Source organism: Meles meles, chromosome 13 (genome assembly GCF_922984935.1).
Source record: "Meles meles chromosome 13, mMelMel3.1 paternal haplotype, whole genome shotgun sequence".
Lineage (NCBI taxonomy): Eukaryota > Metazoa > Chordata > Mammalia > Carnivora > Mustelidae > Meles > Meles meles.
In genome coordinates this window covers 21,852,834-21,980,640 of record NC_060078.1, presented here as the reverse complement: position 1 = coordinate 21,980,640, position 127,807 = coordinate 21,852,834, and the positions used below count along the sequence as shown (strand labels likewise).

Sequence of the window (127,807 nt, the reverse complement as noted above, 5' to 3'; positions counted from 1 at the left end):
AGAGAGAGATAGCAAGAGAGGGAATATAAGCACAGGGAGCTGTAGAGGAAGAAGTAGGCTTCCTGCCGAGTGGGAAGCCCGATATGGGGTTCAATCCCAGAACCCTGAGATCATGACCTTAGCCGAAGGCAGACGCTTAATGACTGAGCCACCCAGGTGCCCATAATTTAGTCTTATTCTTAAAGAGTATCATAGCTGTGCATAATTCCTAGTATAGTCATTTTCTCTTAGCACTTTGATGTTATTATTGTATTGTCTTCTGGCTTCTATTGTTGCTATTAAGATATCTATTAACACTCTAATTATAGATAATTGGTTTTTTTTAATATTTTATTTATTTGACAGAGAGAAATCACAACTAGGCAGAGAAGCAGGCAGAGAGAGAGGAGGAAGCAGGCTCCCTGCGGAGCAGAGAGCCCGATGCAGGGCTCGATCCCAGGACCCTGGGATCATGACCTAAGCCGAAGGCAGAGGCTTTAACCCACTGAGCCACCCAGGCACCCCAATAATTGTCTTTTAAAGTAGTCTCTGTTTTTGCTTTTCTCTCTGGTTTTATATAGGATTGTTTTTAATTTTTTTGCACTTGTTCTTCAGTTTTTACCAATATATGTTTGAATTTCTCTTGATATAGTTCTGTTTTTATTTGTCCTATTCCATCCTTTTTTTTTTTTTTTTTTTTTTTAGGTAGGCTCCATGCTCAAGGTGGGGCATGAACTCATGACCCTGAGATCGAGAGTTGCACAGTCTACCGACTGAGTCAGCCTGGTGCTGTTATCCTATTCCATTCTTATTTTACCTCTTGAATATGACAATTCATATTTTTCTATCAATTATTTAAAGTTCGTAGCCATTATTACTTAAAATATTGCCTCGATTATTCCACTTTGTTCTCTAATTTCTGAATACTTACTAGATATATGTGGGACCTTGCTTTTCTAACCTTGCTCTTATATCTCTGTATATCTCTGTGCTGCATTCTAATTTCCTCAGATCTATCTTCTAATTTCCTAATTCTCTCTTCAGCTGTGTCCAGTCTGCTCATTAATTTACTCCTGGAGGGTTTTAAAAAAATTATTCACTTAATGAAATGAAAAACTGCTCAGGTGGCAGTTCAGGTGTTCCCAACTGAAATAGGATAATGCTGATGGAATAAAAGCCCTGCTCTCATGGTCCTGCTTCTTAGATAAATATTACCAAGATATTCAATCACCAGATTTCTCCACTTTTTGACAATATCTAATTCACAACTAACCCTTGCCCTCTTAAACCTTGCTTAGAATCACCCAGCTCAAGCAAAAATCCTATAACAAACCCCTCCCACAATTTCTGTGGTGTACATTCTCCTTTATTGTTGCAAGCTGTAGAAAGTTAGCTTTTGTGGCTGCAGGTGTGTTCCTGGTCTTTGGTTAATTGATTTTTAGCCTACTACATATTTTAAGTTCCAAACATTTTCTTTGGTTGCTTTGTAATTTGGACTGTCCTGTTTTCAAGTTTGTTTGTGTTTTTTTCTATCTTATGCTTTCCATTCCTTCTTTTATGGCTTTTATTTTAAATGTACTTAATTTTATCTAATACAACCCTCTCCAACACTTGTCTTAATTGAAATTCTAGGGATACCACCCTTCCTGTTCTTCTTCTTCTTTTTTTTTTTTTTTAAGATTTTATTTAGATTGACAGAGAGAGAGATCACAAGTAGGCAGAGAGGAAGGCAGGGAGAGTGGGGGAAGTAGGCTCCCCGCTGAGCAGAGAGCCCAGATGGGGGCTCAATCCCAGGACCCTGAGATCATGATCCGAGCTGAAGGAAGAGGCCCAACCCACTGAGCCACCCAGGTGCCCACCACCCTTCCTGTTCTTTATTGTTTGTTAATTTTTATTTGAGAGGGATTATTTCTCTGTGTGTTTTTTAATTTCCAATTGTAATCCCATTTTCATTTTGAGACTGTTTCCAGAGGAAAGTTTTTCTTATTTCTTCCAGGTAAAATAGAAATACTACCATATTTATGCCAAATATTTTTGTTAGTTTATTTTCTTGGTTGGATTTTACATGGGGTGCAAATACCCTTTTTAAGTATGTTTGATGAGATTTGACAAATGTATACATTTGTGTAACCACTACCACAATGAAACTCTAAAACATTTCTACCACTCCCAAATTTCCCAAACCAACCTAATTTTTAAGATACTATGTCAGGTTGGGGATTTTTGGACCATGTAGGTAGTACAGAGTATATATATGAAATCCCTAACTCCATGAGGCTTAGGTTTAGATGATAACTTTTCCAAAGACTTTTTTTGTTTGTTTTAGACTCTGAATCCAGCTTAAGGCAAACAAGCTTCCTTATTGTCTTAATGTTTGCAGGTAAGAAACTTTTGGCATGGTGTGGCTTTTTGACTGGCATTTTGTAGGTTCCTTAGTTACATCTTCCTGCCTTGTATGGCCCCAAGTCCCAAATTCTGTCCTTGATGGGCATTAAACTCATGATTAACAAACCCCCACAATGCTGTTGCTCTAGTCTCAGCAGCCAGGTCACTACTGTGGTTTATAGTGACTCACTCCCCACCCCCCCTTTTTTTTCAAGATTTTATTTATTTATTTGACAGAGATCAAAAATAGGCAGAGAGGAAGGAGGGGGAGGAAGAAAGCCCCCCACCAAGCAGAGACCCTGATGCGGGGCTCCATCCCAGGACACTGGGATCATGACTTGAGCTAAAGGCAGAGGCTTAAACTCACTGAGCCACCCAGGCACCCCATCCTCCCCTTTTTTGATTTATACATTTTGTTGACATGCAAGATACATATAGTAAAGTACATAGATCATAAATCTATAGCCCAATATCTTTTTACAAGTGAACATATCTATGTAACAAATAACCCCCACAAGAAAAATAACGTTATTAGAAATCTTCTAGTACCCCTATCTCCTCTAGTACACTATCTCCTCCAAGAGTATCATTATTCTGATGTCTAACCTCATAGGTTAATTTTGCCTATTTTTGAACTTTATATAAATGCAATCATACAGTATATACTCTTTTGTGTCTGTCTTTGCTTATTAATGTTTTTGAGGTTCATTCATGTTGCTTCATGAAGCTGTAGTTTGCTCATTCATGTTGCTGCATATTATTTCATTCCATGAATATAACAGGATTTATATTGTAGGTGAACATTTGGGTTGTTTCTAGTTTTCCTCTTTGCTTTGGAGCCTGGGATTTCCCTTTACTTTCTTTGAAGTTCTGCTGTGCCTTTAGTATCATTTAAAAAAGCATTTCTGGATCTGGAATTAGGTATGTTCTGTGTCAAGACAAATTTTAGATTTTCTAGGCTGCCAAATCTCCAGACACGTAAGTCATATGTTTCATTTTTTGTTTTTTATTTTTGAAATTCTTACTTGATTCTCATCTAATTAACTTTAGCTGATGACATATCTCTTTTGTCTGCCACTTGTAGAGACGGTTTTGATTTCTTTGAACCAATAATGAGTGAACACAAACAGGAGGATAGAGGTGAGATATGTAAATTAATCTTGTAGTCATGATCTTTTGCCAGGGTGGGATGTGGGGTATGCAAGACTAGTTTGACATCAATAAGTGTAAAATATTGAAAAAAAATGTTAAAGAAATGGGGTGGTTGGAGATAAGCAATAGTAGGATGGATGGATATATTTCAAAATCAACTATTTTTCAAGAAAATGATACACTGAGTGGCCCATTCTTCTATGATTCTATCTGAATTCTGGCACTCTGATAGCCAGCTCATATTGGCTCATTCCTATTCTTTTCAAACTGCAACAACGGGTCTTGCCACCACCCACAGAACCCATTCCAAGTTTGAATGAAATCACTAGTATGTGGCATTAATGTAACTAGGTATGTACAGCAATTTATTTATAGCCATAAAAAATACACAAAACTTCCCTATGATTTATGGCATTATTTTAATTTTCCTATTGGAAGGTTCAAGGCCATAGAGTAAATCAGCTGCACAAAGGGCATTAGACAAAGAAAGATTGTGATGTTGTGACTTGTAATTAGATTATAAGGTATTCTTTTCCTTTGTCGTTATATTTTGCAGCTCGAGTTTAGGGCAAAGGTAAAAGTAAATTTCATTATTTCTCCCATGGAAGTGATTATCTAAATATGTCTCCTTCCTCCAGGCAGCACACACTGCCACCTATCCTGATTCATTTCCCCTAGAAAGCTGAGAAGGAGTTTTATAATGATATTATCGGTTTTGTAACTAGTGTTCCCATTGTAATGTTATTACTGAACCAATGTTGTGATAAATGGTCTGTTTATAAGGGGAATCACTTTTACAAGAAGTAGAAAATTAGACACGCTTCTGCTTTACAATAACAATAAAAACCACAGTGAAAAAAAAATTCCCCAGTTTATTCCCATCTGTATCAGCAGGGAAGCTTTAGAAGATGGCTTTCCCCCCAAAGTCTTCTAAACACAATTACTGCCTGCAAGTACCATGTCAAAATGCAGTTTTCCTCCAGATCCTATTCAAGACTAATACATGTTTAAGCTTCCTATAACATGGGCCCTTTAAGAAAGTCAGGCGCTTTAAACCCCACCCCCATACTGAAGGTATGTCTGAAGGAGTCAGTCTTTCTGAAGTAGTTGGTGATAAAGCGAAGGGAGAGCCGACTTGCCCGTTGCTCTGCCTGGAAGGAATGTTTCCGTTGCAATAAGCTCTAAAAGTGGAAGCTTTAAGATACTATGGGATAGGTAACAATAGAAACTTGTGAAGTATGGAAGCCAGACAGGCTCTAAGATTCTATCACGGAGCTGAATAAAGCGGAAAGAATGCAGTTAAATCTGAGTTTCTCCTGGGGCTGCCGCTCCTTGCTAGGTTTACTCTCCCCATTTCACCCAGTAAGGGAGTTTCCCAGAAGCCGTTTCTACTTTAACGAGCTGCTTGTCTCATGTACCAGATCCCCAAAAGAAAAGTCAGGAAAAGAAAGAGAAGTAAATTTCAGGGAAAACGACACTGGATCACTTCTAACAATTTACATTGGCTATATGCTTCTGAAGAGCCAAACCCGTTCTTTTGTTGTTGTTGTTGTTGTTTCCTGCCACAGCAACCCTGATTAGGTTCAGAAGTCCTTTATCCCCCAAAAATAACTAGGAGAAATTTGGGGGTTAATTGCAGTTGGCATTTCTCAGCTGTCTGCTGGAAGCAGCCATCTTGGTAAGAGATGATGTCATGTGGAACACTTGGAGTTGTAGTTTCTTCCGAGGTACCAGTTTCCATTAGCCACTGAATGACAGTTTAATCATTAGATCAAGTTTAGGTTTAAAGATAAGGGGAGGATCGAGAATAAAAAATCATTAAGTCCCCCTCTTTATCCTTCCTGACACATTATAATGGTTTCCAAAAGTTCAAAGCAATAGAAAATTTTCACACTTTTTTTTTTTTTCTATTTTCTGTTTCCAAGTGTTTGTTCTTTCCTTGACTAAGCTCAGGTAATAACTAGTCTGGTCAGTTTCACTTTCCAATTTTTATACATAAGTGAAAGCTGTTTTGTGTCAACAGTTTAAAGATGTTTAGAATCATCTCACCTGCTGGGCGGATTTCCACAAGACTTTCTTTGGGAGGGAAGAGGGGGAATCAAAGTTTCGATTTCAAATTTTTTATACTTCAAAACTAGAACCCTGAATTAGATCACATTAGACTAATTAATATTTTATTTTTAACCTAGTAAAAGTTTTGATGGTTACGCCGTATTCCCACTTGATCATTATTTGTATAGCAAATGCTATGTCTTCGGAAAACTGGCACTTAAAAGAGTTGGGCTTTAATCCATAGAGAGTGTTTCTTTTTTTCTTCGTGGATTAGACAAGTGTTAGTGTCTCAGTCCTATTGCGTGACACGTCCTGGCACTGTTCTCAAGATGCAAAGAGGAAAAGAAAAAAATAAGTTGCACCTTGTTTAAACAATTGAGCGCAGTGAGGTTTATGAGATTATTAGGAGGAGGAGTAAAGAGAGCGGCGTGTCTCTTCCGTAAATTCTTTTTTAACAAGGTTAACCTGTGGCTGCTGTTGTTGTTTTCCCCCTCTGGGCTCCTGGCGGGGGAACTTTCTGTTCTCTTAGAGCTATCCTGGGCTTCCCCGTGAAGCTCACCGAGAAGATAAAACTGAAAGGGCTGCGTCTATGTTTCGAACAGACAGAGGGAGACAGGAGCACACGCAGTCGGCGGAAGATGGGGCCCCGACTTGGCCAGGGCTGGATGCGGGAGCCGGCGTGACCTTTCCACGTGTCCCCAGCACCTGCGAGGCTAGCGGGGCACTGGGTTTCCTTTTCCCGGGAGCCGGCGCGAGCCCGGAAGAGGCTGGGCGGCCGGGGGCTTAGGTTTGGGGGCAAGAAGGCCCTCCCTCGGAACACGTGCGGCGGGCGCGCAGCTGGTGCGGGGGCTGGCCTGGGGTTGCAGCACCCGCAGGGCCCGCGAGTCCTAGGACCAGGGGCCGGCGCCGGGAGGCGGGTCGCGGCGGCGGAGGCGGTCGGGTCCTGGAGCTTTCCGCCAGCTTTGTAGGGCGGCCTAGCGTGCGCGCCAGGCCCGGCTGGAGCGAGCCCCAGTGCAGTACTGCCCGAGCCCGGGCGGGGTCTCTGTTCTCTGGCAGAGGAGGTCCCTTGGCAGCGGGAAGCTCCCTCTCTTTCTCTCGCCGCCGCTCGGAGTCTGCGCCCTGCTGCCAGGCGCCCAGCTCGGCGCTCCCCTGTGCTCGCCCGGCGCCCACTCATTCGCAGCCCAGCCTTCGCCGCCGCCGCCTCCCTGCTCCTCCTCCTCCTCCTTTCCCCAGCCCGCCGCGGCCATGGCGGACAGCGCCAGCGAGAGCGACACGGACGGGGCGGGGGGCAACAGCAGCAGCTCGGCCGCCATGCAGTCGTCCTGCTCGTCGACCTCGGGCGGCGGCGGCGGCGGCAGCGGCGGAGGAGGCGGTGGCGGTGGGAAGTCGGGGGGCATTGTCATCTCGCCGTTCCGCCTGGAGGAGCTCACCAACCGCCTGGCCTCGCTGCAGCAGGAGAACAAGGTGCTGAAGATCGAGCTGGAGACCTACAAACTCAAGTGCAAGGCGCTGCAGGAGGAGAACCGCGACCTGCGCAAAGCCAGCGTGACCATCGTGAGTGCCCCCCGGGGGCGCGCCGCTGCGCCGACCTCCGCCCGCCTCCGGGAGAGGCTGCACCTGGACCGGGCAGCCCCCGAACTCCCCGAGGCTCCCGAGAACCTGCAGCAAGCACACACTCTGCCAAGAACTGCTGGCCCCCGGGGGGTGTGGGGGAGGGACGTGTCCCTCCGAGGCCACGCGAGTCTGGCTTCCCCTGGGGGGTCAGGCTTCTCGCGGGGTGTGGGAGAACGCTGCTGGACAACCACCCACGTTCCCGTTTCGCCTCTGGGGAGGAGGCCCCTCCCGGGAAGTGCTGGCGGCTGGTGGCGTGGCTGGGGGGCGGGGTGGGACTTTTTTCAGTCCTAGCAAGCCTAAGGGGTGCGTCCAGAATCTGGGGCTCCCCAGGCTGTGGGAGAGGGAGGAACCCGGAGTCAGTTCCAGGGGCCTGACTGGGGGTACTGGGGGGTGCGTAGCTGGGCTGGGCACTTCGCTGGCATCTGGACGGCGCTAGCTTGATCGCCCGGGGAGGGGGCGGGAGAGAGTGGCTGGGAATCCGGGAAGTGGAGTTTTCTGGCCAGGATTGAGAGGGAAGGGCGGGTACCGCAGCTGAGGCTCCCACCTCCGTTGGAAGTCCTTTCCTTGGTAGGGGTTGGGGTGAGGGGTGGCAGCGACATTATACAGCAGGGCGAAAGCAGCATCTTAGACTATACTGGATAGAGTGAAGGGTATGAAGCTTGGACGGGCTCAAACCATGGTATCGACTGACTCCTTTTCCCTTGCGGAGCAAGATGTACGTGTGTTTGCTTCATTGGTGGTGGAGTGCCTGGGGGTATTTTGTCTGAGTCCAGATTCTTGATGAAAGAACAGGCTGTCTGTTCTGTTTCCACCTAGCCCCCGAGGCTCCCCCGAAGAGGGTAAGATTAGGTGTTGTCTTCTCCTTCCTACTGTAGCAGGCGATTAGAAAGGCCACTATAGCCGTGATGAGGCGAAACATAACTGGCAAAAGTACACCGTGTGCTCTCACCTAATATCCTTGCCAGCTAGCCACATCATTAACATGCAGAATCCCCGTACAGACAACTCTGTTCAGATCAAAACAGTTTCCCAGCCAGGAGCAGAGAGGAAAATGTCAAGAAATCAAGGGGATAAATTACCATAGTTGCTGCACAATAGCTGATTAGACTGAATCTTCAGATGGAGAAAAAGGCATGAATTTGGGAGTGGATCAAAGATGACAGTCTGGGAATGAAATGGGGCAAGTTTAGGATGCCCCTGTGCCAGAAAGAGTCTTCAGCGGAGGAGTGAGTGTGTATGTGTGAGTGGGTGTGTATGCACCCCCAGTGCTAGCTCATACGTGGGACCTGGATGGCATTCTGAATTTGCTTAGGAAGCAGATTTCCACCAAAGTTTCAGTGTAATTGGCAGCCTAAATAGAAATTGATTGTAGAAAGACACTTTGCATGCTCAAATCCAGTCCTGGTGAATGGAATTGGAGCAACATTCATGCGTTTCCAGACTGTCAAGTTCTTGAAGTGCCCTTTCGGTAGGAAGAGGGAGGAATTTGCAGAGGCAGCCACTTCCAAGCCTCCTCTGTAGCTTTCTTGGCCGAGAGAGATGTCTCTTCTGAGTGGGGGCTTGAGAAGAGGGGGAAGTTGGTGGAAGCAGTTTATTTAAGGTTTGAGTTAGTAAATGAGAGGGTTAGTCTCTTGGAGAATGTGAACTACGGCAAGTAGTAAAACTCTACGAAACCGAATCCCTAGCTTCTTGTATACAGTGAGCAATTCAGGCTGTTTTTGTTTGTTTGGGAGAGGATTGGGGGTGGAGGTACTATGAAAGGGTATCTGTTTGACACTTGACCATATTATAAGTAGGTCCGTAAATTGGACACAAACATGTTGGCTTTGCACGGACAAACATGTTCATTCCTGGTGTATAATAAGATCAGAGACCTCTGAACACTTGGTTTGAAGAGTGTGTAAGGTGGTGGCTTTATTTCTGAGCACTTACCCTCAGCTAAAACTGACATCCAACCAAATAACACTTTGTGAAATGTTCTGTGGCCTTACTGAGTAGAGTTTTAAAATTGTTTTAGATGACATCCTACAAGTACGAAAAGCCGCTCAGTTCTTCTTTAATCTCTGATTCATATATTCAGGGAGACAAATAAAAATGCCTGTGGTTTACCTGGTTCCCTAGGACTTGGCAGGTGTTATTAAAGCAAACGCAGAGACGAGATCCCTTTAAGCTTTTGAGAGTTTCGGTAACTGATCTGGGACCCAGATTGTGTTGAAGTGGTTTTGACTTCTTAGGTATGTAATTTGGGTTGAGAAATGTGTGTGACTACATGAAATGGGTCTGTGGGTGTAAGGGGTCCATTGAACAACACCGTGTCATAATTTATTGTTGCGGTTAAGCTGCACAGCCCATAACAACTCTAATTTAAACATAACCCTTGTTAGTAGCTGCCTAGGAAGGCTTGTATTCAATTAAATAAAGGCCTTGCTCGATTTTTCACTATTTTAGTTAATCTGAAGGGAAAATGGCACCATAATCCTATTACTTGCCTTCCTGCCTTTTATTATTTCCTCTACCTATAATGTTAACTTTCATGTTCTTGGGCACTAAAGATAATTATGGATGTCTTTCCTTTCCCTTGAACATGTTCAGAAAGATACATTGCTCATTAGCCACACCCTGGAGGAGAGGTACCCTCTTAATCTGTCTCTCTCTTTAAACAGTTTATTTTTCAGAGCAGTTTTAGGTTTGCAGCAAAATTGAAGGGAAGTTGTAGAGATTTCTCTTAAACTCCCTGTCCTTCTTCCCCTCCCCCATTATCAACATTTCCCTCCAGAGTGGACATTTGTTACAACTGATGAACCAACTTTGACACATCATCATCACCAAAGTCCATAGTTTACATTAGGGTTCACTCTTGCTGTTTGTACATTCTGTGGATTTACCATTATAGCATCACACAGAGTAGACCAAGTGCCTTAAAAATCCTCTATGCTCTCTGCCTTTTTATCGCTCACTAACCTGGCAACCGCTGATCTTTTTTACTGTCTTCATAGTTATCCATTAACTTACTGAAGGATCGGGTTGCTTCCAACTTTTGGCATTTTTGACTAAAGCTGCAATAAACATCTGTGTGCAGGGTTTTGTGTGGACAAAAGATTTCTGCTCCTTTGGATAAATACCAAGGAGAGAAGTTACTGGATTTTATGGTAAGAGTGTTTTTGATTTTTGTTAAAAAACTGCCAAATTGCCTTCCCAAAGTGGCTGTATGGTTTTGCATTCCTGCCAGCAGTGAATGAGAGTTCCTGTTGCTCCACATCCTTGCCAGCATTTGGCGTTGTCAGTCTTTTAGATTTTGGTCATTCTGACAGATGTGTAGTGATATCTCAGTGTTGAGCCCTCTTTTTTTTTTTTTTTTAGATCTATTTTAGTGTGTTTGTGTGTGTGTAAGTGGGGGGGAGGGGTGGAGAGAGAATATCTTTTTCTTTTTAAAGATTTTATTTATTTATTTGACAGAGAGAGACACATCTGGAGAGGGAACACAAGCAGGGGAGTGGGAGAGAGAGAAGCAGGCTTCCCATGGATCAGGGAGCCCTATGCGGAGCCCGATCCCAGGACTCTGGGATCATGACTTGAGCTGAAGGCAGATGCTTAATGACTGAGCCACCCAGTCCCTCCCGCCCCCCCCCCCCAAAGAATATCCTTAAGCAGACTCCCCACTGAGTGTGGAGCCCAGTACAGGGCTCTGTCCCAGGACCCCGAGATTGTGATCAAGCTGAAATCAAGAGTTGGCCACTCAACTGACTGACACCCCATACCCCAACCCCCGTGAGCCCTCTTTTAAAAACAGTCCAAAGGCTAATAGAACTCTTAACTTTGGTCATTTCTGTCTGTCTCTTTTGGTATATAAGTACTTGTTTGGATCAAGCTTTCCATTTAATAAAGGGCTGGTTTCATGGGTCTATGTGTTCCCAGCATATATATGATAGAGGTAAGCATTATGTACAGTGAGGAATCCTCTGTATGAGGCCCATCATGTGTCCAAGTGCCTGAAGCATCTGGGAGTTACAAGCTTGGCCCTGGGGCTTAGGGGTGAAATGGAATGTTTTGAGTGGTTATCCAGTTTCTTCAGTAAATCAGTAGTGGAACCAGGTTGCTGACTATAGATGATAATTTCTTCTTTGGAGTGGAGAAAATAAACAAAAAACAAATGCTCGGTAACTCTGTTGAGTAGCTTTTAGATGTTAGGCTAGATCCATCAGCTTGTATTGTGGGTGAATGTAATTGGAGGTGATCTGATTCATTGTCTTGAGAGGTGTCCATGGGTGGTGGTGTCCGAGCACATGAGGAAATGCGTTAGTGGGCAGTCACTGGATGGCTTCACGGTTCTAGACTGGTTAGTTGCTGGGCTTCTCAGAATATAAGCAGAGCTTCACACCTGGCATGGCTAGTTCTCTAAGGTGTGGGCTTTTCTGAGACCAGTTCAGACCTTCTGCATGTGTCTGGCTTGAAAATCAAGGCCTGAAATAAGTCTCTAGTATTGAAATATCTTTCTCTAACTATAAAATTAGTACTTTATTATAGAAGTTTAGGGTTACAGAAATAAAAATGCATTTTGAGGTTATGGTAGAAAAACAGGTTGGTATGGCATGATTAGGAAGCCTGGCTATTTTAAAGATCAACAGTGTAATGATCTCATTAACCAGTAAAAGCCACCATATAGTAAATGTTGTGGATATGGGATTATTTACTCTGGAAGCCCAATACACTATTTTCCATTTTTAAGACTTCATTTTGGCAGACTCTGATGCTGTCGGATTAACATTGCCCTTGTAAAGAGGTGTAGTGTGTCTTTTTCCCCCCCCCGTTAAAATTTTTTTCCCCCCTTAGATTCTTAATGGAAACACCCAACTTGAGATGCAACTTTGAGAAATACATGACCTCACGGTTAGGTCTACTTGTACACAAGTTCAGGCTTCTTAAAAAGGCTATATTGTTAGATTTCTTTTGCAGTTTAGGTCCTTCATGTTCATAGTTCCCTTCGATGTATTTCATATACTGTATTTGTGTTTGATGAAAGAAACACAAAACACTGGAGGAGATTATGTCAGTCTTTTGCTGTGTTCTCCTTATTTGTTTTGCTGGAGATGAGGAATAGTTCAGAGAATCACCAGGACCTGGTTTGTGATGACTCTTGTTCACGACCAGAAAGACTGGCCTGTAGCAAAAATCTGAAATAGGTATTGCTTATTTAAAAACTTTTGATGGCTCCCCATTACCTCTGAATCCAGGTAGACTTTCTGGTTGTTCCCCAGGCTCTGCTTGGTCTGGCCCTTGTGTGCTTCCCAGAGGTACCCGTCATGTTCATACCCCTCACTTGGTTGAACTGCTGGTTCCTGAAATTTTAATAGATTTCTCTGACTCCTCTAGGATGCACTATCCACCCTTAATCTTATTCCTTCCTCCTCCCTTTCCTTCTGCCTCATAAATGCAAGTAGACTAGATTGCCTTTTCCACCCCCACCCCAGTGTGCACGGCATTGCCTCATGCCAGGCACACAGTGGATTATGTACCCATTCACGGGGTCCCACAGGACCCATCTGTTGTTCCTCCTACATCGCCATCACATAGGTCTCCCCTAGCAGATGTGTAAATTCCTTTTGGGGGGCAGAATTTGCTTTGTTCACTCCCGTTCCTCAGTGTGGGGCCTGTGGTAGATACTCAAGGGTATGTTGGCTTGACTCTGGAGGCATTGGGTGGTGGAGGTTTTTGTTTTTAATTGGGTGAGGGTGCCCATACTCTCTCCTGACCGTGCACTAATAGGGCCACTCTCCTGCCTTTGTCATGAGACACTGTCTTTGCCCTGGTTGGTTAAATAGATCAGATGGATGAATGGATACACTGTATACTTTGGGAACTACTATAGTCAATGGGCTTCCCAAGCCCTTACCCTCTAACCATGGGTGATGTTGTAGGCTACCTTGTAGCATACATCTACATGTTCGCGATACATTTCACCTCTGAAAGGGGGACAAAGTGTCTTTAGGTTCACCTTTCCAAAGATTTTTGAGCCAGGCTTTTAGGGGGGAAAAGTGGCTCTGTTGGAAGTGTTCAGAATCACCTCTTCACTTTTGGTGATGGTGATCCATCACTCTAATGTTTCTCGTAACTAGTTAATGGTAAAATGCCCCACAGCTGCCTCTGGGAAGCAGCTTTGGGCTATCACGCATCTATGCAGGTACCAGTAACCCGAAGCTCCAGTTGGGGGAGTATCTGCAGACAGAATTGGGAGACTTGCTGAACCCTTGTGGATGCCCATGTGTGGCTTACAGAGTGGAGTTCCAGGGTGGTGATAATAGTGCCCCACACAGTGTACTTGCATTCTTTTTTTCTTAAATCCTTCCTTGCAGAGATAATTGCATTTACACCTGGAAATGCTAATCTGAGCTTTTAAACCACAGACAGGCCGAACAACACTTCTTCCTCTCATACCTCTTCCCTCAGTGGGTAGGAGTTACTTTTTGTTTTCAATCACAACGCCGCTGCTGTTAGATAAATTGAATTATAGTCAAAGGTGGTGAACTAAGTGTTCACAGGTTCAGTGTGTTCTTGCTTGGTGGTGGTTGAAGCTTTCTTGACAGGGAAACTCATGCTTGGGAAAATGTTTCTAATTGTCAGGATCTCAAGGGGTGTTAACTTGCAGACTTCATTCTTCCCCCAAACTGTTAAATTTTCTTATCTTTTTTGGCTGTCAAGTTTACAGCTAGGAATTTTAGTGCAGTGTTCATTCTAGTAAATTACAAATCTCGCTTTGTGGAAGTGTTCTTTTTTACGGAGAAGAATGCGTAAAAGGGTTAATAGTTTGATTTATGGTTATTTAGAAATAACTTGCCCCCTTACTTACTGTTGGTTTCTAGATCTGATGTATGGGGTGCAGTTTAGTGATTAAAATTCATTATAAAGTTTTTAAAAAACATTTTATTGTTAGCATGGGGGGGGGCAAGGAAGAAGCAGACTCCCTGCTGAGCCGGGAGCCCAGCGTGGGGCTCAACCCCAGGACCCCAGGATCATGACCTGAGCTGAAGGCAGATGCTTAACCAACTGAGCCACCCAGGCAACCCAGTTTTATAATACTTACTTCATGATGGGAAATTGTCTGTGATTTCTTTCCCCCTTTGCCTCCTCAGTACAGCTACAGGTACTTATGAACGGCCTGCTGTGTGCCAGGACTCTGAAATATCCAGAAGGAATGTAAGGGCCTCTCTAGCAGCCAGCCAAGGGTCGCACTTGACTTTCATCCAGCTTGGCTCTGGCTTGGTGCTGTAGGGAATTAAGAGCAGAGGGAATAGTCCTTCTTCCCTCTCCAGCACTTTCCTGTCCGAAGACTCAGGAGATGCAGGAATCGTCTGCATGTGGGGGCTGCCGGGGGGGGGGGGGGGGGGGGGGGGGGGGGAGCAAGAAAGGAAGTTCAGACTCTTGTCTGGGTTCCTAGGAGGGCTGTGCTACCCTCTCTGTTTCGTTGAGTACCATGAAGAGAAATGATGTGTCATATTCACTCACAGTTTAATTAGCCTGTAGTTTATTTTGTAAGGCAGAGAGATGGGGAGAGTTGTTATTCAATTTGTCTGTGTCGAGGTGGCACCGGGAGGCTTTCTGTTTGTTTTTAATTTTCTTTTTTATGTGGTGATGATTGAAAAGAAATGTCATTGATGTTTTAATTTCATAATTTGCATCTGCCTGTGGATCGAAATTATCTAGGTGGTTTTGCCTCTATCCTGTTACGCCCTGAGGCCCACCCACGTTCCTTTCAGGGAATATTGTTGGACAGATCGAATTTCCTAAGTCTTTTTAATCCAGAGCTATGTGAAAGTAAAGACTTTGTACGTTAAAGTTAATTAGAGATACAGTTTATGTGCAATTCCAAATTCCAGTTTTTAAAAAAGCAGTGTTGATTGATGGGATAATCTTCCAGGCATCTGTTCCAGATCAAACCAGCCTCCTGTGGGTGCCAGGTGTGTGTCCAGAGTGATCTGGTTAATACCCTCCAGGGCATCTCAGGGCACTTGGGATCAAATGAGGCCACTTGGTACTGAGGAGTGGAGCTGGGATATTCAGCCAGACGTTGGTCATGATTCAAAAAAGTTTTTCCATAGAAGGAAAGAGGAAAGTGAAAGAATGAAAACATGGAGTGTGCCTGAGCTAAAGGAAATTCTTAGAAATCTAGTACCTGCACTAGATTAAACACAGCTATGCATTGATCTTCTAAGCCAGAAGTCTTCTCTGTGCTAATGGCGTTTTTGAGATGGAGTTAGAAAGGCTAAAATAGTCTTGAGAAAAATAATTTATTTGGTGTTTAATTAAAGAGCTTCTCGACTTGTGACATTATTTGCATGTAAGTGGTGATTTTTTTTCCCCCTGTTATCCTAATATACCAACTCAAATAATAACTTTTATTCTGTTGAGGTTTTTTTTTTTTTGTTTCTTTTTTTTTTTTTTTTTTGGTCTTCACTAGACAGGCCTTAATTTATCTAAACAAAGACATTTGCTGAGAGTCAAAACATTGTGTCTCTGCTTCATTTAGTAGCTCCTGATTATAGAAACACTAAAATTTGAGGGGGAAAATTAGCTAGATGATTTTAACATCTTTGTTAACGAAAGAGTACAATTTAAATATATATGCCATTAAGTAGAGGCTTGGGCTCATTCAGGTACAGATCATTAACTGTTAAGGTGCCATTTCTTTTGTTAAGCATATTAATTCACATCATTTTGAACCTTGAATGCATGTAGCCTTTTTTTCTTTTTGAAGATTTTATTTGTTTATATGAGAGAGCAAGCTTGAGTGGGGTGGGGGTGGAGAGGGAAAAGCAGACTCCTTGCTGAGTCGGGGACCCCCCCCAGTGGGGCTCAATCCCAAGAGCCCTGACATTATGACCTAAATCAAAGTCAGATGCCCAACTGCCTAAGCCAGCCAGGTACCCCTGTAGCCTTATTATTGAGAAATACGTACCCGGTGAAGAGAGTCAGTGACTTTTTTGTGTGATTTTTTTTTTTTAATATTTTTATTTATTTATTTGACAGAGAGAGGTCACAAGTAGGCAGAGAGGCAGGCAGAGAGAGAGGGAGAAACAGGCTCCTCACTGAGCAGAGAGCCCGATGCGGGGCTCGATCCCAGGACCCTGAGATCAAGACCTGAGCCGAAGGCAGAGGCTTAAACCACTGAGCCACCCAGGCGCCCCTTTTTTGTGTGATTTAAAAAACAAAAATTATGGTAAAATATATAACATTAAGTTACCAGTTTAACCATTTTTCATGGTACAGTTCAGAGGCATTAAGTACATTCACAGTGTTTTGCAGTCATAGCCTCACCCATCTCCAGAACTTTATTATCCTAGACAGAAACTGTCTCTGGACAGTTATTAAAGAAAAACTCCATTTTCCCTTACCTCTAGCCCCTGATAACCTCTATTCTGAGTGACTTAAAAACCTTCTTTTTTTTTAAAGGAAAAAGTGTTCACTGATCCCCAGAAGCAGCTAGCTTGTTTTGTTTGTTTGTTTGTTTATTTGTGGTACTCATGTTGAAGTTATGAATTTGGTCCTAAAAACATTTATTTTTAAAAAGATTTATTTATTTTAGATAGCACAAGTAAGGGGGGCGGGTTGCAGAGGGAGAGAGACTCCTGAAGCAGACTGCCCACTGAGCGAGAAGGAACCAGAGGAGAGGCTCTATCCCCGACCCTGAGGTTAAGACTTGAGCTGCGGAAATTAAGAGTCAGCCACTCAACCGACTGAACCACTCAGTCGCCCCTGGACCTAAAAACATTTAACTTTATTTTTTATTTTTAAAGATTTTATTTGTCAGAGAGTGCACAGGCAGGGGGAGTGGCAGGCAGAGGAAGAGGGAGAAGCAAGCTCCCCACTGAGCAGGGAGCCCGGATGCGGGGCTCCATCCCAGGACGCTGAGATCATGTCCTGAGTGGAAGGCAGGTGCTTAACTCACTGAGCCACCGAGGCACCTTTGGACCTAAAAACGTTTAAAGTGAGGTTGATATCTTGCTCCATTTTCAGTCTCTGTTGCTTGTTGTCTCTCCCACATCTGGTTCTTTTCTGTCCTTCAGCAAACATAGACAATAGACTGAGCCCATACTTGGGCTCAGTGCTTTTGTCCTTTGGTACTTAGAGTAAGCACCCAACGGTGGAGGACCTTGGGAGGGAATAACATGCTGCAAAGACTTGTCCTCTAGGAAAGGAAAGGACTTTGTCCTGACACCTCATAAATAATGGCTACTTTAAAAATATTTTCTTATTCTTTCTTTCTTTATTTAATTTTAAATTTTTTTTAAAGATTTTATTTGTTGTAGGCAGAGAGAGAGGAGGAAACAGGCTCCCCGCTGAGCAGACAGCCCGATGCAGGGCTCGATCCCAGGACCCTGAGATCATGACCCGAGCTGAAGGCAGAGGCTTTAACCCACTGAGCCACCCAGGCGCCCCTTATTCTTTATTTTTAAAAAATAATTTTTAAAGGTCTTATTTTTAAATTTTTTTAATTTTTCAAACTTTATTTAAATTAACATAGTGTATTGTTAGTTTCAGATGTAGTGTTTAGTGACTCATCAGTTGCGTATTAACACTCAGTGCTCCTTATATCATGTGCCCTCCTTAATGTCCATCACCCAGTTACCTCATTCACCTGCCTTCCCTCCAGCAGCCCTCAGTTTGTTTCCTAGAGTTCAGAGTGTCTTATGGTTTGTCTCCCTCTCTGATTTCCTCTTATTTTATTTTTCCTTCCCTTCCTCTATGATTGTCTGTTTTGTTTCTTAAATCCTCATGTGAGTGAAATCATATAATTGTCTTTTTCTGATTGACTTATTTTACTTAGCATAATAAAAGATTTTATTTTTTAGTAATCTCTGCATCTAATGTGCAACTCAAACCCACAGCCCTGACATCAGAAGTCACATGCTCCACCCTCCACTGACTGCAGCCAGATGCCCCTCCCTTTTTTTTTTTTTTTTAAGATTTTATTTATTTACTTGAGGGCGAGAGAAACAGCAGGAGCAGGGCAGAGAGAGAAGCAGACTCCCTGCTGAGCCGGGAGCCCCATCCCAGGACCCTGGGATCACGACCTGAGCCAAAGGCAGATGCTTGACTGACTGAGCCACCCAGGCATCCCTCCCTTTTTTTTTTTTTTTAAAATGAAATGTGTTGTAAGCATTTAATTTCCGTTCAAATCATAATTTAAGAAGGTTCGAACAAAAGGTTGAAGAAATGAATAACAATTCTTATTTACCGGCCTTGCTGTGTTTCCAAATCCTGTTGTGTTTCTGTGGCGACTGCTCATGTTCATGAAGTACTTACTGTGGGGAAGGCTTTGCTTAGAGCTGCTTGTGGAACCCTCGCTGCCCTTTTGTGGGATCAAAGCTGCTGTCAGGCGTGGTTAGGCTCAGAGAGGTTCTGTCACTTGGCAGCCCGTCCAGGTCAGCCAGGTGGGGCTGGGATTTGAACACAGGCCTGGCCTCAGAGCCTAAGTGCCAGGCTGTACAGCCAGCCCATGGGAGGGTGGGCTATAAATCAGTTTATGATAAGTTTTATCTTTATTTTGTCGTGGGCATTTTCCTCCTAGTTGTTTCTTTAGCAAGACTGGTCAGGGCTACCCCATTACCACAGCACATTCCCAGGATGCCGGGCCTAAGGGAGTGTTTCCAGGGTAGCAGACTCCCTTGGAAAAGAAGCAGTGATGGAAGGGTGTTTCCTGTTCATGGAGGTGGGGGCAGTCCCTGCTCCCATTTCTGGCTTGGTCACCCCCCAGTGGTGGGCCTTAGCGGGTCCACCCCTGTGCCCTGTACAGAGCACCCGGGAGGTTGCCCCTCTGCTTACAGCACAGCCACCTGGGCTCGTTCTTTTCCCTCCCTTGCCCTGTCCCAATCTGGAATCAATCTCTTTGTACTTATTTATAACCTTTACTTAAAAATAGTCTGACTGGGGCGCCTGGGTGGCTCAGTGGATTAAGCCGCTGCCTTCGGCTCAGGTCATGATCTCAGGGTCCTGGGATCGAGCCCCACATCGGGCTCTCTGCTCTGCAGGGAGACCGCTTCCTCCTCTCTCTCTGCCTGCCTCTCTGCCTACTTGTGATTTCTCTCTCTCTGTCAAATAAATAAATAAAAAATCTTTAAAAAAAAAATAGTCTGACTAGCACAGTCATAGTGGATTTTATTTTATTTTTTAATGTATCGATCACCTGCGGTATACAGGCAATGTTCCATATATAACAACTGGGATGAGACAGCACGTGGGAAGTTGGGGAAGGGCCCTGACTCGATCTGAAAGTGGGGACCACAGGCAAGGAGGGCTACAGCTCTCCCAGGAGGTGATTTTAGGGGCACCTGGGTGGCTCAGTGGGTTAAAGCCTCTGCCTTCTGCTCAGGTCATGATCCCAGGGTCCTGTTTTTGAGGCCCGCATCGTGCTCTCTGCTCAGCGGGGAGCCTGCTTCCTCCTCTCTCTCTCTGCCTGCCTCTCTGCCTACTTGTGATCTCTCTCTCTGTCAAATAAATAAATAAAATCTTTTAAAAAAAAAATAAATAAATAAAATCTTTTTTAAAAAAAAGTAATTTTAAAGCAAAAACCTGAAGGATAAATGGCAGTTCATCTAGACGAAGATGGGGCAGGGGTGTTATCAGGAGGGACACACCCCCCTGACTCTGAAAACTGAACATGGGAACAGAAGGGAACCTGGGGAGGAGAGCAGGACCCTGCTGGGCAAGTCTGGTGGGCTCTGTTCGTGGGTTCCGTCCAGGGGCTAACTGCAGAAGAGCAGGGGAGGGAAGGAGAATGGGGGAAAAATAGAAGCATTTCTGTGTTTTCATCATCTGCTCTGGCTGCTCTGTGCAGACATTTGTGTTTTCCTTCTATTAGAAGGCAGGTACTTTGGCACTCATCACCTTGTGAGACGATCTCCCTTATTCCATGATAACAGTAGCTGCATGGTACAGTCTTAACTGTGTGGCTGGTACAGTTCCAAATACTTGAGTTAGGGACTCGCAGCAACCCTCTGCCATCTCTGTGTCCTGGGTGAAGCAATGAGGTGTGGGAGTGTCGGCAACCTCTAGAAGGTCACTGTAACTGCTGGGATGGGGGTTTGAACACAGACAGCCTGAGGGTTCCTCATAAGGTGACTGGTACATAAAAGCTCTGGCTTTGAAGGGTCATTTGCATCTTTCCACATCCTTGACGCTGTAGTATGTTCAGTGGACTTTGTGGAATTTGTTTTGTGGGGTGCCCGGGTTTTCTTTTTAAACACTGATGGGAGTAGGATATGCTTACAATGAAGGGCATAAGATTTGAATGCACATTTATGCTGAACGAACTTACAGATGAATTCACCAGCGTACTCACCTGCTCAAGATACATGCTGTTATCAGCATTTCCTCCGCCAAACTGCCCTGTGCTCTGCTCCGGTCACTGCACCCCCAAAAAGTCACCTTGTACTGACTTCTGTCACTAGATTTGCTTTGCTTATTTTTAAACTTAATGTAAGTGGTTTTATGCAGAGCGTATTCATTGTGCGCTGGATGCTTTGATTTGTTGCCCTAGTTCATATATTTACTAATATGAAACAGTGTGTCGTCGTGCGCAGAGCTGGGTTTTTTACTGCCGGGCGGTCTTCCACCATATGCATATCTGTGGAATTGTTTTGGTGTGTGCCCACGGAGGCACCCCACCCCCTCTACCCCTTTGCTTGCTGTGTGAAAGGAGTGTAGCCCTCCAGAGGATACCAGGCCCTGCAGGATGCGGGTTCCAGTTAGTGGAGGTTCTTGGTGCTTTACTGTGTAAGTTACATTGCACTGAGAGCCATTGGACCTTGGTGGACTTAACCTGGTAAAACTACAGTTTTTAGGGCTAATACTAGTGTCACTTGCATCCCACTGTTGTCTTTAAGGGTAGAATGAGACAATACACATTAGAGTGTTTTGGTAGGTTGTGTATTATTATTCCTGTGGAAAATGGTATTTAAGATAATCAGTGCCGCCCCCCCCCATACTTTCTGATGTTTTCCAAAATGTATTTCAAAATCAAAACTGTTCTTGATACTTCTGTAAGATGACGGTATCAAAATAATGTCTGGAAAGCTGACGGGAGGAAGTCGAAGCAGCAGGCCCCGAGCTCTGGAGACCTGAGCCTGGGGAGCCCTGTGTCCTGGCTTCTTAGGGCCTGCGTTTCTCTGGCACTTGGTGGGGGGATGCCTGGGAACTTGGCCGATACCCTGGGGTTTGGTGAGTCAAGATTAAGCCAGCCTCTGCCAGAGGTGGTGTTAGAAGGCAAACATGTATTTCCCATGTGTTTTTCTTGTAGGTTGGTTCTAGGGCTCTTTCCGTTATTTCTTGGAAAAAAAGGCCAATGTGCATTTCCCCAGTTTTCTGTCTTTAGCACTGGGGGCAGTAGACAGTCAGCCTGCTTCTCAGTCCCGTGACTTTTGACCCCTCTCTCAAGGAGCATGGATTCCAGAGGGTGGGCTTTGATGGACGGCTGAGAGGAGAGTGCCAGTCTCGTCTGAAGAACTCCTGGTCTAAAGAACAGAAGCCAAACGTGAATGTCTTTGAAACTGACTGACTTTGCAGGTTTGCAGTACCCACTTGGTGGAAGGACAGCCACAGCTTGTGAGCCAGGGACAGGTCTGTGGGAGGCCAGTAGTTTTCGACTCCTTGAGTGACCTCTTCTTTCTGTTGCTTCTGGGTCTCTCTCTAGCAATAGAAGTGGTTGCCTCGGGACTTTGGAAGGTCGAAGGAACACGCTTTTCACCGGAGCCTGGATGTGCTTTTATTGCCCTGGTGTGGAGGCTTTTAGGATGATGGAAGGGGGCAAGGAGGACAGTTTGTATAATTCAGGAGCCCAGCTGGCATTGTAAATAAGGTAAAGTAAGCCTTCCTGAACCCAGGAAAGCCCTTAGCTCTGTCGCCGAGGAGGTGTGGCTGTAAGCCAAAACTATTTGAGTCTTTTGGTCTCTCTGCAGTCTGCCTCCCAAACTACTTTGAATGCCTTCCCATTCTTTTTCAGGTAAGGGAGATTAGCACTAATGACTTTAATCCCTTATTTGGTTGGTTCTCACTTGGCCCAGAGCCTGGCAGCTCTGGGTCATTGGAATCTCTGTTGGGTGATGTGAAAAGGCAATTGGAATTCGCTTGTTAGCCCACAAATGAAAACCATTAGGCTTTGCTGCTTTCCATAAGTACAGTGTACTCTTTCTGCTGCTCTCACGTTCCTGTGGATCCCACTGCTCACCTTTGTTTTTATGCTCTGAATTTGGTGTGTTGCAGATTAGCATTCTCCATTAGGCCATCTGTGTGAATTGTCCCTCCTTTTAGTTTTATTCATTAGTTCCTTACTGTTTTTCCACCCCAGGATTCTTTGAGTGAACTTGGTGTAATGGAGAGAGATTTGGAAGCCAGGTAGGGTTGCCAGAGTTAGCAAATAGAAGCAGGATGAGGAGCCATGTTTAAAGTCCAGATAAACAATGAGTAGTTTTTTAGTATATGTGTGTTCCAAATGTTGCATGGAACATACGTATACTAAGAAATGATCTGAAATGCAAATTTAACAGGACGTCCTGTATTTTATCTGGCAATCTTAAAGCCCATAGGACTTAAAAAAAATCTCAGTTCTGCTTCTTTCTAGTCTGTGATCCTGTGGTAGTTTACCTGACCCCTAAGACACCATGTCTTCTTCTCTAAAAATGGGTCATAGTCTCTTACCTCTCAGGTGTGAGGGAGCCCATGTCTTTTCTCCTCTTTGTTCAGTAATTATGGATTTGCCCATCTTCTTTTTCTCTCTCCCATGAAGCCACCTAGTGTCCTTTCCTTAATGGGGCTCTTTTTTTTTTTTTTTAACTTTCGTGAACCAAAGGACATTATTTTTTTAAGATCTTATTTTTTTTTTTCTAAGATTTTATTTATTTATTTGACAGAGAGATGGTGAGAGAGGAAACACAAGCCTGAGCAGTGGGAGAGGGAGAAGAAGGCCTCCCGCCGAGGAGGGAGCCCGATGCGGGGCTCGATCCCAGGACCCTGGGATCATGACCTGAGCCAAAGGAAGATGCCCAACGACTGAGCCAGCCAGGCGCCCCCCTTAGTGGGTTTTCAGGACGTCAGCTCTTCTTCTTCCTCAAGCTGCTGTCAGTTTGCTTTCACTTTTTCTGCCCTTCTACCACCAACTTCCTTATTTCTTCCTCTCTGGAAGCTATCTTTGACTGTATGCCTCAGGTGTCCCCTTTTATTTGGCCACATGTGACCAGCCCTCTTGTTTCATTTCTCCTTTCCTTCTGAGCCTCAAATGGCACAGAGGGAACGGGGTCTCTTGGCCTCTGTTTGTGGGACCAGGCGACAGTCACATATTATTTTGGGGCCTCTGTTTTCGCTGCTCACTGGGAGGACTTGTTTAGAGATCAGGGATGCCAGACTTGCATTTGGCCCATAGCAGGTGATTTTGCATCAGAGTTTTGAAAGACTCCTGCAAGGGGCACCTGGGTGGCTCAGTGGGTTAAGCCTCTGCCTTCAGCTCAGGTCATGTTCTCAGGGTCCTGAGATCGAGCCCTACATTGGGCTCTTGGAGAACCTGCTTCCCCCTTTATCTCCGCCTGCTCCTCTGCCTAGTTGTGATCTCCTCTCTCTCTGTCAAATAAATTAATAAATAAAATCTTGATTAAAAAAAGAAAAAAGAAAGATTCCTGAAAGAGAGTGTTGTAGGAGAGGCACGGATGCTCTGGTTGGTCTTGGGCATCACCCCTCCCCCTTCTCACGCCTGTGGCTGCACATGCTTGTTTTCTTCCTGTTTTGATGGCAGTTGAATTTGGAACCCCTGGAGCTATGCTGCAGATCGTGACTAATGGTGGCAGTGTGTACTGAGTTAGCTTTTGAAACAAAACCACAGGCACAATTGTTCCAGCTTTCCAGACTGCGAGCTCCTAGGTATGGGGAAGGTAACTTGCCAGGTCTTTCGGCTGGTATATGGGGGGGCCGGGATTTGGCAGCCCGCCCCTGGAGGCCCTCTCTGTAACCGCTGTGTCTTTGTGCTGCTGCGAGGTTCTATGAAATTCCTTGTAGGAGCTGGAAATATAGCACCGTTTTGTTTATTTAAATTCGTAATATAAGTCTTTGCCCTACTGTTTGGGAAATTGCTGTAATTTATGGGTGGTGAATCCGTAGAATCGGTTTCCCCTCTGAAGCATCCTTCTTCTGCCCCTTAAAGATGTTTCCAAGAGTTTTCTCTTCCTGTGGCCTTCTTCTAACTTTTATTTATTTTTAAAGATTTATTTATTCTTTTTAGAGGGAGAGAGAGAGAGCCTAAACCGCCGGGAGGGGCAGACGGAGGGGGGAGAGAATCTCTGGCAGACTCCCGGATGAGTGGGGAGCCTGATGCGGGGCTCCATCTCAGCACCCTGAGATCATGACCTGAGCTGAAACCGGAAGTCGGACGCGCTCAAATGACCGAGCGACCCAGGTGCCTACCCCTTCTTCTAACTTTGAAAAGATCATGAGGTATCCTTGTGTTTATTTAACTCCGTAGCTTTTGGATGCCTGCCAAGTGCCAGCTCTACACTTGAGATGTCCTTTCAGGAGCAAGGCAGCCTCATGAATAACTGCATGCCCCCTGCCCTGGGCTCAGGGCATCAGAAGCCCAAGCCGACCTCGGGATTTGGAGCAGCAGGACGGCAATCCCATCCTCCTCCTGGAGAGCAAAGTGGGAGGAGGTGTTATCAGAGCCCAGGGGCCAGGGTGGGCCTGGAGACAGGAATGCTACGGGAGGTGGAGAAAAAAGGGAAGAGACACCCTGATTCCCTTCTCCCACCCTCCAGTCTCTTGCCAGTGCTTCTTATTGGCCGAGTCCCGTGGAAGTGAGTTGGCTTCAGGGACCTGGGAGTTGCAGCCCTTATAGGTCACCCCCACCTTGCAGAGCAGGAGAAGGACAGTGGAGGATTCTGGGCCGGACAGACCTGGGCCTGGCTCAGGAACAAATGAAAATGGAAGGGCTATGTTTGGCCTGGGCAGTGTTGAACACTTTACAGATGACAGAATGTTGGCGAACTTGTAGGTTTTTATTTCCCCTGGAGGATGTGAGTGAAGGGCATTCCAGGGAGAAGGATCTGCATGGGCAGACTCAAGGCAGCTCGAAACCACAGGCCCCACTCCAAGGACGCCTGCAGCTCTGAACGGCTCCATCCATCTCAAGCTCTTTCTTCAGCCTCCAGGCCCCTTTCATAGATGGCAGTCTTGGGTGTCTGCATTGTCATTTGTGGCTGACAGGAATTTTCTCTCAGGGGACAGCCAGGTGGGGAGCTCAGCACCCTGCATACCCACGAGTGCAGCCGCTTCGGACAGCTCCAGCTGCCGCGCCAGCGAGGGGAGGTCCTGGCCGCTGCCATTTCTGTTTGGTGCCTGTGTCCCGATTTGGGCCCCAGGGCTCCGGCGACAATGCTGCTGCCTTGAGAGGAAAACCGGCTGCACAAGTTGGTGGCTTCGTGGCCTTGTCTCCTCCTGGAATGTCTGGCACTTGATCATGCTGTTAGAATACATTTCTCACATTCTCCTACTGTGAAATTTGTTTTTATGATGCTAGAGGATTTTGTTTAAACTTTTTTTTATTATGGAAAATTTTCTGCATACGCAAAAGGAAAGTGAATTTATAAACCACTGGGCTTGACCAATTATCAGCACGTGGTCAGTCTCGAAATTGTTTCACCTATAAATAGTTCAGTTTGCATCACTGATAAGGATTTATAACCACATACCATTACAAACCACATTTTAAGAAAAGTAATATTTCCTCTAGTAACTTTGTGTTGGAAAGGTAAATGGGAGAGTCTTTTCTGCACTCAAATGTGTTATCCTTCCTTCTCTGCTTTAAGCCTTTACCCCTGTGCTGGGAGGCTGCTGGCCCCAGATCTAAATCTCTTCCTGCTTAGTGTGCTGGCAGCTGGTATGGGGAACTTTGACCTGCTGCTCTGCTTCTTGGTACTAGTCCCCCCAGCATCCTAGTGACGCCGGTTCTGCCCTCAGGAAGGTATGCAGTCTGGCCTCCCAGCCCTCATGCTGTATGGTGGGACAGCTCTCAGGTCACTGGCTTTGGCACGCAGGGCAAGAATCTTGGCTCCCGCAGCTGTGCTGCAGAGAAATCTCAAGTGAGGTGTCCTTTGCAGTCTTCGCCTGGAGCTTTTAGCTGCGAAAGGTCTGACCATTGTGGACAAATTACGCCTTAGGAAGACAGGCTGGCATCTAGAGCTTCTAGAAAGCCTGGCGTGGTATTGTATGTGAAGCCATGCGGGGCTGGTGAACAGCAGACAGGAAGCTGTGGGCAGTGTATGCAGACGGATGTCTCCCGGACAGGTAGAAAAATGAGCATCTTTGCCCGAATCTGCAGCTCTGAAATCTGCAGCTTGTGCCGCACATAGATTCAGAATGGTTTCAATTTGGTTATTTCATGTGAGTCTCAAAGGAAGTCTGTGAGGTGGGTCGTTGGAGTCTTGGCTGAAAAAAGATCGGGTGAAATGTGTATAAATTATTGCCCATGGAGCAGTGCTGATAAATGGGACAGATGAGAGTGCAAGGTAGATGGCCAGGGTAGACTCCTTTTACCAAAACTTCTCCAAATCTTGGCTGGACCTCAGCACGAGGGGCCAGTCCAGGTGGTAACAAAGCCTCACTGGAGGCTGGTGCCGGGTGGCCAAGCCCTGAGCCTAGGAAAAGAAATGTGTGGAGGGATGGTCTAGACAATGTTACTTTGCTCTCTTGGCCAAGTCAACTAGGATTTAAAGTGGATGGCTGACTAGGGGTTTGGAATTTGGCTTATTTTCAGAGCAGTTGCTCTTTGATGGGATTAATTTGGCCTGATAGGGGGCGCCTGGGTGGCTCAGCGGGTTAAAGCCTCTGCCTCCGGCTCAGGTCATGATCCCAGGGTCCTGGGATGAGCCCCACATCAGGCTCTCTGCTCGGCAGGGACCCTGCTTCCTCCTCTCTCTCTGTCTGCCTCTCTGCCTACTTGTGATCTCTGTCAAATAAATAAATAAAATCTTGAAAAAAGAAAAACGGAGCAAATGAGGGTCCAAATTAAAAAAAAAAAAAAAAAAAAATTTGGCCTGATAGCTAATAGCGGCTCAGCTTTCATTCCGCGCGGCTGCCAAGCGTTCCCGTCCATCTGAAGCACGTGGAGAACTTCAAAAGTCATGATACCTGGGGTCGCATCCTTCAGTGTCTGAGGATGGGAGCCCCTGGCATTTTTTTTTTTTTAAAGATTTTATTTATTTGACAGACAGAGAGCAGGCAGAGAGGCAGGCAGAGAGAGAGGAGGAAGCAGGCTCCCCGCGGAGCGGAGAGGCCTGATGTGGGGCTCGATCCCAGAACCCTGGGATCATGACCTGAGCCAAAGGCAGAGGCTTTAACCCACTGAGCCACCCAGGCAACCCCTGGCATTGGTATTTTTAAAAGATTCCCTCGTAAGTCCAAAATTACAGCAACAACATTTTGGAACCACTGGTCTGTACATTTGTAAGTACATATTAATTTCGCCTGAGGCTTGAAAAAGATGCTGCCATTAAAAATGTTTTTTTGTTTTTTTCCCCACTAGTTACTTTTTTCCAGCTTTCTTGAGCTTGTACTTGACATGTAGCACTGTGTAAGTTTAAGATGGACGTGTCGATGTGATATTCTTTCATGTTGTGAAATAATTACCCCTATGGCATTAGCTAACACCTGCGTCAAGTCACGTAATTACCTAAAAACTGATTTCTTAATTGGCATTCTTTGAATAGAAAGGCATCTCATGATAAGCGCTCCCCTTCCCTATTACACCAAGAGTGGTGTAGATGACTTCTTGTTGTATGCCTTTTTTCTCTTCCACTTAGTTATGCCTTGGAGATTTTTCCTTAACAGTACATTCATTGCGTCCCCATTCTTTTGTGCAGTTGCATGATAATCCGCCGTATGGCTGTCTCTTACCATTGGGGATCCAGTTTGCTGTCAGTTTTTGGTCTCACATTGTTACAGTTAACCTTGAACATGGATCGTTTCGCATGCGGGTGAATCTATCTGGGAGGACACATTGCTTTTGGTAGTGCCTATCTAGTTAGTATATACCACGTATACGGGCCACTCCCTTCAACCTTTTCCTTATATTGACTAAGTCCTCCCATCAGGCCAGTATCTCCATTTTACAGATGAAAAAACTGGGACTCACCAAGGTTTGGGTGACTTGCCCAAAGTCATGCCGCAGAGAGAGGCAGAGCCAGATTTCACACTTGGACAGGTTGACTCCAGAGACATTTCTTTACTTTGAAATACTGCATTTCTGGGTAAATTCCCAGGAGTGACATTGCTGGGTCAGAGGCACTATGTATGTGTGATTTGAATAGATGTTGCCCCCTTGCCCTCAGTGGGGCTCGTGCTAATTTACATCTCCGTTAGCAGGATGGGAGAGAGAGTATGGTGGCCCTGGACCACACTTTTATCCAGTGGGGATTTTGTCAATCTGGTAGATAAGAAATGGCATCTTGGTGTTATGGGCATTTCTCTCAAGGGGATGGGCAAACATTTTCACCCATATTTGTAAAGAGCATTTGTGTTTCCTTTTCAGCAAATGCCCACTATGTAGTCTTATTGATTGTCTGTTGGGATGTTGGTCTTTCTCTTAGCCATTTTCTCAGCACTCTGTATATTTCAGAGACTTGCCCTTTTTTCTAATTTTGAATTAGAAAACAATTTCCCACTGTCACTTATTTTTTGATTTGGCTTTTTGTTTTTTGTTTTTTTTCCCCCCACAATGTTTTTTTTCTCCATGCTTTCTTACATCATTTATCATCTCAGGAAATAGTATTATGATGTTAGGTAAAAATTTACTGTGTATTTACTCCTTTGGAAAAAAAATGTAGGATGGCTACCTATTGGGTTTTTGTTTAAATGATTCGCAGTTCATTTAAGAGAGATTCAGAAGAAATCGTAGAAGCAGTCATGTTAGGTATTATTTTAAACTGCTAAATGACTTAAATTTATGGATGAATATTAGAGCACATCTCCTGGTGTCTTAGAGTCTCCCTCATCTTTCGCTATACTGTCACTTCATATTTCATGTACAGTCCTAAGTTAGGATAAATCTTTCGGGATGAAATGATTACAGCATTATTTGCATCTTGAATACTATTAGTGTAACCTTTTCCTCTCTCCAGAACCTTCTTAAATGGACTTGAGGTTAATTGGCATTATTTCTCTCTCCTGGTCAGTTTCAGACTCTTTTATCTGGTGGTTTTATTTTACTCTGCAGTATTTTCCATTTCCTCTGTTTAAAGATAGGTTGAAAGCTCTGGACCTTAAATTAAATTGAACCTTCTTACTACTTAGCCAATCATTTTCCTTCATCTCTGGAGTATTTCTGATGCCATTGTTTGTCAGGCACTATGGTAGGGTCTAGGGGACATTCCTGCCTCTGAGGGTTTATGTTCTGGCTGGGAGGAGGGGAGGAATAGATGTCTGAGAACTAGTTTTAAATTGTAGATTTAAGATTGTGATAGAAGAAGGGGTGCCTGGGTGGCTCAGTTAAGAGTCTGATGTTGGCTCACATCATGATATCAGCAGGAGTCTGCTTCTCCCTCTTCTTCTGCCCCTCCCCCTGCTCCTGCTCTCTCTCTCAAATAAAATCTTTTTTTTTTTTTTTTTTTTTTTTAAAGATTATGATAGATGCTTTCAAAGATACGGTTTTCAGAGGATACAATCAGGAACTCAGCTAGTTTGGGGCAGCCAGGGAGAGCTTTCCTGAGCTGCATTTAGGCTGCTGTCATCTGAATGATAAAAGTCACCAGGGAGAGGATTGGTAAAAACATGTTGTGGGCCAAGGGAACAGGCCATGCAAAAATCCTGAAAGCAAAGAAGCATGGCAGGTTTGAGGAACTGAGAGATAAGTGTGGTCAGAGTGTGATCTGGATGTGGCCCGAGGAAGGATCTGGAAGTAGGTGGGGCCAGTTTTGACAGGGTTCATAGTCTGTCTTCTGTTGGCTGCTGTGAATAAAACCCTAACCAGTGGTAAAAAGTGGAAGACATCCATTTGAAGGGAAGAGACTTTTTAGCTTTATCTCTTGGGGTCTTCAAATTCTGGAGCTGAGAATACCCTAAGTGTCCTTTATTGCCAGTCTAAAGCTTATTTTTACAAAGGATAGACCAGGGAAATGACACTGGTATCCAGGTGTCAGAACTCGAACCCACGTCTCTTAATAAACTGTTCTTTGTCCTCTGCACTTTCTCTTCCCTCAGAAAACATGCATTCTGATTAAAAATGGAAATGTGTTCTGATGTGTGGTTTTATTCTGATTTATATGAAAAATCTTAAGGTATAAAAATTAAATCACTTAAGAATTTTGTCGAGGAGTGTTTATTGTCTCACAGAAGAGGAGACTGTCTTCTAGAATGTGGGCTCTGCTGATGTCATGTCCTTGCTTCTAATGCTACGGCTTCAGTACAACGTCTAGTATCTGGATCATCTACTTCAAGGAGCACTGCTGGCATATGTGCTTTTTAAATTAGGTATAGTTCTGATTCCAGTGACTATGCCGTTCTAGAACTTTCTTCAGATGAATAAATTTGGCCTGCAAAAATAGCATTTTAATCCATTCTTTTTTAGTTTTTCATTAGGATGTGTTTTTGCCAATAGTCTTCATATTTTAAAATCCAAATGTGGCAAAAAGATTTGCTGCTTGTTATGCAAACTTTCTGACTTGGTTGGGGGATTGGAGAAAGAATGAAGATGGAGAGTCTGTAGATAGAGGAGTAAATGTATCCAAAATGAACCTCCCCCACCTTCACACTTTGTTCTGTGCTCATTCTAGTTAAAAGGTAAGTAAGTAAGTAGCCTGTTCTTTGCTTTCTTTGTACAAGGGAAGAGAAAAGAGGGAGATGACAGGGGATATGTTCTTCTCACATTTATTAGAGTCTTAGATCCTCATGTGATAGACTTTTTTTTTTTTTAAGATTTTATTTATTTATTTAATAGGGAGAAAGCATGAAACAGAGAGAGAGGGGGGGAGGAAAAACCCAAGCAGGGGAACTGTGAGAGGGAGAAGTAGACATCCCACCGAGCAGGGAGCCTGATGCAGGGCTCTATCCCAGGACCTTGGGATCATGACCTGAGCTGAAGTCAGATGCTTAAAGACTGTGCCACCCAGGCGCCCCTGGTAGACTCTTTGCATGTCCTCAGTGGGATTTCTTGGCATCTTAGTAGTGTGTTGAGGAGAGGAGCCCTTTAACCCAAACAACGAGTGAGTCAGAGACTTTAGACCTTCCTTTATTGGAGCCTGTGCATTTTTGTGTTACAGCTAACTCCAAAATGTCTCATGCGCATTTCAGATCTTGACTGCTTATGTGGGGGATGGAAAGGGAGCCTGGAGGAAAAGGTGGATTCACTGGTACTACCGTTGAAGTATGCTAGAGGCTGGGGCCAGAGGGAGGTTAGGGTGGGTGGGGACGATCCATTAATATTAGAATCTTGCTTGGGGGTCTCGGCAAGGGTCAGAAGGTAAAATTCCTCTGTACAGATCTGGTGCCTGGGGAGGAGGAGAATAATTGGGTTATCTAGGGTGCGGTCTGGGTCTGCAGAGGACACCGGGAACCCCACCCCACAGGGCTTTCTTCTTACCACCCAAGTGTGTAAGGTAGAGCGAGAGCTCTTCTGTGTTTCCCTGCCCAAGGCTGTTATATCTCTTTGCATATTGGTGGGTTTAAGTCTGTAGGTGAAAACAAGCAGGAATATCCTATTGGCATTTTTCCCAAAATGCATTCAGTCATTAAATATTATTAACTGCTCATCTCTTGTCCCTCTACTTTCCCCTCTTTGTGGAGATCATCTGAGACTCCTGTTCCACCAATACAAAGTGCATAGGCTCCATGTTAAAACTGAAAGAGTTTTATATATTTAGGAAAGATACGTTTAAAAAATTATGTAATTGGTGCATTTGGAATTGGAGCCATATAAAAATGAAAGGTAGTGTCTTATCCTTAACCCTGGTTTGTTTTCATAGGCATAACTGCTGTTACTGGTTTCTTAGTCATTTTCCAAAGTGTTTTCCTGTATATATTTTATGCAGACACAATTGTGGGCCTATATTGTGCCCTTAAGAAAATACACAGAAATGGGAGCGCATTGCATATGCTCTTCTCTATCTTGCCTTTTTCGCTTAATGAAATAATTGAGTTTCACTCTTGAGTTTTGAAGGGATTGGCTTTCCTTTTAGAAATAAGTGCCATGTTGCTTATATGTATATTTTTCCTGGAACTTAGTCAACATTATTAGCCTTGCAAACTCTTCTTTTTGCCTAAATAACTTAGATGGCAGTGAGAGAACAAAGATACATGGCTTTTATTACTAAACTCTCCTTTCAGTAGAATCTGCAAATTGGTATGTATTAGGCGTTCAAAACTGTTTTTTTGGAGTAGCACTAAGACCTGTCTTTGGCTAGCATGGGTCACTCCCCGGGGTCACATAAGAAGGCGACAGTCTTTGTAAAATGCTAGGAAGTGTTATGATGTTTGTTCAAAGTTTGGGGCTCTCTCTTGAGGGTTTTGAACCCTTACAACAGCACATGGAACTTTTTCTGGCATCGACTGTGTTCAGAGTCTACAGATCCAGTTCTTAAGACAAGGCTGTACTCCAGTCACCATCAGTTCCCATGACCGGAGTCCTTGCCCATGTTCTCAAATATATTTTAGGGGTTTAAGAGTAAAGTAGATTTCCCCATTAAGTACATAATCAATTGAGTTCACTCCAATTTATGTAAGTGGAACCAGTAAAAGGAGCACAAGTTTTTAATATTATGGTCCTGTTGGACAGGATTTATAATTTGAGCAACGGTGCAATAAAGCGTACTAATTATGTTTTTTCTATCACTCACCTGTGCTTACATGGGTTCAGCTGATAGAATAGGGAAGAGCAAAGAGAAGAAAAAGAGGACCCTGGGTTTTGTTTCGTTTCTTTTTTCTTTTTATTTTCTCTTCTCTTCTCTTTTCTTTCTAAGATTTTACTTATTTGAGAGAGAGTGCGATTTGGTGGGGGGCTGGGATGGGCAGAGGGAGAGGAAGAAGCAACACTCCCATTGAGTAAGGAGCTTGATGCTGGGCTCCATCTCAGGATTTGGAGATCATAACCTTCACCGACAGAGCCACACTGGTGCCCTGAGCCTGTGTTTCTAAATACAGAGCCTCAGGGGAGCCGATGGCCCCTGTCAAAGCTGGTGCTGCTTCTACTTGGGTCCTCTGGGGCATCTGAGGACATATTAGTGTTTGACCGTTTCATTCTTCACAAGCTATTGATGCCATCATCTCAGCTGAAGCCACAAAAGGGAGAGTTTATTTCCTTTCCTAGTTCCTTGGCCCCCAACTTCCAGTATCATTTTGGACTCTATATTTCGTCTTCAGCAGAACTGATAGACTATATGGTGGTTGTAAAGACACATGGTGTTTAATGCAAAGGCTAGGGTGCCGAGGGCTGTTGCTAGTACAGAGAAAGGAGAGGAGAGAGGTCCTAGTGGGCAGTCAACCCAGCTGGTCACTTAAGTTGATGGGACCCCGCTGAATCCCTCTTACTGTGCTTTGGGGGTAACAATATATCCCCCCCCTTTTCTTTTTCCTCTGAATTATTATAATTATTTGGTTAAAATGTAGGCAGATGAATGAACACCCTCATACCCCTCACCTAAATTCACCAATTTTTAGTATCATATGATGCCCATATCCCACACACCCCTCCTTCCCTCCCTCTCTCTGTTCCCTGTTGCCCAACCATCTGAAAGTAGGTTTCAGATATCGGGTCACTCAATTCCGAAGTATTCAGTGTTCATCTTGGGAACAGGGACGTGGGGTGAGAGGATTTTTGAGTGCTGTCTACCTGCCACACTGTGTCCCTTTTATGAGGACTCACAGAAGAAGTTGTTTTCTTGGGTCTTAATACCAAGTAAAAGCTCCTCAGTTTTTGGGCAACGAAACTGCTAGGCTGCCAGGACACTCAGAACTAAAATTTCAAAATGTGTAGGACCTGTTGATTAGCATCCGTGGAACTTTCAGTTTTACTTGGTTGCTGGACTTTGTCTTTTTTCCCTCTGGCCATCCATGCTTCCTTCTCTTCTAAAATCTTACATATTTATGCAAAGAACCCTGGTGAATGTTAGAATGAATCGGTGTATGAAAAGGAGCTCAGGGAGAATCTGCAGTTGCAGGAAGGCCTCGGCTGACCCTGCAGGGAGTCTGACCTCCTGATGCCCTCTTGGGACACCCAGACAAAGCAGGTGGAAATTCCCCCACCTAAAGCCCCAACACTTTCCTTTTTCTTTTGACTATGCTGCCTTAGGTTCATCTTAAAGACATCTCACCTTCGCCCTTATGGCCGTGTCGCCCCCCCAGTGCATGCCTACTCCTCACCCCGCGCCCTGGCCTCACGTTTTCATGGGGCAGCTCTGCCTCTTTGACCAAGCATGACTTTCGGTACCAGGGGCCGGTGACATCGCTGGGAAGTGAGCACCCCTGCCATGGTTGCGTCTGTGAGAACAACGGAAAGACAGTAGGAGGAAATGGACTGAATGGTACAGTGCTGTTGGAGGGTTGAGAGTGGAAACGGATGCTCTCTGAGATGGTATGGAGAGAGTCGGAAGGCAGCTATGCTCACCACTATACCACCAACGCTGGTGGAGAGAGTCGGAAGGCAGGGGTGGCGGGAAGAGTCTGGTGAGCCTGAGCAGGCCTAGAAGGCCCAGGATCGGGAAGGAAAAGGTAGATAAAGGGAGTGTGGAAGGGGTCAGCCGGACGTGGATCTGCTGTCTGCCGTCTCCCCAGGACATGTCAGATGACTGCTCCTCTCCAAGTTGTACAGAGACACCGCTGGACAGAGACTGGGAGGCAGGATGTCTGTCTGGTCGAAACTGCGTGTTCTGGGCATAGGCACCAGGCCAATGACAAGCATGATCTCTGGCAGCCCGCAGAAGAGCTCTGTGGAGAATGAGCAGTTAACCTCATTTACAGCTGGACAAAGAGGCTCGGGGAGGTTGGGAAACTGGCCTCAGTGGTGGACATGTGCTGACTTCAGAGTCTTAGTTAAGTGGGTGCTGCTCTGTGATATAATGACATGTCATCTGCACTTCTTTAAAAAACTTTGTGAAGCATAACTTCTTTTTTTTAAAAGATTTTATTTTATTTATTTGACAGATCACAAGTAGGCAGAGCAGCAGGCAGAGAGAGAGAGGGAAGCAGGCTTCCTGCTGAGCAGAGAGCCTGATGTGGGGCTCGATTTCAGGACCCTGAGATATGACCTGAGCCGAAGGCAGAGAATTAACCCACTGAGCCACCCAGGCGCCCTGAAGCATAACTTCTTTAACTGTATAGCTTGGCGAATTTTCACAGGTGGAAGGCACTTGGATAACTTGTACCTAGATCAAGAAACGGAATATTACTACCATCCTGGACCCTGCTTTGCCCCCTTTAGTCTCCATCCATATAAGAGTAACTCCTGTCCTGAGTTGGAACTGTTTTTAGCTGGACTCATACAGTATGTACTCCCTAGTGTTTGACTCCTTTCTCCCACCGCGATGTCTGTGAGGTTCGTCTGTGTTGTTGATCTCTTCCTTCTTGAAATTGGGTCTCAGGATCTAAGGTATCTAGAAAAACCATTTCTACTCCAGGGTTACACGGTCCCCTGAGTGTACAGTTGGTATTCTCAAAACCTACAAATTTGGAAAATGTCTATGAGGTATGCTCACAGTTTGCCTTGCTTTGAACTTGAGAAGAAAGAGCTGTCTGAATTTTCAAAGTCCTTGGTGTGAAGGATTTTCTGTATTAATAGCGAAATGCATTTCCATATTTTTAAAAGAATGGAGCAAAAGTCTTGATGAATTTAGAGTCTCTGCCAGAGACATTTTGTCTTATAGATGTAATGTGCTTTTATGCAATAGCTAGGATCCCGAAAAGTTTGTTAATGAAGTTAAATTTGGGTTTAACAAAATTAAGCATATGTGGGATCTTGATAGGGAAAGAAATTGGAAATTTGCAAAGTGAAGTTTGTGCTCTTTTGCCAAAGACCATCAGGAATGCACCTGCCAGGAAACAGGTTGAAGATATTCCTCATCTTAGTGCGGGAGAACGCTCCTTGGGGAGTAGGATGGTGTTAGAAAGAACCTATTTGGGTTTTGGTTGGGTAATCCTAGGAAGGTCTACAAAAACACAGGTTCATTCTAGATCGGGTGTTTTCAGAAAGCAGGGGCAGGTCTATGATTGGGTATCTCAGTACATCTTACCTATAGAGAGGGCAGATTACAATACTAAAAGCTGTAATTTTTAAAGAAGCTGCAGTCACTCATTTTAGCTGAGGAGGTTTGTTTGGTATTTTGTGGGTTTCACGGGGATCTTGTTTTGTCTCATTTTGTCATGGTCGCAGAGTGACCTTGTTTGATGTGGATGTCCTGTGAGATTGTTTTTGTCCTCCAGAGCAATGTGACTTAGCTGTAAATGGTCTGTAGGTTTGTAATAATATTGAGGTTTAGCTGTGAGCATCACATCAGCTCCTGGATGTCAGAGGCTGTCTTTTTTTTTTTTTCTTTCTCAAGGAAAGTTCCTAGTTTTTTTTTTTTTTTTTTATGAGTCTACATGTTATAATACAGGTGTTCTTAAAATAGGATTCAACAGATACTTACTCAAGATACTAAATATGAATTCTGAACAGAAAGTATATTTAGAACATTATCCTGCAGGTTCTTGTTTTCAGGCTTCTTAGGTGACTAGGGTTGCCCTGTGTGGACTGGTTTTTAGAGCTTTTAGGTAATCCTAGTGAAGTCACATGGGCCTTTGGCGATTGCTTAGTCACACTTGACGCTTCTTTCCTTACCTGTTGAGTGAGGGTAATTATAACAGTGACCCACATTTCTTAATGGCCCCTGTGATGTCAGGGTTTGATCTCACCATGAGATGGAATCTGCTAATTTATATAGGACCTGCTCCTGCAAAGGCTTCGAGGTGGCCAAGATGATGTGCCTTTTCTCTGCGGAGCGCTCCAGCCACGTCTTCTCCTTTCCTTACCCCCAGAGAAAAACATTTTCTGAGAGAGGGTGGTCTTCATCTAAGAAAACTTCATCTAGGGATGCTCTGTATAGGTACCAAAGGATGGAAATATCTCATTGTGATTGCTTTTCAAAGCTGGGTTTTTTGTTTGTTTTGTTGTTTTTTTTTAAGATTTTATTTATTTATTTATTTATTCATTTATTTATTTATTTATTTATTTGACAGGGACACAGCGAGAGAGGGAGTACAAGCAGGGGGAGTGGGAGAGGGAGAAGCAGGTTTCCCGCCAAGCAGGGCGCCCGATGCGGAGCTCGATCCCAGAACCCTGAGATCATAACCTGAACCGAAGGCAGCCGCTTAATGACTGAGCCACCCAGGCGCCCCATCAGAGCAGGGCTCTTGAACAGGCACTTGCACTTTGGTGAGCCCAGCATTCTGATTATGAAGAGTGAGGGGCTGGGGTGTCGCAATTTGGGTCACCTTAGGCTCCTGATCCTGTCACATGGGACTTAACTGGCACATGCTTTTCTCATTTTCTTGTCTAACGGAGCGTTTAAACTTCTGATTTCTGGCACCTTCTTTCTTGCTACTTGAATGCTTGGAAACGTAGCCTTATCTGTGAGCTGCAGTGGTGTGTGAGGGCTCATCTGAGGTCCCGGAACAGAAGGTGGAACTGGCTGGTGAGGATGGTGAGTTTCACCTCACACCGTCCAGCCTGACAGTCCTTAAGAAAAGGAGGGGACACAGAGGAGAACCAGTGTTTGGATTAATTGAATAAGAGCTTCAGACCAGTGCAAGTGGCGGAAAACAACAACAAGAAGAGAGGAGCTAGAAAGTAGACAGCCTTGCTGTCAAGGGTAGCGCTTCTTGTGCATGTTTTGGGGGTACTGTCTGATTTCATTTTTGACTAAATATGTGGCCATTTATTCCATTGAAATGCTTTGAGATGGCATCTAAATTCCCTAAATACCCAGATTTAGTTGTGGACAATCTTTTTTGATTCCATCATCATCTATATTCCTGTGTTAATAACTCTGTTTGGATGATTACAACTTCATAGTAGGTCTTACTCTGCCATATGGCGGGTGTTTCAAGGCTGCCATGGCTGTGACGGCTCTCCTGCGTGTCACGTCCCTGAGGTCTTGTGGGGAGCCAAGGTCGGGGAACATTTATATCTGATAAATCTCCTGTTTATCCACTTGTTAAAGTTTGTGTTTCTTTATTTCAACCCTCTGGTGAGGCGTTTAAAAAGACTTCATGTAGCACTGGCAGCCGTCAGCCTTTTTTCTTAGGGACCTTTGTCTTGCCCGTGTGAGCATGACTTTTTCTGTTTGACTTTCTCGTATTTAGGCATGATTTTGCTTTGTGTTTTTTAAATGTTGCTTAGCCTCTGGTTACCTGCTGAACAGTTATTGGTTGGTTCTCTTACACTTTCTAGGTGGATGACATCTAAAATGACAGATTTCTCTTCTCTTCCTTTCTAGCATCTTTTGATCTCTTACCAGAGAATCAGGTCATACTCACATTTAACTTAACATGTTTGGCTATTTATACCTAATACACAGAAGAGAGTACTAATTTAAACAGTGCTGGCTCCTTTACTCTCAGGCCGCGAGCGTTGTGGGCCCTGGTCGGTCTCTCCTTCCGCCAGTTGGCTATGGATCTCTCCTTGTACCTTTCCACTGTTGCATGTTTTCTGTTTTGTTTTGTTTTTCTAACAGAATAGGGTTCTCTAGACCCACCCCAACCATATCATAATCAAAGGAAAACTGACCTTATGCCATTTCCCACTTGCACGCTGGCCTCGGAAGTTAGCCTGAACGGTGAGAAGCACCTTGACCGTGTTTCCTTTTGGTTTATTGCATTAGCCAGGACATTCTGTACAACCTTGAATGATACTGATGATAGCAGGCGTCCTTTACTTGTTCCCAGCTTTAATGGGAGAGCTTCTTGTGCTTTAGTCTTGAATATGTTGTCTGATGAAAGCTTTTGGGAGAAGCTTAGACACAGGATGTTTGCTTTGTTTTGTTTGTTCCTCACGAGTGAGTGGAGTTTTGTCAAATGTTTTAGATCTGTTGAGATGATACCTAAAAAATCTTAAGGTAATGAAATATAATGATACATCATTTTATGTTGAACTCACCTCATTCCTGAGATAAGCCCTACTAGTAATTTTTTAAATTTTAGTACATTACTGTATTCATGTTCATTCTGCTAATACTTTATTCAAGATTTCTGTACACGTATTACGTAAGAGTGGCCTTTAGCTTTTTGTTGTACAGTTTGGAAGCAGGATCACTTAGGGGTAGTTTTCTTAGGTTTTTTTTTTTTTTTTTTTAATAGGTATAGTTTGTATAACATGGCAGTTATCTTCATCTCAAAAGTGTGGTGGAACTTACCTGTCAGAAACATCTGGAGCTGGTATCCTGTCTAGACGGGAGAGGCTTTTATGTATTATTATTATTATTATTACTATTTAAAGATTTTATTTATTTATTCGACAGAGACCTAGAGCAAGAGAGCACAAGCAGAGGGAGTGGCAGAGGGAGAGGAGAAGCAGGCTGCCCACTGAGAAGGGAGCCCAACTCGGGACTCAATCCTAGGACACTGAGATCCCAGGACACCTGAGCCGAAGGCTTAACCATCTGAGCCACCTAGACACCCTGGGAGAGGGTTTTAAAAAAATGGCAGAAGCTTTCCTGTTGGGAAAATAGTGGTGGCAAGTAGCCTGTTTTGTGAGGCAGCTGGGCTTATTGCCCTTCAGGGTCAGTGCTCTGAACCAGCTGCCAGGCGTGCACCCACATTCGTGTCTGTTCTGCACGTTGCCCACATACAAGCTTGCAATTCCGAAACTGCTCTTTGGGTTTTCAGTGACCATTTCATTTTCAGGATTGCAGAATTTACGTTAGTATTTTCGTAGGAGTACGTAGTATGAAATTAAGCCCAAACGTCAGTGTTCTTTGCATAATATCCTCGAACGCGTTGAAATGCCATGTGGCAGGCACGGAACGGTCAGAGCTTTTGTCTTGGTCTGTTTCAGCCAGTTTGGTGCCAAGATAGTTCTTAAAACATGCAAGTGAGTACAGGGATTTCGGCTCTAACATGATCTATGTGTTCCTGAAAACCTTGGCATCCTGCAAAATCACTAAAAATATGAAGGCTTGGAGTGGGGGGGTAGTGTTGGGGCAGAGCACCCGCTCAGACTGTGCGTCGTTGTCACGGCAGAACTGCCCAGGCGGTTTTGTGCCTGGGGAGATGGAGTTGGGATGTGCCAAGTTGTGGTCGGCGGGCCAGCGTCTTCCGGAGGTACTAGCGGTGCGGGAAGCACAGGCTGTGTGCCCGGGACGCGGACAGATGAAATAAAGGTCTTTGCTGCTCCCCAGGTTCACCTGGATGACAATCCTTGAACTTCTGTGCTCTTTGAACCTCCTTTTCCCCCTGCACCTTCTCATCCCTTGGAGTGTGTCCTTCCCAGGTCTTCCCTGGTTCAGTCACCAAGGAGCCTGTCACAGCGACCTTCTTTGAACACATCTCTGCCAGACTTTAAATATTTTCTTCTGATGACAAATAACTATTATTGCAGAAACTTTGAAAAACAGGTTCACTGTACAAAGACTGTCCTCAGTGCTGGACCTCAGAGCCCCCTCAATCGCTTGTGCTTCTGGTTCTCCCTAACACATCTGAGGGTTGGTGTGAATTTTTTAAGCAAAACTGGGGTCATGTTGCGGTTCCCAGCTGGTTCTTTCTTGTGAACACGTATCATGAGTCGTCCCTTGTTCTTAATTATGGCAGCATAATTATTCCATTGTAGGGTCAACAACCATTTATCAGTGCCTGTATTTCCTGTTCCTGCCGTAACCAATCACTGCAAATGACCGAGAGACTGGGAATGACGCAGATTTATTATCTTCCTGTTCCATAGGTTAGAAGTCCGGCTCGGGTCTCACTGGACTCGGATCAAGGTGTGGCAGAGTTCCCTTCCATTCTGGAGGCCATAGAAGAGAACCCATTCCCTTGTCCCTTCCAGGGTCTCAAGGCCACCTGGACTTCTTGGCAGTTGGTCCCTTCTGCCATCTTTAAAGCCAGCAATGGCAGGATGAGTCCTTCTCATATGGTATCACTCTGACCTCTGCCCCCACTTGTAAGGACCTCTGTGAGGACATTGAGCCCACCCAGGTGTCCCAAGATAGCCTCTTTATTTTAAGTTAGTTGATTAGCAACCTGAATTTCATCCCTTTTCTTAATTCCAGTTTGTCGTGTAATATAGGCACAGGTTCTTGGATTTGGGACAAGGACACCTTTTTTTTTTTTTTGGTTGGGGAGGGCGTGTTTCTGCCTGTCCTGGTCTCCTTGTTGGTGAATTGGTTGTTAGCATGTGCATGAATGACAATTCAGTGAACTCCTTCAGACATCAATCTCTGTGTATCTCTGGTTGATCCATGGATCACCTTTCTGTACATGGACTATTTCAAGGTGATTGTTTTTAATATGTTTGACGAAAATAACCAAATTACTGAAATTTTCAGTCTTGAGCTATAGGAGAACAGAAGGCAAGTTTAAGTTTAGAGCCAAAGAGAAATTTTCAGAACTGGGAGGGGACCAATTTGTTCCTTTGTTGCATTTCTTTTCTAATGTAAGGTTCTGTCTCTCATTATAGCTTTATTACATTCCCTGTGCCTTCTGGCACATGTCATACATGTTTATTGGCATATATTTGCTAGATAAATGAATAAGGAAATGAGTATATACACTTGCGCACACACACTTCACTGTTAAACTCCTTCTTTTCCCTTGTTTCCTTTCTAGTATTAAATATCGTAGGTACTCTGAATTACTAACCAGGGTTAATTTTGCAGCATTTTGGATGTTGATGGCTCTTTTGGGTTTAAATGTAATACTGCCTCAGTATCACTGAAATGGGGAACATTTATTTGCCACGAAAAGCGTTGAAGATGTATTTAGATGGTTTTAACTGTTCTGTCTTGCTAATTTGGAAGGCTAAATATATGTCCTGTGTATTCTCTCTTCTTCTTCCTCTCCCCCTTTAATACAAAAACAGTTTATTATAAATCTTCACATATTTATATAAATACCAGTCTCCAGAAACAGTGAATGAAACCTAGAGTTACTTTGAAATGGGCAGAATAAACTGGCACATTAAAATACAGTCCCCCGGTCTCTTGTCCATGGAGGGCGGTGTGTTTCAGAATTAGGGTTTTCGGTGGCGAGGACGGAGGTATATCTGTTTCCGAAGGCTGCCATAACAAAGTACCACAAACTCGGTTGCTTAAAACAACAAAGAGAAGTTTAGGGGCGCCTGGGTGGCTCAGTGGGTTAAAGCCTCTGCCTTCAGCTCAGGTCATGATCCCAGGGTCCTGGGATCGAGCATCTCGGCTGCAGTTGCTGTGCTTCCGTCTCTGCCTCTGCAGTCAACATGGCACATCCTTGTTCTGTCTCTGTGGTTTCCCTTCTTATGAGGATTCTAGTCATATTGGATTAGAGCCCTCCCTGATGACCTCCTCTTAATCTGATTATATCTGCAAAGACCCTATTTCCAAATACGGTCACGTTTACAGGTACTTGGAGAAAGGACTTCAACACCCCTTTGGGGGCGGGGCGCACAGTTCACTCCTGAGGGGGTGGTCCATGAGAAGGCAGTGCTGGGCCCGTGCCACATGTAACACCCCCAGATGGGCTGAGCAGCACTCCGTCGGCAAACATATCGGCCAGACATGTGATCAGTCACACTAGGTGTGATGATAAAGTGTCACACTGCCTCGTGTCAGTTTAGATCAGGCTGTGCCACCCAGCGAATGCAGTTCACGCAGCCTGGCTTCCTGCCCCATTGTTGCAGCTTTTGGTTTGCAGTCTTCTGGATTTTGGAGTGGGGGACCTGTGCTGGGTTTTCACTTTAATTCCCAACAGCAGGTTAGTGAACTTTGTTGGAAGTTGTATCAGGGGAAAGTTACTCCTTCTGTACTAAAGAGTTCTCTTTGGTTGAAACAGACTCAAGCGTGGATATCCAGGAGGTCATGTAGTTTGACCTCTGTATCTTCACGTGCAGCTGGAATAGAAATGATATGTTGAACAGTAAACCCTTGCCAGGAGTTAAACCACCCCTCTCTCCCCGCTCAGAGAACCTTCATCCATCAGCCCCCCCACATCGAAGCCAGTCTGGCAGTTGAACCAAAGCATCATGCCTTTCCCGTCTTCAGAGAAGTTGGCTTCCTTTGACAGTCAGTGTAGAGGCCAAAGCCCAGATGCATCTGAGGGAGCAAGCAGATAATGAACGGGGGAGGGGACTGGCTGCAGCTCTCTCCCCTGCAGATGCGCGGGAAGCAGACAAAGCTTGGAGCTTCGAAGAATGTCGGAAGCAGTTTGCTTTAAATCCCCGTATCCTAACTCCGTCCTGGGACCCAGAGTTGGGGCATCTGCTGGAAGGAGCATCTGGCTAGGAGGATATCCGACCCTGTCACGTTCACCGGAACAGTTCTTACAGTGGAAGTATTGGAAACATCTGGAACAGGAAGATCGGGCACATCAGTGAGATTGGAGATTTCCGACGTCAAAAATCACTGGAGGAACGTGTCATCACAGAGAGTACTTCGAATAGACTAAGTGCGGTGGAGGGATACGGCGTGCCTCTACCGTGAGCCGTTTTATCAAATGTGTAGGCAGGGAGTCTAGAGGGGACGGATAACAGTGTTAGCGGTGTCTTCCCTAGCAGACTACTTACTTTCTTGGGAGTTTTCTACTCTTGTAATGTTTCTTTATTTCTCTTGCTGCCTCCCCCCCCCACCCCCCACGACTTTCTCCCCTCTAAGTCTCTTGATCCAGAGGCCTTTTACTTTGAGGGGAGAATTGTATTTCCTTCTGTTTAATCAGAGTGCTTTGCTCTCTTGCTGCTAATGGCCCACCGAGTTTGGAGGATACTACATAGGAGTTGCTGTACAGACCAGGGTAGCGTCCCCACTGCCACCCAGGGCAGGAGGAGGAGGATGTGGGAAGATCATTGAATGGGGAAGAGTGATATTTGGGTTCTCGTTCCCACTTCCTGCTGACTAGCCGTCTTCCTTGTCCTTAGTGTCCTCTGATGACAAGGTTTTCCCTAGAGTTCTTCTGGAGAATGTAACTGATTTTTTTCAGTTGCTGTGTGGTAAGGGACTTTAATTATCTCACCTTTTATTTTGTTTATTTTTATTTAAAGATTTTATTTATTTGAGAGAGAGATAGAGGGCACCAAGCAGGGCTGGATCCCAGGACCCTGAGATCTTGACCTGAGCTGAAGGCGGATGCTTCACCAACTGAGCCACCCAGACACCCTATATCACGTTTTATGGAGGAAGAAATGTAGATTTAGGGTAGAAGGAAGCTTGCCAAGGCTAAATAGGGGTTCACAGCACAGCCAGGATCAGAGCCCAGGTCTCCGGAGTGCGAGCACACTGTCCTTTCATCTGCTTCTGGTTTACCAGCCAGCCTGGTCGGAACCCCTGGGTCCCACACCCCAGAGCTGACCCACTCTGTCAGGAGAGGGGCCTGGCATGGGTGGTTTATCTTAATGAATATGAGGTGTTGCTAATGTAACCTTGATATTGGGCTTGTAGGCAGGACATTCCCTCCTGGGGGTGTGTGTGTGTGTGTGTGTGTGTGTGTGTGTGTGTGTCTACACATACAAATGCCAGGTGAATGTTCATATTTGCAAAACTTAATGCTTAGTACAGGCAAAGTAATGTTCTCAGTTCTGTGGGTATTGTGTGACTCCAGAGGCACTACTAACATTTCTTAGGTGCAGTTCTATTAATTTTTAAAATATTTACAATGATTTATATGCATGATATTTATATGCATATGTAATAAACTTATGATTTTTTATTTAGATGACTGCATTTTATATAACCTTATTAAATTGAACTTTACTCGTGGGATCATAATATACATACATTCTGCCACTTTAATTTACTATATCTTGGGGAGCTTTTAATTTCTAAACTTAAATCTGACTTTCCTCTCACACTGATGAGTTTTCATCTAAGGAATTGTACTACAGCAGAAGCTAAACTGCTGAAAGGGAGATCCAAAATGTGGCTCTGAGTCTCTAACTGTCCCTCACCAGCCCCTGCTCTGTGCTGTTACGGGCCTGGGGTCTTCTGTATCACTGCTCCGCCATTTTGTGGGAGGTTAGCCTGCCTCTGTGCTTCATAACCCTCAGCTGATTCCAGGCTGTGGGAAGGAGGAAAGTGGGTGACAATGCTTCCTTTTTAAAGATGCTGCTGCTTCCTTCTGTCCATCTTCTGTCGACTAGATTGGCCTCAGGACTCCCCTCGCTGACAGAGAGACAGGGAGATGCAGTCTGGCTTGATGGTCATGGGTCCAAGTGAGCATGAGAGGGTCCTATTGTGGAAAGGAGGAGGAGAGAGAGTTCAGGCTGGGTTAGTTGCCGTCCTTGGCTACCCCGATCATGATGTGGCGGTGGTGATAGGAAGGTGATAAGAATGGAAGTCAGAGTTACCAAGTACAGGACTATGTTATGGTGTTGGCGGCATCCGTGGAAGCTGATAGAGGCTGGGAAAGGCTGTGATAGATTCGGAATTACTGGACTAACAATGCCAAGAACAGTGACAGTACTACTCATCTTTTTGTCACAAGAACCTGACACTGCTTTGAGCATCTGCTAACCAACAGAGTGAAGGGAGGAAGGCTCAGAGACTGAGAGAGCGCTTTTCCTGCATCTCAGCGAGTGCCCACATATCCAGTATTTGAGTGCTTGCCAGATGCCAGGCACGGTTCTAGACTCTGGAGTTGCAGCAGCCACCAGCAGACCTGCTGTGCTTCATAAGCCAACATTCTGGTGAGGCCTGAGAGGGAGACAGAGAAATAAAACCAACAGAAGCAGAAAGCTGTATAATGGGATGTGTGACTGTGGGCTGACTTTAGGTTTGGTGGCAGGGACAGCCTCTTTGGGGAGATGTGGAATGACGGGTGACCAGCCTGCCATGCGGCAGAGGGTCTAGCTAGTGCCCAAGTGCCTCACAGGAATCATGAGCTTGGCATGTGTGGAATGTGCTGGTGTAGCTGGAACGCTGTGAGCATGGTGGGGAGAGGCAGGCAGGGACTCCATGGTGGAGGACTGGTAGATTACCGGAAGGAATCACCATTTCTGAGTATCTGGAAGGCACTGGAGGGCTTGATGTAAGGCAATGGAGTGGTCAGTCTCCTGCCTCTAAAATCACTTTGAATGCAGAATGGAGCATAGATTATATGAGAGCAAGAGGGGAAGCATCTGCAGGGCTGGCTCAGCGGCTGTGGTTAGCTGGGTGAAAGATGGTGGTGGCTGGAACAGAGGCAAGGTGAAGAATAGAAGGAAACATTCCAGATCTATTTCAGTTATAAACAAGGTGTTCCAATGGATTGAATTGGACACAAGGGAGCGTTTACACAAGATGTTTACTCAAGATGTGTTTGATGTTGGTTGTGTTTGAGGTTCCTTCATGATCTCCAGTTGAAGCTGGTAAGTAGGTAGTTGGTTAAGAGTCTGGAGATCTGGGGAGGTTTCTCTGGCTAAGGAGTCTCATGGCCTTCTTAGTCAGGGTGCGCTTACATTCAGACTTTGGGTTATAGCTTATACCACCACACCGAAATCATTATAGTGTGATGGGTGTGATGTGCGCTCCCATGTGCACTCTGTGGCTCCCATGGTTTTGGAAAGCTAGATGAAAGGGCATTCTTTTTAGATACAAGGTGAGCCCTGGTTGCCAAGACCACCCCCAGGTTTGTGGATTTGCCGGGAGAACTCCCAGGACTCAGTATGCAGTCACGATCATGGCTAAGATTTATTACAGCCAGAGGCTACAAAGCAAAATGAGCACAGGGCAAAGGTTCACGGAGAGAATTCTGGAGGAAGCCAGGCACGAGCTTGTAAGAGTTGGCTCCCAGTAGTCCTACAGGATGTATTACTTCCCCCCAGCCGCAGGTGTGACAGCACATTCAAAATGTTGTCTGTCAGGGAAGCTCAGTAGAGACTCAGTGCCCATACTTTCACTGGGACTGATCCCATGAGCCCCTCTACTTAGCATATCCCCAAATCGCAGATACCCAAAGGAAAGCAGGCGTTCATCACAAACCATAACGTTTGTAGAGTTTTGACACAATGAGCCCCTTTAATCAGGATGGTGGGAACCCTTCCCAATTCAAGTTCCCAGCCACCAGGTAAGGGCTAAGCTTTGTAAGCAGCCTTTCAGAGAATAGTGGTTAGGCCTGCTATGCATGAGCTGTTTTATACACACAGAGAGTGTGACTTTTCTTATCCTACAGTTTCCTATTAGACTTGAATCCAGATCCTCAGTTGCCTGCTTGTGGTCGACCTGTTCCCATGTTCCTGTGACCTGTCTTCCCTCATCCCGACAGATGCATCTTCATTCACTGTGCAGGAGCAGGGGAGAAGGGCGTGTAGAGTAACGCCAACTTCCAGAGCGTGCTGTGAGCCTGGGAACACCAGTGTGGGTACCATCAGGAAACTGGTAGCAGTAGCAGAAAGTGGTTCTTGGGCGCTTCTGAAAGGTTACCTGTCAGTCACCCTCCATTTAGTTATTCGTTTGGGAAAGAAAATTACAGGGTAGCTCCTCCCCAAGATGAGCTGCTTTGCGAAGCCCAGGCATGGTGCCACGGCCCACATTGGCTTTAAGACTGAGCTCAGAGGTTCGGCTGCTTTCTGGAGCATCATGCTACCTCCCTGGCCTGGGGGAGACACTGTTACTGGAACAGTGGAGTAGGCCATAAAAGGACTAGGAGCTTGGGAGCCAGTCCAGGGCTTAGGTTTGAACTGTAGCCCTGATACTTAGTAGCTGGGACCCTTGAGCAAGTTGCTTGACCTCTCTCAGCTCTTGTTTTTATGTGGGGCTGAAATACAGGAAGCCCCTGTATCAGTCGAATGAGATGTATCGAAGGGGCCTCCTACAGTGTGGGGGTTGTAATCGTCCACAGAGTTAATGATTCATTTATGGATACACACATACGTATGCATTTCTGTAGCGTCAAGTTTGTATATTTGTTTACGTTTTTACCCCTCCTTCAGGAGTCGTTGGACTGCTTCTGTGCTGGGCCGTTTCTTCTGTTACTGCAGTGGATTAAATACTTCCCTTTCCTGTGCAGCTTACTCTCATTTTAAATCCCTTGATTGTTCAGGCTATTTTATGCAGCCAAGATGACTCCAAGGCCAGCTGCTAAGTGTATAGATTAATGATGTTACTTTCACCTAATTGCTAGGATTATATACCCCTTCAGGGCAGGGACAGTGTCAGTGGTCCTCGCTGCCATAGCCATACAGCGCTTGCCATGTAGGAGAGTCTTATGTCCTGAAGTACATTGTAAAAATCTGGTCGCTGTAGTTGCTGCTTCTACGTGTCAGCCATTCTGGTCGGGAACTTAGTATGGAGGGAGGCCTGCCATTGACGAGGGATGCCTCCTGGCAGTAGTGCTGGGGCTCACCCTGCTCATGTCAGACCTAGCGGGGAAGTGGTTCCTAATGCAAGGTTCCTGATGAGTCAAGGCCCTTTGTGAATGACCAGCATTCAGTCTGGAACAGTAATCGATCGCAGTCTCCACTCTCCCTCTAGGGTGAAGGTGACCACCAGTGAGCTTATTCTTGGCTCGATTGTTTTAGTTGTATCTAATTTTCTTCATAATGCCACTGTCGATGAGAATGTACCTTCTGGGAGGAAGGATTCCTGTCTTCTGCCTCTTGAGCTGCCTTGCTCTTTCACTGGGGTCCCTGTACCACAGCTCCCCCTGTTGATCCTTCGGAGTAGGACGTGCTCACTGGGTCCCTTGCTCTGCTCGGTTGGCAGCTGAGTCCTCATGCCCTTTTCCCAAGCTTGTTGAGCTGTAGTGATTCCATATTCCTGTTCTGCGGGTCTCAGTTACTGCCTTGGCACCAAGTTTGGAAACTTTGAGGTATTTGGGGATAGGTAAGGGTATAAAGGGTGTGGCATTTGTGGTTCTCTTGTGAAAAAAATGGTACAGGCCTCGGTTTTTATTCTTTAAGTAATCACTGCCCCCAGTGTGGGGTTTGAACTTATAACCCATGATCAGGAGTCAAACAGCCTACTGACAAAACCAGCCAGATACCTTTAGAAGCCCCCATTTTAAGAGTACATCTTCCCAGAGCAGTGGATAACTTCCCCAGGGCTTCTGAGCCACAATGTACCCTGGAGATAGTAATAGCTTCAAGGTGAAGAAGGTGATGGGTTGAAGTTAATGAGTGATGGGAATCGCGAACACAGAACACTGATGTGTTCATTTCTGTCTTCGTATCTCTGGTCCATCCAGTTTATGACCGTTGTTCTTACAGGTGTGTGTGCCTTGAGACTCATAGGCACAGACTATGAGTTTTGGTCTGATTCTCTTTTTTTTGGTCTGATCTCTTTTTATATATTGCTTATACATCTAAGGAGATTACCCATCATGATCTTGTAGGACCAGTTCCTGTGTTTATAATTGGGAAAATGTGTGGTTATTCCACTGGGAGACTATATCCTCTAGTGCTATCAGGAAGCAAGGAAATGAGTTTTAGCAGTAGGAATTGATCGTGGTATGATCCCCCTCGCCCCCCCCCCCCCAAAAAGCTTCTGACCATACTTCATATGGCCATTAATAATGCAGGTCGTCCTCCTACTAATACCAACCTAAAGTACTAACCAAATTCTAGAGTTGCTCCTCTCCCATGCCGATCATTTATAGAAAAACCTTGAGAGATTTTAGGAAATCTGTGTCTTCAAAAGAAGAAGAAACTTTGAAAAGGGGAAGTATCCTGATTGAGTAGTATTTTACTGCTTCTCTCACTAAGAGGTGAAAACTTTTTCCTATTCCCTTCATCTTAGATCATCCTAGCTCAACTAACTGTATTTCCAGCTGAGTGCAGGAGTATGAGTGAGCTCAGTGAAACCAGCCAAGGGAATGCCTGTAGAATGATGACAAATAATATATTGTTGTTCATGAGCATTACATTTTGGGACTGTTTGTTACAAAGCAGTAGATAACTGGTAGAACAAAGATACTCAGCCAGCGATCCTATTATACCCTCCTGTCCTCTCATAAGAAATCATCAGGGCTGGAGAAAACAGTCTTTCACATTTTAGTATAATTTGGGTCGGTCTGATTGCTTCTCAATTTCCCAGTTGAAAGAGCTTCTAGGTGCTTACAACTTTGTTTTATAAGGACAGGGAGGTAGCTGATTTGGGGCCATGATTCCTTTAGGGGAAGGATTGTTTGAGAATTACGCTATATTGGGGTCGGGCCTATGGAGCACTTTGAATGTCCTACCAATCTGGTAATTGTACCAGTAAGAAATAGATAATTCTTTGAGGGAAAATGAGAAAATACCAAAGAAACTTGTATTTCAAAGAAATACAAACAAAATTGTGCCTTGAATTGGCTCCATACTTAAAGGGGGGGGGGAGCCCTTCTCCATTCTCCTACTCGAATTCTCCATACTCCTACTCCATTCTCCTACAAAAACATAGGATGTTTTTGCTTTTATTATTTTTATTTTTAATTTTTTTTTAATTTTTAAAAACTTTTATTAACATATAATGTGCTATTAGCCCCAGGGGTACAGGTCTGTGAATCGCCAGGTTTACACACTTCACAGTACTCACCATAGCACATACCCTCCCCAATGTCCATATCTTTTATTATTTTTAAGGTAATCTCTATACCCAATGTGGGGCTGGAGCTCACAACCCGAGATCAAGAGACTTACACTCTTCCAACTGAGCCAGCCTGGTACTCCTATTTTTTTTTGTAACTTTTGATTGACTACAGATGTTGTATGTCAAAGACAGATAATAATATTAATATTTATACCCAGAAATGAGCATGTCTCTTCTTTTGGGCCATCAATGTGAGATTGAGTCAGTCTAATCGTAATTGAACTGGATTTGAGTTTTGCTGGTGGTTGTACTTTTGTCATTGTACCACAAGCTTCAGATTGCTCTAGTACCTTATATATAGAGTGGGGCCTCTGGTACCCCATTTCCTCATGTTCTTGCTCTGCTGCTCTGCTTTTAGAAGTTCTGGAATGCCTGGGCTACAATAATCTCCATGCCTTTGCGCCTTCTTGAGCCTAGACCACTGGGATGGTTTCTCATTGCTAGGCTCCTTGTAGAGGAAGGGGTGGTTCTCTGTTCATCTGGTCTAGTCTTCACTTTGTGTGCCTGGGCCATCGAGGCACAGTGTTCCCAACACCGCTTTTCTGTAGACAGTCTCTGACTTGAATCTGGTGGGCGTCTTAGGGACAGAGTTTCCCTACCTTTTTCCCAGAGGCAGTGGGTCTTTGCTTGAGAACTGGGGGGAGGGAGGACTCTCTACCCCCCACCAACCCTTGGTCCACTCTTGGCCCAGGGCAGTGGGGAGTAAAGAGTTTTTTGTATCTCCCAGAGTGGCTTAAGCCCCCTACTTCATTTTAAATTGAGATCTAATTCACATACTGTAACATTCACTCTTTAAAAATGTACAGTTCAGGTGCACCTGGGTGGTTCAGTGGGTTAAACCTCTGCCTTCAGCTCAGATCATGATCTCAGGGTCCTGGGATCGAGCCCCACATTGGTCTCTCTGCTCAGCGGCGAGTCTGCTTCCCCCTCTCTCTGCCTGCCTCTCTGCCCACTTGTGATCTCTCTGTCTCTCTCTGTTAAATACATAGAATATTTTTTTAAAATGGACAATTCAGTCATTTTTAGTGAAGTTATATAACGATCACCACTGTTTAATTACAGAGCATTTTTGTCACCCCAAAAAACAAGCCCATACTTTTTAGTGGCCATTTCTTACTTTCCCCCACATTCAACCCTAATCACCTACTAATGTACTTTCTGTCCCATTGGATTTGCCCAATTTGGACATTTAATGTAAATGGGATCATATGTTTTGTGGTCTTTTTTGTCTGGTCTCTTTTATCAAGAAGATATTTTCAAGCGTCATCCGTGTTGCAAGGTCAGGACTTTATGTTTTTATGGCTATACCATGTTTTATCTCTTTTCATCAGTTGATGAGCATTTGGGTTCTCCCCGTTTTTTGGCTATGATGATAATGCTTCTTGGAACATTTGTATACACATTCTTGCATGAAGAAAGGTTTTTGGTGTTCTTGGGCATATATGCAAGAATGGTTTGAGTCATACAGTGACTTGAGGGTCAACTTGGAGAATCATCCAGACTGCATGCAAAGGGCTGGCAGCACTCTGCCTTCCCACCAGCAGCGTGTGAGGGACTAGCTGTAGGTTTATAGAAGTCTCTCTCCAGTAGGGCAGCGTTCTTTCTCATACTCTTCTTCAGAGGTCTGCCCCTCTTGGCCCTTGTGCTTTAACAGATTTTAGAATCAGCTCCTCAGGCTCAAAAAACCCTGTTGTTATTTTGATTAAATTGCATTGAATTCATGACCGGTTTGGAGAAGAATTGGCACATCTACAGTAGTAAATGTGTAGATCTGTTCTTGCATTTTTCTTTATTAAGTGTATTTCAGTTCAGACTTACTTTCTTCATAGAGATCTTGGATATCTTTTGGCTGATCTCTTCTTAGGTGCCTTAAAATTTTCATGACTACATTAAATAGTATCTTTTTGAAGATTTTGGCTGGTATGTACAAAATGCCATGGTCTCTGTCTTCTAATTATTTGAATTTTCAGGAGAGTTCTATAGGTTTTTATTTTTTTTTTTAAGATCTTTTTATTTGAGAGAGAGCCAGCATGGGAGCAGGGAGAGGGGTAGAAGCAGAAGGGGAGAGAGAATCTTTAAGCAGACTCCCTGCTGAACCCTGAACCCAATGCCAGGGCTAGATCCCAGGACACTGAGAGCACAATCTGAGCTGAAATCAAGAATCAGATGCTTAACCAACTGACCCACCCATGCCTCTGAGTTTTATAGTTTTTAAGTAATTCCGCCAATAATGATATTTTTTTTTCTTTACCAGCCATCGTACTTTGAATTTTTGTCTATTTATTTTTCTGTGCTTGATAGAGCTTCCCAAAAATGTGTTTTGTTATAAAATCTGTTTGAGACAGATATTAATCCTATATCCCCGGGGTTAGGTTATTGTTTGTGTGATATATCTTTTTTACATCTCTGTACTTAGAACTTTTATCTAATATCTTCTTGGTGTTGCTCTCCCCCTCCCATCTCACAATCTGTCTAGTTTAGTCTGCTTGTGTTTGTTATGATTACTGAGGTAGTTTCCTTCTTTCTACCATCTTTTTCTTTATTTTTGTACCTTTTAACTTAAAATATTTTTCTGCTGGTTTAGGAGTTCTCTGTTTCTTTTTGTTTACTAGTTATCCTTGAAATTCTACTGTGCATATTTAAAAGAAATACGTTAGATCTTTAGGAAATATGAGGACCTTAAAATGTTTTAATTCTCACCATCCCCTTTGACTGACACTATTACTATTCAGTATTTGGGTGCTGGTTCAGTATTTTTGTTTCTGAATGACTTAGCACAGCCCATAGTGCCGGAAGGAATGGGAGGAGTCCTGGTATCCTGCTGTCACCACCCACTCTGGCTGGGTAGTTCCAAGGGGGCTGGACAAATTAAGAGTGCAACCCCTGGCTGGGTTTGCCAACACTGTTGCCAGATAAACTTGTTGCAGGAGAAGCCAGTATCAAGACGGATTTGGAAAAGAGAAAGGGAGAAATTTATTTTGGATGCAGTCAGGCTCAACAAGCCTTAACAACTGACCTCCCACAAGATCGACCCCTGGTGGTTTTATGGAGAGGTTCCAAGGGGCCCTGCAAGAAAGCAGGTGGGGGGCACATGGTCATGGGTGGGTTTGGTGTATGTGCAGCTGTAATCATGGGCAAGGAAAGGGATTTGGTGGTGTGTAGTCTTCTAGGTACAACTTCTGGTCATGACAGTTGGAATGTTCTGGTCACTACAGAGCCTCTCCAGTGCCTCCAGAAAGTGTGGTAAGAAATAAGCCCAGTGGGTTTAGTTAGAGCATGAGCTAAGCCGACTTGTCTCTTTTCTGGTTTTAACTATTGGGGTCTGTAGTTGAGCAAGAGGGCTCACTGACAGTTTCACCTCACAGACTAGATGTTGTCTTTGTTGAGATTATCCTTCATTTTTACTAGTTTGTTTGCTCCTCAGTTCTTTGTGCATTGTAGACAGTTCTGGAATAAAGTCCATCCTGTGGAAGCTTTCTTAGTGTAGATCTACTGGTGATAAACTCAGTTTTGGTTTATATTAGAAATGTGAGTTTTGTTTGTTAAAAGACAGTTCGTCTTGATATCCCAGGACAGTTAGCTGGTTGTTCTGTCTTAGCATTGTGAGAATATTCTGTTATCTCCTTTCCCTGTCGATGTTGAGAAGTGATTGTCAGTCTGCTTTTTCTTTATGGATCATCTGTCTTTTCTTTAGACTGTTTTTAAGATTTTTGTCTTAATGTGGTACAGTTGGATTAAAATGTGTCTAGGTACCAATTCTTGGTACTTTCTATATCTATAGATTCATGTCTTTCATTAGTTCAGGGAAGTTCTCAGATGGTATTTCTGAGATACACCATCTGAAACCATCATCTCTTCAAGTATTCTCTCCCTCTTAATCTTTAGTGAGATAATGTGTCAGATTTTTCATTTCCTTCTTGTATCTACTGATACCCTCCCCATTTCCCATTTTCTTGTTTCTTTGTGCTACATTCTGGATTAATTTATGTCTTTCAGTGTTTGCTATTCAGCTCTGTCAAATTTGCTATTGAAATACAAAATGCATGATGAAGTTAAACATTTATTTCAAGAAAGTTTTCTTTTTCAAACCTGCCTGATCTGTTCTCTTGCTGCTCATTCACCATATTTTCTTTCTTTGTAATGTTTCAGATGAAACTATTTTATAGTTTCTGAGAACTTGAATATCTGAAGCCTTTGCTGATCATGAGGGTAGGGTAGTTAGTGTGTATGTGTGGAAGTGTAAATTGTTTCTATTTATTCATAGTGCATTGTGTCCTTGATGTGTGGTTTTTCTTTGGGAACTCAGCCGAGGGTCCTTCTACTTCAGATATAAACATTCCATTTTGATATTTCACTTAACCATTTGTTGTTAGACATCTTTTCATGATAGTAAGCGCAAACCATATATATTTTTTGTTTTGATGGTTCCTCGATGTTTTTCTATGGATGTGCCATAATTATGTCCATTTCAACTTTTCATTAAATGAAGGGAACTCCATAAGACTTCATTGTTTTCTCATTAATCCCCTTGTACATGCTTCTCCCCAGGCTTTTTGGTAACTATCTTTTGAGTGCTTCCTTAGGCAAGATACTATGCTGAGCTATTTCTATGAAGTACATGAATTTATCTTCACACAAACCCAGAAGGGGGTGCCATTCTTTTCACTTTACAGAGGAGAAAGCAGTGGTCCCAAGAGGTCACATGGCTTGTCTGGGCTCACTCAGCTGGAGGTGGACATCTTGTGAAGTAGGCAGTCTGACAGCAGAGTGGTGAGGCCTTCTGTTTACTGAAGCTGATCTGAGAGGCACAACAGGTTGATAAAACCTAGTAGCTTTTGGAGTCCTTCTTAACCTCGAGATTCTCTGAGTTTTTCTTGTCCTGCAAGTCACCCTTTCTTGCTGTTTCTCTCTTGCCCTGCAGTCCTGCAGTTGGCCTGGGCATAGTCTCTGGGGTAGAATAGCCCAGTGGCAAGGCTGACAGTGATTCTGATCCCTGTGTACTCAGTGATTTGCTGGCAATACTGGAATGCGATAAATAAGTGCTTGAATTTACTGATCATTAACTGTTCTTACTATAAGCCTAGGTAGCATGCAGTATGTAGAGGAAAGACCAAACCACCTAGTACTTCCACAGACTAAGTGGGAAATTCTAGTGCTCACACATCTGATGTGTGAAATCATCTCTCTGGTGCTTCTATTCGAAGAAGTGAAGGTACTTAATGGACTTGTCTTCTGTGTCACTTGCCACCCACCCCTGTGGTACTGGTACTTCAGTGTTAAACAGACCCAGCAGGACCACGGCAGGACAGTGGTTTGTTGTGGATAAACCCAGCGGTATGGCTGATATTCAGGCGAATCCTCTGAGAGGCACCAGCCATCCGGCATGGGTTCTGTTGAACTCAGCATCTCCCTGGACTGTGCTGTGGTGACCCTAGTAAATGATAGTGGAGACAGCACAGGGTTTCAGTCACTTGCCTGGCTTTGTGTTGGGTGACTCCTGCGATTTTAACAACTTGGTTTCCGATGCTATTTCAAACTGAGATGTTAAAATCATTAAAATACGGATTATAAGTGACTAGGCAACAGAATAGTGAATTTAAATAATATATTCAAATAGATTCCTAACTTTAGATAATTAAAATAATAAATAGAGCCTGCCTGGATTCTTAAGCATTTGAGCTTCAAGGTAATCTTACCTTTATGATTTTTTGTCATTAAGAGAAGTCAGCAATCAACTTAAAAGTAATTTTTAAAAACAAATGCTAATGTGTTACCTTGGTAGTCACTCGTATCTTGTCTTGATTATACCCTCTACCTGTGGCTGCTATCAAATATTGATTGCCTGGTTTGGAAAACTGTTCTTTTTCTCATGCTTGACAGATCAGGAATTGCATCATCCTACATGAGTGTGGTTTTGGCACTCGGATTTTTCTCATCAGCAGTGAACGCTGCTGTTGAGAGTTTCCGAATTCTTTCTCCACCCGCCCTTGATCTCCAAAATGCTGCGATAAAGAACAGAAACCCTAAACAATCACACTGGAAACTCCTATCAGATTTGTGCCCTGGTCATCCTAGCAGTGGGTCAGAATGGGCTGTTTTCCTTCTTCACAGAAAATTGTGCTAAGAGTATGGTTGCCTAAATATGTGGTGACTCAGGAGAAAATGATTCTTTTAAGAATTTTGTTGGTGTTTATTTTTGCCAGAGTACTTTGTAAATTTCTCCTGTTCTGCTTCCTCCCCTACTATTTCCCTCTTTTTTAGTGTTGGATTTTTGATAGGCAGGGGAGTGAGTGAGTGATGGTGAGATGCTTTCTGCTGTGGTCCTTGTATTTACAGACCTCAGATGATTATTGCTAGGGGAGTAAGTGAGTTTGGTTACACCAGAGCTGCTCAGTTTATAAACACAGCATCTAGAACCATATTGAACATGCAGCTATAATTACAGATGTTGAAAAAATTTTCCCTGGATTTTCCCACTCTTTGACTCTACAGACATAGGCAGAACACGGAGTAAAGTTTTCCTCCTTCAGAGCATTCCTAATTTTATGTTCACCTTTTCTTTTGGGAGTTTATGGAGTTATAGGTGAACCATGATTCTTGTATTTAGCTTTTGAAATAGTTTTACTTTCGAATTTGGGTGTCTTTAGGTATGCTGAAATTGTCAAGCATTTCAAATAGAAAGGGAAGCAGTAGCTTGTTTTATCTTGTCCCCCTGGTGAATGGTGCCTGGGCCTTGCTTCTTTGCTCCTAGGCCACTGTCTCCCAGGCTTTTGTCTTTGTGGGGGGGGGGGGATAAATTGGAAGGGTAATTAGCTTACAGCTTAAATAAAAGACTTGTTTTGGAGTTAGGGGAAGAAAGAGCCAGACCCCAGACTGACATTGGGCAGACACAGCCCATGGCATGGGAGATGGCTGCAAGGGAAGTGGCGGATGCTGGCTGCTTTGTGTGGCTCTCCGCGCAGACTCTGGGCATCAGGTTCACCCCTGGTTGTCCGTCCACTCTGTCTGATCTTCGAAACAGTTTTCTCTGAGGCTCTGTTGGATACAACACCTTGCCTTTTGTCCTCGTTTATGTGTTCATTCCTACAGTGGTTGTGACCAGTTAGAAAGAGGGTGGACTTGGTTTTACATTTTTGGGGACTTGGAATCTTGTCCTCCCAGTGGTTTTCCTCTGGATGTCAGATGCCACGGGAGGCAGACTAACCACCAACCCGGGTTCGGATGAAAACGTGGCAAAAACCGAGCTTAAAGGAGGTCTTTGATGGAGTCTGTGAGGGTCTGTCCAGCCCCTGTGAAGTTAGAGAGGCTTCGACAAACCTCCCCAGAGCAGTTCTACATTTTATTCATGGGTCCTGAGAGCGGCATTTTCCGTTAATGGGCTTTGCCTAGAATTAAGTGGCTATTCTGAAATGGTGAATAATTTTGTTAGCTAAAGCCTCAGCCTCACGCCCGGCGTCGTGTCACTTACTTGGGAAGGCACGGTACAGCAGATCTGGGGCTCTTCAACGCCTCCCCACCCCCATCCTTTTAAAATTTTGCTGCTTTCTCTGGGAAGAACTGCAAAGGAAGCCAGGTGCTCCGTGAACTACAGACCCTGCTAATTATTCAGAGCGCTTTTTCTTAATCGAGATATAATTCACGTACGATAAAATCCACCCTTTTAAAGTGTATACACCTCATTGATTTTTAGTATATTCACAAGGTTGTGTAAACCGTTAACACTGATTTCAGAACATTTTCATCGCCCCAGAAAGAAGTCCTGCGCTCATTAGCAGTCGCTTCCCATCTTACACGCACAGCCCCGCCCCCGCCCCCTAGCCCCTGGCAAACACAAATCTGCTTTTCATCGCGGAGCTCTGTTTTATGTTATACTGAAATCTGTTGTCCCTGAAACTTAATGGTTAGATGAAGGGGGAGGCAGGGGAGCAAACTCCATGGACAAACACTTAGGGCTTGTGCCTTATTTCCAGCTTCTTACTTCCAGGCCCCAGTGCGAAGGGGAGGGGGGTCCCCAGAGCCTGGGGAGAGTCTGGCCCTCTCCCTGCTGGTGATCACATACACCAGGTCTCTAAAATTCTGAGCGTGTGCCAACACGTAAGAGGTTGAGTCTGACCTGATGATGACAATAATGTATGGCCAGCACCCTTTCGAAAAATTAAGGGCAGAATCGCAGCATTATAGTTCCTCTCTGCCTTTCCGTTCTGCAACTTTTAGAATTCTCAGGAATCAAATCAGGAACCAGGAATCAAATGACTGACATTGTCAGTCAAAACCAGAGAAACAAGTAGCTTGAACAGGTTGTGGGCTTGGATCTACGTGTCAAGTGTGCCTCCGTAAATACTTTGGATTCCTGCCCGTTGCACTAGTATTGACACCTGGACGTACGTGAGGTTTAAAGAGGAGTGGGGGAGTCGTTTCAAGGCTGGGAGGGAAAGCACCAGTCCTCAGGAGATTTTCTGGGCCGTGGTGGAGAGCACGGCACTAGGAAGGGCTTATAGACTATCAGGTGTGAGGGAGCCGGCTGGAACCTAGGGACCTCTCCCTGGGTGCTCTTGGATGGAAAGAAACATTTATTAGCTGAGACGTGCCCTTAGGGGCTCAGTTCTCCTGACCTATCCCAGGTGGTTTCTACTGGACCTTCTCCCAAAGTTCCCATTCTTTGTATAGCTCTGTTTTTCAGTTGAAGTACTCCGAGTGGCTCTCTTGTAGAATTCCTCGACAGGCAGTTCTGGGGACTGGGGTGCTTCCTTTCGGCCACAGAGATGGCGAGCACAGAGGACAGGCTCCCCGGAAACCGTGGCTGTTAGGACACGGGTGCTGGGGAGGCGAGCGAATGTGTACAGAGATCTAAACCACCAGACTTGGAGGTGGTGGTTGGAGGTTTTACAATAAAAGGTGGTAATTATTTACTGCTGCTGCCCTTTTGTCTCCCGCCCTCTGGCTTTTGTATTATTGTAAGTGACAGGTGCTGGCGGCTTGGAATTGATGGAGCTCTTTCTGCTTTCACTCCGCTGATAAAACAGGAACATGTTATTTGAGATTAATGCATCACAATGATGTGGCTTAAAAAGTGCTTTGAGTAGAGTTGAGTTCACTTAAAACAGGTTTTTCTGAAAAGATTAATTTCCTTTAAGGATGGTCAAGTTTTTCTGTTTATTCTGGTAAAACATAGCATGGGCTGGGGGGATGCTACAGAAGAATATTTTCATCTCCGTTGAATTATCCTGACCCTCTTTTCTTCTGTTTTAAAAATATGCCTGTCCTTGTGCTCACCTCCAAAAAATTCCCAGTGGGGAATTAATAAAGTAAAAAATAAAACTCCTTTCATCCACCCTTACTTTTCACTGGTTGGATTCCTGCTCCTTCAGTAAGACTTTCTAGCCACTTGTGTGTTTCCTTACAATTACCCTTTGTTGAGTGTGTCATCGAATTCATGTGGACCTGCCTGCATTGCTTTTAAAAGTGCATATCCAAAGCCTTTCAGTAACATCCTAAAGAGGTGACAGGATTTTACTTTGAAGCAAGTTGAACTTCTCTGCTTCAGTAAAGCTTGTTGCCTAGATATTTTAACTATAACCCTCTGAGATGTAGTGACCTGCAGGGAGTTAGCACGAATGGCTGCCATATACCCCACAACTGGACCTGTCTGCCGTCTGTGGAGCTCTCTGTAATCTAGTGATTGACTTGGGATTGATTCTAAAAACTGTAATAGAACAGTCTTTATTAATGCCTTTGAAATACCACTTTAAGAAGAGAGGCCGTACATATACAGGAAGGCCCTTTGGGGGAATAGCCAGATTTACTTCTGGGGTTGTGACTCAGTCATTCTGGTTTATGCATCTTGGGGTGCATTGGTTCACAGTTAGAAATCTCCTTAAAATCGGTGCCCTCTCTGCAAATAAGAACTGTATTTTAATTAGTAAATTTCCTGTTTCTTTAATGTATTTTTGTGGTTGTTGTTGCTCTCTTTTCATTTATTTCCCCCCACCCCCTTTTTTTTTAAACAGCAAGCCAGGGCTGAGCAAGAGGAAGAATTCATCAGTAACACTTTATTCAAGAAAATCCAGGCTTTGCAGAAGGAGAAAGAAACCCTTGCTGTAAATTATGAGAAGGAAGAAGAGTTCCTCACTAATGAGCTCTCCAGAAAATTGATGCAGGTAAATTTATCTTTTCTCCCTTTACATCTTTCCCTGCCTGTTTTCCTCTCTAGGAAGAAATGACTTTGATGGAGCACTTGGCTTGAAACATTTGCTGATGAGGTTGTAGCTAAAGTTCTTTGGAGATTAAAAATACCAGGTAAAGATGGCAGCGATGTAATACTCAAGACTTTGGCTCTGTGACCCATCTGCTTAGGTAAGGGAAGATATTTTATATTTTGAGCACCTCTCAAAGTTGCTGATGAGCTTGAAGCCTTATGTAGGAGTAATTGCTGTATGTGGTATTTTGGAAATATGAGGATTAACACTAAATGTGGGACTTCTTCCTCCTTATACATTGAATCTATAATGAATACATAAACATATTTGCAACAGGAGTGGGTCTTTTGCACTAAAATATGAGTATATAAAGTGAAATGTCAATTTAGGGGGAAAATATAAGATGTCTATGATATGTTGTTAAAATTACGTGCAATCAGGTGTGTTCAGATGGGTGAGTAGTATGTTCCTGAACAGATATCAGACAGCCATTATAACTTAACATTAATCACTAATAGTTTATAGAAGACACAGCACAAAACATATAGGAAGGTTTCATTTTTTTTTTTTTCTAATTCAGAGGCTCCTTTTTTCCCCCCCGCAAAGCTTACTAGTAAATTACACAAAGTAAAATTTGTTTTAGGACAAATTATTTTGTGGTTCACTTAATATGAACTTAAGAGTAAGTGGAATATTAAGTTTTCAATATATACCACAGCTTGTCCAAGATCATGGGCAGGTCTAGAATTATGCCAGGAGGACAAGTAATTCCACTTTGTCAGGTGACTAAGAGAGGTCGATGCATTTCCTTGTATCTTCCGTTCAGGGACATCGCTAACCACTCCATTCGTTGATTTGGTTGAAGAATATATTTTCGGGAGGTTATAATAAAAGGATACTTGAGGCTTTTAAAATAATGTCCTAAATCCTTTTCTAAGCTTCCAATGTAGACATTCGTGTAAGAGAAGGCTGGAAGCTCTGGGGTAGAAGCTCTAGTGTTAGGACCATACAGTGGTCCAGACAACAGCTGCCCCATCTTCATTTTATTCTCATTTTTCTTCCTATTTGCTGAATAAAGATACTGTTACTCTCTTGCACAAAATTTGATTTAGATGGTGACTGTTGAAATGTGAAGAAAAAAGGTAGCCAGGAATTATTGTCCAGCAGAGATTTATGACAGAATTTCTGTGTGGAAACTCTGTGGACTCCTGAGGCTTTTGATTTAGAGGAGGAGAAGGGGAGAAGGTGAATCTGACCTTTGGCGCGCTCTCACGGGGGCAACATCAGACCACTTACTTTGCATGTTGCTTCTAGAACTGTAGGGATGCAATTATGGTCTGTTCTTCTGAGTTTAGTGTGTAACCACGTGCCCTAATTTTTAACCCTACAAGAAACATATTTCTTTTTCAACTTGAATGGTTGTTAGTATTTATGGTCTTGTACCAAATTATTTATAAGGCTGCCCAAAGCTAGCAAGGTCATCATACTCCACTCCTCTTCATTGTGAGTCGTTCTGTGATGTGTAGTTTGTTATCATAAACTACCTTTTCCCCAAAGACATTGATGTCTGTTAAAATAAGACACTAAGTAAGAGTGAGAACCAAAGCGCCATGTGCAGCAGAAAAGGGAGTTAGTTATAATAATACATTTGGCGTAAGAAAGTTTGAACTTAAAGTTTAAGTTCTGAACATCCTATAAATAAAGCTATAACCTGCAGAGATATAGTGATTTTTTTTTTCATAATTCTTAAAAAAAAAAAGTTTTACTTGGTCAGGAGAAAAAATTTTTTCATATATTAAAAACTGAGGGGCATGATGGATCTTTTCTCAAGAGACTGAAGAAGGTACGAACTGAACAGGGCAATAAATTGTTTTTGCTGGAAGTAGTATATACCATGTACAAATAGTTTCCATGTGGCCAAGTCTTAGGTTGGCCCTTTGTCAAAATAAAGGATATTCTATGAAGGTGTGATTCTGTTGCTGGGGGAGCTCTTGGTGAGACTGGCTTATTTGGGGTCTGACTTGTAGGATCTGGACAAATGAATGATCAGCATGTCTCTGAGACAGCCTCCCAAGAATCCCACTGTGGTTCTTGGGCAATCTGTATTTATACACACACACATACACATGCATACATTGTAGCAAAGTAAACAGGACACAAAATTTACCATTTCAGCCATTTGTGCAGCCATCACCACTGTTCATCCCCAGAACTTCTTGAAAACCAGACTCCATACCCTACCCATTGAACTTGTCACTCTCCTCCTGGTTCTTAGGCTCTTGAAAGGAGACGGGTGTCAGGGAGTTTGAGGTTGAGGGGTCTGGCACATTCTAGCGCTGTGTCTGTTTTGTGGAGTGATAGGTCGTCTCTCACTTTAGACATCAGGTGTCACAGTATACCATTTTGTGGCGAATATCCCTGAAGGCCTCCTCTGGTTTTGGCTGGTTGGATAGAGCTGGGACAGCTGGAAGGGAACAAGGCCGCCCCGCCGTGGCGCCCATCCCACTGTGGTGCCCTCCCGCTAGGCTTGCCTTCAGCCAGTCCTTTGTGGAAGGCTCACATTTCTGCCACCCAGTGTAGAAGAATGGATCTCCATCTGGAGGCTTTTAGAGTAATTGGTACCAATAGACTTTTCTAATTGTGTAATTACTTTAATATGGCTCTCTAGGATGGTGCGTCCAGAGAGACCTTTTTTTGAAAAGCTTGCAAGAGACACCTCATGCAGGTGTCCCTGGTTGACAAATGAGGCCATGGACCTGTTCACCAGGAAAGTGTTTGCTTAGCATTTTTCACCCAAAGGCCACTGAGGCTCTTGGTACAACAGTTTTGGTTTTGTCACCACGCTTTGACTGTTGTCTCTCAGAGTGATTGGACAGAGCTTCTGTCTGCATTTCAAAGGAATTCTTTGGGTCTGAGGACAAATTGAGATGATTGCTGTGGAGGAAACACTTCCTTTCCCATTTGCCATGATGGAACTGGTATCTATTTTTTTTTTTTTTTAATATTTGATTTATTTATTTGACAGAGATCACAAGTAGGCAGAGAGGCAGGCAGAGAAAGAGGAGGAAGCAGGCTCCCTGCCGAGGAGAGAGCCTGATGCGGGGCTCGATCCCAGGACCCTGGGATCATGACCTGAGCTGAAGGCAGAGGCTTTAACCCACTGAGCCACCCAGGCACCCCGGAACTGGTATCTAATGCCTTTAAAAACGGAAATTTGTTTAAGCGTGGATGAGAGGAAATCCTTTTGTCCTAGAAGATCAAGTTTGGGAGATAGCTCAAATATTTTCAAATATGTTAAAATCACTGAAACAAACAACACACAAAAAGCATGCTTTCTCTCTTGGTTTTGTGTATATCCACTGGGTAGCCAGAAAATTATACTTTCATTTTATGAAAACTTGTCTGAGGGACGCCTGTGTGGCTCAGTTGGTTGGACGACTGCCTTCGGCTCAGGTCATGATCCCGGAGTGCCAGGATCGAGTCCCGCATCGGGCTCCCAGCTCCACAGGGAGTCTACTTCTCTCTCTGACCTTCTCATCGCTCATGCTCTCTCTCACTGTCTCTCTCAAATAAATAAATAAAATATTAAAAAAAAAAAAACTTGTCTGAAAAATCTGCATCCTTTTGAGTCATGGGATTATCTGATTGAGAACTGTCCTAAAAAGAACCTTCTAGTACTTTTGTAAGCCCAGCACAAGCTTGCATCAGAACTAAATTCAGCTCTGGAATGCCTCAAAAACAAGTTGTATTTAACCATAATTTATAATTAAAATTTATGAAAAATGTTTTGTAAGCAACCTCTTACGTTTTTGATATGTAACACGTATGTTAGGAAATATGTCTGAAAGACTATTTTCCAAAATGTTAGTTGTAGTTGTTATACTGAGGTGCTGAGCTTATGGGTTATGTTAACTTTCTTATATCCCTTTCCTTTTCCTTTTGTAAAAGCAACATGCATTACTTTTGTAATTAGAAAATGTCTTATTCCCTAAAAAGGAAATTTAAAAATTCTTAGGCCTTTTTTGTTCTTACCTTTTGGAACCTTTTGTGTCACTGGCTTTGAGAGCAGAGTTCTGTCATAGTTGTGTCTGTTTGTCACGGAGCTCAGTGCGCTGAAGCCCACTGCACACGTGGGTGCATTTGCAGGTGATAGAAGATTCTGGAATGCTGCGATCATTAAGAACTAGTGTTATCAGAATGCTCCAATGACTAGCTTAACTGTCCTTCAGTCTTGATAGGATTTATTCCACTGGTCCTCAGCCTTCAAACTTTTTTTTTTTTTTTAATAAATGCCTAACTTGGGGCGCCTGGGTGGCTCAGTGGGTTAAAGCCTCTGCTTTCGGCTCAGGTCATGATCCCAGGGTCCTGGGATCGAGCCCCGCATCGGGCTCTCTGCCCAGCAGGGAGCCTGCTTCCCTTCCTCTCTCTGCCTGCCTCTCTGTCTACTTGTAATCTCTGTCTGTCAAATAAATAAATAAAATCTTTAAAAATAAAATAAAATAAAATAAAATAAATAAATAAATGCCTAACTCCCCTGTTAACTACCAATCACCACTGCCAACTGGAAGGCCTGACATTGCTGAGATTGATAGTGGTTTTAGCAGTCGTGGATTTTTTTCACTTGGCGTATGTAAGCCTGATGCATCAGGTTTACTTCCTGCTCCTTGGGAAGACCTGTTCTTGTCTGCAGTCTTCTCTCAGCCAGCACTGCTGCCCAGAGTTAAGGAATACTTTTTCTTTTTTTAAAACCCCGGAACAGGACTGAGATAAGAAGGGTACTGTATCTCTGAATCTTTTCAGTCTAATCCAACTTTTAAATTTTAGACCTTAAAATAACAAATAGGTTAATAGTTTTGTACTTTGGATTCACATTTGAAATTGGATCTGGTCCTCGGAAAATAACGCCACTATGGCTCTATAGAAATTATTGTGTCCTTATGGGAAGGCATATTCCGAATGTTGAGGATTCAGAGTACTCGAGAATAAGTCTTCCGGATGTCTTGTTCAGTGACATGGCTTTCTCATTACTGACTTGGTCCCTGAGGTTAGAATGCCTTCTGGAATGCACATAGCTAATGTTTCCTCGCATGGGTGGAAAGGTGAGGGTGGAAAGGTGACGGGCGGAGAGCGGGGGAGGGAGGGCAGATGCCGCTGCGGAAGCTGGCGCTACAGAGGACGTCGCGCCGTGCTGTGCTGCAGGACAGCGTGCCGCAGTGATACTCTTCCACCTCGGTTTGCACAGACGTGAAACCTAGAGGTGAAATTGGAGTGAATCCCTGAATCTGCCTGTTCATGTAGACAGAGGTGTACTGCTTCATTCGCCCTTTTCTTCTCCTCCCCTCGGTTCTGGAGAAGTAGTTTCTCCTTCCAGCCCCATGGCTTTCTGGAGCGGATGCTTCCGCAACCCCAGAAGGGCTGTGTGTCTGCTGGGCCCGCAGGCACAGGTGAGCACAGAGTGTCAGCGTATGCACCAGAGTCTGGGGCTGCCTTTGACCTGGAGTTTGCCAGGGCACCAGGAGGGCAGTGCTGGTAGCAAAATCACCTGTTGGGGCAATAAACATGGATGAAACTCTCAGTTAATTTTAAAGATATCTAACCTAGGATGCCATTGCCTCCATCCAAAGGAAAACTGTTCCTGCCCTCCCCATGGCAGAGGAGAAGAGACCTTGAAATACATTCTCCATTAAGGTGGCCTGGACATTTGGGACCTCTGGGCTTTTTTTAGGGCTCTTAATGCTGGTCTGAAAAATTTGCTATAACCTATAGTTTACAGAACAGTTGGATCAGAGGACTGTGTGTGTGTGTGTGTGTGTGTGTGTGTGTGTATTGTTTTTATTACAAAGTATCTGAAACTCAGCTTTGTCTGTTCTTTGTTTCTTTTCATGGAGCAAGGGGCTTATACATTGTGTTCCCCATACATCCGCAAAGGGCTCCTGGGATGTTTTCAATGCATTTTAAATGATGCAGCCTCCAGAGGCCGAATTACGAGCCAGAATTTTCCTGTTTAGTAGCCTGCCAAAAATCTCTGTCCAACACAGTTTGCATTGTGATTAGAAAACACAATAAACTTGATGTAGTTGTTTAGTCTTAAGAAATCACGGAGTTTCTTTCCAAGTGTGCGTTATGTGTGTTGACATCAGGACTAGCTTGGATATACCAGTACAGACTCCCAGGAATGTGAGGGCAAGAGGAAAGGCTTGGCTTTCAAGCCTCCCATGCTGACTTCCTGAAAAAAGTCAGGGAAAACACAGGTAGAGGGAAAAGAAAAGTAGAAGGAAAATGACATTAAAAATAACTGGATGTGGGGCGCCTGGGTGGCTCAGTGGTTTAAGCCTCTGCCTTCGGCTCAGGTCATGATCTCAGGGTCCTGGGATCGAGCCCCGCATCGGGCTCTCGGTTCAGTGAGGAGCCTGTTTCTCCCTCTCTCTCTGCCTGCCTCTCTGACTACTTGTGACTTCTCTCTCTCTGTCAAATAAATAAAATATTAAAAAAAAAAAAAATAACTGGATGAAGCTGGAGTAGAGCTTGCTTTGTTCCCCAGGGTAGGAGTCGGCATTGTTATTGCTAGTTGAAAGGATGAATGTTAGTAAAGGACGGGTGGCTCCAGTGGAGATAGCCATTAGCCATCGCTGGAAACACTTTAAATGATTTTAAGACTTTGCATTTAGAAATGTTCTGCATTTCTTGGGTAGGTTCTCTTTTCATTTCAAAACCGTTTATAGTCCTCCCAGCCAGTGATTAACTTAAAATTCAGAGCTACATCCTGCTGCTAACTACCTTTACTTTCCTTTTTTCATCTTTATTCATAAAGGTGTGGCCTTTTAATTCACAGTAATGTTTCAAGTTTGAGTCAGTTCCTTTGGGCTGAACACTCTCTAGTCCTCAGATGAAGAAAGTGCTAGTTTTGACAGAATGGGTTTTCAGTGCAGTTGGCCGACTGTAGGGCCAAAAGGATTTCTTTATTTGTGGAGCATCTTTTAAAAATTTTCCTCCTAACCAGATTTCTCTAAAGACATTAATTTCTCTAAAGGCTTTCAGCACCACCAAGTTCTGGGGGATGCAGGAAGCTCAAACATGGCCTGTTAGGTATTCTGGGTGGATGGGAAGCCTGAACTGTCCTGGAGCCTCTGCTCTGAAGCGAGGACCTGTCCTCGGGGTTGAGGATGCTGACAAGAAAATAACATCTAAAGAACAATTTTCTAGAGCGACCTAGCTACTTCCTTGCAAAAGTTACATGTGCCTCCCCCCTTAGGAGATGACAGATGAGGTAACCCAGACAAACCTCACTGGGGATAGATAAAAGCTAGACAGAATGCTCTAATGTTTTTTAAAAAAGCATGAAGAACTAACAAGATGGGGAAGGTCTGCAGGCCTGTGCCCTGGGTGGGAGGTGGGAATTGAGAAGACCGCAGCTCCCAAGGTGGCTTTTGTCCTGAGAACATTTGCTGTTCTTCGTGGATCAGGTGGCACTGAGCCGTGCTTTGGAAACTGGGCGAACTGAGGTTGCAGAAGTTGGAGCTCGGGGCTGGCCGAAGACGGGGGCCTTGATAACTGAGGCCCACTTGAAGCTGGAATCCTGAAGAGCTCCATCTCAGGATAAGAACTAACCAGTTCTGCAGCACTTGGTCACGAAAAGATCGTGAAGCTTTTGTTGTGGATTAAGGTAGACCCAGGATTCTCCTTCCTGGCGGAAGAAGATGGAATTTTTTGGAGGAAGATACCATCATCCTAGGCTACAGGTTTTTGCCTAAAATATAAGTTCAGTACATGGCCCAGCACACTAGAGAACCAGGCATATGGGGGTGGGAGACTTCATGGCTGTAAACCAGTGGAAACAAAAGAACAGAAGTGGACTTCACAGATACTGTAGCTATTAGACTTATCAGACATAGACTCCAAAGCAACCATGCTTACTACATTTAAAGAAATTAAAAAAACAAAAACAAAACAAAACAAAACAAAAAAAAACCCAAGCTTGAAATCTTTGTTAGGAAACAGGAATCACATCACAACTTTTCTTGCAGACATTCAAAAGGAGAGTGAATAACTCAAGAATAATTTTATATGGCAGTACATTTGGAATTTTACATGAAATGGACAAATTCTTAGAAAAACATAGCTTTCTACAACTGGATGAGGAAGAACTAGAACACGTGAGCTTCCTAGTCATTGGAAAAATTCAGTCTGAGAAATCGCCCTTCCTAGTGAAAGAATTGTAGGACCAAACGATTTCACTGAGGGTTGTACCAGAAGTTCAAGGATGAAATGCAGGTGATCTTGAACAGCACAGGGGTTAGGGGTCCAACTACAGGTTAGTAAGAAAAATGGACAGTCCCAAAGAAAAATGGACAGAGACTTGAACAGTTCACATTGTCAGATAGCCAAATGAGCAGTGAAGGAACAAGTACACATTAGTAATCAAGAAAGGCAGAATAGGGGCGCCTGGGTGGCTCGGTGGGTGGGGCCTCTGCCTTCTTCTCAGGTCGTGATCTCGGGGTCCTGGGATCGAGCCCCGCATCGGGCTCTCTGCTCGGCAGGGGGCCTGCTTCCCTCTCTCTCTCTCTCTCTCTCTGCCTACTTGTGATCTCTCTCTCTCTGTCAAATAAATAAAATTAAAAAAAAAAAAAGGCAGACTAAACCACACGATCTTACTAGAGAAGCCTTCTGAATGCTGTCAGAATGTGGACGTGGTTGCAACTGCCTTCAGAGCGATTTGGCATTACCTAATGATACTGGAAATATTCACTGTGTGTGACTCAGCACTTTCACTCCTGGATATATTTCCCAGTGTGTGCACATGTGCACCAGATGTATCGAAGAATGTTCTTTGTGGCATTGTTCGCCAGAGTAAAAAACCAGAAATGACCCAAATACCCATTATCCATGAGTGGTTAAATTGTGTGGATAATATCATTGGGATATATTATAAGGCAATAAAAATACCGTTAGAATCAGTAATGTGGGTGAGTGAAATCACAAGTTTATTTAGCAGAAGAAGCTAGACAAAAAAAAAATCAAAACTAATGTTTAGAAATACATAGGCAGTAAAGTTTTTTTGAAAGAACATGAAAAGAATTCTTACCCTAAGTGAGAATCAGGAGAGTGATGACCTCTCAGGGATGGAAGGAACATAGCAGGCTTCAGGGGAGCCGGCAGTGTTTCATTTCTTGAATTTGGTGCCGGTCACCTGAGAGTACTGTGTATGTGGTAATGGGACCCTTGACGCTTGCCTAGTGGTTTCGTTCATCCTGACGCTTCTTCTAGGGGAAACAGTCTAAAGGAAGTGAGACTTATATCATCTCTCCAGTCAGTATTTGCCCAGACAAGGCATTTTCTGCATGATCTGGAATAGAATTCGTATGCGCTGGCCACTGCTGTTCGCAGAACTTGCCGTCCTATCAGTGTGATCGAGGATGTATGCCGGAGCTCGAGGGCCACGGCTCATGTCTGGGGAAGGGGCAAAGGTTGCAAAGGCAGAGACCTTGCTTTTAACCCTAGATTGACCCCCTTCCCTCAGCTGTGTGACTTTGGGTGGGTACTTGACCTCTCCTCACTGGTTTTATCCTTCGTAAAATGCAGATAATAGTATCCACCATTATGGACGTAAAATGCTTGGGACGTAATACTTGGAGCCTTGATGCGTTGGCTGCTTTTGGAAGGAACTCGTAGGATAGGAAACACACCATGAACTAGACATTATAATGTATGGGAAGAACAGTGTGCTTCTCGCAGCTTGAAGAAGGGAGGAAGGCATGTGGGAAGGCTCTGTGGAAGGTGTTTTCTGAGCCGGCCCACTCTTGCGGTAGGTTGCAGGGAGGGATTCAGGCACTGTACCAAAGGGTACAGTGTGGTCAGGGTTGTGGGGGCACAGCTTGTGGTACCATGGTCCCACGTGACTCGCAGAGCTTATAGTCTGTAAACCTGGACCGGAGTGGTCTCCAGAAGTGATTGCCCAGCATGATGGGTTTCATTTTTTTTTTTTTTTAAATTTTATGTTTTAGGAAGAGTCTTGAACTTTGCCTTTAACCGCAGTTAAAACCACTCTCTGTGCTGAGGCTCAACCCTTCTTGGCTAGATGTCTGGACCCTGAACGCATTTAGGTCTGCAAACCTTAGGATGTCATTTGAGAGTGAAATAGCATGAGGAAAGCGAGGGAAACTTGCAGAGGGGTTGGATCGTGGAAGGACTTGAATGTCAGGCTTTGGCATGTTACACCTTTGCAGGTCGTAGGGAGCCAGTGAAGGGTTTTGAGTGAGGTATTGAAGTATTAGGCTTTGTCTGCCAGGATGACCTACATTGGATCTGGGGAGATCCGTTAGGAGACTTTGGCTGTGGCCCAGAGAAGAAGAATGAAAGAGTTGGTCGAGATTGGGGCCGTGAGCACAGGAAGAAGAGGGTGGTTTGACAGCTGTTATGGAGGCTGACTTACTGCCAATTGGTAACTGATGAGATGTGAGGTGCTGATTGAGAATAATGGTACCAGTAACAGAAGGGGTTTGGAGGTGGGAATAAGTGTGGGCCCCAGAGGCATTTAGTGGTGATATAATGGATTTGAAGTGGGAGGCTGTCTTTCTGCTCAGGCTGCTCAGTGGAGCAGTTGAAAAGTTGGTTCATAAAAAACTTAAGTGTTGTGAGAGATCTTTTTGAACTTCTTTGCAAAGCTTATGTGAATAACATTGATAATTGTTTTTAACAACCCAATGACTTAATGTAGTTCTTGTCCTCTGGGGATCTCTACTTGGTCCCGGGGCAGGTAGTTCTAGTCCTTGGTGTCGGTTGCAGGGCTGGGTTGTAAGTACCCAGAGAGAAATACTAGTGTGGACTAATGAGAACCGAGGTGGGGGCAGCTTGAGCTAATTCAGAAGTTGCATGAAAACCTGGATACTGGGGCCGGTGGCTGGAAGGCTTGCCTCACTTGGCATTGGCTGAACTGACAGCAAACCCAGACTTGCACACACACATTTTGCCCAGACTGGAATTTGGCAGACCTGCCGCATGCTGGGTGGGAGGCCTGGCTCAGGAGCCTACAGGTGCACCTGTGGTGGTTCTCGCAGCTGAACGGTTTTCAGCGTCTCTACGTGCTAGAGAGTGAACTCTTCAGTGAAGAGGTCTTGAATCTATTATGTAAGAGGCCTGGTTCACAGAAGTGGCTCCAGGAAGCCGTTGTAAATTATAAAAAAGGTGGTAGTTATAAGTAATTGAATGATGCGTAAGTCTAGCCTGTTTTAGATCAAAATGATGTTATACTTGCATTTTGTAATGGGCTGGAAGTTTGCTTTTGGGCTCAGTATATAATGAGTGGATATAGTAGCAAAATGCTCAAGCTTTAGTACTTAGAATTTTATAGGTTTATACTTTGTGTCTTTGCTTATGGCTTTCTCAGTTATGTGTATTTTTTATTTATTTTTTTGATGCTGAATCCCAAGGAGTAAACTCTTGTTCATCTGACTCTAATTCCATCAAAAATATGCTACCAGTGGATCATCTGTTATATAACATAATTTCCATTCTACAGGGGTTCTTTGTTAATGTTAATAATATATTGCACAAGTAGGAGTTATAAAACTCTGTTTCATAATCTTTGTGATTGACTTTATAAAGTGTATTCATAGAAAATTCTGATTAAAAAAATTTAATCTACCTAAGCATTTTGCTTTAGATATATTTAAGGAGAATACATGAGTTTATTTCAAACACATTAATAGAATTTGCTTGACTATTTACTTCTCAGTTTGAATTATTTTTTTGTTCTAGTTCAGGATCACAGACCTTCTTGGAAGATTTAAAATTGCGCATAAAGGGGCTCCTGGGTGGCTCAGTCAGTTAAGCATCTGCCTTCAGCTCAGGTCATGATCCCAGAGTTCTGGGATCAAGCCCCGCATAGGGCTCCCTGCTCAGCCGGGGGGCTCGCTTCCCCCTCTCTCCCTCTCTGCCGCTCTGCCTACTTGTGATCTCTCTCTCTCTTTCTCTCCGTGTCTGTCAAATAAATAAAATCTTTTTAAAAAATAAAATTGCTCATAAATTAAGACCTTTGATTAGAAATTTAAAATCATGCCTTGAGTTTTGTGCCCACTTGGAAGATGCCACTGAAAGTGGGGTTTATTTCTGATAGCTGGTCTTTCGTCAGCCTAAGCCATGCTCCCTTTAGGGTTTTTGTTTGTGGTGTCATGAGCTATGGCTTTAACACAGGCAGGTGGATTCAGGATGTCGGTTCCAGCCCCGTTAGGGCTGAATGGCTTGAAATTATATGGTATCTGTTTAAAACAATTTCTGAATTTTCCTCAGGTCAACTCTGTGGTGGTTAGTTTCTCAAGATCCCTTCTTGGCTCTGCCCCCTCCCTCTTGCTCATCTTTATTCTCTAATGATTTGAAGGGGGGAGGGGCGGGTGTTTCTGTATTTCTGTGTTTCTCTTTGTATTGGTGGTTTCTTTGTTCCAAGGAAGAACCCCATTTTCTGCTTCTTGTGTTCTGTGCAGAACCTCCATGCTCTGCTCTGAAATTGCCTGTCACCTGAGAGATGGCAGAACAAAGCAGACAACAAAACTGTTTGTTCCAGCTCTGTCTTTTGGGGACGATGAACCTTGTGAGTCTTTGGCGAACAGATCTCAGGATGGCTTGATCTTTTCCAAATGGATTAGCGTAACCCAGGGACCTTACTTGAGTTATGGCAACAACAGCTTTACCACCAAGTTCTCCTTAGGGTGTAGCTGTTGAGAGGAAAAAGCCTCTTAAAATTGAGAGCTTTTATGCTTTTTATTACTAGTTTAATCTGCATTCTTAAAGGGAATACCTAATCAGATATTGACAGTATAGACCATCTGTCTAAACAGGAATGTTTTCCTGTAAGCCAAAGACCGACTTACCTTTTCTCAGATGAACATTCTGTGACAAATGCGGCTTTGTGGGCCAGACATTTTACAACGTTAGATTGCATCCTTTAGTGTTTTCATTTACCACAGGGCGGAAGAGTAATGCTAAAAAAAACAAACAAAAGAACAACTAATATGAAAAAAGACTTTGTAAAGGGTGTAAAGGTTTTAAGACTAAAGTTGCTTTTTCTGAAACCAGTAGCTATCATTTAAGCTTCGTGTGGATAAACGGCTTCAGGGCAAGGATGGCATCTTCACTAGAGGTGTCACCTGTGCCTGAGGTCGGACCTACAGATAATGTTTAGGAACAAACATGTTAGGTGGAGATGCACACGCTTTGCTGTTTTTTTTCTTCATGAGCGGTAATTGCCCGATGGGGTCTTTGTGTCTGAAATGCAGGAGCTCTCCTTGTTCTCTGTCCAGTTCTCTTGTTTCTTTTAATTACTGCTTCATCTTGCAGAACCCGAGTTTTAAAGAGTGAGCTAAAAATAGACTCATCACTGTAAGCACCTCCTCGCATCTGCTTTTTTTCTGGGTCCCTGCAAGGTTGACCAGCTTTTTTTGGAGTTGCACATCAGAAACAGTTGGAGGAAAACCAGCATCTGTTTAGTCAACATTTCCAGTGTTAGAACACTATGTCAGATTTTAAACTTTTTTTTTTTTTTCGCCAGGAATGTGCTTGCTTGCAGAGCAGTGGCAGTTGTGTTCAATGTGGAGAGGGTTGGGTGCACCCGTATGGAGGCTGTTCAGGGCGGGCTAGTCACACTGTATGCAGGGCTTACAGGGAGTCGTCCCATCCTCCAGGCGAGCATGCAGGGTGGCTTGGTATCTCCGTTTGATCACGTGGCTTTTTAAGCGCCGAGAATACACCAGACTCTAGAGGAGTCTGAAGTTGATTCCTCTTAGGTTTGCTCAGGATCCAGTGGGAGAATGCTGGCTTGAGGATCAGCACAGGGTGTGGGTCCCAGACTCTGCCACCGTCCTGCTGAATTACCTTGGTCCCCTCCTTTGTGACATACAAAATGGGGGTGGTCATGCCTGCCTGATGCACCTGAAGAACCTGGTACACCATGCTTCCTGAAGAAATGGTTTTGAAGGTAAAAGCAGGGAGCAGTGTCCTCATAGATACATACATAAAACTTTGTGTGTTTCATTGTTTTGAATAGCTTCTGCTTAAGGCCCCCATGATTTTGAAAATACCGGACCCTGTTGCTATCGTTCTCTCCAACTCCTGCTGTGGATCAGTACAACCTCCCAATTGGGAATGTTAGAAATAGTGCATAGCTCTTAATGAGAACCCCAGTAGTCAGATGTCTGATGGATTTCCTTTATTCCCTGTCGGTTTTGATGGTTGGAGTACATTCTTAAAAAAACTTTTCAGTGACACCATAACTTTATCTTTTAATTGCATAAATGAGAGTCCTCCCCCCCCCCCTTGGTTTTTAGGAAAGATGTAGGAGGTGTGATGTATGTTCTCATTACAGAAAGATAATTAATTATACTGATTTTTGCCAAAGGATGCTCGTTAGTGTATTGGGAAATAGCATTCAGAATAATTTACTAAGTAAGCTTTGTGATTGTGACATCTTTACACATATTTCTATAAGCCTGAGTAAACTCATTCATTTAAGAAAAATTGACTGTAAAATTTCCATTTTTAATTTAATTTTTATCATGGTATAAAATTTGAAAAGTACCAAAGTGGGATGTGTGTGTATGTGTGCGTGTGCGCGCACAAGTTTCCTTCCTTACCTCATTCTGTAGCCTCCCAATTCCTCCCTGCAGAGGTGACCAGTTACATGTTTTTAAAAAACAAATCTGGGTTTACTCATAGTTTGGTGCTCGGGTGTATCTGTCTTGTCATTTTCAGCCTTTTACTCAGGCCAGGTGCCTGTGTACATGCGCTGTAATTTTTGGTTGCGAGTTAGAGGAACCGGGGAGCAGGTTCCTCGTCGGTGTACACTTGGATGTTGGCAGACATGAGGACTGTAATTTCTGTGATGATACCTCTTACTCAGTGGAACCAGCTTTTAGAGCCCATGTTCACCCTGGCTTTTGGGTGTCTTGATTTTCACGTCTGTGTTTTTCCCATTTTCTAGTTGCAGCATGAGAAAGCAGAACTAGAACAGCATCTTGAACAGGAGCAGGAATTCCAGGTCAACAAACTGATGAAGAAAATTAAAAAACTGGAGAATGATACCATTTCTAAGCAGCTTACATTAGAACAGGTAAGATATAGTTCTCTCCATATAACTTTCTCCCCTGTTACCAACTTGTTCTTTCAGGCCTTCAGATACCCTAAGGAATGTAAGTGAAAAGTATTTTTCAGCTGTTTCTTCCCACAGTGGAGACTTCATTTCTGAAGTAAGCATCGACAGAGCTGCATAGCACCTGCTTTCTCTCTCACACACTTTCTCTTTTTTTAAACCGCAATTAATAAAGTTTCTGGAGACACGTTGTGATATACTGATTTATACGCAGGAAATGTTAGGTTCCTTTTACTGAAACAATGTGTTTTTAACCACAGGATAGTTTCTGTGAAAGTTCTTGAGACAGTGTGGCTGTGGAACTAAAACTTTTTTCTTTTAGGGGTCCTTTGGCACAGACAGCATTTTTCTTCTTTGAATTAGTAGCAATATTATTAGCAATCATTAACAGTATTATTTGAACCCTATCTTTTCCCAGCTCGATTTGTTGATAGACTTGGTTGTTTATCCTGGTTCAACCACTAACTAGTTGTATGACCTTTCATTGACTTCACTCACTTTTCTGGGCCCAAGTTTTCCATTTGTAAGCAGAGAAGGACAAACTAAAATCAGGAATGGCAAGCTTAAACAGGTACAAAATGTGGGAAGTAATTGTGTATAGTCCCTTCGTCCATTGGCAGACATTGGTATTAGAACATGGACCTTGCCTGGGGATCCAGTCCGGTCTTTATGCTCTTTGATAGACGGAACTGTGGACAGCCGTTATCAGCCCATCCAAGTTGGCATGTCAGATAAAAGTACTTGTTATCCCTAGCCTCGGTGCTCCCTGATGCTTTTCCCCCAATCTGATGTCCTGAGATTTTACTTTCCCTAAGAGAAATTATAAGAGGCTTACCATAGTGTACTGAGATCTGGTTTCTGTGTAAAATTCAGTGTATTGATGAAAATCTTCTAGCTCTTTGTAATTTCAACCCTGATTGTTAATCCGATCGTTTGGCTTAGCCGTTCATGCAAATTACCAGATCTATCCCAACTTTAGGGTCTTTCTGTGTGTCTCACTTCATACTGACTGGTTCTGAAATCACCCCCAGGACCGCTCTAGTTTCATTATCGTCCCTGAGAATGAAATGGTGACGGGAATGTCAGCTTTGAGAGGAAGTCAGTTTTACTCTAACTGACATCTGTTTTCTGTGTTATTCTTGAATCTCCCTCGATCAAAGGGAGGAATGTCACTGCGTTTTGTAAGACTATGAATAATAGTCCTAAAAACATTTCTCTATCCCTCCCAGGGAAAGGGGGAAAAAAAGTTCTGTTTGCAAAGGTTTGGTTATTTTATACATATCCAGAGTAATGTAGAGTTAACATTTGTCTTCAGAATTCAGATGTAATATCTCAATTTAGAAAACGCCTACCACACACAGTTTAAAAACATTTTATTCCAAAGTTCACCTCTTTAATTCCTAAGATAGGCAATAACAAGTTCCTTTAAGTGAAAACGTTGAAGATTCTTGTTTAAGTCCCTGACACACCAAATACTTGTTATTGGAACGTATTAATCAAGAGCTGGCCACGTGACCAAGTGAAGTTCTCACGGGGGTGGGTGTTGTGAGAGCTTCACTTGGTCACGGCCTTCATGGTGGTGGCTGTCAGGAATTGGAACAGCTTCTCTCTTGCATTTGTTCCAAAGCTGAGGAGACTTTGGGACTGGGGCTGTGACCCTCAGGGTTTAGCTGTGGCCACAAGGTGGAGGTGGTGGCCTGGCGTCGTATCTTAGGGGACAGTCTTGATCTTAGAGTCCATGGGGAGAGAGAATGGATTGCTGCACTGTCTTAAGACTCTCTGGGGACTTTAGTAACTGAAACCCTGTAAAATGATGTCCAAGGCATACGTTCTCACCAAGTTAATGACACAGTGCACTTTCAGGGTTATTTCAGACCTCAGTAATAAAGAAATGGCGTTCCACAGTGGAGTACATGTACTGCAAAGCCCTATCCTGGAAATAAACCTCAGATCTGGAATATCAAGGTCCAATTTTAATTAAGATGGAGAAATTTAACATCATCATGAAACTTCCCCCCTTTGTTTTGGGTGTGTCTGGGATGATTAAATGTTGGGGATCTTGTTCTGTACTTTGTTTAGCTATAAATAACTTTAGTGCTTTGGGGGAATGGTTTTTTCCCTCCAGCAGGAATAAATGTCTTCTGTTCTTCATGAATGTGATCTGATCCTCTCTTGGTGATTATCCTCCATATGATATACTGTAGGTCACGGTTTGTGTTACAGAATATATCCTCTACTGTAGATCATTATCAGGAGCAAAGGCATGTACTACATTACATATTACAATGATTGGTCTGTGGTACATGCCTTTGCTCATCTATCTGACCATAAACGTATTTTTTAAACTGTAAGCTATTTGAAGGCAGTTATCCCATGTGTCTTATGGTCTACCACTGCTCTGTTGGAAGAGTTTAAGTCTAGATTCGGCCAAGTAACGGGAAAGTGGTCATTTGTGTCTTGGAAGGAGATACAGTGTAGTGTTCAGAGCCTGGGCACTGGATTCCAGAGGAACTGGATGTGAATCTGGTTCTTCTGCTTAACATCCCAGGTCACTTTCTTTTCAGCAGTGATGGCGATGGTAGCAGCTTTATTGAGATAAACTCACATACCATAAATAAAAATCCTCCATTTAAAATGTACACTTTATTGGATTTTAGTCTATTCAGAGTTGTGTAACGGTAACCATGATCAATTTTAGAGCATTTTCATCAGCTCAGAAAGAAACCCTGTGCCCTTCTGCTGTCACTCTGAACTTCCCATTCCCCTGAAGCAGCCACTACTCTACGTCCTGTCTCTGTATTAGCCCATTCGGAATGGAAGGAAAAATGGATTCATACGGTGTGTCCTCTTTTTGCGAGTGGCTCCTTTCACTTAGTATAAGGCTTTTATCCATCTGTAGCCGGTATCAATACTTGACCCTTTTTCCTGACTGAATAACGTTTCACTGCATGGCTGTGTCATATTTCATATATCCATTCATCATTTGGTGGACATTTGGGTTGTTTCAACCTTTTTTCTTACTATGAATAATGCTGCTGTGAATATTCCTGTACATTTTTTTTTTTAAGATTTTACTTATTTAGAGAGAGAATGCACTTGAGAGAGGAGGAGTGTGGGGCAGGGGGAGAGGGACAGACAAGGAGAGAATCTCAAGCAGACTCCTTGCTGAGTGCAGAGCCCAACATGGGTCTTGATCTCATGACCCTCAGGTCATGACTGCAGCTGAAACCAGCTGAGTCACGCGGTCCCCCTCATGAACAGTTTTTCGTGTGGATTTGTGTTTTCGTTTTTCTTGGGTACATATCTAGGAAGACATATGCTGGATTACATGGTAACTCTATGTCTACCTTTCGGGGGGATTGCTAGACTGTTTATCTTTGTTTTTCTTTCTTTAAAGATTTATTTATTTATTTTAGAGAGAGCCTATGAGCTGGGGTGGGGGGAGGGGCAGAAGAAGAGGGAGAGAAGCAGACTCTGTGCTGAGTGCGGAGTCCACTGTGGGCCTCAGTCTCAAGACCCTAAGACCATGACCTGAGCTGAAATCACGAGTCACTCAACCAAGCCACCCAGGCGCCCCTGGACTGTTTTTTCAAGGTGGTCGTCCCATATTGATTAAAGCCATCTTGGTCAGTGTGTAGTGGTATCTCATTGTGGTTTTGTATTTCCCTGATGGCTGATGATTTTGAGAATCTTTTAGGTGCTACTTGGCCATTTTTGTATCTTTTGTAAATATGTCCATTCAAGATCACCTTATTATTGAATTGTAAGAATTCCTTATATGTTCTAGATATATTTCCCTTATCAGGATATATCATTTGCAGCTCACATGCCAGGAGGCCCTCACTGTAGACTAGGATTAGTCTAATCAACATAACTTCAGTGTCGTTATAAGCTTTTTATTTGAACTGGTGGTCACTGCCTGCAGAACCCTTACTTGAAAATTTTTGTTCAAACATGGTCATTGTTAGTCTCTTATTTGGTATTCACATTTTCTTAGGTGATAGTAAGAACATTTAGAACTTGGAATATTCTCTTAGTGTCAGGAAATCTTGACCTTAAATGTTTTCTCCCAACCAGGAAGGATTTTTCTTCTCTGGAGAAGGAAAAGCAGCATTAAAAGATAGGCAGCACTAGCTTATTTATTAAGTGAAGTTCAAGTCAGCAGCTATGGCGAGCCCTCTGTGCACTTAGCGTAGAAAACTCTGGAAAAGGAGGAGACAGTGGCTGTTAGCAGGTGGACTGGGTACTTAACCATTGTTAGGAAGTACAACAGGAAAAGTGGAATGATTTAGTCCCGTAATTCAGCTAACATTCGCGTTATGAGCAGGCTCATCTGCCACATACCAGACACCCTTTCTCTGTTCTCCAGCTGTAATTTCTAGAATGTGAGGAGTCTTCTTTTACCTGAGATAACCCCGAATCCCAAAAGCAGAGACACTCTTGTCTAAAGTGGATTCGGAATTGAATGGTAATTTCATTCATTAGCATCCATTTACAGATGACACTGTCTTAGCCCATGTAGCATAGGAAAACTTTCTTGGGTCCCAATCTTCTTTCCGGCTGAAGAACCCTTATGATATCAGCCCGCAGTTGGAGCTCTTTAGTGAAACAGACATGAATACCTAAATTCGTGGCTTTGTTGAGAGGATTACTCTTGAATCCTGCCTCTCCTCACACTTCACCATGGCGAAGTTCTCTCATCCCTCCACCCAGATCGTTCCAGTGTGGACAAGAGAGAAGTTAACATGGCGACCCTGGGCACTACAGTGTTTGTTACAATGTATATGACAGGGACGAGTTTCCTAAAACAGCGTTTCTTGTGCTTTGCACTGATTTTCTATTGAATTCTGTTTCATTTTTAGCAAAATGTAGGTCACAGTGGTCTCATTTCACATTCCAGTAATGGTTCACGGCCTGCAGTTGGAAAACCATGCTGTGCTGTGCGCCATGCTCACTTGCCCTCAGATCTGCATGGATCCGTCTCTCCAGGCAGGCAGGGGCGTGCTGCCCCGTGTTCACAGAACCATCAGTACTGCGCCCCTAACACTTGCTACACAAACAGCAATTAGCAAACAATTAAAGTGTTTCTTCCCTATAAATTTTCTAGTAAGTTAAAAGAGGAAAGGCACAATGTTGACCTAACCACCAAGTCCCGGTGACTCACATTTAGTAAGCTCTCCAAAAGCTGTAGCTGTTGCTGTTAATAACGGGAAGTTTCCATCTAATTTCTATGGTACTTTGCCCTGCCCATTTTCCAGGAAAATGAGCATGCGTGTTATCTGAACCTCAGATGTTTCACCACCTTCCTTGACCTGTTCTCTTCAGTTGACGAACCAGTATGTGCTCACATGTCCTGTGTGACCCAGCCCCTCTGGCTTTCTCTTGTGCCCGTGCGCAGTTAGCCCATTTGTATGGCACAGAGCCTGTATTCCCTCAGTTCGTGTGCCTGCTGTCTGCACAGACTCTGCTAAGAAAGAGGATGTGAGGTATCTGACCTCATGAAGGCTGGTCTCCTGGTCTGGCAAGGCCAGTGGATCTGTGGACGGCGAGGAGGGACGCTGTGTGCATGGCTGTGGGGGAGGAGAGCGGTGACGCCCCTGCAGCAGCGTGTCCTCCCCCCTGCCCCCGCCCCCAACCGCAGGAGATGCCCTGAAGCTCCTTGGCACCTGGTTTAATTATTTGTTAATTGACATACATGGTTGGATAGATCTAAGCCCAGCCTTGTTGCAGGGGAGCAGGGAGGTGGGATGAGGTAAATGGGAGAGAAGATGTGCAGTAAAAATTGGGTGCGGGGCCTGCATGGAGCAGAGATGCTGGAAACAGAACAGAGCTGGTGAAGAGGATAGGAAGTTGAACCCCTCCACTTTGTTCTGGGCAAGGAAGAAGTGTCGAGGTGGTCAGCCTCCATGGTGTCTTTAAGGGCATAAGCTTGTCTTTCCAGGCAGCGTTTTGCCTAATGTAGGCCTTTGTGTGGATCCGTGCTGGGGGCTTACCTTCAGCCACGTGACCTTCAGTCACATCAGGTGACTACAGAGGCCTGACAAGACCGCAGTGTCAGGAGCACCGCAGAGGTGACACCCACTTACCCCAGGGTCATCTCTCACCCTCTGTGACTGCAGCAAATCACAGGGCTGGGTTAGAGTGACACTCTTCAAGCCTTATAAGATTTAATTTTGGTTTTGTTTTTTTTTTTTTAAGTTGAAACAAGGAAACACTTAGTATATTTTAAGTGCTAGTAAGAAGAAAAGGTTTTAGGTTTCCAACTCTTAGAACAGTTGTTCTTACAGGATGGCCTTTCTGCCTTCCTTGTGAACATGGTGATTCGTTCAAGATACAAACCAGTTTTGCATCTTTGGTTGATCTTTTTAATTGCTGTGGAACAAAGTATTTTTAAAGTTCACAGGGAGTGTGGCCCTGCCGGTTTTGGTATAGTTCCATTCTGCTGCCGGCTGCCCTTGCAGGGTCTGGCCATGAGGACCCTGCTGCGGTGGCTCTGGGTGTCCCTGCCAGCTTCTGTGTGCTGTTTGCCCCAAAGAAAGATGCTGTGACTGGAGGGTTCACTTCCATTAAGGACATGAAATTTAGTGACCACTGCATGCTTTGAAACTTGATTTCAAATGCTAATGTCAAGTTATGGAAATCTTGGGAGTTTTTAATTAAATGTTTGTATTAGAAAAGCGATCCATTGCTTTTTCAAGAAAACTTGGAAAACACAGAAGTATAGATATGAAAAAAAAATTACCTGTAGTCTACCCCCCAAACAACTGCTATTCATATTTTTCTTTATCTTTCCCCCTTTTCCTCTTCTTACTTTTAAAACACACACACAAACACACACACAACCAAGAAACAACAGGGTATTATAATTTGCTGCCTGCTTTAATTTGTTTTAAATAGAGCATCATAACCTGTGCCTGCACATGTAGGCAAGCTGCATCAGGGCACAGCCAGAATAATAGAGTAATTCCTGAAGTCCGCTCGTGGCAATTTGATTGTAGCAAATCCTTGAGGATGTTTAGGTCACTTGAGAAGCTTGGGTACAAGCATTTTACCAGCTGCTTATTTGGGACAGGGAGGAAAACGCCTCAGAGCAGAGCTGAAACATGAGCTGGATCTTGTGCCTGGGAAGGAGGCAAGCTAGAGGCAATCCTCAGCGCTCAGAGCAAACTTTAACGGGCTCTCTTTCAGCGGATTTGTTTTGTAATCCATAAACTGTCGGGATGTCATGAAGCAGCTGAGAGAGGTCCCTACTCCAGACCTGGGAAAGTATACCCTGAGCTCCATCTGGGACACAGATAAGTCAGTCTGTCTACGGGATGCGGGGGAAACAGTTCCTCATTTCTTCGCTGGATCTCATTTCAATTAAATAGAAAAACTCACTGTCTTCCATCTTGTCAGACTTTATTTTGAAGCATCGAATTAACATTTGCTGTGTCGAAAGGTTGGTACAGATGTTACACAGTGGCAGAGGGGAAATTCAAAACATGTTTCCTGTGTAACAAGAGGTACCTCATCACATCCCAACAGGGTGTGTTTCTGGTCATGCCCTGGAGGTAAAGACTTTGCCTGTTAAATTGAAGGCCATTGGTATGCTACAGTCAGGGCAGTAAAATCCAGAGACACTGTACTCAGACTTCGTGATTTTTGAAATGCATGAAATCTGTTTGTTTATGACCAGAACAATAATTTAGTTGATGACTTAAGAAAGGGCATTCTTCTTAGCTCAGCGTGCATGACTAAGAATGAATGGCTAAGTAAATCCAACATCTCTGTGTAAGGCACTGGGATGGAGGCAGTAATAATTGATCACAGAAACTTCCATTTTGGAGAAAGCATATCCAGAAAAGTTTTCCTCGTGTTATTTTCTTAAGCTCATTTTAGGTAATGGACTGGTGATAGCCACTGATGTGATACCGTATTTCTAACATGGCTTTGAGGGGACCTCTTTCCCATGGACTTCTCCACAGCACTCTTGATGTAGCAAAAGGATGTACACCCAGTTCCACTGATGGTACTCAAATGGTAAAAGTCCCCTTGAATTAGGAACCCACTATGCAGGTTTATATGCCATTATGCCAATGTTAAGTGATGAACACTTGAGTCCAGAAACCATAGAAATCTGAGTAATTATATGTGTTTTTTTCATAAAAGACCATCGTTTCTTAACATCACTGAACAAAACTAAAATTTATTGAACTGGTGAATAATGTCATTTTCACATGTTAATATTGACGGGATATTAATATTGTCCTGAAGTTATGTTCATTTCAAAGAACAAATCTAATTTTTATAGAAAGATGGTCTTCGAGAAAAAATGTTTGGAAACTGTGGTAAAGAAGGTTGACTCTGGGTTATCTGGAAAATTCTCAGAATATTTCAAATAGCTAACATTTTATCCTCTGAGAGTTTATTGGCTCATTCAGGATTTTGTATATGTAAATTAACATCCTAAATTGATGGATGTACGTTAAGTTGTATTGGAAATTGTCAGTTTTTTTATTTTTAAAAGATTTTATTTATTTGACACAGAGAGAGAGACCGACAGCAAGAGAGGGAACACAAGCATGGGGAGTGGCACAGGGAGAAGTGGGCTCCCCGCTGAGCAGGGAGCCGGATGTGGGGCTCAGTCCCAGGACCCTTAACCAACTAAGCTACCCAGGCACCCCAGAAATTGTCAGTTTTTAAGATTAGATGTTTTTAAATATTTTGTTACAAAAATAGTAAATGTTCATTACAAAATTGGGTGCGGGCAGGAAAAGGCAGGAAGAGTAATTATCACCAGTATTCCTTTCACCGCAGAGCCAACCCTAATTATCTTGCTATATAGTTCTTTTATGGTTTTTTCTTTTTAAATCTTTTTTCCTTTTTTCCCCCTCTATCAGTATATTTCTGATGTACACAGATGAGTTTTTCACCTAAATTGTTGACCTTCTGGACTCAAAGGGGAGCATCGTTGCTCTCCTTTCCTCTCGTTCTTCACTGACTCTGCCGTCTCCTTCTTTGCTTACTATTGTGTGGGCAGTGGTGATGACCTAGAACTTGGTTTTAATTTTGAAACCAGCTGCAGCTTGGTTAATCAGATAGGTACCTCAGGGCCTCTGTGGCCTGGAACACCTGTCTTAACTCATCTGTGGTACAAATTGGCTGTTGGATTTCTTTAAAAAAAACAAAAAAAAACACAAAACTTGTTTTAGAAGGCAGAGGTCAGATGTCTTCCAGCCTAGGAGGGGAATTGTTAGGGCTGAGCAAAATTCCACTGACTGCCTGAACAGACGCCAGCAGAAGCATCAGCTTTTGACCAGCTGTGTCTGCTGCTTTAATTGGTGAGTAAAGCCTTTGCCACAGAGCACATGGTGCCTTGTACTCAGCTCTTTTCATGTCGGTTGCTCATGATCTGTTTTCAGATACCCCCCGCCCCCCTCCATGAATCCTGTTCTTTTCCATGGATATGTAAAACCTTGATGTATTCGCAAAGTAGGCTGGAATGAGGTTAAGATCTTTTATTTGCTCTACTTCTGTAGTAAAAACAAAAATTATCTTCTTCCATTTGGGCTTCTGCAACAACAAAGACTGGCTGATAAACAACAGAAATTTATTATTCATTTCTCATGGCTCTGGAGGTTGGAATTCTAAGATCCCCGCGCGATGGTGTCGTGGAGTTCTGATGAGGACTGTCTTCCAGGTTGCAGACTGCCGACTTCTCCTTGTGTCCTCATGTGGAGAGAGCAAGCTGCAAGGTCTCTTGTGACTCTTAGGACACAAATCCTATCACCATGGGGGCCCCGACCTCATGACATCAGCTAAACCTAATTACCTCCTAAAGGCCCCACCTCTATATATAGCATCACACTGGGGGTTAGGGCTTCAACATAGGAATTTTGGGGAGACACATTCGACCATTGCAAAAACGTTCATTTTTCTTTCTTTTTTTTAAGATTTTATTTATTTATTTGACAGAGATCACAAGTAGGCAGAGAGGCAGGCAGAGAGAGAGGAGGAAGCAGGCTCCCTGCTGAGCAGAGAGCCCGATGCGGGGCTCGATCCCAGGACCCTGAGATCATGACCCGAGCCGAAGGCAGAGGCTTAAACCACTGAGCCACCCAGGCGCCCCAAAAACGTTCATTTTTCTGTCTGTAATTTAGTCATTTTTAAAATAGGTGCTTTTACTTTCCCAGGTATTCTTTATCTGCAGGTTAACCACTTTGAACATCTAATAGTGTTACATAACAAATTGATAGGAAATTGGGCTAAACTATTGACAGCCTTCAGATACTACCTGACCTGGAAGGTTTGGGGGATTGTCATGTTAATCCCCAGCACCTACTTGTTTTCTTGGAATTTATCTCTTTCTCTTGGGGGAAAAAATGTAGCCAACTTAGAGTTTGGTTAATGTGGGTGTTAGAGGACTCTGATTTCTTTTTTAAACATTGGGTCCAATTCTTACATCATCACCGTCTAAGTGCCCTCTGTGTGTTGTAACAAACTTTGTGTCTTTGTTCTGTTTTTATAGTAGCCCTTATTTCATGGGCTTTTCCCTCTCTTTTATTATTTTGGATTAGTTGTAAGGAGCTGCCTTCAAAATTTGTTTTTTAAGCCAGAGGTTTGGGGTTCAGAATATATTCTCCAATAGAAGTGGGGCATCTGGGTGGGTCAGTCGCTTAAATGTCCAGCTTTTGATTTTGGCTCAGGTCATGATGTCAGGGTCCTGGGATTGAGCCCTGCATCGGGCTCTGCACTCAGCTGGGAGTCTGCTTGAGGATTCTGTCTCTCTCTCCCTCTGCCTCTGTGCAAACCATCCCCTCCTCCCAGCTCACACACACACTCAAATAAAACTTTGAGGGGCACCTGAGTGGCTCAGTGGGTTAAGCCTCTGCCTTCAGCTCGGGTCATGGTCTCAGGGTCCTGGGATCGAGCCCCGCATCAGATTCTCTGTTCAGCAGGGGACCTGTTCCCCCTACCCCCCAATCTCTGCTTGCCTCTCTGCCTACTTGGGATCTTTCTCTCTGTCAAATAAATAAATAAAATCTTTTTAAAAAAATTAAAAAAGTAAATCCTTGGGGAAAAAATTGTGCATGTGATACATGATTCCCATGATAATGTGGTTAGAGTAAAACACTTCATTGTAGATTGAAAAAAATCCATTAAGACGTTCCAAATTCTGTAGTTGAGCACAGCGGTGAGGCTGGAGTTCCCACCAGGATTTTTGGCCAACCATTTCTTTCCCACACCTCTACCCCCACCCCAGTGTCCCAGTTCTCTTTAAATGGGAAAACGCTACAGGGAGAAAGAAGTGTGGTGGTGCTGGGAGCCATCTCTCAGCCACCCCCACCTTTGGCTTTTTTGATGATAGGTTAGTATCTGCTCAGTGAGAAGATGGAGCTAGGAGGGGCTGTGAAGTCCCATGAACCAGCTAGACTTTTATGCACTTAAGTTTATCTACTGAAGTTTCTGTATTTATTTTGGGAACATAATAAGAACTCCTGGTCTGACGTTAATCAACTTGCAACGGGAAGGAGAGCTGCTGAAGGAAAGAAAAGAATTTGGCAGTCCATTGGACTGATTTAATTATAAAGCAGGCTTTTAAATGAATATTACATAACTCGGTGATACCCATTGGGCTGGGTGCTCGCAGAATAAGCAGTCAGAAGGGACTTGGGTTCGGAGTGCCTGTGTGGCTCCAAGTTGGGCTCTGCAGTCAGTGTGGCCTCGGCTTGTTCCTCTCCCCCCACCCCGCCCCTCCACCTGCTGGCGCATATGTTTCCAGGCTGCGTTTTCATTTGACCATGTGATGTGACCTTGGCTTATTCACTGATAATAAGGTCTGCTTTGGTTGCTTTAAAAGACTGCAGTTTATACATAGTGCTGGTCTCATTTTACTGTATATGCAGGGATTTTTTTTTTTTGTCTTTAAGATTGATTTATTTATCTTAAAGAAGAAGAAAGCAGGGGGTGTGGCAGACAGAGAGGGAGAAAAGCAGACTCCCTGCCAAGCAGGGAGCTCAATGCAGGGCTTGATCCAAGGATCCTGAGATCATGACCTGAGCGGAAATCAAGAGATGGCCGCTTAACTGACTGAGCCACCCAGGTGGCCCTGTAACAGGGATCTTTGATCAGTGAGGAGCTTGCCTCTGTGACCTGCTAAGGCAGTCTTTGTAGCTGTGCAATCAAAAATAATTTGTTGACTCGGTGATTGAAAAGGTGAGTTGTTATTCTAAGAGACAGTATGGGGAAGTACCATAACCTTTCTTTCCTTTAAAAAAAAATTGTTAAAATTATTTAATATCTCAAAACAGGTAGAGAAATACAAAGAATGATATAACACATTCTCTCTGCACATTGCTGTGAAATGGATCATTGCACTTTTTATCCTTCCTGCCAGCCCTCTTTTTCTTCGTAGCTCTTCCACTCTCCACCAAAGTATAAAATCTATTTCATTTACTCTCTTGACCCCACTAAAATAGAACTGCATGAAGGCTGAAAATTCTGACTTTGGTTCCCTGATACACCCTTATTAGCCAGTGACTGGCATCATTCACAGTATTTGCAGATTGCCCAGTATTGATGGAGTAAATGAATTTTTCCCACGTGTGCTCTTTTCATGAAATAGAGTGCATTTTGGGACTTCCTTGCCACTGCATACTTTCCCCCAAATCAGACCTCTCTTCCCTACCTCCTCAAAGGTGACTGGCATTGTGCAGCCATTAATCAGTATAAAGAATTGTCTTCAGGTGTTGAACTCTTTATATAAATGGTAATATAACCTTTTTGGTTTAGCCCTGAACTACATGTAGCCCTGGAGTTGGGGGACAAACCCGGAGAAGTCCTGGTATGAGTAGTAAGCTGAGCTCTCTCAACCCTCTCTGAGGAAGACTTTCCCTGTGCCTTGAATGAATGCTGAAACAAGCGGTGTGACTCGTGTACCAGACAGCAGAGAAGCTTTCACGGCAGAGAATGAACCTGTCTCAGTTCTCTCAACTAAAGGTTAAGAACTAGATGTGCTTGATGTGACTGTGCCAGGAAATTGGCCATTTCTTTGCAGTTTTCTCCAAGTAAGGGGGTCTTCATGGTCCAATAAAAAAATCTCATTAACAAAAGTTTAAATGGCTTACTATTCTCAGTAAAACTTTTTTCCTTCCTTTAGTTGAGACGAGAGAAGATTGACCTTGAAAATACTTTGGAACAAGAACAAGAAGCGCTAGTTAATCGTCTCTGGAAAAGGATGGACAAACTTGAAGCTGAGAAGCGGTTTGTTTAGTCTTGCTGTTCAGTGTGGGGCGCATGCATGGCGAGAGCGCTGCTCTGGGTGTGGTTGATGGAGAGAAAGGGGAGTTTTTAATTCCTTGGGTGATGCACATTGTTTTAATTTGCCAAACCAAAAAAATGTTGAAAGCCTCCTGAACTCTTCTCATGTTGCATCTTTCTATGTCTCTCTTCTAGTCCCAGTAAAATTTCCTTTCACTTGGGACAAAGTCTATGAAGACATTAGTCAAGGTGCTATTGGTTCCTCTTTTTAAATTGTTCCGGAAAGATCGTTGCGATTTCAGCTTTTTACCTTATTGAACTGGCTTCCCCTGTTTTCTCAAGTGCTTTGGTTGTGTGTGGTGTACGGCTCATTATTACACATCTCTAGAATGTACTTCAACAGGAAGGCTGAGATTTTTAATAGGAAAATTATTATCTATTGGCGTGAAGACTTACTGTAAATATTTGTACATAGTTAAGGTTAGGAATCATTGTGCTAAATGTGTGTATGTGGGTGTGACATGTCATTCAACAGCAGACATTTCTTGAACCCCTTCGTGTACTAATTTTTTTTTTTTTAAAGATTTTATTTATTTATTTGACAGAGAGATCACAAGTAGGTAGAGAGGCAGGCAGAGAGAGAGAGAGAGAGGAGGAAGCAGGCTCCCTGCGGAGCAGAGAGCCCGATGCGGGGCTCGATCCCAGGACCCTGAGATCATGACCTGAGCCGAAGGCAGCGGCTTAATCCACTGAGCCACCCAGGCGCCCCCGTATCCTAATTTTTAAGAGCTGCATCTGTTGGGTGATGGAGCAGGACTTGAAGAATGGCAGGGTGTTCTGTATGTGGGATGTGTGTGGGGGTGTAGAAAGGGAGTTTTAAAAATGTTCCTTAATCTACTTCACTAGGATCTTTTGTTTGCTAACCAGAGTCCTTTTGCCATAAGTATTTGGTTTGGATGAACATCCGTAAGTTATTTTGAGTTCATCTCTAAATTTGCAAAATACAGTCCTATCATAGGCTTTAAGAAAAGTGAAAATTAGAGCTGTATCTCTAGGGAAATATTCAAGCTGTTGTTTAATCGAGTGTGTTTTGCATTATTGTAGCGGTGCTAATAAATTGAATTTTGAAAGGGTATTTAATACAGTAAGTGCAGGACCATTACAATGTTTAACATGCCAGTTTTCTCAACAAGGGCAGGCCTGAAGGTAATTCACAATTTGCAGTTGGGCAAACTTAAAGGTAAAAGTTAAAAGCCAAACCAAACCAAGAGCCTAGCAGCTTACGAAAGGGGAGCCTAGAGGTCCATTGCCAATCTCTCTTCCTTTACAGAACACAGTTGGAGGTTTTATATGTGTAAGTGCCAAAGTATTGTGTTAAACAATATGATGTATCATTTGGTCAATGAAAAGCTGTTGAATATTGACATTCCTTGTGCCTCAAACTAGTGATAATTGCTAGAGAAGGTGGGACCACCAACTATTAACCCAATGATTGTGGCTTGGTTTTGTTCTTTATCTTTTCACCTGTGCTCTGAATAGAAGCAAAGGGACTTCAGCCCAGTTTGCCCCACTCTTAGGACTGGTTTTTTAGGAGGAAATTTTAGAAGTGGAGTCTTTGTGGTGTCTCCTTCCAAGGGGACTCTAGTACAGAGTTCAGAAGCATTTACCAGAAAGCGTTGAGAGTGAAATTTCTTTAGTATCTCTGTTCCCACAAGCCGATGTGATGCATTGAGTCAGCAGATAATTCTGAGTGCCTACTGCATGTCAGGCATAATAATCAGAAGCAAACGCTGCCGGCTTTTTCACTAATGCTTAATTACCCGGCGGCGATCATTTAAAAGAGAAAAAGGAGGATAGATCCTTCAGCTCTGCCCTTTGACCTTGACCTGGAAACTAGGTACAGGAGACCCGAAGTGGGTATAAAACGGGCAGAGCCTGAGTCTGTCAACCCTGTGAATTCTGGTGACACACTGGAGCTTGCCGTGAAAACAAACCCTCCAGCTAGTATGTTTTGTCTTTTAAGGCAAACTGTTTTTCATTGTTGGAATTTTTCTTTTCACGGAAGAATCCTGCAGGAGAAATTAGACCAGCCGGTCTCTGCTCCCCCGTCGCCTAGAGACATCTCCATGGAGATAGACTCTCCAGAAAACATGATGCGCCACATCAGGTTTTTAAAGAATGAAGTGGAAAGGCTGAAGAAGCAGCTGAGAGCCGCTCAGTTACAGCGTACGTAGCCCCTGGTTTCTCTCCCCGGTCTTCTGTGTGCACAGTCAACCCAGTTACCAAGCACAGGCTTTTACCAGTATTGACCGTTGGATTTGCATAGGTCAGATCCATCCTGTAGTTCGTTACCAATATATGCGTATAGAAACCTTTCTATCCTGGAATGGATTATGTTTGAAAATGTTATAGTAGGACAGGAAAATAGTTTCGAGTGCTTCTAGAAAATCAAATAATTGTGGGAGGGTCCAGAATCGGGGTACTATTTTTATGCTTCTCCCTGTGTTCACAGATGTACTTTGGGGGAACAAAGGCAGAGACCAGAGCGTGTATCATCCTTACTACTAAATTTTAGGGTCAGCTAACATTTGTCGCACTTGAAGAATAAATGGTTTAAAAATATATCCTTTATTGTTTGGGAAAATGTCCAGTTGTTGACTTGGAAATCAGGGGAACTAGATTTCTGAACACTTGATGAGGTCACCGGGCATTTGCTGGGGTCTTCCCTGTTTCCGTGTGCAGGCTGCTCAGAGGCATTTGAACAGACAGTGCCGAGCTAGGTGCGCAGGGGAGGAGGGGCTCTCCCTCTCGCCCCTGACCCGCAGCCGCCCATGTCTCATGGTTAGACACTTTTTTATCTTTTCCTCCAGATACGTGTACATGTCTGGATAAACTCACTTTATGCTAAAAGCAGCACAGTGAACACACTCTTTTGTATTTATCTATTTTTACTTACTGTATCTTGCAAGTTTTTCCTTGCCAATACATGTAGAGAGCTCTCTGCTTCCCTTTCTAAAAGGCTGGTTCATATTTGGTTCTGGGGATACGCCAGTGCCTTCTTACCCCACAGCTTCACTTTCCATAGTGTCAGCCCAGTCAGGAGGCAGGTGACCCTCCTGCCTTACCCTCAGAAGAGCAGTAGAAGCCTGATGACATGTCACAGTGCCTCTGTCATTCCCCCCACTTCATCTCCTCACATAGGCATCGTATCATGTCACATCATCACAAGGAGGGCAAGTACAGCCTGGTAGAATATTTTGAGAGTGTTGGGGAGGAAGACCTTTCTCTGCCCTTTAAGTCCTTAGCTGGACTAAGAATCAGATTGAAATGAGACAGATTAACAGGAGGAAATCAAATCTAATAGCACATGTATGGGGACTCCACACAGAAGTGGAAATTCCAAGGACAGTCAGGAACCGGGAAGCTTACCTGAGCTAAAGAGAGGGGCGGGGTGCTGACAGTACAAAGGGAGTCAGACCCTTAGCAGGAAGGTGAGAGGAGAGGTTTAGAAAACAAAGGTTGCCCAATTATGTGGATAAGTTTTGTGGATAAAGAAGAATCTGTAGCAGTAATTCTCTTCCTGATAAAGGCAGGCAGTTGGGGGCAGGGAATAAAGAGCTTTTCCTGAATCTGCTGGGTGTGGATTGCTTTACCTCAAAATACTGTTCCTGCCAAAGTGGCCCATGTGGAGTGGCCTGCCCTGGGTCCCCCACAAGAGAGACCGGGACCACTTCATAGAACTTTTTTAGTATCCTATGTTGTTAAAATTGTCCTATTTTATTATTACTTTGTTAACCTCTTACTGTGCTGGATTTAAAAATTAAACTTTGTCATAGTGTGTATATTTAGGAAAATACATAGTATATTCAGGGTTTGGGGTCATCCTTAGTTTTGGGCACCCACTGGGAGTCTTAGGAGGCATCGCCCGTGGATGCTATATGTCATTTATTTAACTAGTCCCGTGTCAACAGGCCCATTCTGGTTGTCATGCTGCAAGCACAGTGAACGTCTGTGTCCCCACATTTGACACCCGAGCAAGAACACCTTCAGGGTAAACTCTGGAAGTGGACTTTCAGAGTCCAGTGACTGTGCATTTAAATTTTCGGTGATAGTTAACCTTTCTGTTTCCTTCTCTAAAGTTCATTGCAAGTTCTGGTCTGGTAGTGCATCTGGTGGGTTGGTGACTCAGGATCATCCTTGGAACCTGTAAGAAATGGTGTTCATTTCCTCTTGTTGCCGTAACAAATTGACCACAACCTTAGTTGCTTAAGGCAATTCTGAAGGTCTGTGGTCCAAAATAGGTCTCGGTGGGCTGAAATCAAGGTGTCAGCAGGTCTGGTTTCTTGTAAAAGGCCCTAAGGGAGACTGTTTCCTTGCTTTTTCCAGCATTCAGAGGCTGCCTGTGTGTTTTGGCTCATAGCCCCTTCCCTGCCTGAGCAGCATTCCTGCCTGCACCCATGGGTGCACCTTTTCCCTCTGACCCCCTGCCTCCTTTGTATGAAATGCTGGCCTGACATCTGTCCAGCCAGAGAATGGGATGAGTTCCCATCTCAGGATTCTTAACTTAATCATATCTGCAAAGTCCCTTTTGCCGCCTAAGGTAACATCATCACGGGCCTCAGGAATTAGGATGTGGACATCTTTGGGGGTCCATTATTCTGTCTAACCTCATAGTTTCTGGGCTCACGCTAGTAGAAACCAGCCCTCCCATCTTTTTTTAATACAAGGAATTCTGATGTATACCCTTGAGTTGAGAACCATGATATACATTTTATGAAAACAGATCAGCAAGTTCTCAAATAATAGAAATGTTAGGATATTTTTTGAGTTTTTGGTTTACCGAACAGACAGAGGTCTTTTTGTGCCACTGGCTTACATTTTTCCTTCTTGTGCCCCAGACAAAACCTTTAGAAGAAATTGAGGAAGAACGTTTCATTCCCTTTACTTTGTTCCTGTGGCAATATCTCGTATTGGAAGAGCCTGCTGATGGGGACAGAGGCATCCAGAAGTGCCATTTTGATTTTGTGAGGGCAGAGAAGGCTGAATGGAAGGAGGGAGGGACACGTGGCACCCGCCTGGCTCACAGCTGGTCTGGATTGGTTAAGAGGATGAGTTAGTGACCGAGGTCAGGTAGCCTGCCTCCCTGGGCTGCTGCTGGGTTCTTGGCTCCTCACCCTCCAGGTCTGCTGTATCAGAACTTGAACTTGTTTGCCTGTGGGTCTCAGCTCGGGGTGAACATAAGAATCCCTTGGGGACTGTTCAGTATAGCGGTGGAGAGGCTTCACCCACAGGATTCTGATCTGTTTGTGGTGCGGCCTGGGCACCAGCATTTTCTAACCATAAACTTGAAAGGGGATATAAAATGTACAGGCCACCTTTGGATCATAGGAGACCCAGCTGTTTGGAGTCTGTGCAGTCACCCTCTGTTGATGTCGTCTTTGACTGAGTGTTCCAAGATGGCTAAAGATGGCGGAAGCATCAGCTGTGGCCCCCAAGTCTTAGGAAGCTCTGTGTGAGAGAAGGTGACAGGGTCACTCAATGGAGTAAATCCAGTTTTGAAGTCAGGTGTGGTGATGTGCCAGCAGAGGGCACCCGAGGCATACCATGGTGTCAGCATCTGAGGCTGGTCTGTGCCACCCAGAGGTGATGGGCCTAGTGCCTTCTCTGTCCTCTGGCTTCTGGGTTAATTGCCCAGATGCCAGAAAAGTCTCCCAGCCATCACTCCTGCTGACTGATGTTCTTGTGTATAGATTATTGCTTAAGGATTCCCCTGCTGATATCCCCAGATACTGAAGGGTTGCATCTGAAAGACAAAGACAGTGTTTCCTCTTAAACGATTATTCTTGAAGCCTCATAAATCCTCAGTTCTCTGAAGCTTTCCTATTTATGGAAAAGAAAGGCAGCTTGCTCCAACAGCCGCCCCTCTTGTTCTAGAAACAATAATACTCCAAGGGCCCAATCTAGTGCTTCCTGTAGAGCTAGTGAAAAATTCTGCAGGCTTGCATATTTGGGATGAAATAATTTAAATCATTTATATTAAACGTGTACTTTGTAAATATTTTCCCAGCTTGCCTTCAATTAAAGAGATTTTGCATCTGGATTAGACAGCAGGGTTTCTGGTTATATTGAAAACAACTGAGGGATTTAGTGTTTAGTGCACATAATAGTGTTTAATAACTTAGCGTTTTTGGTATTTTTATTTGAATTTCTGAGGTAAGGATATTCAAGAGCTTTTATAGTTTCTGTAATGATGTTGTCTTGGAAATCACTGAATTCCTACCATCAAAAGTCATTATTTGCTAGAACACCAGACCTTCATAGAGGTGCTTAAAACTGAAACTAATTGGATGGACTTTGGAGTCGAAGTAGGGTCACTTTGTGGGAAAGAAGTGATCAGTGTGGAATTCTCCTTCTTCCTTCCTTCTTGAAAGAATTTGGAGTGGGCTAATAATACAGAGCAGCAACCTGTGGGACTCTCTCTTAAACATGATTGGGACCACTCTTGAGTTCCTAGCTATTTTTCAGAAAAGAGAGGTAGATGGAGAGTTTACTTTTCCCAAGTTCATTGGCTGAGATGAGGGAAAAGGAAGGAAGCAAGAAGATGGGCTGATACTGAATTGTATATTGATATTATTTTGGTGACTTCACATATTCTGTCAGAAGTGGGGACAGGTTTTACCATTCACTGGAATGGTGCTGGGAGGTACCCCAAAGTCCGGTACAGAGTCCCCTCAGGAGGGCAGGGCTGGTGAAAGCTCCAGGGAACTTGGCACAGGATATTCTAGAGCCTTGAGCGAATCCAAGAGGCTCAATGGCTTCCAGTGTCTCACGCTGGGACTAATCAGCTCTGAGCTAGGAAACCAGTATTGTCGCTGCATCCTTATCACACGGGGCGGTGCCTGAGGAACCTCAGAGAGGCTGTGCCTGGATCAGGAAAATAGTCTCACAGACACACCAGAAGTTCGACCTGACATACTCCTCTAAAGTTGTTTACTGGGTCTGTTCATATTTTCATAAACAGAATTCTGACTTACCAAGTGGGTTCCAGTGCAGCAGTCTTCGCCGGTGTGCTGGCTGGCGTGACAGGCTCCCTCTGTGTCTGGAGCAGAGCTGGTGCCTCCCTGAGGGGAGCCCAGGGCTGAGTCGGGCCCCCTGAGTGGGCGTGAAGATACCTAACCTCCCAGTGCAATGGCACTTCTTACATTTTCTTGTAAATGCAGTTTGTGGGGGGACTGGGGTGCATGGGGTAGCCTTGAAGTCCGGATCCCCTTGCACGTGGGAGAGGGAGCGTGATTCTTTGCGACACGGGAGCATGACTGCAGTGTTCTTAGCTCAGGTGTGAGTGTGACCACACGAAACACGGCTGAATGGAGACTTCTGGCCTTTCAGATTCTGAGAAAATGGCCCAGTACCTGGAGGAGGAGCGCCACATGCGGGAGGAGAATCTGCGGCTGCAGAGGAAGCTGCAGCGAGAGATGGAGCGGAGGGAAGCCCTGTGCCGGCAGCTCTCCGAGAGCGAGTCCAGCCTGGAAATGGATGACGAAAGGTGTGCGTGTGTCTTACGGGCCTCGTGAGGAAGCCAGACCAAACCAGGCTCCAGGGCGTCTCCCTTCACATCCTGTCAGATGCAGAAGGAGGCGGTGCCCTCGCTTCTGCATGGTGGTGACAGACACCAGCGCGTGAAAGCCGGGGCTGAGCATGGGGAAAGGGAGAAGCTGACCATTTTCCTGAAATACAAAAAGACCGAGAAGTTGCCTTTCCAAAATTACGCGGTCGAGAGAGAAATGGAGGGTTATGTATAGAGAGACGGAGTTTGCCTAGTTGCTGGGTTTGTCTCCTCCTGCCCTGTGTCTGTTTAAAGGACGGGAGCATCTTAGCCCCACATGTGGATGAGCAGGCTTCTGCGGCCGAGGGAGCGCACTGTGCCTGGGTTGAGGGATCAGCAGGAGGCAGGTGGGGGTTGCTGAGAGGCAGAGGCCTTGCCTTAACAACTTGGAAACTTCTGGGCCTTGTTGCAGCTACTTTAAAAAACTAAAACCAGTGCGTCCCCGTATCTGCTCAAGGGTATGTGTCAAGCCCTCTCATTGCCCCACCAAGAAATGGGCTGAAGTAAGAGGGTCATCTGTGGTTGACTAGAGGAAATGGCCCCAGCATTTGTCTCATCCACAGTCTTCCCCCACCGCCGCCCCCAACTCCCACAGACCCCTCGTACTTGGGAGTGAGGCGATTGTTAGAATCAGCAGCAAATCCAACTTGAAGAAACTAAAATTATTTAATCATCAGAGAAACCCAGCATTTGGGAAATTGGGCTTTCTCTGAACCAGATCATTTCTGCAGGGAAATTCTGTGTTCTGGATCAGGGTTGCCTTAGCCTTATGTGTCGGTGTCAGAGTGAGGGGTGAGACTGAGCCTCCTTGAGCGTTCCCTCCAACAGGACTGGGCAGTCGGTGTCTGAGAGCAGAGTCTGCATATGACCGTGATGAATCATCTTTACTGTCGACACCAAAACACATCAAAATCACTTCCTTTCTCTTCCCATGGATAGCTCTAGAGAGTTATTAACAAAGCTTTTGATCAACTTGCTATAGACAATGGTATTATCATTTTAAGAAAAACCTGAGATTTTTCTATAATGAAGGTCTATATTTTTTATAATAAAAAATGTATAAAAACAGAATAATGGGTTATATTTAAAATATCTGTGTGCTTCCTCATTTGGAAAGGTGATTCTTTCTCAAAAGTTTATATCATAAAACTGTTATCCTCACCTTGAATTTCATTGATTTCTTTCTGACAGTGGTCGCTTCTCTCTGAAACCCTTGGCCTCTGACAGCTATTTGACGAAAAACATAAGCTTGAATATCAGATAACTATTTTATTAACTACCTTCAGACACAGAGAGGACCAGTTATTAGCACTACACAATGCCCTGTACTTGGTATTGAAGGACACACTCTGAGGGACAGTATCTTCCAGCCGTGGTGAGAATGCTGAAGCTACTTCAGGCCTCCAGATAGATAGATCCATAGATGTTTTCCAGAACTGGTGTCAACTCCAGAAGATTTGCCTTATCTTCCATAGGTCACATTATCCCAGCTAGAGTACTGCTGCCCAATCAAGACTTCCCCTCTCCCTATTAGGAATGATGATGTCGCCTTAGGGAGAAAGAAGATAGTTGGAAACTTAAGTTGTCTAAAATGTGTTTATTTCTTAAAGAGCAAGAGGTGGTCTTCGCTGCCTTGGGACGTGGGTAGAGTCAGTACCCGAGGCCGCTGTGGTGGGCTGTTGGAGAGGGCAGGCAGAGGTGGCAGGGGGCTTTCTGGCTGACAGCTTTGTGGCAGGTTGGGAGCCTGGTTTTCTGTGAGCCAAACTGCCCAGCACAGAAGTAGCCGTGTTAACGTTCTTCTTGCAAACTGACGGAGGACCGTCGGGGCTGTGATCCTCCTCGGGACAGAACGGCCCGCATGCGTGGCGCTTCCTTTGGCTGCAAGGCCTGTGGAGGATAGCTGATGGGGAAGTCTCCCAAGCAGAGATTTCTGCTTGTCAGCGTTCTGTGCTCATTCACAGAGTGAAGGCTGACATTTCTGTCCATCAGGCCTGAGGCTCCTCAGGTCTGGTGTGACTTCTACGTCCAGGAAGAAGTCCAAACCGGCGTAGCGTGGCCAAGTGCGACTCCCGTAGGTGTGGGGTGCTGGGTCTTTCACTGTTCTCGTGTGTGGCTGTTCGCTAAGCCAGGCTTACCTTGTAAACGATTGACTTCCAGTTTGCAGGAATACCGTGACCTTTAAGCTTTAATTTTTAATTTTAATTTTGGGGATTTGTTTTTAATTCTTTAATTAATTTATTTTTTCCCATTACCTGTAAGCTTTAATTTGATGACCTAAATCTCAGAGGGCTTGAGTGGGTTTGCGGCTCAAATACAGTTTACATGTAGCCATCAAAACATGGATATGCAGTGGAGATAGATTTCTACGTAGCTGTCGTGTGATGAAGAAAAGCCCAGCCCTCTCTGTTGCATGACACAGTTCTGTTAGTAGGCCTTCCCCTGGAGCTAGGACATTCCACATTTCCCTAACCGGTACCCCTGGGGAGAGGGGCTTGCCAAGCAGTGGAGCTTTGTGACCCGGGAGTCTGCTTTATACTTGTCTCCTAGCTTATAGTATCACTCTCCAAATACCCTGGGGTTTGACCTCAGGATTTGAACCCTGAACATCATCTCATAGGAGCTCCCTTAAGAACCACTGAAATGCACGCAACTCTGATACTTCCCCCCTTTCCTCTTAGGTATTTTAATGAGATGTCTGCCCAAGGATTAAGACCTCGCACTGTGTCCAGCCCGATCCCTTACACACCGTCTCCGAGTTCAAGCAGGCCCATATCACCCGGTGAGTACACCGTCTCAGTTACCCTCTGAGTGATCTCTGGTACATTTAATAGGCCTCCCCAAATATGTTCCCTTTTAGCATATAAAAATCTTGTAAGCAGAGGAAGAACAGTCATGTGTTTTTCAGAAACATCAAAAACAAATCACCATCAAGCCTGAGTTTTAGCCTGAAATTTTTAGGCATAAATGTTACAGTGCCAGCTGGTGTTTTTAACTTTTTGTTGTTGTTGAAAAGGAATTTAACTCCAAAGATTCTTTTTAAAAAGACTGTCTTTGACTGATTTTAAGTTCCAGTGGATTGACAAAGCCTTGGACAGGTGTCTGAGATGGATCATAACCCATCTCCTGTGGGTTCTGTTACTATGTTCTCTGTACATCATTTCATTTTTGCTGTCAGAATAATTAATGTAGGCATCATCTTCCCTATGTTAACACTGAGGAAGCAGTGATTCAGAAGTTCAGTGGCTCTGGTCACAGGTCCAGGAGTTGGCAAGGTGAGCCGGTTCTTGCTTCCCAAGCTTGGGTTCTTTGCAGCACAAGCTGCCCCCTGACATTCTTGGTGACTGGTGAGCAGAACTGGGGCCTAGTAGGCAGACCCCGCAAGAAGGAGCTGGCCTCGCTTTTGGCTTTGCTCCTGCATCTGGCTTTGCTCTTCAAGCCTTTCCCTCAAAGGCGTGCTTGTCTTCATCTGACCCTGAAAGCTCCCCCCCCCCCCCAGGGTCTCTGGCTCAGAACCAGCACAGCATGGGGCTTTCAGGCCAGGAGGGCAAGTAAATGATCCAGCAAGGAAGAAAGAGGAAGCAGGGGCGGGGGACTGGCGAGCAGAGTGGAGGGAGGAAAGAAAAGGTAGCAAGCCAAAGGATCGCATCTTGTGACTGAAGGGACAAGTCTGAGTTTCTTGTGCTTGCTGGTAAACAGATTTTAAACAGAGCTGGCGAGAGAGAGAGAGAGAGAGAGAGAGAGTTTCACAGCACAGTAAAGCGAGGTGCCTGCTTGGAGCGATGGCGGCAGGAAAGGCTCTGTGGGTTTGGAGAGTAGAACAGCTGCGTGTTGGGGACCCTCTCACTTGCGCTGTTGGAACTGTGGAAAGCGTGGAAGACCCTTCAGGGGGCCAAGGGAAATGCCGCAGCAGTACACGTTGCCACAGACACACCGAGATTAGGCTCCTGCTCGGTGCTATGCTGCTGTGACGTTTCTTTCTTTTTTTCTAAGAGGAGAAATCAAAAGACAGCCCAGCACAAAGCAGGGCAACTTCTGTCCAGTTCGGGTAGGGTAAAGAGGAGCTGTTTGCAAACCAAAAGGGCTTCGTACCCTGGATCAGTACATTATCATCTCCCCTTGTTCTTGCCCCAAGGATGCTCTGACATCTGTGTCTCCTGCTCTCTGGTGGCCTTTAAATCTCTCTGAAAGCTCCCTTTCCCTGCTGCCTCAGTTTCCCCCAAATAGCACTCAGGGTCCATTACCGTGATAAAGGTCTTCTTGGCCTTCTGAATTATTGATGTAAAGGAAGGCATGCATTAGGAAGAAGCAATATGGAGATGATGGTACTGATTCGTATTCAGTATAATTTATTTAGTCTTGTTTGATTTCTCTAAACCTAAAGAGGTCCTTAGAGGCATCTTTTTTCCAATTCATTAAGTCTAATGTTGAGGTCTTTGAATAGAGAAAAAGCAAAAGTCAGACCCTGGTTGGGAATATTAACTTCTGTTGTTACAGGTATTCTACAAAAATATCTTACTCCGTGTACATAATTTGAACTCTCACTGTCCCTGTCCCTGTATCGGGGACTTGCCTATTAGACGACCTGTTTGCTTTTCCTTAAACTAAGAAATAAGTAACACCTAGATTTCTTTTTTTTTTTCTTTCAGCCAGCCTAAGCGAGAAGAACATTTGTGTCTTAATTTTAAGTTCTATAATATCATCAAAGTAGATTTTATCTCTTATTTGGCAGTAGAATTACTCCTAATCTAGTCCCTTGTAGTCCTATACATAGTACATGAGCAAAACCTGAATTTTCAAGTTTGCTTTTCAATTCAGTTTTTATTGGAAGAAGTGCTCAGTATTAAGAATATCTAATCACTTTCTTAGTGGAATTATGTTGTGTGTGTATATATATATATATATTATATATATAGTTTTCATTTCCATTTTAATCATTTTGGCTTGTTTCTTCCCTTGCCGTTTCTAATTAAAATTGGCAGTCTTGCATTTCATCAAGTTGTTGAAATACTTTAAGTTCTCCTTCAGTTGAATTGAAAGATATATTTCCAAGAACTTATCAAAGATCCTCCTCTTAATAATGTGTGGACTTACATGTGTGGATTACACACAGGGAGAGAGTTACTTATCAACAGTTACCTTTCAGGTTTTCCATTGTTTTAAGCAGCCTATTAGCATATTTTGATGCTAATGCTCCCAGTTTGCCTATTTTGATGTACCTCAATCACAGATGGGGAAAAACGAAGTTTGAAAAAGGGTCTGCACCCCACTAGCCACATCCGAGTGTACCCACTGCCCAGATCTTGGTTTCTAATTCCCTTCTCCAGTGAAGAGAACTGGGAACTCCTTGGAGAAATGGCTATTTCTAGGGCGCGGAGCAGGCAGGGGACAGGATGAGCCTGGGAGTTCTGGGAATATTGCAGGGTAAGGCGGTGCTAAGAAAACTGCAAGATGAAGGGATGCGAGAGAGACACAGGGGTGTCTTGCACAGAGGTGCCAACCAAAAGAGCTCCCAAAGGCCAAAGCTGGAGCAATCTGAGCAACAGAAGAAATGATGTTGTGTTAGATTATAACCCAAACAAAAAATAAATATCCGTGAGTTCATACGAATATAAATAAATGATGGAGTAAATAAACAAGGGAGAAGAGACAGATCTCTCCTTTGAAAGAATTCTAGAGAACTTACGTGGATACTCTGCTCTCAAGGAAGTAGAAATAACCCCTCACTCTGTCAGTGTGGGAGGACACAGGGTCTTCCTTCCAAAGAGAAGTGTAGAAAAGGGAAAAAAGAGTAACTTTTTACAGTGGAAAAAGTTGACAGACATGGCCTCAGCCAGGCCATCAGGGTCCACGGCGACAATGGGAGCCCTGTCAGTAGCACGTACCCTCAGTGTGATGAAAATGGCACTTCGCCTCTGTGGACTTCTTCCCAAAAACCCATAACCCTGCCTAACCACATGGAAACATCAGACAGATCGCAACTGAGGGATAGTCTGTCTGCAGAAAACCTGACTGATAACCCCAAATGTGATAAGCTCGTCAGAAACAAGAAAAATTGAGGAACTGCCTCAGCCAAGAGGTACCTAAGGAGGCCTGTGATGAAATATTAAGTGGCATCCAAATGGGATCCTGGAACAAAAAGGGACATTAGGTAAAACTTCAGGAAATCCAGAGAAGTTTGGACCTGAGTTAATAATAACGTAGCAATATTGGTTTATTAGTTGTTTGGGTTTGGGTTTTTTTTAACCATTTTATTTATTTATTTGTCAGAGAGCGCAAGCAGAGGGGGAGCGATAAGGCAGAGGGAAAAGCAGGCTCCCCACTGAGCAGAGAGCCCGATGCGGGACTCAATCCCAGGACCCTGGATCATGACCTGAGCCGAAGGCAGACGCTTACGCAACTGAGCCACCCCGGCGCCCCTCGGTTTATTAATTGTGACGAATGTATTATATTAGCATAAGATGTTAATAATAAGGGAATCTGACTGTGGGCCATACAAGAACTCTCTTTATTACTTTTGCCACTTTTCTGTAAACCTAACACTATTCTAAAATTAAAAGTTTGGGGCGCTTGGGTGGCTTAGTGGGTTAAAGCCTACTATTTCATTTCTAGAACATTCTCAAATGACAACATTTTAGTGACAGGGAACGGGTCAGTCATTGCTGGGGCATAGGGTGAGAGGGAAGGTGTGACACATGGAAGGACTGACACGGGGGTTCTTTTTGTGTGTGTGGTGATGGAGCAGTTTTGTGGCTGGTTGTGATGAGAGTTACTCCAATCTACCCATGTGATCAGATTACTTTGGGCTGTGTACACACGTGCACATGGGAAGACTGTAAACACTGATGAGGTCCACCTAGAGCCTGTGCCTTCCTCACCGTCGGGGACCTGTGTCCGTCTCCTTGGGTTGACACTGTGCTGTGCTTCTGGAAGAACTCTTTGGTGGAACCTGTAGTGTGTTTGCAATTTCATGCGAGTGGTGAATGATTTCAAAATGAAAAGTTGTAATTGAAAAAAAATCTCAATAGTTTAAGAAGAGATTCAAAGAAGAGAGAGAGCTACCAGCTTAGAGCACTTTTGAGATGGGCCGTAAAGGAGCTTCATGAGCCAAAGCTTAATGAGGCCATCGTTGGCCAGGCACTCTGAGCATTTTGTGACATTTACTCATTTCATCCCCACAGCAACCTTGTGAGGCCACTTCAGTAATCTCATTTTACAGTTGATGGATCTGAAGTCCACTGTGACTCAGTACCAAGTCGCAGAGCTAGAGCTAATATGGCTGTTGGCTCTAGGGTCTAGGCTGTTTGCCTCTTCAGAGGCTGATTGAGGTCCTGATTGACAGGGGAGAAAGTACAGAGAAGCCACTCCAGGCAAAGGGCATGGTATGAACTGAAGTAGAGGTCAGAATCAAGAGTGGTAGGGGTCACTGTGGTTCTTAACCACGGGCTGCCCTGAAGCCCTGCTCCAGTAGATTCTGATATCATTTGATTTGGGCCTGAGTGAGGGCTTTGAGTGAGGTTGTGTTACGAACCACTGACCTACAATATAAGAGATAGTTGGGAGCTAAGTGCAGAGGCCTTTGTAATAGCCAGAGAAGAGAATTTTTTTTTCCTTCAGATTGGGTTGACAGTAGGTAGTCTTTGAAGATTCTTGATTCATGTTTAACATACCAGTAGTTAACCTTGTAATACAAAATAGGCTGCATCTTTTTTTATTATCATGAACTTCTCTGTCTTGGGATAAGAATCCACTTTCATACCCTTTCTCTTAAATTTCATGACTTTCATAAGAAACAGAATTAGGGTTGTATTCCTCAGAGCTATATTGATAAAACCTCTTCTTTCCTTCTCCAGCTGAATGAAGTGCTTGTGGTCAAAACAAACACAGCCACTTAGTTGCACTTAGATTTTACTAAGACTTTACTCCAAACCTTCATTTTGTAAATGGGAACCCCACAACCACAATTGGAATGGAAACATGCCAAATAGAAAGCACTATTTGATAGTCAAATCAAGAAATGAAATAAATTCTTGACTTTAGATGTTGTGGGCACAAATTCTGGGACATGGCACATAAAGGTAGGCTTGGTGGCTGCATGTTTCAGCCATGGAAGCCAAAAGAAAAGTATCCTTAACAGCTTAAAGAACTGTGCTCATTACTTCAAGTGCCCTCCTTAATGCCTGTTTTCCCATTCCCCCACTCACCTCTGCTCCAGCAGCCCTCAGTTTGTTTCCTATAGTTAGAGTCTCTTACGGTTTGTCTCCTTCTCTGTTTTCATCTTATTTTTCCTTCCCTTCCCCTATGTTCATCTGTTTTGCTTCTCAAATTCCACATATGCATGAAATCATGGTATTTGTCTTTTGTGGACTGGTTTATTTCACTTAGCATGATGCCCTCTAGTTCCATCCATGTTGTTGCAAAAGGCAAGATTTCATTCTTTTTGATGGCTTAGTAATATTCGTGTGTGTGTGTGTGTGTGTGTGTACACACACCACATCTTTTTATCTATTCATTTGTTAATGGACATCTGGGGTCTTTCCATAGTTTGACTATTGTTGATAATGCTGCTATGAACATTTGGGTGCCTGTACACCTTCAAATCACCATGTTTGTATCTGTTGGATAAATACCTAGTAGTAGGGTTGCTGGGCCGTAGCGTAGCTCTATTTTTAACTTCTTGAGGAACCTCCATACTGCTTTCCAGAGTACATTCCCAGTTTGCATTCCCAGGAACAGTGTTAGAGGGTTTTCCCTTTCTCCATATTCTCGCCAATGTCCATTGTTTCCTGAGTTGTCAGTTTTAGCCATTCTGACCAGTGTGGTGTGGTATCTCATTGTAGTTTTGATTTTTATCTCCCTGATTCCGAGTGATGTTGAGCTTTTTTTCATGTGTCTGCTGGCCATTTGTATGTCTTCTTTGGAAAAATGTCTGTTCATGTCTTCTGCCCATTTCTTGACTGGATTTTTGGGGGTTTTTTTGGGTGTTGAGTTCAATTTAGGTGGTTTATGCATCTTGGCTATTGTGGATTATGTTGGCATGATGTTGAGCATCTTTTCTAATGCCTGTTGACTATTTGTAGGTCTTCGGAGAGATGTCTATTCAAGTCCTTTGCCCATTTTTTAATTGGGTTATTTGTTATTGAACTGCAGGAGGAGTTCCTTAAATATTTTGAATACTAATCCCTTATCTGATTGTATGGTTTGTAAATATTTTCTCATATTCCCTGGGTTACCTTTTGTTGATTATTTCCCTTGCTATGGAAGCTTTCGAGTTTGACAGAGTTCCATTTGTCTATTTTCTGCTTTTGTGACTGTGCATTTGGTGTCACATTGAAAAACCATTGCTAAGACCAATGTCATGAAACTTTTCCTCTGTGTTTTCTTCTAAGAGCTTATAGTTGTAGGTCTTACATTTGAGTCTTTAATCCATTTGAGTTGATTTTGGATAGGGTATAAGACGGGGGTCCAGTTTCATTCTTTTTGCATGTGGATCTCCACTTTGCTCATTACTGTTTGTTGAAGAGGCTGTCCTTTCCCCATTATGTATTCTTGGCACTTTTGTTGAAGATTACTTGACTGTTTATGTGTGGACCTATTTCTGGGCTCTCTGTTTTGTTCTAGGACTTGACTTTTAAATCCCCTTTTATCCAGGAGACCATTTGGTGAGCTCGCCAGTCTTATCTGTGTTCATTTTTGTTGGTGACTGAGAACTTCTGCATTTTAAAGTCTTCTGGATAGTTGAAGACACCAGAGAATGGAGTTTGACATCATACTTGTCATGGTTATATTTCAGGTCTATCATACGCAAGTCACACAGTTGGTTTCACGCCACCAACTTCACTGACTAGAGCCGGCATGTCTTACTACAATTCCCCGGGTCTTCATGTGCAGCATATGGGAGCATCCCATGGCATCACAGTAAGTATCCAGAGGGGAGGAAGCCACACTTGACTCTGGTGGTGGTGGCAGCAGCAGCTCCTCAAGAGGCCAGGGGTGATGCCCGTAGACCTTGCCCTTTCTTCTCCCTCCCGCCATCAGTTCACCTTCAAGCTATAGAGACTTCCATCAATTTGATACCAAATTCTGGTGTGGAAACTAAAATCCTTCCCAGGAGACAAAACTTTAGCTTCACTTTCTGTGGAAAAATGACGCTTTGTGAAATGTAATTTGAACTCTGACCAGTGCCTTAATTAAACCCCGGCCAGCTCTTTGCCATAACGAATCGTTGCTGGTAGCCACAATGTCTAAAATATTTATTGTCCGCATCTTCACAGTTCACTGATCCTCAGTGTTCTTCTTGAAATTAGCCTTATTTCTGGTTTCACTCAGAATTTTCTCTCCTGGAATTAGAAGGAGGCTTAAGTGTGTTTGGTTCAGACTTCACTCAGGGAGTTTTTTCTTTAGAGCTGGTTAGTAGGTTGACTAATAGAACAGTTAGAAATGTAGCTAACAGCGGTTTGAGAACAGGAGAGAAGTGAGGGTATTTCTGATAATGGAATCTTTAAAAGAAGCCTCTTATTCTACGAAACAGGAGGTATCTGGATTCTGGGTTTTGTTGGTTTGCTGGACTTTAGGTAAAAGACACGCTTGGTTGAGCTGCATCTTTCAGGATGTTGACAACTTACCTGAGTGCTGGGAGGAATCTGGCGACATACAGTGGACAGAAAAGGTTAGAGTGGAGGGGGAGACAGCTGTTTCTTAATTCTAGGACTGCCCCATCAAAGGGCCAAGTCCACCAGTTCGGTCAGTGCACGTTTCGGGGTAATCTCGCATGGCTTTTTCAAAGGTGGAGGTGCAAACTCCACCTTGTCCAAGTTTTCATTAACAGTTTAGAAACCAGGAGGGGTAGACAAGGAGCTCGCTAGTTTCTTGTCTCTGTCGCTCTCCTTTCTCGCCGCCCCCGGGTTATGAGGCTGTTAGAAATGAGCCGCCTGGACCCAGACTGACCTGCTCTTCTGTCCCGTCTACAGAGGCCTTCACCGCGGAGAAGCAACAGTCCTGACAAATTCAAGCGGCCCACGCCGCCTCCGTCTCCCAACACACAGACCCCGGTCCAGCCCCCTCCGCCTCCGCCTCCGCCCCCCATGCAGCCCGCGGCCCCGTCGGCAGCCACCTCGCAACCCGCCCCTTCGCCACATCCGGCGCACCCCTCCTCCCAGCCTTAATGCATGTGCTTAGTACGCATCTCATGTTGGGACTCGTTCAGCGGAGCCGTCTACTCAACGCCAAAGGCTTCCTCCCCTGGCATTTTTGGATCTGACTGATTTGCACTGAGGTTATCTAGGCTTCACTATTAATTGTGTTGTGTTTGTCGGAAGCGCAGCCAGTGTTGTGGGTCTACAACACTAAACAGACGACTTTTTCCATCAGTGTTTTACTTGAATCTATATGTACGTCCATTCCCTGGCTGGAACATTTGCTATTCAATATTTGGTAATTCAGCAGCAGTGTGCAATTTTTGCTTGGCCCCAGAGCTTCATTTTCCTGGCTTTTAGGTTTGTAAAATAAAAAGGGATATCTTTTTTATATTTTTTTCATGAATTTGCAGAAAATTACGGAGCTGTTACCTCTCCTCCCCGTCCCCATTATAATGGTGTTTACCAAACATACCAATAATTCAGCACTACAATTCAGACCTTTGCAAATCTAGCTTTCAGTGTAGAATGGAAAGTTAGATGCATCAGTGCCCAAGACAATATACTCTTTAATAGAGCTTTCTACAGATACACTTTTTATAGGTTACTTTCAGTATCTGTCAACATCCATGTCTCTTGTGAAACAGACTGAAAGTAATGGGTCACATGGCTGTACCTTTTCCACATACACGTGGGATGGATAATTAGTGTATATTAAGGTGTGATTCCTTCCTTACCTTTAGTGTTAACCTACCCAGACGGGCCCTCCAACACGAGTCAATAAGTGTTGTCCTGCCCACCAGTGGTTTTGACGGCGGATTAGAACACACTCTTTAATTTCTGCTGCAGAAAGCAACGTGATTGTAACAAAAACCGCTATTTTCCCCTTTCTGTTCTTCATGTTCCCCTAAAATAGAGTTTGAACAAATATTTTAAAGGTGCAAAATACTATTAGAAAGTACTATTTGAAATGAACATTATAGGAATATCATGGCCTAATGGCCACAGAATCCTTTATTGCTTGGCAGAGAAGACCAGAGGTGAGAGGAAAGGAGCCCCTTAGCCTGAGCGCTCGTGCTGCCCAGTATCAGCAAGTGCGGTGTACAAACAAGTATACTCTGAACACATCATTTCCATTCATTTAGCACAAATAAATCGTTTGGTTTCACTTGGAAGTGGAACACTGTGAGTCACTCTTTTCTTAATACTTGCAACATCTTTATTTTTGCTTTTCAGCAGTAACTGTTTTGTACTTTGGTAGTAAAGTGATTTTTACCACCTGTGTTTGCATATTTATATATGCTGTGGACGAAAATAACTTACTAGAGAATGTATATTTTATGATGAGAATGTGTATCTGTTGGATATAATCAGAGAACTGAAAATTAATTTATCAGTCATTTTTAAGAGTCCATGTTTTGTGACACCCATCTCTAATAGCTAGCTAGCTCTTTATTGAACACACTCCTAAAAATGAACCGTGACATTGTAGATATTTGATAGTGTACAGTATAGAAACTTCCGTTTTTGCCTTCGAATGCATATTTAAAAATTACAGAATGAAGCAAGTCTTGTTGGAAAATAGTGTTTGACTAGCATTTTAAGAACTTGAGAGTAAAAGCAACAATAGGATTTTTCACCTCTTCCTGCTTCCACCCCTAACTCCCCAATTGGTCGATCTAAATTTTATTTATAATCTGTATGTAATATGCATAATCATAGTACCGTTCTCAAATAAGGGGAAGAAGTTTGGCCTTTCATTATTGAGGCTTTAGGTTTTTAATGTGATCAGACGGGGTCCTGGCAAACCCGGGGACCTCACCAACAGCCCGTTGCCCCTCCTGGTACATTGCCATTCCGAGGAATTCTGAGAGGAGGCAAACCCATTTTGCCTTCATGGTACAGTTCTTGGTTTTTTTCATAGGAGAAGTACGGTCTATGTTTACAAGACTCTTTCGCGAGCTGATAGAATTCAGCGCTGTCAGATAGTGGCTTGCACGCAGACGAGAACGTCCGTAACGTAACAAGCTTCCCTTCGCTTCCTGCCAATAGCGTTACCTCCCGAAAGCACAAAAGTCGTGACATTGCCGTATGGTGAATGAAAAAGCACTTGGCGTGAGCAAACCATTGCTGACAAATGCCTTTTAGAAACAGGTTCTTGACTTTCAGACTTTGCAGAAATGGAGTGCTGGTTCCCCCAGACTCGTCATTTCATTTCAAAATAAAACACAGCCCCTTCAGACAGCACTTTGTCGACAAATGAGTTGCCTCTCCCTGCAGACATTCAGAATTGATAGAACAAACACTACTCTTTAGAATCTATGCTGTTTCAGGTCCTTCTCAAGTGGTTTCTGACCCCGGGTGTCACCCGTCACGTACGGGCAGTGCGCGTGCCAGGGACCCATTGGATACAGACCCCCAGCCCATGGAGGCAGGAGTCCCCTCACCCATGGGAAGCTGACTTACCACGGGTGCTTCTCGGTGGGGGCTGAATATGGTTCCTGCCATTCCTGTGGCCCATGTGCCCAGGGCACCCTGGAGTGATTCCCTGAAGGCCTCTGTCCAGTCAGGAGCTGGCCCGAGGGCAGGCGGGCGCACCAGGAGCTTCTAGGAGCTTCCTTTCCCTGTCTTGTGGACAGAGACCCTTGGCTACCACTGTGCTGCTAATAGGATAAGTACTCTGTTGCCAGATTACCATGCCTTTTATATGAAACCAAATTAGCTTCTCTAATACCTGACACCTCTGGGCTCTGAACTGCTTTCTCTCATCAAGCGTGCTGGCATTCTGGACAGAATTCTAGAAATTTGGCAGATGGTGGAAGTATTGGAAGATTTCATTTAACTTGCTCCTTGTTAATTGAAAGGAGTTTTAAATTCTGAGCTCCTGAGATATTGACCACAACCATGGGATGAATGTGTGACCAGAATGTGGCTTTGGCACCGAGTGCTGCTGTCCCTTGGTAATTGGCTTCTAACTGATTTGACCAGAGATCATTGATAATGTGAATTTTTGTTAACTGTTCAATTGTAGGAAAATAGACTATGTATCGCCCTCTGTTAGGTAGACATGAACTTCTCCTGCACGAAGCCTTGCTTATAGAGGAAGCCCAATAAGGCAAGAAAAAGCGTAGTAACGTGTGCTTTGAGAGCGCAATCTTTTTATCTTACCAGTACGGAAGAATCGTTTCTATGTAACTTGATCTTCTGTCTAGTACTTGTCTTATAGGTAACCAACACTGAAAACTTTGTAGTGGTAACTACCAAAGAAATACATAGTAAAAGCAAAACCTTTTATTTCCAAATTTATTCAAGAGCCAGCCATTGACGCTGCTACACGAGTTCCATGCTCGAGAGCCATTGTAAGATTAAGGGGTTTTTAGGTTTTCGTTTCTGGTTTCTTGTTTTCTCTTTTCTACCTTTTTCTTAAACACACACACACACACAGCTGTTAGCATGACACTATAGGGAGCATTTCCAGAATGCTTGGCATTGTGGTTAAGGGCCAGGCCCCGGGTGCCTCTCACGAGGCGGTGGGAGGAAGCCTATGTTCAGGATAGCGTGGGCGCTGTGTGTGTGCGTGTCTGTGTGCATTCATGCCTTAACTCGGGTTACTGCTCAATTTCACTCCTTGACTTGGTCTGCACCGTCATCGAGATTGTAGTGTACATCTTGATCTGAACTTCATCTTGGCAAAAACAAAGTTGCAGGCACATCAGTTTAAGAATGCATTCCTCTGGAAGAGGTTTGGATCAGGTCAACCCTGAGCCGTTGGACTTTATTTGGAACTCAGCATGGAAAGCAAAAAGTGGACTGTCAAGTGGAAAGACATCAACAAGGAAGAGAGGAGAGCCAAGTGCTAGCATGTCTTTGCCTCTGCATCTCCGTGCACACTGTATGTTCATGGTAGCTTGTTTACAACTTGACTAGATTGGAGTTCTGGTAATAGTGGCAATCTTGACATTCTTGGTCAGAGTTTAGAGAGATGTAAGACTTCCAATTAATGTCTTATTTACTTCTTTATGTTGATTAGTCTTTGATACATGTGCTGAATCAGAAACCTAAATAAAGATAATTTTTTAAAATGCACCTCTTGAGCCTTAAAACCTATCTCTTTGTTTCTGGTCTTTGGGTCAAAAAATTGAACATTGTTTCCCTGTTGCTTCTGATGGACATCTGACTTTGATTCTAATCCTAAAGGCTGCCTTAGAAAGTAAACGTAAGGACTTAGAAAGTAAACATAGCAGAAGGGGCTGGGACTGTTCTGTTTCATAAACAGGCTGCCCGTTACCTGGATGTATTGAATTTTTGAAAAGTCACTGAGCCGTATGTTTATAATTTGTGCACTGTTCCAAGTCTGTGTTGTATTTCAATTTAAAACCATAAACCTAGGAGATTATGAAAACTGACATTCCCTAAGATGTATTACATATAAACAAGTATGCGTGTTTGCACATATGTGCATACACACGCTCCTGCACACACATACTTAGGCTTTGGATCTGACCTCCACTATATTTACGGGCTTACTCTTGACGCCCATCTCTGTGGTTTCCCCTCTGTCCTTTGTAGGAAGCATGGCTCCAGAATCACAGATTTGCGTACCAGCTCTTTAAGTGAGCTGGTTCCTTAGTCTCTCTGGAAATCAGTTCCTTCCCTGCGAGACAGGTTATCTGCCTTGCTAAAATGAGAAACCGGGAGATGGAAGCCTCAAGTGCAGCCCTTCACACGGGAAGGTACACACTAGTCCCACATGCATTCATTTGGGAAGAAACACAATGGGTATTTGGGGAGACGGGTTATACATGTTTGGGGGCTGTATCGTTGGTCAGCTGCACTTTCGTAAGCCGGTAGCATTCGGTGGGGAGGAGCATGGTACTGAGCAGGATCCGGTCTTTGGAGCATAGTCTTCAAGAACCTGGTTGTGATACAGTCTCGTGGGGGCAGATGTTGAATCTAGGCCCTTTTCTGTATAAAAACATTAAGTGGACTTTGAATGACCCTTGACCTCACTCCAGTTTAAGCCAGATTCCATGTTCACTATGAGTTAATGAAAGATTTTAGTTTGGCTCTTGATCAAGGCCTCTCTACTCCTGACAGCTACTAGGTTTTAGTGGAAAATGTTGCCCAAGTAATGGCCCAGGATCTCTGAATTCAAGTCTTGGCCTCTTTGGCAAGCCTCAGTTTTCTAACCTGTACAGTGGGGATAGCCATTCTAATTTCAGGTAGAGTGTGATGAAAACAAGATTGAAACAAAGTGCTTTAACAAGTAAAGTCTACACTCCCTGTGTACTTTTCTTCTTTTAATACCTTTTAGAGGCAGTGTGTCCACCAAGTGTATCTAAAATCGAAACTGTTGATGGAAATTTTGTGTTTATGTAAATAAAACTCTATGTAAATCTGGGTCTTTTTTTCTTTTGAAGGTTTTATTTATTTATTTCAGAGAGAGCAAGAGAGCACAAGCAGGGGCAGAGGGAGAGAGAGTGGGAGAATCAGGCTCCCAGCTGAGCATGCTCGATCCCAGGACCCTGAGATCATGACCCAGGCCAAAGGCAGATGCTTTAACCAACTGAGCCACCCAGGCGGCCCCGGGGGCTTTGTTTTAATGTTTATTTAAATTAAAAACTCATGGAAATACAGTTGTATTCAGTCACTGATATCTAAGCCAGACCCAAACTTTGTAACATTCTCTAGAAATAGAGGAAGAAGGCAGTGTGTGTCTAATTTTTCATGTCTGATTTTTAAGGTTTGTGTCTAATTTTTATTACGACATGAGAGATTGGATTCCTGACCCTCAAACTTCTGATATCATCCCTAATTGCTTATTACAGTGAATGCTATTGAACTAAATATATTGAGAGCTTTTTCTGAAGATTGTATTTTCTGATACCCTATGCATGATTTAGTGCAACTTTCAAGATTACTAATTATCCCCAAAAGAGAGCTTAGTAATTACTTAAAATTTTTCATCTTTTTTTTTTTGAAAGATTTTCTCCATTTATTTGAGAGAGAGCACACGTAAGAGCAGGGGGAGGGGCAAAGGGAGAAGGAGAAAGAGACTCGCCGCTAAGCAGAGAACCCCATGCAGGGCTCCATCCCAGCTCCCTGAAACATTGACCCAAGCCAATGGCAGATGCCCAACCGACCGAGCCACCCAGGCGCCCCCCAATTTTTTTCTTCTTAAAAAGGAAAAGCCAGACTCAGAAGTGAAATGTATGACAGAATTAGTAGACAGGGATGTGAAAACTTCCTCCAGGTGTTCAAGAAGGCAGAAGAAGGTGTGAGCATGATGAGAAAAACGTAAAATATAAAATAGACTCAGATTGAACATCTAGAGACAAAAAAGAAAAAAATCTCATGTCTGAAATTTAAAACAACAAAAAATTGTGACTTACATCTTCTGTGGATCTCTGTGCTCTCTAAATATTCCTTTAAAAGGCAACTCCTGAGGGGCGCCTGGGTGTCTCAGTGAGTTAAAGCCTCTGCCTTCGGCTCAGGTCATGATCCCGGGGTCCTGGAATCGAGCCCCACATTGGGCTCTCTGCTCCGCAGGGAGCCTGCTTCCTCCTCTCTCTCTGCCTGCCTCTCTACCTAGTTGTGATTTCTCTCTGTCAAATAAATAAAACATTAAGAAAAATAAAATAAAAGGCAACTCCTGAAATTCAAGTTCAGCCTAGTTGAGCTACCTTTCTTCCACGCCTCCTCTGAGGTTTGTTTTGCCTGGGTGCAGGTGCGGCTGCTGCTGGCAAGTCCTCAGCTCCTCCCATTAGTCACTGCAATGTTAGGCACCAAGCCTCAGGTTTAAGGGAGCCAGTGTCCTGGAAGGTGTCCTGTGAGTTCAAGTCCAGCCTATGTTTGGTTTCCCGAGCTTCCCTTTCCTCACCTGTAAAACAGGAATGGGGATGGGGTCAGTAGGATCCAATGAACATGTCCTTAAAACTTAAAAGAGAGTATAAGTTTCTTTGTATTGTAGCTTCGTAAGAGTTTGCATGCGTGGAAGTGATGAGCTTAAGGAAACGGCGCAGTGGGAGAGGAGGGTCGGAGACGACTTCCAGAGGAACTGATCTTTAACAGGTTCTTGCAGAGCGGTTCAGGAGTGTTCACGACCAGGCGACAGCACGTGCGAAAACCCACAGTAAGAACATCCATCCTCGTGGACGGTTTGGGTTCCCCGAAAGCCAACCGAGACAAGCACTTGGGTGCGCACAGGAAGCTTGCTTGGGGTGACTCCAGGGCGGGGAATGAGAACTCAAAGTTGACCACTGAACGGTGTGCTGGTGAGCCTGTTGGCCTTGTGGCCACCTGGAGTTCAACCCCGTTGGGTGTCCCTGAGGAATCATTAAAAAGTGCCTCGGAATTGTCCCACCAGAGAGCAGGAATGCAGGGAGTTGGATTCACCAACTCCTTTTATCTGTTGGCTAAAGGTGCCTGCGGGTGGTTCTCCCAGGGTTGTGTTTTTTAGGTTGTGCCCGAGGCTTTCTGAGAAGCCTGAGGCGTAAGGGACCCCTCATGTTTAATGAGTGCTGCTGGCAAGGTGCATGAATGTGGTGAAACTAGGCAGGCTGAGAGGCTGGGGGGCCTCGCATTGGTGACCTCTGAGTACAACACCTCTCACCATCGGCTGGGTTAGCCCGGAATACGCACGAAAAAAAGGGGGGGGGGATGGATTTTCCAGGAGTTGAGAAATGCAATGTGTTTTATTTACCTCCTTTTCCTCCAGCTTTATGGAGAAACGATCAACACACATTGTGTGTGTTACATGCACAGTATACTGATTTGGTCATGTGTCTATGCTATAGAATGATTGCCGGGGTAAGGGAGGTGAGCAGATCCACCTCACGTAGTTACAATTTCTGGAAATTTCTAGTACTTTCTACCTTCAAAGGAGGGAAATTCTTCTTTCACAAAGATCCAGAGTCCTGATTTCTCTTGGCAAATAAGATCACAGCAGGGCCTCCTCCCTCCGCGGCGCAGGCAGAGGGGCTGTGGAGAGAGGCCTCCGCCAGCAGGTCCCGGCACGGCCAGCACAGAACACTGAAGCGGGACATCAGCACCCGAGGGCCTGCGGTCAGTCGGTCGGTCCAGTGAGCCTCACAGGGGAGGTTGGCCCAAACTGGAGACAGATAGGATTGAAGCGCTCCTGGGTTCCCTTCGCCGTGGTCCTACTATGCCCCTTGCTCTCTTTAAATTCAGTACACAGCATGCTTTCCACAAGCTGGGCTGAGGACATTCCCCAGGGGTCTGGAATCCTGGAGACTAGTCAGACAGGGGTGTGCTGGTAAGTGTTTAACTTTCTGCTCTTGAGAGACTATAAGCCTTTCTTCTTCTTACGTGTCAATTTTTGTTGTGTAAATGCTCCCCAGCAATGTGATTTCGGGCGTCTGTGTGAAGTCCCCAAACTTGGGGGTCACTAGGCTGCCGGGCACCATTTCTGGTGTATTGTCACCATAGAGACAGGTTTGTTGTAAATAACCTTAGAAGCACAATAATAGTAAAATGTAGTAAATCAACTAAGATATATGATGTTTTCAGTATTTATTAGCTGTTTGTGCTATAATCTTTTAAATCATAAATTTATATAATGTAATTTTTAGTAGTGTCAGTGTTCAACAGCCAGCTGACAAAATTCCTGGACATTTAACAGTAATCTGTAGAAAGCCTGTTGATCCTGTTCTAGGTGCCTCTGGCTGGGAGCAGAGTGCAGTGGGGTGGCAGGAGGTCAGAGGAGGCAATGCCGCAGCTGCTTCTGTATCCTGTTCCAAAGGAGGCCATAGTGACAGTAGGGAAAGTCATTTATTGGGGGGACCTCAGCAGAGGACAAAAGGCGGTGAGGCTCTCTTGGGAATCTCAAGACCGTGAGGCTGCCGCTCCGGTGGGAAGGCTCTCATGTGTCAGGTGCAAGACCATGGCTTAGACCTGGTGTGCTCCCTTCACGAGCCCCAGCACACAGGATCTCTGGCAGCAAGGATCATCCCCTCCCCTCCCCCCAACTCCTCCTTTACCTCCCTTCTTCTTCTTTTTTTTTTAAAGATTTTATTCATTTATTTGACAGACGGAGATTACAAGTAGGCAGAGAAGCAGGCAGAGAGAGAGGAGGAAGCAGGCTCCCTGCTGGAGCAGAGAGCCAGATGCGGGCCTCGATCCGAAAACCCTGGGATCATGACCTGAGCTGAAGGCAGAGGCTTTAACCCACTGAGCCACCCAGGCCCCCTACCTCCCTTCTTAACACCCTGGTCTGCAGCCTTGACAGGGGGCCAGGACTTCCCTCCAGGGAAGCAGACGCATCACGCGGGGCGGGGGGGGGGGGGGGGGGGTGCTGAGGACTCAGCGGGGAACTCATGTTCACCCGACTTTTTGGAAATCAGTCCAGACTGGAGAGGCTGTCCCATAGCTCACGCCCCTTTGTTGGACTATAAACTGACATGTTTAATGACCTTGGAGAGTATCAAACAGTAAAGCATCGGGCTCCAGAACATGGGATCTCTTGATGGAAAAGAAATGTGGGGACAAAAAAAAATGTGGGGACAAAATGAATGGATCGTTGGGAGGCATGCCTCACAGACAATGAGTTCCAGAGCTGTGGCCCTTGGAAGCTGCCACAAAATCCTTGGGAAGCTGTTGGGGATATAGTGGTAAAAAATGTGGAAGGCGTGGGGCTCAGACTGAAGGGAAGGAAAAGCTGCGAACTTCATTTGGTGAGGTCCTTTTTTTTTTTTTTTCAAGATTTTATTTATTATTTGGGACACCTGCATGGCTCAGTGGGTTAAGCCTCTGCCTTTGGCTCAGGTCATGATCTCAGGGTCCCGGGATCTAGTCCCACATCAGGCTCTCTGCTTGGCGGGGAGCCTGCTTCCTCCTCTCTCTCTGCCTACTTGTGATTTCTCTCTGTCAAATAAATAAATAAATAAATAAAACTTTAAAAAAAGATTTTATTTATTATTTGACAGAGAGAGAGACAGCTGGAGAGGGAACACAAGCAGGGGAAGTGGGAGAGGGAGAAGCAGACTTCCCGCTGAGCAGGGAGCCGGATGGAGGGCTCAACCCCAGGACCCTGGGATCGTAACCTGAGCCGAAGGTTTAACAACTGAGCCACCCAGGTTCCCCATTTGGTGAGGTTCTTGACCTATTTGTGTGTCTGTCAGGAGACAGCTCTCGGAAGCAAGGCCTGTCTACCTCCAGGCTCAGTCTGGCATCTGAGAGTCCACGATGCTTGGATCAAAGGGGAAATGGATTGAACGAACTCTCCCTGCTTAGTTGTATGAAAGATGTACTGTGAATTTCTTTCCAGCTATGATGATGATATTATGGCTAGTTCCTTTTTTCTTTTCTTTTCTCTCTCTCTCTCTCTCTTTTTTTCTTAGTCAGTGGCTATTTCCCGGAGAACTTGGGGCCCCCATCCTTGAGAAATGTCAGGACCCTGGAATGAAGGTGTCAGGGAAGGCCATAGGAACAGAAACCCATGTGACCAAGATTCTGGGTCTACCATGAGACCTTTCTCGAGGGCTTCAGACAGATTATGTGCCCACGGAGCTTTCCCCTTAAATCTGACTCCAAAGGCTTACTCTGCAGAGCAACCCCATGGGAGGGACAGGTTGCCAGACAGGTCACAGAGTACAGCTGGAAAGGGCAAAGCCTGAAGCAGCAGAAGATGCAGGTTTGAGGTGAACTAGCTCTTGCCCGACTCATGACTTCCCAGGAGTTTCTAAATCTCTCCAGTCTTGCTTCGTTATGTTTTCTGACTTCTTATTGATGCTTATAATACATTCAGCCTATTTTTTAACTGTAAATAAAAACAATATTTCCAAAAGACCTGCATCTTTGAGAGTTCATAAATAAAATATTTACAAATGCGATGATAAGAAGTTTTGGGCTTGCTTAAAAATAATTTAGTGGGGGAGAATAAAGAAGAGGGTGTGAGCGTAGATAAAACAAGACAGGCCCTATGCTGACTGCCTAAATTACATGATAGATTATTCTCTACTTGGGTATGTTTAAGATTTTCATAATACATTTTTCAAAAATAAAGGAGATGGGGGATAAAAATACATTATATGTTTATAAAAAATTTAAAAAATGATTACAACAACAACAAAAAAAATAAGGAAGAGGGAGGGGATCAAGAGATTTTAAGGATGAAAAGGAAGAAGGGAGTTTTGAGAAGGACAGTGCTGGGGATGTCACCATAGGAAATTCTAATTTTTGCAAGAAGGTGTAAGTATTTCATTCACCACCGCCCAAAATGCGAACCATGGCGAGAAGTTGCTCTGTGGTGAAAACAGGTTTATGGCTTTGTGAACTGTGGACTCTGAGCAAGTGAACTGATATCCTGGTAAAGTGAAACACAAGGACATGTTCTCTCCTTTATTCCCTTTTTGTTCCCGTGTGCACATTTCAGCAGACAATAGGGCTCACCTGGTAGGGCTTCCCCTTGGCTCGGGAAAGGACAGCTTGCAGCTGTCCCAGGGTGTTCAGATTTTTTAGTTGAGATGTGATGTTTGTTGTCATGGTTTAAGATGATCTTATGGAACTCTGGGACCGTAAGAGGCCTGGGAGTCCTGACCAAGGTCCATCAGTGATGAGGCTACCGAAGAATCAGTCAAGTATCAAGGCGCTCACCAAGTATTGAGAGAGACCCCCGAGCTCAAGAATGACACAAGAGAGAGGAAATCACTGGGCTTTGTTTCATTTTGGCTTTTCAATCTCTTTTTGGAAATATGAGTCTCAACTTTGGGGTGTTTTTAAAATTGCTGGCCTTTCTCTGTGGTGAGTGTTCATGACTCATTGGATAAGCCCGTCAGGTTATGCAGGTTGGGTAGCATGGTGGGGTGTAAATCAAGGTGACGTGCAGAATTCTCTGAGCATCCGGCTCTCAGGTGGGCTTCATACCCAGTTTAACAATGTCAAAGCTTTGCAGAAGCTTCTGACTTGCTTGTCTCACTAGCCCTAGGTCAGTACTTTTTAGAGGGGAGGGGCATGGGGGGATGGGTTAGCCTGGGGGTGGGTATTAAGGAGGGCATGTATTGCATGGAACACTGGGTGTGGTGCATAAACAATGAATTTTGGAACACTGAAAAAAAAAAAAAGAATGGTAATTTCAAAGAACTTTAAATGGCCACACAGATGTGGGCAGCACATTTCTGATACTCTGAGTTCCAAGGGATCATCACCTATTAGTCTTGGCTATGAGACCAGATGGTTTACTAAAACTAAATGTAAGGAAATGTGGGGTGTGCTCAGCGGAAAGCCTGCTTTACCCTCTCCCACTTCCTCTACCTGTGTTCCTGCTCTTGCTGTGTCTCTCTCTGTCAAATAAATAGATAAAATCTTAAAAAAAAAAAAAAAAAAAAAAGAAATGTAGGGTGGAGGAAACCTCTAATATTCTCTATTCTCCTCCTAACTTCTCCACAAGGGTAAAATTTATTAATTTGACTGGGTTGGAGTCTAGGACAGTGACAACTGAGCCATGAATCAGCAAAAGTTGGATTCGATTCTACTGGCACCCAGACTTCCAGTCATTTTCCTAATCCGAGGAACCCGTCTTCAAGTTCCGTCCCCTCCTCCGAAGACGTCCCAGGTTTCCTTGATCCTAAAGAAAAGACTTCAGAAACCAGTCTGGCTCAGTTATCTGTAGTTGCATTACTGAGATGGGAATTACAACAGCCTGGAGGAAAAGAGGAGTGGTTTTCTTTCTAAAGCATTTAAAAACCTAGTTCTTTTTTATGTTACTTATTCTCTGTGTACTTTAGGAAAACAAAGTGCCTTCAATTAGCATCAAGATGCTCAATGATTAAATGGATTTTCCTACCATTTAGACAAAGTGCAGGTTACTCATGTTGTTGGCCCTTTTAATGCTTTGAGAATCCCTCCAAAGGTGAGGGGGGAAATACCTACACTTCAAACCCTGAGCCAGGTTGACAGAAATAGCTATGAACCCATACCCTGAGTTGCATTTTTGGTTCTTTTTTTTTTTTTTTGCATGGTAAGTGGAATTATCTATAAGCTTGGCTTAGCCCCTTTGCGTTTCTACAGGAAAGTTGAGCCCACCTGAAAGAGGGCTCTAGCAACTCATCCATCTTGACCTCTCCAGGTTAGTCAGCGTCTGAGAATTTTCCTTCTCTGGGATGTACCATCTCATCAAATCTGCCAATAGGGAGACCAGAATAAACAATTCAGTTGATATGAGGTGTGGCTCCTTTTTTTTTTTTTTTTGCCTTTTGCATCAGAACATACTTTTGTTTTAGCTACTCATGTATATCTTGAAAGCACGAGGGCGAGCCTCTGTGGACTCTTAGATCCTGGGGTGAATTGCATAACCACTCGGCATCCATTCCCGAGACTTCCTCTTAGATGTGTGGGACAGGTATGTTTCTCTATATGTAGCTCTCATGACAGGGACTTGGAACTTACCACAAGCAAGTCCTCAAGATACGAGAACTGTTACGGTGTATTCCTCTGTTCAGTTTATCACACCAGGATCGTCATGATCTAAATTCTGATGATAGCGGTCCATCTAGCTTGTCATCTCTCTTCAGTTTTTCTTTTCTGAACATGGAGTTAAAAAAAGACAGTGGCTTCCTTCCAAAGCCACTTATTTTCTGTTGGCAGTAGCCTTGTGTGAATACCGCATCTGAAATATGTAAGATTCCTTTCAGGATTTTTCTGAGTCATTTATAATCTCCTCCCCTGTGCTTTCTTAACGAATTAGTTAGGTGCTTGATTCTTACGAAGTTCCCGTCTTCAAAATGGGGTGATGTATCCGTTCGGAACACTGAGCGGAACTCTCCATGGCTTGCCTGCTGTATCAGTCACGTCACTCTCCCCCAGTGTGTCCAGAAATTGAAACTGGGCCAAGAAAAAAAAAGAAAGAAAGAAAGAAAAGAAACGGAGCCAAATGGAGCTGACAGGGCAGAGACAATGGGCAAAAGCTTTTGATTACTGTTCTTTGTCACTTCCTCCCCACTGCCCCCCACCATGCCCAGGCCATTCTCATCGCTTTAAAAAATACTGGGCTGATTAAGGACAGGAAGTTAGCTTCCTGACAAATATTATCAAGGACTGACGGCCAGTTGCAAGTTGCCAGCTACCTTCCCTTTGGATGAAGCTTCCTGCTAGAAGCCGGTCTGCCTTCTTCAAACAAAGCTGTGCTCACATGGGACCCTGCGCATTCCGCCATGTGAAAGCACGCACAGGCTCTCTGTGACTCTAACGGGATTGTGGAGGGATGTTCGGAACCTGGAGTTGGATGAACACTTCCTTCTGCTGCGCTGAGGGCGCTTGGAGGGGCCATGGGCTTGTGAGAAGGGACACATTGGTTCTTGAAGGTTACTGTTCCAGGATTTTTGCTTTTCACTAACTTCTTCATTCAACACATTTAACAACACATTCAACATTTATCAAGTTAGGTTTGCCTTACTAACAAGAGCCCAAACAGCTTCTTGAGATGAAATTCGGGAAAGGTACTTGAAAAACTGCTTGAATACATAATTTCAATAGGATTTTTTTTCATTACGTCACCTCAATAGCAGTTTTAAACTGTAACCCTTTTTGAAATTTAGAAAATAAACAGTAGAGATCTGCCTGCGGTGATAAAAATGGGAATGAGAGGCAAAGTGTATGTAAGATTTTTGCATCAGAATGAATGGGATAAGAGAAATTTGCCAGAAGGAGGGGGGTAGAGGTCAGGCACTATTTTTGTTTTGGCTTGGACTGCCCTTGCCAGTCCACAGCGCCCCCTCCCCCCACCTCCCTCCATGCTGGAGCATTCCCCGTGGCTCCTCCGGGGTGCAGAGCTGTGACGTGCGGGTCAGAAGTCTTATCCCTGGGAAGGACCCATGTCTCGGATTGCATGAGGATGTGTTGGAAAAGTGCATAACCTGGGAGTCTGAACTTCAAGTCTCCTGTGGCCACGGGCTGGCTTGCTGTGTCCCTGGACCAATTCCTCAGCATGTTTGCTTCCAAGCCCAGCGCTGGGCCTGATACACAGAAGGGGCTCACAGACTCTTTGAATTTCTGTACCTCACTCACCCAGCTGCCTGCACCAGGAATCTGGCGCATGTTCTGGACTTCTTGCAGTCTCTCTCTACCCAGTCTGAGCGAGGCACTAAATCTTTCCAACTGTACCCACTGCAAGCAACTCCACCCTTCTTCCCTGCTCCACTCCTGCCCTAGGTCAGGTCTGTCCTCAGCGCCCACTGGGCTGTTTTAAGAAATGGTTTCCCAGCCCCTTGTCTGGCCTCGGGTCCTGATCCACCAACCTCTCCTCCTTTTGTCTTTCTGGACAAAGCTGACCCTATCTCGCCCTTGCTGAGAAGAGAAGTGTTAGCCTCCTCCTGCCCATGGGGTGATGTGCTTAACATAAGACTCGGAAGCATGTTCCTAGTTCTTACTCTGGGCCCTGCTAAGTGTTCCATGCACGTGAGCCCGCTTGATCCTTGCAACAGCTTGCAACAGGGGGTAACTACTATGATCTTCAGTTTATGAGGGGGGAACGTGACGCATAGAGAGCTTAAATCACTCACTTGGAGTTAAACTGCTAGTACCCGATGAAGCAGAACATGAAGGTTTTTACAGAGCCCTGCTTAGTCCCGTTTTGTAAAATCTTGAGTACAGTTGAGACACAAAGTTGCATTAGTCTCAGGCTTACAACACCTAAGTGCTGTGCTGTGCTCCCCACGGGGGTGACTACCACTGGTCACCATACAACGCTAGACGATACCACTGACTCTATTCCCTATGCTGGCCGGTTGTCCCCATGATTCGTTCATTCCGGAGCTAGAAGCATGTGCTTCCCACTCCCCTTCACCCATTGTGCCCATCCCCCCGGACCCCTCACTTCTCAGTTCCATCTACAGCTGCTTCTGCTTTGTCCCTTTCCTTCAACGATGCAAGCTGCAGGCCATTCTCACCCTCCCCAGGCTTTTGCTCCTCCTCATAGCTCTGCCCCAAATGCCTTCCCCATTGACTCTTGGGCAAGGTCCCACCTCTTCTTTTTCTTCTTTTGGACTTGGCCCTGGCACACCTCCTCCATCAGTCAAGTCTTTGTAACGCACTTCCCCCGTGTTGCACACCTCCACATGTCTGAGGGGCTGCTTAGTGTTAGGAATGAGATAGACAATAGGAACTAAGTTGAGGGGTGGTCTTCAGGATCTTATGATTATTTGGGGCAAAGAGGCTAAAAGATCTGGAGCAGAACAGAATACGCCCTCCAGGAAAGGTGAGCTCAGGGCACTCTGTGGGGACATATGTGTGTGTTGAGGAGTCTGGGGTGTGGGAAAGTATTCCTAGAGGTAAATGCTGCAATGAGGAACTGAGGGGCAAAAGGGAATTCACACTGAGGAATTAGGGAAAGGATAGGTTTTTTAGACAGAAGGAACAGCGTTTAGGAGCTCAGAGCTGAGACCGTGCATGGTAGGTCTGGGAATGTGTGTAGTGTGTGTACTCACTTATCTCACCCACTGGCTGAGCTCCTTGAGGACATCTAGTCCCCCCTGCTGCCTCAAGGAGGTCTCAGCAGAATTAGGCTAGAACCTAAGCACTGTAATCTCTGGAACGCTTTCCTGTCTGCTAACTATGAGGGCCAGGAGAGGAGGCTGCTCCGTCCTTTGGATTTTCTGAGATTCTGTGAACCAAGAAGCCGTGGAAGGCAGATAGGTGGGTCTTAGTCTGTGAATTGTGCGAGAGCCCTGGAAAGCCAAGATGATGCTCAGGCTCTGATTTTCACTTTTTAATTAAAAAAAAAAAAAAAAAAAAGACAATGTGGGGGTGGGAGTGAAGACCATTGAAACACACTTAGCCTCTACATGCTTTCTCTCCTCTGCAAGCCTCTTGCCGCCCATCCCTGGTCTGAGTGTGGGATCACTAGCAGGGCTGGCGTGAAGGCCTCTTACAAATTCAGAGTCCTTGAGAGACCTGAGAGAATGAATATACAAGGATCAGGCTACTTATAAAAATCGTACTCTGACCTATAGCCTGCTTCAATCAGCCCAGAAAGCCAACTGGCTACAATAATAAGTTTTCCAGAAGCCAGCTCATAACCCCATGGCCAACAGCTGTGGACGGCCAGGGCTCTGTACTGACAGCTCGCTGCCAGTTTGCACCCACTTCTCATTTAGGACCAACGGGAGGAAGGCCAATACGTATTTCCTAACCAGTCACATAGGCTTCCCCACCTCTAGTTAGCCTATGTAGGGCAGCCCCATGCCTCCAGCCTCCAGTCAGGCCACACTTGGGGCCTTCTTTTTTATGCACTATAAAGCGTTCCCAGTGTTCTGCCTGCCTTTGGGTCTTCACCCAGTGTACGTGATGGTGGCCAACTCCCTTGCTGGAGCAGCCTCTGAATAAACAGACTTTGTGGTTCTCATTTGGATGGTTTTCATTCATTTCCACAGACGGAACGAGGTTCCTTTAAGCTCTGGGTATTCTTTCATTTTTTTCCACTCTTGGATCCATTTCCCTTTTCTTAGAATACTGGAGAACATTTTCATCCACTACAAATGTTGAGCAAGATTAGGCACGTTCGTGCTGGAAAGGGCATTGTTTTGTATGAGATCAGCAATAGCACGCGATTCCCACTGTCATGGTGCTGGGACTGTCAGCCTGTCCTTTGGCCTTCTTATAGTTCCACCTCCTTACCTAGAAAATGAGATTAAGAAATTATTATCTGGGGTGCCTGGGTGGCTCAGTGGGTTAAACCTCTGCCTTTGGCTCAGGTCATGATCTCAAGGTCCCGGGATTGAGCCCCACATCAGCTTCTCTGCTCAGCAGGGAGCCTGCTTCCCCCTTTTTCTCTGCCTGCCTCTTTGCCTACTTGTGATCCCTCTGTCAAATAAATAAATAAAATCTTAAAAAAAAAACTCTAAAAAAAAGGAAATTATTATCTGTCTAAAGTCTGGGACCACATCCATTGTCCTCAAAGTCTGTGTCTAGCAGTACATCTCTCAGCATTTTCTCATTAATCCCGGTCAAATAAAATCAAATCCAGACTAAGGTATGTAGAAATTTTATTTGAAAAGACTATTGCAATAGGGAGATGGGACTGTTGCCACGGTGAGAACATTCTGAACGGAAGATCGGCAAGCGTCTCACAAGTTTCTGCAGACTGGGGTGGTGAGGAAAGGCTGTTCTGTGTTCTAATCTGGGGGTCAGAGTTCAAGGGCTTGTGGGAAGGGGAGAAGCTTGACTAAAGTTTAGCCAGTATTCTATCCAGATTGGTTGGTAGGAGCAAACAATTCAGCTAATCATTTTATGAGACAAGGAAGGGGAAGTTGGAGAGTGTGTGTCTGGTCTTTTCATTCTTGATGATGCCAAGACAAGGTGGGGGGAGGAGAAAAATTGGAAATATTAGTTTGGATGGTTGTACACAGATAGTGAAGGAAAACAACAGAAGTGAAAATTTAACAAGTTTATGGGGCGCCTGGGTGGCTCAGTGGATTGAGCCACTGCCTTCGGCTCAGGTCATGATCTCGGAGTCCTGAGATCGAGCCCTGCGTCAGGCTCTCTGCTCCGCAGGGAGCCTGCTTCCTCCTCTCTCTCTGCCTGCCTCTCTGCCTACTTGTGCTCTCTCTCTCTGTCAAATAAATAAAATTAAATTAAATTAAAAAAAAAAAGAAAATTTAACAAGTTTTGACAATGTGTGCAAGATGATAGGATCGAGTTCAGTTTACAGGAGTGCATATTCCTCAGTTACGGGCAATTACAAAGACGCTCAGGCTAGCTCAGAAACAATGAGCAGGGCCAGAATCTAATAACCCACAGGTTGTGCTACTGTTTTCCACTGAAACATGAAATTCTCTCGAGAGTTATCTCCCTTTTGATCAAAGATAATCACAAGGAAATATCATTGTCATTGATAAAATAAAGCTAGTCTCATTAGATATGACTTGATTATTGGCAGAGGTGCAGCAAGAATGATGATTTAATGTGCAGGCCTTTTGAAGTTTGCTTTGTTGGAAGCTTTCATAAGAAATCTCAGAATGGACTTTTAAAAGCTTCTTGAGCCTCGAAAGCCAAGCCAAGAACTCACCATCATGACTCCAGTTGTGATCTCAGGGTTGTGAGATGGAGCCCGGCATTAGGTTCTGTGCTGGGCATTGGGCCTACTTAAGATTCTCTCTCTCTCTCTCTCTCTCTCTGTCTCTCTTCCTCTGCCGCTCCCCACCCTGCAAATAAATAAATATGACATGATCGTAAAGAACTTTAGCTATTTCCCAAATAGGAAGATTTCATTCATTTAGCAAAGACAAAAGTTTAGTTTTGCATCACGATCATATTTGATACGAAAACTCTTCTCTTTTTTTAAGGTTTTATTTATTTATTTGAGAGAGAGAGACAGAGATAATGAGAGAGAGCACAAGTGGAGAGGAGAGCGAGAAACAGCCTTCCCGCTGAGCAGGAAGCCCAACGTATGGCTGGATCCCAGCACCCCAGGATCATGACCTGAGCCGAAGGCAGACACTTAACCGACTGAGGAACCCAGGTGCCCTGATACTAAAGATCTTTTAAAGAAAAACTTATAAATAAGCCCATAAAACTTTCACCAGCATTGACCATGACAAATGAAATTACCTTTCTATGAAACTTCTACAACTTTCTCTATCCATTCAGATTTTGTC

General features: G+C 44.2%; 1 protein-coding gene across 1 annotated transcript; it reads left to right on the top strand.

Moving 5' to 3' along the window:
- The first annotated feature begins 6,801 nt into the window (after window positions 1-6,801).
- Window positions 6,802-109,479, top strand: CCDC6 (coiled-coil domain containing 6). The gene is made up of 9 exons (XM_046026856.1): window positions 6,802-7,122; window positions 60,896-61,045; window positions 76,053-76,181; window positions 89,362-89,465; window positions 91,528-91,688; window positions 96,852-97,008; window positions 99,747-99,847; window positions 106,859-106,983; window positions 108,036-109,479. The coding sequence occupies exons 1-9, from the start codon at window positions 6,814-6,816 to the stop codon at window positions 108,228-108,230; spliced, it is 1,431 nt and encodes a 476-aa protein (XP_045882812.1). The 5' UTR covers window positions 6,802-6,813; the 3' UTR covers window positions 108,231-109,479.
- The last annotated feature ends 18,328 nt before the right edge of the window (window positions 109,480-127,807 follow it).

Excerpts from the sequence above, each read along its gene's own strand:
- CCDC6 (XM_046026856.1), top strand. The coding sequence starts at position 6,814 with ATGGCGGACAGCGCCAGCGAGAGCGACACGGACGGGGCGGGGGGCAAC. Across the intron at positions 99,848-106,858 it reads AAGCAGGCCCATATCACCCG|GTCTATCATACGCAAGTCAC; the intron begins GTGAGTACACCG and ends GTTATATTTCAG. Across the intron at positions 106,984-108,035 it reads GAGCATCCCATGGCATCACA|AGGCCTTCACCGCGGAGAAG; the intron begins GTAAGTATCCAG and ends TCCCGTCTACAG.